This window comes from Dermacentor variabilis, chromosome 5, assembly GCF_050947875.1.
Source record: "Dermacentor variabilis isolate Ectoservices chromosome 5, ASM5094787v1, whole genome shotgun sequence".
Lineage (NCBI taxonomy): Eukaryota > Metazoa > Arthropoda > Arachnida > Ixodida > Ixodidae > Dermacentor > Dermacentor variabilis.
The window spans coordinates 6,156,672-6,276,438 of record NC_134572.1 but is presented as its reverse complement, the minus strand read 5'-3'; the positions used below and the strand labels follow the sequence as shown (position 1 = coordinate 6,276,438).

The 119,767-nt window shown below is 47.1% G+C and overlaps 3 protein-coding genes across 3 annotated transcripts; 1 reads left to right on the top strand and 2 right to left on the bottom strand.

The window, feature by feature from the left end:
• Window positions 1-6,792: 6,792 nt before the first annotated feature.
• LOC142582208 (uncharacterized) lies at window positions 6,793-32,586 on the bottom strand. Its single transcript, XM_075691627.1, has 2 exons — window positions 32,160-32,586; window positions 6,793-7,795 (listed from the first exon to the last, which is right to left on the bottom strand). The coding sequence occupies exons 1-2, from the start codon at window positions 32,439-32,441 to the stop codon at window positions 7,475-7,477; spliced, it is 603 nt and encodes a 200-aa protein (XP_075547742.1). The 5' UTR covers window positions 32,442-32,586; the 3' UTR covers window positions 6,793-7,474.
• Window positions 23,932-52,830, top strand: LOC142582206 (uncharacterized). The gene is made up of 3 exons (XM_075691625.1): window positions 23,932-24,248; window positions 37,647-39,014; window positions 51,213-52,830. Exons 1-3 carry the CDS (start codon window positions 24,182-24,184, stop codon window positions 51,380-51,382), a joined length of 1,605 nt encoding a protein of 534 aa, XP_075547740.1. The 5' UTR covers window positions 23,932-24,181; the 3' UTR covers window positions 51,383-52,830.
• On the bottom strand, window positions 51,884-118,561 carry LOC142582207 (UBX domain-containing protein 4-like). Its single transcript, XM_075691626.1, has 12 exons — window positions 118,290-118,561; window positions 114,446-114,551; window positions 112,318-112,346; window positions 108,993-109,111; window positions 102,315-102,457; window positions 100,941-100,995; window positions 82,731-82,900; window positions 79,736-79,858; window positions 59,954-60,056; window positions 59,188-59,325; window positions 56,236-56,450; window positions 51,884-54,902 (listed from the first exon to the last, which is right to left on the bottom strand). Exons 1-12 carry the CDS (start codon window positions 118,369-118,371, stop codon window positions 54,752-54,754), a joined length of 1,434 nt encoding a protein of 477 aa, XP_075547741.1. The 5' UTR covers window positions 118,372-118,561; the 3' UTR covers window positions 51,884-54,751.
• Window positions 118,562-119,767: the final 1,206 nt, after the last annotated feature.

The window sequence follows — 119,767 nt, the reverse complement described above, 5'->3', positions numbered from 1 at the left end:
AGAGCTCTGTTAACAGAATCCTTCTAAAAGTGGCTCACTTTCTCCTCACCATGGGTCCTTCTGTTGTGACGTTTCCTTCCAACATGGAAAAACTGTCGAGTGAATTCCAGAAGGTCGGCCTTCACCTATTTTTAAAAATACTTGTGCTACAGATTGTACTAGAGTGCATCTCTGAATGTATCAGCGACTGCAGCATTGTTTCTCTTTCCACCAGGTGTCTGGGATACCTGTTGTTGTTGGCACCCTAGACGGCTCCTATATCAAAATACAGTGCCCAGACAACAAGGTCTCTTCCACCTACTGCAACCGGCACCATTACCTTTCATTACCCCTTCAAGCGGCCTGTGACCACAAATAACGATTCGTTGACACCTGCATTAGAAGATCCAGCAAAACTCACGATTCCCGAATCTTCAAACTATCATCGCTATCAAAGAAACTTCCCAAACTACGCGAGGACAATGTGTACCACCTGCTTGGAAATGCGGCCTATCTCTTCAGGCAGTACCTTCTGACTCATTTCAGAGACTATGGAGCGTTGTCAAAGGCGCACATGGATTTCAACAAAATGTTTTCAGCAATGAGGATGCTAACAGAAAACAGTTAAAGAAAACGTTCCATCAACTAATCTACCTTGAGCTCCACACTGTAGAGTGGCTGAACAAATTTATTATTGTCTGTTGCATAGTGCACAACTTATGCATTGAGTGCGGAGACTTGGAGCCAGATGAACCAAATGATGATGTATCGCCTCGATATGTCCAGTGGCATCCACAGTCATGCACCGATGACCTGGATGAGACTACCGAAGAAACTTCGCTGCGAGACTGGGAGAAATAAAAAGGAGCAAGGTTCTGGAAGCAGTGCTGCAAAAGCAGTAGTGGTGCGCAACAACTAATGAACTCATGAAAATGGCAGGTGTGTAAGGAGCGTAATAAATTGCTACATTTCTTGTAATGGTTCTTTGTTGTGTGTGTGTGTGGGGGGGGGGGGGGGTATAGTAGAGCACTGCATGGGCCAGTTTTTTGGGCCCGGCTCGAGCCAGAAGTACCATGTGTCCGGAGCCCAGTCCAGCTCTGTTCTATCCATTAGCCCTTGAGCCTACACGAAGCAAGGTCGAGTTCTCGGTTATTGTGAAAAAAGTGTCATGTGATTAACGGGCACCGGGCGGTCTTCAAGCTGCATCAAAGCTTTTTGCCTTGCGTCCCGTCTTGCTGTCTGCTTTTATACGCAAAGCTAACGCCCATGTACAATCGTATTTTCACACAGAACATGCTATATTTATTGCTTTATTTGGCTTCATTATCATAGTGTCAGTTTTTAATTTGACAATTTAGGAATCCTTGTTCCGCAAAATATGCAAATTTGAACTCAGTCTACTTTTGTTTCAGTACTGTATACATGTATAACGCAGGTAATTTTTCCGTAAGATTGCAGTATGATCTGCTTGTTAGTTCACGTAAATTTGCAGGGAACCCACCTATAGTGATATAAAAACACATACAAGGCTGCGAACACGTGGGTTGAGCCACTTAACGTGTGAAAATATCATTCAAAAGAAAAATTCACTATACTATACTAAATACAAAGGAATGAGCAGCACAGTGTGCTACGTAACAGAGCTTTGTTAGTAGAAAAAAAAATTATCACATTGCACGTAAGTCCCAACCACTCCGACGCATAGGTCCTAATTAGCTACGGGTAATACTAAGACACGCTTGGGCAGTTCCATTTTTCGTGTCGTTCAGCTTTTTCTTTTCTCATTCCTTCTCTGTGCTGTTTCTTTTTTCATGGCGCAACCTTCTCTCTTCTTCACAAGCAGCTTTTTGGTCTTCTTTTAGCTTTTGAAGGCGCTCAATTTCTTCAAAAAACAGTTTTATTTCTTCTGCTCTTGCAGTTGATACTTGCGCACTCTTCGCATTCGACAATTTCTTGATAGAATCCGCAGGTCCTTGTGAGGCACTTGGCTGCGAGTCCTCCAAAACACTGGCAGATTCATAGGATCTGCCTTGAGAAAAGAGTGACGGTGATGAGGAGGAGGGGCTGTGTCTCGCCTTTTGTGAAATGATCCCATGGCTGTCCCGTAGCTCTGCTGGTTCCAGGCTGTCATCAAGCCAGCGAGTTTTTTCAACCTCATCCTCAAAAGGCACTAGTGTTGGGGAGTTTCCAGACTTGCTGTTGTGTGTCACTGCTTTTTCCGCTTCATTACGGTCTTATAACGTGTGCAGCATTGGCCTGCGTTCGATGTTATGCTTTCCACACTTATTCGGACTCTATAATTCGTGAATAAAGAATGTTGAATTAAAAAAAAAAATGCCTTGTAGCCGACACACGCGACGTCTACACAGAAAACTAAAGACCCTTCGCACATAAACAATTGCAGCGGCAGTGCCGCGTTGGCAAAAGCTTTGTGTTCACATCTGTTCAGAGCAGAGAGACCGTAACATGAACACGTGCCTTGCGTTTCTGGCACTCCTGAAATCATCGAATCCACCAAACCGTCACTGCTGCATTCACAGACGCAAAGCGGCCTGCGTGATCCATTATTTCGACGCGTCCAAGCGCGCCAACACGTGCGATGCTGGTGCGAAATACCGGAAAAAACACGCATCGCGCGCTGGGATTCCGCGGGAGCGCACGCATTCCGTTGACAGATTTGGTGCGAGCAGATGAGCGCAATCTTAATCGGAGCGACGCGCTCCGTTCGTGATCCGGCCGAGCGCTCGCGATCTGCCGTCGGAATTCAACGCAAGTGAGGCGCGCGTGTGTCTGCTCCCTTCCCTGCAATCTACTGCGGGTGGAGAAGGCACCTATCTGGAGACTGCGGGCCAGAGCGGCCCTTAGACAGTTTCCGTCGCGTGAGCCTGGGGCTCCGTACCTGAAGACACGTTAGTTGTTCAAAGTTGGTCGTTGTGCTCCAGAACCGACGGGCAATCACCACCTGTCGTGGCTCTGCCCACGAACGAGGGCGAGAGATAATTAATTATCAAAGCTGCCAAGTCGTGAACTTGTCAGACAGAGAAGTTATACGTACAGGCTCTGTTACGGCTCGAGGTGGCGTTTGGGCCAAGAATCCACCAAGCTCATTGACGAGTACACCTGGTAGTAGTAATGGAGGGAAAAGGGATTATTTCACATTATTTACACTGGCCCACTCTTATGTAGATGCATATTGAACGTCTGAGTTCACATCGGGACGCGCCAGCCCACTCACTGCACCAAAGGTCTCCACCTTTGATACAGTCGTCTTCCCCAGGCGATTAGACTAGGGAATCTGATGACTGTATCGCGGCCAATCGCAATCGTCGAATGGGTCACAATATCCCGCCCGCGATATCGCACCGTTCCGCCGAACTCCGCCTGCAATGTTGTGCCTTCGCCTTCGCAATGGCGCAAGTGCGTAGCAATCTGGGAATCCGAGGTCGAAGCCGTTTCCACGGTAGCATTCGACGTTGTCCCTTCTCGTCAATTAGTTCAGGTTGTCAGGTTCTTTTGCCAGGATCTTTTGTTGACCCGTCAGCAGTCGACGTTGTAATGAGTAGAACTCATTGCTGGGCGAGTTGGTTGGGCTCTAACGAATACATTGTTGCGCTAAAAAATTAAATAAACACTTGGGAGGGAGCGTACGAAACGGCTGGTTGAGCGTTGAACTTCAACTGATTTTATCCTTACGGCAGGGCAAGAAGAATGAGCAAATGCGCATGCGCATTTGCTCATTCCTAGAGCGATTGCATTTGCTCATTTCTAGAGCGTTGCCTAGAGCGATTGCAGTGACGTTTTTAACAGTTGCAACTCGTTTTCAAACAGAAAAACAGACGTATCACTAATACAACTCGTGCCTCTCTCTTTTAGGTGATATGCCCCCAAATGTTCCCTTGCTAACGTATCCCCACTCCCACCAAGTATCTTTATCTCACGCAGTAGTGGCTGGCACCTGCCTTCCAGGCAAACCATGCAATGCGCAGGTAAATGTGCATTACCTTTATTGATTACAGACAATTCATGCTCCCGGGCCAGATCATTAACACATCTCCCCGTTTGGCCAACGTAGGATTTCCCACATTTCAGCGGTATCTCGTAAATAAGCCGCGTTGACAAAAAATCAGGATGCCAGAAAAAGCACACTAGACAGTACGTGAAATGTGCGACGAGCGTTATTTACGAGATACCGCTGAAATGTGGGAAATCCTACGTTGGACAAACGGGGAGATGTGTTAATGACCGGGCCCCGAAGCGTGAATTGTCTGTAATCAACAAAGGTAAAGCGCATTTACCTGCGCATTGCATGGTTTGCCTGGAAGGCAGATGCCAGCCACTGCTGCGTGCGATAAGGGTACTTGGCGGGAGTGGTGATACGTTAGCAAGAGAACTTTCTGAGGCAGATCACATAAAAGAGAGAGGCACGAGTTGTATTAGTGATACGTCTGCTTTTCTGTTTGAAAACGAGTTGTAACTGCTAAAAACGTCACTGTAATCGCTCTGGCAACACTGATGTACGCATGCGCATTTGCTCATTCTCCCTGCCCTGCTGTAAGAATAAAATCAGTTTAAGTTCAGCGCTCAATCTGTCGTTTCGTACTCTCCCTCCCAAGTCTTTATTTTCCTTTTTTTTTAGCGCAACAATGCATTCATTAGACGTTGTAATGGTTGGGGTCGGGCATGAAACAGAAGGTAGCTGGTCCATGCCGTCGTCCAACTTATCCACGCTGAGGACGTTCTTGAAAGGAGGGACTTGTTCGCATCGAGAACGAGGAATATGGGTATATTTACAGTATTTACATGAGAACGTTACAATTCATCAGTCTAACATGACTGAAAGAGGAACGCACACTGAGGAGCCGCCAACGACTCCTTAAATACACTCTGTCCTCCCTAGATCCCTAGGTGAGGGGAAAACGGCTGTTCACCGCCGACCAATTTGGAGTGTCCAAAGTCATCGTAGCCGATCCGTCTTTGAGGGGGAGGGTTTATGCACTCACTTCTGCACAAGTTGCACTGACCACACCAAGGTGAGAGGGTTCTCGCAGACACGGTGCTTGACCCCAGCAGGCGCCTCTTCATCCCAGTGTTGACTCCGCAGACAATGGCCGCCGCGTCTGTCCATGACTTCTACGCCCCGTGAGACGGCCGCAAGACATCTTCTCCCAGGATTTCCACCGCCGCTTCAAGCAAGCCGCGACGGCGACGGCGAATGCACTAACAATGGAGAGTTTTAGATTAGGGGACGCAAGTGGCTTGCGTACGCAAAAGCTAGGGGCGATGGTACTGCTCATGCGCAGACTCTGACGTCTGGGTCTGCGCATGCGCAGTACCGTCGCCCCTAGTTCTTGCGTACGCAAGCCGCTTGCGTCGCCTAATCTAAACTCTCTAATACTTGGTCCGCCGACCGCGTTTAGTCATAGCGGCACCGAGGGGGTGTTGATGCGGCACATCGCTCCCCTACAAAACGAGTCGCCGCAGCAGGTGGGGAAGGTTTCCACGGTCGCTTCTGGCAAGCTCGCCACCCCCGCAGCAGCAGCTGGCTGGGAAAATTTTGTAGGTCGGTTCCCTTGCAGGCCGTTCATAACAACGTCAACTCTGCGTCGACTCCTGGATAGGCGCTGATGAATAAGGGGGCGGGGGGCGGTTGCTTCGTGGTGAACGTCTAAGTAATGCTCATCGCCGTATTGAGACGTAACATCTCATATAGGCGATAAGTTCTCTAAGCCACTATAGTAGACTTTCTATGTAAAGAGTGCATCCACGCTTTCATTGGAATACTTGTAAATGTCGCAAGGTAAGTTGCTCAAAAAATATAATACTAACTGGGATCAACCAGGTTTGTGCCCTAAGAGAATTAAACTTCTTTATTATCATTCATTTGTGCATACGATTATCACTTTATTATCATTTTAACGCGAAGCTTTCTTGGCCTCTTCGACTTTCCCACTGTTGCTGCTGCTGTGGGCTTCTGTCGTACACACCGCGTCGAGGGGTGATTCAGAGGGTGATGACAGCACGAGTAAGAGGGGAAAGGCGACGGGAGATTCTCGTTTTCACCCCACCACGTCGAATGTGCAAAATGCCCGCTGGAGCTCCCTGGCCGTCGCCTCATTAGCCGCTTGACAGCAGTAATTACCTGTGACTCCCCTCAGAAGCATTGCAGAAACTGCAGCGCTTCCCTTTTTACTAACGTGCGAGGCCAGAGGGAACGCAGATAGAACTGTAGAGAGGAGAAGAACGACAGGGAGAAGAGGCAGTTCCAGTATAAGACAGGGGGTAGGTGACGCGACAAGGCATGGAAACCCCACTGACAGTGGACAGCTTAATTTCAAAATACGGTACACTAGATTGCTGCTATTTCTGAAAAACAAACACCGTGCAAACATGTCAAGCGGGCAACTTACGCAGTGCGTGCAGAAGCAGAGCCGCATTAATTAAAGCGCACCGCAGGGTCCAGGAGAACCTACGGAAGCGGTCGACCGTCAAATCAACACTTCTGTGGCCGCCGCGTTAGCTTTGCGGCTACGGCATTGCTAGAGGTCGTGGATTTGATCCCAATCGCGGCAGCTGCATTTCAACGGGGGCGAAATATAAAACGCACGTGCACCTAGATTTTGGGACACGTTAAAGAACGTCACGGTGTCAAAATTAATCCGGAGTTCGCCACTACCGCTCGCCTAATAAAGTTTAATACATCTGCCACAATGCAATGTGCCATGTGAGGAAATGACGAGGCTCAACCCTATCAGAAGTTATAAAATAGGGCGCACAACAACGCCTCAAGCAAACTCCTCTCCCTGTGTGTTCTGTGTACTACGCAGACAAATAGCACTGGTGCACGCAGGGTAACGTTTATTATCAACTCACCATTCTCGTGTTAGCCTAAACATTGAAGAAATTGAGCTTTAGCCCTCAACATCACCGCTAATTATCGTCAATCAAAGCGTCCAGCACGGAAGCATCGCTTACATCGATTCCCACGGTGCGTGGGTTCTGCATAATTTTTTATTTACAACATTCCTTTTCGGTTTTCTTTCTTTTTTCTCCTAGACTACCGCCCGATTCGTGGCCTATCCCCCCGTAGTGGGTTGAGCCATAGCGCTAGACGCCAACCAATCAGCTAACCTTGCTCTTGTTCCTTCGTGAAATGGCGCAACCCACTCTGGGGGATCGGCCATGAATCAGGCGGTGAAAAGAGAGTAATGATTTTTTTTTATGAAGATGAGATGAAATAAAATCAGTATCTTGTAAAAGTGAATTAAAATGCCAACTGTAAGAGATGTGAATGATTAAATATTTAAATATTACAGTAAATGGTATGTGAATATAAGAAGTAAAAAAAACACTTTTAGCACGCAATTCTTTTTGTATAGCGCAAAAAAGTAGCAGAGGGCTTCACAAACGTTCCTGTGGCGACAACCCAGTGCGGTAGCCCCAAACCGCACGCGAGCACGCTTTCGAGAAGGATGAAGAAGCAGCAGTGAAGCATCGATCAGTTCGCCAAGGAAACAGCAGCAACGACAACAACGCTGTTGCGAGCGCGGAGGATGGAAAACAAGACGCCGCCCACCCCGGACGCCGCGCAGCCGGCGCCCGCCAGGCACAGCCGCTCCCCCTCGCCGAAGGCCGGCCGCCACAGGAAGCACGGCCATGTGCACGGCGCGAGGCGCGCCGCCGAGGACCAGCAACAGGTACTACAGCCTGTCTCGAAGTACTGCCGCCACCAGAGCGGCAAAGGCGGCAGAGCGAGACTGCCGTCGCGGGCGCCGAGAGACCTCTCGGTGGCACATTGGGCCGCACGGCGCTGTAGGGTCTACGTGGCCGCGTGAAAATGAAAGCAGAGAAACGAGTAGGCCATTAGCCATATAACCAACTCGCCAAGTTTTCGTAATAGCTGAAAAGAACCATTCTATGAGCACGGATTCAGGCGAAGCACTCTGCAATGTCTGCAACTTGCGCAATGTTTGGCAACGTCGACCGCAGGCTGGGCGCTCGAATATTACTGAAATGCGGGGGCCAAATTCGCGAAGCTTTGCGTTCGCGACGGCTCACCATCGGCTGATGCTTGCTGATGCTTGCTAATTGCTCGTGCTTGCTGGATCGATTGGACAGTGCCCTCTGTAACCAGCGCCTAAAGTCATAAGGGGCCCATAGGGAAATGGCGCCCCCTCTCCTCCATTCTTCGAGGGGCTCGGCCCCTCTTTGGCAGGTCGACTGTAGCATTGCGGCACCCATTCGACAAGCGCTGGTGGTGATTTTATCACCAGTAGCGCCTCGTGCGGGGCAATCCTAATTCTCGAATTTTTCGATTAATGATATATACGCGATTAATGGGTTGATGTGGCATGAGCAAAAACAGATATTGTCTTACTGCTGTATGCATTTCCCCGAGGCACTGCACACGATGGTCGCCACGCTTTTTTCGACGAGGATTCTTGGTAGAGCATGCCGATTATTGTGACACTGCAGCGCCCACACACCAAACAAGGAAGTAAGGCAAAGATAACGCACAAGCGCTTTATATTTCTTGATATACTTTCCGGAAAATAAACTGAGTTGCGAGTCGGTGCTTGTGCGTTACCTTTGCCTTGTGTCCTTGTTTTAGTGTGTGTGTGTGCTGCGGTGTCATAATGAATGGCTATACCCACTCGCCCAGTACTTTTACAGCATACTGTTTCATGAGCCACCTGAACGTGAACCTAGCTGCTCGTGAACTTCACCTTAACTTTCATTCACTTAGTTGTGCATTATGACTGCTGTGTTATACCAAAGACGAATGCATTCTTTCTTCACGTTTTTTGGCAAGTAGGTGTGAAACCATAAAACAATGTTTTTTGTGCCCGAGGTTGTGAATAAAGTAAGGCAACCAATATTCGCTGTTGCGGCTAGACTTATTTGCTTTGAGTTCACATATCTTTAACCCTTTACCTCCAGAGTTATATTTAAAAAAAGGAAGCTTCCAAAATGCCAATTTTTAATTGCTTGATTGAATCCGCACATTAAATAAATGCCCGAAAAACTCTCAGAACACCCTTAAAACATTTGTTTAATTCTAGAGAAGTGACCGGAAAGGCTGCGGTCTTAGCAGTTCCCAAACTCATTATTTTTGCTTGTCGCGCCAATTATATAGGTTGCCCCATGCTAGCGAAGCTGTTGAAAGGCCCTCACCAGGTCTGGCCATTTTGAGCCGACAAGTGCAGAGCATACAATGCGCGCCAAAGATCGTGTTTGCAACGAATTACATCGCTACGCACCGCTGAAAGGCCTGAAATTTCAATCCGAACGCCGTTTCCTTCTTCACTCGCGGCGAATTCGCCCGGAGAGGGACGGATACGTAGTCGGGCTCCTGCGCCTACGCAATCGTGTCCGCAGTGTGACGTCGCTCGTGGTGACACGCGACTTCGAGAATTATTCAAGACAACATCTGTTATCTGTGCGATCTGCTGCTTGAATTGACGAAATGAAGCTTCGAGAAATAATAAAACACACAAACGGAATGTCTGCGAGGTTTTTGTTTTACTTCGCACCGAAGCAAGAGACAGGTACTTCCGCTTCATCTGCTTGTTCCCACGGTCGTGCGGTCACGTGCGCAGGTATCGAAACTATGCCATTTGCTACCGTCTTCCAGCGCGTGATCATGCTCTGTGATCCGCTTGTTCTGCCTCAGTATTCATGTAGCACTAAATTATGCCGCCAGTCATGTTTCCTTGTGCACAGCGTGCAAAATCGCGCGCTGCGCAAACGAGACAACAGCTCGCGCGCTACGCCGTCGGCGGAAGTGCATAGAGCCGGAAAAGAAAGCGAAGAGCAAAAAAAAAAAAATGAAGGCGGAGCCTCTGACGTACGCGTCACGCGATCCTCGAGGTCTGGCATGGAAGAACGCAGGGAAGCAACTTCTCTTGCGAAGGCCAGCTGGGGCGAGTGGAGAGAGCGTCTTGCTTGGCAGTGGAGCCCGCTTACTGAAATCATGGGTTCGCGGCACTGAAATATTTCTATCTCGGCTGTTAAAGAGCCGATCTAAAAAAATGTTTGCAGCAGAACGCTCCCTAGAGGACACGTAACAACTTCCAGCGTATATCCAAAAATTGCTATGCGTATGGCGAAGGGCCGTTTAAAATATTTGTCCTCAACTTGTTCATTTCATGGCCTTTACATTTTTCATATCAGCAGCATGCACTATTTTGCTGGTTTCCAACTGATATATTTCATTAGCTCGTGTGATATTGTCTTTACTTATTAAAGAGAACGACACATGGAAGCATTGATATCGGTTATTTCGGGCGCAACTTTTGCGACATACGAGTACATTCTTTTATAAAGAATACATATTTTACTTGTCTCGACCGTGCGTAGCGTTCAAGAATTCGTTTGCAGCATCTTTGGCAATGCGGTTATTTGATCCCCCGTCAAATTCTATGGGGATAGGCCGAGCTGCAGCCCTCGCAGTCCCATCGCGCGTATGCGCCCGGCTTCTCCGCAGTAATGGCAAAGCAGACGGCGGTCGGGGGCGCGCCAAACGTCAGTCTCCCTTGGTATACCGCGCGGGGCGATGGGTTGGCGTGCTGGCGGCGACGACGGTAGTGGACGATGGAACTGTGGCGTTACAGGGCCCTGGCGCAGGTGCTGAGGGGGAACGTGATGGCGGGATAGGGCAGCTTACGTCATCACGAAAAGTTCTTCCTTCACACCACGCATGAGTAGGCAGACTTTCTTCTCCTCGGACATTTCTGAGTCAGTGTGGCGGAATAGACGGCCCATTTCTTCCGTAAATATGAGAACGTTCTCGTTCGGTAGCTGCATTCGGGCTTCCAACAGTACTTCGGCGCTTTCTTTCCGGAAGATGCTGGTGAAGGTCCTCAGGAAGTTACTTCGGAACAGCTCCCACGTTGTAAAGGTCGAGTGCCGGTTCTCGAACCAGGTCCTCGCGGCATCTTCCAAGGAGAAGTACACGTGGCACAGCTTGTCCTCATAGGTCCGGTTATTGAGGACCGAGATTTATTTATTTATTTATTTATTTATTTATTTATTTATTTATTTATTTATTTATTTATTTCACAAGATTCGTAAAGGCCCTCTAGGGAGGGTATTACATAGGGTAAAGGTTACATCGGTGAGGTGAACAGTGCGTAAATGTAAATACAATGGAAAAAACAAAACTGGGACAATTTATTACAGTGCATCAATGTACAAACACAAAAAAATAATGATAGTTATCAGTACAGCCACTCTAAATGATTTGTACAAACTATGACACTGTCGTGGAAGCTCTGGTTATCGACGCATTAATAAAAAAAAATCTTTACAAATCAGAGAGTGAAACGTGATATATTAGATATGCATGGTACTGCGTAGATCGTCTGTAAATTCCGAGGCATTTGTTTCGGTGACAATGTGCGATGGCAGATTATTCCATTCTTTCGCGGTGCGAGGTATAAATGACTGACCAAATGCGAGGGAATGACACATTATGCATTTGGCTTTGCAAGAATGATCCCGACGCGGAAAAATGGCTGAGGGTTCACACATAAACTCGTTATTTATTTCATTTATTTATTTATTTAGAATATACTGCAGGCCTACAGTAGGCCCAAGCAGGAGGGGCGAATACACAATATATGCAAAAAGAACAGGATTAGCAAAATTAAAAAATGTTATATGCAAGTTGTAACACAAAATACAGCAATAAATACAAGGCTCAGATGCAAAATACAAAAAGTAAACGTAGAAATAAATGGCTCTCAAATTAAATACTGTGAAGAAAACATTGAGTCAAAAGAATCAGCTCTGGTTAAAAGATCTGGCGGACACCTGTTCCACTCCTCAATGGTGCGTTGAAAAAATTAGTATTTAAAGGCGTTAATGCTAGCACTGTAAGGGGTTAATGATTGTGCATGATGATTTCGTGTTTGGCGCGTAGTGTTAGGTTTAAGAAAAGGGTCTGCGTTCATAGACAGTTTATGGTTTTTTAGTAAGAAATGTAGTTTCAGTCTTTGAAGAGATACGTGATAGTAGAGCTTATGGAATAGTGTTAAACCAGATATATTACGGCGAAGTGACAAGGCTTCAAGCTCGGCGCGATTTTTTAATGCTGTTGCACTGGTTTCTCGTGAATAATCTGAAAAGATGAAGCGTACAGCACGGTCCTGCAGGGCTTCTAAGTCAGTTATTTGGTATGCCTGATGGGGATCCCATATGGCTGACGCGTACTCTATTTTAGGGCGTATTAGTGTTGTGTATGCCAATTTGCATAAGTGTACGGGAGCATGTTTGAGGTTATGTTTAAGGAAAACAAGCGAACGGTTTGCAGAAGCGAGGATATGGTTATTGTGATTATTCCACGTCAAGTTAGGGGTAAGGTGTACGCCAAGATATTTGTAGCTCGAAACTTGTTCAACAAGGCTGTCGTTTAAGATGTAAGATGTTGAAGTTCGGGGCGCCTGATTAGTAAAAGACATGACTTTAGCTTTAGTAAGATTTAGAGGCATTAGCCAAGTTGAACACCATACGTTTATTGCTTTTAGGTCAGATTGAAGAATGTCGTGATCATAGAGTGAATATTACGATATATGACGCAATCATCAGCAAATAGCCTGATATTGGATTTGATGCCGTCTGGTAGATCATTCATATAAATTAGAACAAGTAGGGGCCCAAGCACACTTCCCTGTGGTACACCAGATGTTACGGGGACTGGAGATGAGTTGTGATTGTTAACCGATGTAAATTGCATCCTGTTAGAAAGAAAGTCTTTTATCCATGTGACAACAGTAGAGTCAATGTTCAGCTGTGTAAGTTTGTGAATAAGTCGACGATGAGGGACACGGTCGAGTGCTTTTGAATAATCTAGGAATACGGCATCTACTTGAATTCCGATGTCTATTGATGAATGTATGTCGTGAATAAAGCCAGCGAGCTGAGTGTCACATGAACAGCCTCTGCGAAAACCGTGCTGTTGCTTAAATATTAGGTTATGTTCTTCAAGATAGTTAATGACCTGGGAATGTATAATATGTTCGATTAATTTAGAAATGTTACTTGTTAAAGAAATTGGTCGATAGTTAAGCGGTGAAGAACGATCCCCAGACTTGAAGAATGGCACTACCTTAGCCACCTTCCAATCGTGAGGGATAACGCCTGCTGATAGTGATTGTGAAAATAAGGCGGACAGTATTGGGAAGATGCTTGGGGTCATACTTGTTAGAATTGTTTTATTTAAGCCAGTATTATCAGCGGAAGATGAAATCTTAAGATTAGTAAGGAGAGAATGAATTCGAGAATCGGTAATTATTATTTCCGGCATAAACGAATGAGTGCGAGTCATGGTGGCTAACGGTTCTAAACATTCGCGCGTGAATACCGATGAAAATGTTTCGTTCAGTAGTTGGGAACAATCAGTGTCGATTATCGCTGCGCCATCGTGATCAGTAAGGACGATGTCAGAATTATGCTTGGGATTTATGACACGCCAAAAGCGCCGAGGATTAGTTGTTAACATCGATGACAGGTCCCGTTTATAGAATTGTCTGCGCGTGGCTGTGAGTAAACTTTGGTATTCTTCGTCACATGCTTTGTACCGACGCCAGGATTCAGATGATCTATTTCTGTCAGCTTGCCTAATAATGTTTTTTTTCTTGTTATTTAGGCGACGAAGGTTAGTGAAAACCAAGGAGCAGTGTTATCAGATTTTATGGAAATGACCGGGATGTATTTATCTATGAGATTAGTGAGTGCGTTTTTAAGTAGTAACCAGTTTTCTTCTATTGTCCGCGACAAGTAATATCTCAGAAAGTCGATAGAAAAAAGCGATAGTTCATTGGTAATACGATCAACGTTGGCTCTTTTGTAACACTTAATCTGCTTGCTGATAATTTGCCTTTTGATCGGTGAAGGAACGAAGCGACCAGTTAAAACATCATGATCGGATAGACCACTAATATGAGTTATTTCAGAAGATATATCTGGGTTGTCCGTTAGGATCAAATCAAGAATATTAGAAGAGTGCGCAGAACATCGTGTCGGGCTTGAAATTAACTGGGTTAGGCTAAAATCGAGACAACACTGGAGGAACGCATGGGACTGACTGTGTGCTATAGGTTGATTGTGTGGACCATGCTATGTCTGGGAAGTAAAAATCACCAAAAATGATTACATTAGAATGTGGAAACCGATGAGTAAGTTCGGTAAAAATGCGATGAAATTCTGCTGTGAACCCATGAGTGAGGTCCGGTGGGCGATAAAAGACACCAATAATTACGTTACTTGATCTGAATTTAAAACAAGTTACTACGCATTCAAGGAAAGTGCTACTAACCACGGGCACTACAATATACTGTCTGTTTATTGCAAGGAGGACACCACCACCTCGGCGATCTTTCCTATCGCAACGAAAGATATTAAAATCAGGTTCACAAACGAATATGTTTTCATTAGGAGTAGCATCGTTCAACCAAGTTTCAGTTAATGCTATTACTGTTGCCGATGTTGAGTCGATTAGTGAAGATAGTGCGACATTTTTTAGACATAACGCTTCTAATGTTAGTGTGTAAAAAGCAGCAACCGTCCTCAGTATTAATCGTACTATTTGTTAATGTTTGTGGAACCTTAGGTGAAGTTGAAAAGTTGGCGCCATGTCAAACAGGAGACAACCGGGGAAACGAGTTTCGCACAATTTGCTTTAGTGTCCCATACGTGCACTTCCTTGTTAATTTTTAGTATGTTAAAGACAAGGCATACACGGTCTTTTTCTTTCTTTATGGTTTTTGAGAACTGCCAAAGTTTACGTCTTTTATCGCGAACCGCCTCGGAGTAATCACAAGAAATGCCAAAGTTAGTATCCTTCAGCTTGTGGCCATTACTAAGTACTGCTTCGATTTATTTTTCATTGAAAAACTTCACAATAATTGGTCGAGTGCGTTCATTTGAAAATCGTTCGAGCCGATGCGCACGTGCGATTGAAGCTGTTGGTACTTCTAGCTGGTCTTTGCTATTTGCTCGGACGCTTCCCAGTCTTCCGAATCACCAGCATCTTGTATGCCGTAAAAGAGAAGATTAGAGCGCCTCGGGCGGTTTCCCAGATCGTCTATTTTGTCGTGCATCATCGATATATCATGCTCGCTGCTGCAAGACTGAGGCGACACTCCTGATGCAAATTTTGATTCTAAATCCTGGATTTGATTTTGCATTTTTGCCAGATTAACGTCTTGGCTTGAGATTGGTCTCTCTGAGGAAAGTGACTCAAGTTTACCTTCATGTACGCGTTTAGTTAGTAATTCAAGATCATCTTTTAGTCCAGTGTGTATGTGTAACACTTTGTTCACTGATTCTAACAAGTTAGAATTACTCGCTTCCAAGCGTTGTACGGCACTGAATACCATGTCAAGTTTTTCTTCTTGCGCTTTCGTCATTGGACCAGGATTCGCTTCAATGTCTCCACCTAGCAATAACAGGCGCAAAAGACACAGTGCTGTACGCGCAAACCGCTTGATACCATTGGACATATCAGGGGGCCACGACACCGCAATGAGACAAGGATTGTTGCTACGATAACATAAAGCTTCAAGGTAACTAACCTGTACGAGTGCAAACTGTGAGCGAAACATTCCAACTGCGGTGGCGTGGCCCGAAGTGTGGAAGAAGGGTGCGTGGTTATATGCAGGTAGGTCAGCTGACATGGTTCCGAGTTGCCGGCCAAGTGGATGACTAACAATTAGGTTTGGCGGCGTGCCATCTGGTGGATCCCGGCCGCTTTTTGTAAAAAATGGCTCGCTGCTTGAGAACTGGTTGTGGTAGCACCATCCGCTCGGCCGAGGCCCAGCCAGTGGTGCTGGTGACGTGGAACAGGACTGGCCAAGCACCTGTACGAGTGCAAACTGTGAGCGAAACATTCCAACTGCGGTGGCGTGGCCCCTATCGAAGATCCTTTCGAAGGTTTCGAGCCAGGTTTCCGGTTCCTCCGACGAAGCTCCACGGAAGGTAGGGGGCTCCCTGGTTTGTTGAAGCACGATGGGGGACGCTGGGGGCTACCATTGTGGTTGTCGAGCTGGCCACGGTCTTCCTGGTCGTATCAGAAGTCCGTGCTCCGGGGGCAGTCCTTGCAGTCTGCGGCCAGCTCGCTGGTCTTGGGCGACGTTGGTGTTGTCTTCGGGTTTCGGGCTTGGATCGCGGCTTTGTGGGGGCGTTTGGCACATGAACGTAAAGCACCTCTACCCCATGTTACGTAGTAGTGACTGTGCAGAAAGCAGCAACACTGTGATTGACGAAACTAGCGTTTTATTGGGCGAACTTGTGCGCTCAAAAGCAGGCTAAGCTCAAAGAACAACGATAGCGGCGAACACATTCGGCGATCGTCGAAAATCTGATCAGCAAGTCAAGCGCGTCAGCTTTTATGCATGAGCCATCGAAGCTTTCGTGTAATCGCTGGTGCCCGCGCGTCTTCCAGAAAGTTCTACACAATTCGCATCGCACATGCAATCAGATTACAAAAGCTTCGGTGACAACAGTCAGCAGCAAAGACAAACAAACGCCGTGTACTTAGATTTAGGTGCACGTTAAAGAACGCCAGTTGGCGCCTCATAATGAAATCGTGATTTTGGCACGTAAAACCCACTAATTTGATATAAAATTATCATCATGTAAATCTAGCACCTAAATGTGGGAAACAGCTGACAATAATTTGCAACTTGGAAATACGTCGCACTCCCCTTCACCACTACAGGTAATCGCTGGTGCCACGCATCTGCTGTAGGACGTGACGCCATATATCTTACTGATGGGGTGCTGGAAATGTTAATGTTTTTGAGTTTCTTAGACGGTATACTAAAGCAATACAAAACAAAGAAAACATTTTCTGTGCTTTAGAAAGTTTAGTGCCGAGAGGGTTAATCAACTAGCTCGGATTCACAGTTTGGAATTTAGTTTCAAATTAACGCCGCTCACATTCCGCGCTGCAGCGACTGAAGGCAGCACCAGTTAATGTGCTCTTTCCCTGCTCACGAGGTCGCGGCCTAATTATTCGTTTCTTTCGAGCGATCTCGTTGGAGCAAGAGCAACGCGAAAAACTTTCGTGATGGTAATTCTTTGAACAACATTTCTCTGCGCACACTCGCAATGGACGTACCAGACCACCGGCAAGGACGGCGACGCTCCTGCCACGAGACGGATGTCTACGCCGGCGGAGCAAAGTCCGCGCGGCCTGCAGACAAGAGAACTCACAGGCACGTGAATCCGCCAAGCGGGGCTTCGTTTATTTACGCGTATACCTGTATCTGACCCCAGAGATTGGTCAAAAAGGCGGAGACGTGAAGAAATCAACTTGTTGGCCGGCCACACATTTACTCGCCGTTATTCTCGCGTCATGTCGTTGTAGAATGCACTTAAAGAGACACACACACACGCACGCGCGCGCGCACGCACACACGCACACACATATACGCGCACGCACACACGCGCACGCGCGCACGCACACAGAGAGAAACGAAGTAACGCAATCGAATTTCGTTCTCTACAACGAGACATCGCAATAGGTACGATACTTCGCGAAAAGACTCGCCGGAGGTCTTCGGTCCACAATATGAAATCATTTCTGAGATTCTCAGCGTGTGTGTATAAATAAAGAAAGAAGTAATTAAGATGTGGGTTCTTCTGCTAAGAGCTCCTGAAACACCATTGTTGATGGGGCACTTTTGTAAAGAGATGCAGCGGACAGATAGAGAGCAGCACCATGTTTTAACATTTCGTCTCGTGTAGGAACACGCTGCTGTTGATGAAACACGATGGTGCACATGTAGACGACAACGGAACATGCACGTGTTCCGATCAGAGTTGCGGAGTGGGGCCCTCCGTGCCGTTCCCACTCCGTTCCGGAGACTGTAGATCCCCCATAATTCTACTCCTTTAAATTCCTCGGAATGGTGAGAGATGGTCCATTTCCACTGCTGGAGTGGCTGATTTCATCCATTCCACTCTTCTAGTTACAGTAAATGAAAAGCTTTCTTTACAATTGTTCCTATAACATGCCTACTAATTAAAACGTAATTTTGCAGACTTAAAAACGTTACAGACAATTTTATGTACTATTTTATCACACCTGAACGAACACGCTTTTGGCCTTTCATTTATGCGTCTCGTTATCGCGCGTAATCTCGCATATCTGCATTTTTTAAAAGAAGTGTTTTATCAATTTGGTTTCGGCAAAAATAAATGTACCTATGTGCGCTGTAAACTTTAGCATTTCGCCGGAAAAGAAGCATTGCACGAGCACTTGGATGGTGGAGCATACGTGTATTCCAGTTAAAGTGCATGCGTGGTCAACAGAGTGCCCTTACGTTATGAACTTTATTTACATAACACACACACACGAAGGGAGTATACGTTACATGTCTATGACGGATTTTAAGTCTACTTGGAATTTTTAGTGTCGTGCTCGTTGGAGCGTCGGCGTCTCTGGGCGTAGCCGAGCGAACGAGCATAGCGAAGGATGAAGGGGCGGACGGGGAGCGCAGCGGGGGATGAAAGCCGGGGACGAGGTTGTGGCGAAAGCGCGAGAAAAAAAGTGTGGTGCAGGGCAAGACGTCGGCGCGCGCGCCCAAGCGTCGAGCGGTAGAGAACAGAGAGGAAGACGAGACTACAAAATTGCTCTCAGAACTCAAGAATGCTTTCGCCAGCATGCAGGCTAGCTTAGCAAAGGTCCAGGAAGCTATATCGCACCCAAAAATGGGCTTAGGTGCACTCAGTGAACGGATAAGCAAATTAGAGGAGGTCGATGCCAGGAGAGAACCCAGCCCCGCTCCTTCGCAAGTCGCAGCACGACGTCATGTACTAGCACCACCGACGGAGGGCGCGATTCTCAGGGCCGTTCAAGCCTCCTCTCAGCCTAGCCATGGATAGTGCGGACGAGAACTTTAGTATTTGGCAATGGAACTGCGGAGGGTTTCCCAACAAGAAGCCGCTTCTGCAGCAATATTTAAAAACTCTCACGGTTAAGCCCCAGATCATCGCTATTCCGGAAGTTGCAACTAGTACTCCTATCAAACTCGCAGGTTATCTGGTAGTATCCTCACATTCAGGAGGTAGGGGAGTTGCTACCCTTGTCAGCAAAAGGTACAATTGCCTCTCTCGCGACCTCGGCCCAGTTGGTGATGGCATCGAGTACGTCATGACTGAAATCCTCATGAACCCACCCAGAAAGGGCCTCAGAAGAAACAGCCTTTATATCCTCAACGTATACTGCAGCCCCAGCTACCGCAGGGTGAGGGCGAACTCTCTCCTCAAGAGGGCCGTCAGCCTGGCCGGTGGGCACCCCCTTGTCATCGTCGGGGATTTCAACGCTCCACATAGGGTGTGGGGGTACACCCATGACACGCCCAAGGGACGCGAACTGTGGCAGACTGCGATGGAACTGGACTTGACCCTTATCACCGATAAGGACTTCCCCACTAGGAGAGGCAACTCCGCATGCCGGGACACTACCCCAGACCTCTCTTTTGTCAAGAACGTAGGGGAGGTCAAGTGGGTCAACACGGCTCTAGACCTCGGAAGTGACCACTACGTCATCGAAGTCTCCCTCCCGATAGCCCGCTATAAGACGAGGAAATTCAAGCTGATCGACTGGGACGTTTTCCGCAAGATCAGAGCCGAGCGCGCGCCGATGGCGGAGACAGATTTTGAAGGTTGGTGCAAAGGGATCAGGGATGACGCCGCGGCGGCAACCAAGGAGGTCGTCACTGAGCTCGACGTTGACAAGATGGATAGCAGATTGGCGCACCTGCTGGAAGCCAAGCAAGCCCTCCTCACGAGACGGAAGGGGCAGAAGCATAACAGGCGGCTCCGCAAGAAGGTTTCGGAAGGTAACAGGCAGATCGAACATCACTGCAAGAACCTGTGTAAGCAACAATGGGATGAGCTCTGCGAATCCGTCGAGGGTCAGCTCAGATCAGGCAAGAGCTGGGGTCTGCTCAAACACCTTCTCGATGAGGGCAGCACCAGATCCAGCCAGAGACGATCCCTCGCGCGAGCCATCCACCTCGCTACGGACTCTGCCCCGGACGTGTCGATTGTCGACAGGCTCATAGACAAGTACCTGCCGGTCGCGGATAGCTCTGCCCCTACCCAGTTCCCGGACTACGCGGGGTGTGCGGTGCCGGAGTTGGACCAGGACTTTACCGCGGCCGAGATCCGAGATGTCCTCTTCTCACTCAACGTCAAATCTGCCCCTGGTCCAGATGGCGTCACTAACAGGACGCTGAGGAATCTCGATGATGAGTCGATCGACTTCCTCACTGAAAGAATTAATGAAGTCTGGCGTAGTGGACAGGTCCCCAGACAGTGGAAGGCGGCCTACACGGTACTCATCCCCAAACCCGGTAAAGCACCAGGAATAGAGAATCTAAGACCAATTTCCCTGACGTCGTGTGTCGGTAAGGTTGCAGAGCATGCCCTGCTCAACCGGCTCAAGGTGCACATCGAGGCCAATGACATGTACACCCACAATATGATTGGTTTCAGAGCCGGCCTCTCGACACAGGACGCCATGAAGCTGATAAAGCATCAGATCATCGACCGGAGCACGGGAGATACCAGAGCGATCCTTGGACTAGACCTGCAGAAGGCATTCGACAATATTTCACACGAGTTCATTCTCCAGTCTATTGCCGGCCTCGGGCTCGGGAAGAGGGTCTACGACTTCGTCCGATCCTTCCTTAGCCAGAGAACTGCCAAGCTCAAGATCGAAGGATACCTTTCGCAAGAGATCACCCTCGGTTCACGCGGCACGCCTCAGGGCTCAGTCATCTCGCCAACATTATTTAACATCGCAATGGTCGGGCTTTCTAAGGAGCTCGCGAAGATTCAAGGAATCAACCATACTATCTACGCAGATGACATCACCATCTGGTGCGTCGGCGGGAGCGACGGCCAAGTTGAAGCCGCCATGCAGAGCGCCATCGATGCGACCGAGCGCTTCCTCCGCCCCACTGGGCTCAGATGTTCTCCATCAAAATCTGAGCTACTTCTCTACAAGAAAAGACCCAGAGGTGGCGGCCATCGTGATTGGAAACCGGCGTCCGAAAGCGAAATACGGCTTTTCACTGGTGACGGGTCTCCGGTGCCTAGAGTGGACTCACTCCGAATATTGGGGATGTATATCGAGTCTAACGGTTCCAATGGAACCGCACTCAGAAAGATCACCGCCAAGACGGAGAGTGCTCTCGGCCTCATTCGGAGGATCGCCAACAGGCACCGGGGAATCAAGGAAGAAAATCTCATCCGCATTATACATGCTTTTGTTCTCTGCCACCTTTCATACTCGGCGGCCATGCATAATTGGCATGTGGCTGAGAGGAACAAGCTCAATTCACTCATCAGAAAGGTTTTTAAGCTTGCCCTCGGCTTGCCTGCAAGCACCCAAACCGAAAACCTGTTGAAGCTCGGAGTCCACAACACGCTCGAAGAGATTATCGAGGCACAAGAGCACTCACAGCTGCTCAGGCTATCCGGCACCCCGACGGGCCGCAAGATACTCGACGAGATGGGCCTCAATCCTATCGACCAGTGCCCTGACGCCATGCGGATTCCCAGCGACATCAGGTCTCAACTGCACATCGCGCCCCTGCCCCGCAATATGCACCCCGCAAACAACGTCGGCAGACGTCGGGCCAGGGGTAGAGCTCTACTCGAGCATGTCCGCAATAACCACATTGAGGCAAGCTTCGTGGATGCCGCGGCATATGTCCAACAAGAGGCATTCGCCGTCTCCATCGTAGACTCCAATTCAAGGCTCACTTGCTGCGCTACGGTACGCACTTCAAGGCCCGTGGTAGCCGAACAGGTTGCAATCGCGCTGGCTAGGCTCGATGGTCGCAGAGAGGCAATATATAGTGATTCCAAGGCAGCCATTAAGGCCTACCAAACCAGCATGGTCTCCCCCCAGGCCCTCCGCATTCTCCAAAGCGCCAAAAGTATCTCTCCGCATTCTTTATTTTGGTTTCCCGCTCACTTGGGGTCGATTGAGGGTTCTCCCTCTAACCCTAACGAGGGCGCACACGAGGCCGCGCGAGGACTCACTGACCGCGCCGCCTCAGCAGTCCCTCAGCCCCGCGGGGAACCCTTGCTTACGTTTAATGAGATCACTACGCACTACTATCTGTCAAGACGGGTCTTCCCCCTCCCGCACCCCGCATTATGTAGGGCGCGGGCGGTTACCCTTCGACTTTTACAAGCCCGTGCGTACTCTAACCTCGCGGTTCTTCATGCCATATACCCCGAAAGATATCCCAGTGCGGACTGCCCTGCCTGTGGACTAAGGGCAACATTGGACCATGTGTTGTGGGAGTGTGAAGCCATCGGCTCCTCCTTCAGCGAGGATAGGTGGGCTGCGCTCTTGGGCAGCCCCGAACTCAACGACCAAACCCTGGCCGTCCAGAGTGCCCGCGATCGGGCCGTCAAGCTCGGCTTGGCGGTCCCTACGTGGGACTAGCCGGGTGGCGCGGGATCTCCCCTGCGTCTTCTCTGGACCAAAATAAAGTTACTTCACTCACTCACTCAGGGCAAGACGTGTTCTGCGGCGACGATTGCTACGAAAGGCGCCAGAGTGGCCCGCATCGCCTGTTCACCGATGACACCACGGATACCATACATGGAGACAAAGCGCTGCATGAGCGGAGGTCTAGACTGCGGTGGCTGCGACGAATCGCGCACCACGCGTCACCTTCCCGCTTCCTCTCGCGATCTCCAGTTTAGCGAGGCAGTTGCGCCACACTTGGCTCCGTCGTGTAATACTGCTTGATGTCTCCATCACAGTTCTCGCATCCGCCCACAGCACAAGTTCTTCCTCTACATCCCCGCATTGTGCAGAATATTGTTCGATTTCGCCCCACAGCACACAGCATTTAGCAGACGCCGTTGTCCATGGTTTTGCGACGGAGCAATGGTACTTTCTTTTTCGCGTCCAAGGCCAGGGATGTCCGAAACGTGCAGCGCTTAGGTGGTGCCACCTGCTTTAACTTGTACAAACCGGCTGCTGCAAAGCGTCTACAGAAAGACCCTACAGTTGCAGCTACCCAACAACTGCAGCCTTCATCGAGAAATGCTTGCGGCGAACGCTGGGCGCGAAGGCAAGCTTTCTGGTTCTTTATTTCGTTCCCCGCACGGCCGGCGCCGCCGTTGCCGCGGATGAGCGGAAGTGAGCGCTATCTCATGATGCTTCAAGGAACCCACGCGGCGCGCGCCTACCATTGGTTGGCTGTGACCATGTGACCTTTCGCAGTATTTCCGGCCACGCAGCCGCATTTTCCGCTTCATGAGCCATATAATGCTTTCGCATTAATAATGTACTCTTTCATAGGATTTTTACAGCTTACATAGCTTGTTATGAACTCTTTGCCCCACTAGAAATTATCATGTTCGCTGTTTTCATCGAATTTGCTCAATGCTTGAAAAACAAAGTAAAAAAATAGAGAGAAAGAGCTGAGCGAACCGCTATTTGTGTTCTTCACCACTGTGATCTGATACAGGTCGGCATAGCCACTCACTCGCGCTCATTTCAAAGAGGTGAGTGAATAACGAAAGGTGTGAGTAGGCATGAGTATGAATGCGAGTGAGCACCCATGACTATTCATTCTTCTCCCTTATTCTAACGTCGTCTGCTGCATTGGAGATAATTGGTAAATAATGAAACATTGACCGACGAAAATACGACTCGTTCGACTTCTGGGTAATATTGTTATTATTGTTATTATTAGGTAGTAGTAATTATTATTATTAGTATTATTTCCTACGAATTTAATTATTATTTGTGAAGGGGGCTATCTTGCTGGCGTTGTCTAGTTTTTAAAGAGATTGTCATTCCGACCCGAAGGATTGCGCGTGGTTCAAAGCCCGTAGGCGTCAATTTTCTTTCGTTACTTGAACCACGAGACGATGCGTGTTACACTCGTAGCCAACATAGCATCACCGTGAGCCGCGCAATGTATGCACCTGATGTAGCGCAAAAAATAAATAAATAAAATAAAAACAATTCCAGTCTACTTCTGGGTAGATGGTGCAACATAACTTGCAATGACCAACCTGTGCCCTTTGTGTTGACCATACCTAACATGTGTGCCTCCAACGCTTTCTTTGCGCACACGCACGCACAGTCGACGGCCGCAACGAAGCTCCGGCTGCCGCTGTAACCGGAAGGCTGATCACTGCCAGACCCGCCTTCATGCCAGCCGTCGGAACTGACCAGCAGGGCCCCTCCAAGCAGGAGCCCAGCAAGCTGGCGCCACCTGGTGAGGCCGTTAGCCCGGTTAGGCCGGTAACCACCTTTGTCGCGAAAGGGCGAGCAAAGATTTCATCCTTCCGGCGCTGTGTGCAATCACGGTGTGGGAGCATGCTCAACTACTCCGTAGTTGCGCATCGTATGACTTCATTTAACGCTGAAACTGATATTCGGCATCGATAGACGCGTTAGAACTGTAAAAGATGTACGATGGAGACAGATGGCCGCACAATTTTTGTAACCATAAGTTCCTGAGCTATAGGTCGTGGACGAGGACAAAATAAGAGACAGGACACATTTGGCTTTGCGTTTCTCCTGTCGCTTGGTTTGTCCTATGCGAGCTGTGTGTTCCTACTATTCGTAATGGACCACCAACTCCAAATTGCCACCTTTTTAGTATCTAATTTGCCACTCCATAGTATAAAGAATACGCTTAGATTTCAATAGTTCTGTGCCAATTATTTGCACTGATGGCGCGGCGGCCACGCTGAATAACTACTGTCAAGATGTGTCGTATACCCGTCTGGTCATATATCCAGCAGTGCTGCACAAACTGGACGTCACGGCCTCGATTTTTCTTCCTTTCTTTTTTATCAGGCCTCGGGGCGAACATAACTAAAGACAAAAACTAAAACGGAGCTAACAGGATAATCCTAGTGTTGCAGCGGTGAGCATCATTGTTTACTTGCTTCCTTAGGTACATTTTCTTTTAACATGAAGCGTGTTCTGCTTATGAGTGGGGGAGGGGGGCATCTCATCTGTAATGAACTAAGATTATACAACAATAGCAGAAATCGAAATGATAATGTCTGCATGCAAAACGAATAACCGTCATTCTTTATTCTATATATTGTTGTGATCGGCCGTTTACCCCGCGAAAACAGTCGCTCAAGAAGGACGTCATAATGGTGAACGGGTCGACGACCTCGTCAGAGCCATCCCCAACTGCGATGGCTCATGGCAAACAGTTGGGCTCTGCCAAGAGGGGTTCTGCCAGAAAGGGTGCAGGAAAACATTCCTTCGTCACCTGTCATCTGCCCAAATCGCCACGTCCGGAGACGAGGTCATTGTGCTTCCCTCATTCCCTGTTCGTGCCCAGTCATGTGCGTGTTTTTTTTTCTTGCCAAGTTCCCCTCGGAGGAAAAGGGCTACCAATTTCCTGGTTGGCGGGAGATGACGTCATCCATCACCTGACGCCGGATTGGGGGGGGAAGGGGGACGGGACCAGGACGACGGAGCGGTTAAAAGAGGATGATGATGATCATCATCATCAGCAGCAGCAGCAGCAGCAGCAGCCTGGTTACGCCCACGGCAGGGCAAAGGCCTCTCCCATACTTCTTCAACTACCCCGGTCATGTACTAATTGTGGCCATGTTGTCCCTGCAAACTTCTTCATCTCATCCGCCCAGCTAACTTTCTGCCGCCCTCTGCTACGCTTCCCGTCCCTTGGAATCCATTCCGCAACTCTTAATGTTCATCGGTTATCTTCCCTCCTCATTACGTGTCCTGCCCACGCCCATTTCTTTTTCTTGATTTCAACTAAGATATCATTAACTCGCGTTTGTTCCCGCACCCAATCTGCCCTTTTCTTATCCCTTAACGTTACACCTATCATTCTTCTTTCCATAGCTCGTAGCGTCGTCCTCAATTTAAGCAGAACCCTTTTCGTAAGCCTCCAGGTTTCTGCCCCGTACGTGAGTACTGGTAAGACACAGCTGTTATAAACTTTTCTCTTGAGGGATAATGGCAATCTGCTGTTCATGATCTGAGAATGCCTGACAAACGCACCCCAGCCCATTCTTATTCTTTTGATTATTTCAGTCTCATGATCCGGATCCGCAGTCACTACCTGTCCTAAGTAGATGTATTCCCTTACCACTTCCAGTGCCTCACTACCTATCGTAAACTGCTGTTCTCTTCCGAGACTGTTAAACATTACTTTAGTTTTCTGCAGATTAATTTTTAGACCCACCCTTCGGCTTTGCCTCTCCAGGTCAGTGAGCATGCATTGCAATTGGTCGCCTGAGTAACTAAGCAAGGCAATATCATCAGCGAATCGCAAGTTACTAAGGTATTCTCCATTAACTCTTATCCCCAATTCTTCCCAATCCAGGTCTCTGAATACCTCCTGTAAACACTCTGTGAATAGTATTGGAGAGATCGTATCTCCCTGCCTGACGCATTTCTTTATTGGGATTTTGTTGCTTTCTTTATGGAGGACTACGGTGGCTGTGGAGCCGCTATAGATATCTTTCAGTATTTTTACGTATGGCTCGTCCACACCCTGATTCCGCAATGCCTCCATGACTGCTGAGGTTTCGACAGAATCAAACGCTTTCTCGTAATCAATGAAAGCTATATATAAGGGTTGGTTATATTTCGTACATTTCTCTATCACCTGATTGATAGTGTGAATATGGTCTATGGTTGAGTAGCCTTTACGGAATCCTGCCTGGTGCTTTGCTTGACAGAAGTCTAAGATTTTCCTGATTCTATTTGCGATTACCTTAGTAAATAGTTTGTAGGCCACGGACAGTAAGCTGATCGGTCTATAATTTTTCGTGTCTTTGGCGTCCCCTTTCTTATGGATTAGGATTATGTTAGCGTTCTTCCAAGATTCCGGTACGCTCGAGGTCATGAGGCATTGCGTATACAGGGTGGCCAGTTTCTCTAGAACAATCTGCCCACCATCCTTCAACAAATCTGCGGTTACGTGATCCTCCCCAGCTGCCTTCCCCCTTTGCATATCTCCTAAGGCTTTCTTTACTTCTTCCGGCGTTACCTGTGGGATTTCGAATTCCTCTAGACTATTTTCTCTTCCATTATCGTCGCGGGTGCCACTGGTACTGTATAAATCTCTATAGAACTCCTCAGCCACTTGAACTATCTCATCCATATTAGTAATGATATTACCGGCTTTGTCTCTTAACGCATACATCTGATTCTTGCCAATTCCTACTTTCGTCTTCACTGTTTTTAGGCTTCCTCCGTTCCTGAGAGCATGATCAATTCTATCCATATTATACTTCCTTATGTCAGCTGTCTTACGCTTGTTGATTAACTTCGAAAGTTCTGCCAGTTCTATTCTAGCTGTAGGGTTAGAGGCTTTCATACATTGGCGTTTCTTGATCAGATCTTTCGTCTCCTGCGATAGTTTACTGGCATCCTGCCTAACGGAGTTACCACCGACTTCCATTGCACACTCCTTAATGATGCCCACAAAATTATCGTTCATTGCTTCAACACTAAGGTCCTCTTCCTGAGTTAAAGCGGTATACCTGTTCTGTAGCTTGATCTGGAATTCCTCTATTTTCCCTCTTACCGCTAACTAATTGATCGGCTTCTTATGTACCAGTTGCTTCCGTTCTCTCCTCAGGTCTAGGCTAATTCGAGTTCTTACCATCCTATGGTCACTGCAGCGCACCTTGCCGAGCCCGTCCACATCTTGTATGATGCCAGGGTTAGCGCAGATTATGAAGTCTATTTCATTTCTAGTCTCGCCGTTCGGGCTCCTCCACGTCCACTTTCGGCTGTCCCGCTTGCGGAAGAAGGTATTTATTATCCGCATATTATTCTGTTCCGCAAACTCTACTAATAACTCTCCCCTGCTATTCCTAGTGCCTATACCATATTCCCCCACTGCCTTGTCTCCAGCCTGCTTCTTTCCTACCTTGGCATTGAAGTCGCCCATTAGTATGGTGCATTTAGTTTTCAATCTACCTATCGCCGATTCCACGTCTTCATAGAAGCTTTCGACTTCCTGGTCATCATGACTGAATGGAGGGGCGTAGACCTGTACAACCTTCATTTTGTACGTCTTATTAAGTTTCACAACAAGACCTGCCACCCTCTCGTTAATTTATTTATTTATTTATTTATTTACAGGATACTGCCGGCCTTAGTCTTAGGCCTTGGGCAGGAGTGGACAGTGCGATATACAGATGAACAAAACAAAAACTAACAGCAAAAATCATTACAAGAATTCAATACATTGCAATAGACATATTCCCTGATTCGCACAAGCCGTACAGAGCATTCCAACAAAAAAAAGCATTACAAAATTTCAATATATTTTAAAATACGGATATTCGCTGAACCGCAAAAGCTGTACAGAGCATATTGATAACAACGGGATATTCATAACAAGGAGTCGCATTCATACTGGTATGCTGAAAGACATCGCGCATGCTCGGTAGGTTGAGCAGCAAGAAATCTACAAATAGTAATGACAAGCAAGCGAAAATATCACTTCCGTATATTGTAAATCAAAAAGGAAAAAGAAGAATTACATTCATACATATACACATAACATCGTCTAAATGCTATTCAGCTGGTTGCAGAATGACTGGACGGTCGGGCATTCCACTGTACTCGCAGAGAGCGCGTTCCACTCACCTATCGTTAGAGGAAAAAATGTGTTTTGAAATACGTTTGTTCTGCAAGAAAACTCCTTTATTTTCTTCTGATGATTAGATCGTGTTGCACGCCTAGTGACTAAAGTAATATACATATCCTTATCCATCCCCAGCATATCATGGTAAAGTGAATACATGTATTTCAGACGGTCCCTATATCGCCTTAATTTTAATGTTTCCAGGTTAATTTCGTTAATAAGAACTGTCGGGGATACGTGCCAACTATAACAGCTAAACACGAATCTAACAGATTTTCTTTGAATATTTTCCAATTGAGTAATGTTCTTCAGGGTGTACGGGTCCCACACTACCGAGGCGTACTCAAGAATTGGCCTTATATACGTTTTGTACGCTAAAAGACGGATTTCTTGTGTGGACTGTCGGAGCGACCTTCTCAAGTAACCAAGTTGGCGCATTGCCTTTTTTGAAATAAAAGATATGTGATCGTTCCATCTAAGGTCGGATGAAATTACGAGGCCTAACTATCTGTAGCTACTAACCGTAGATATATTATTACCACTGAAACTGTAAGAAAATTTTAAGGGGTGGCGTTTTCGTGTTACTGACATAGCAACCGTTTTCTTTGCGTTAATATTCATTTGCCATGTCGCACACCACGCTTCTACCTTGGCTAGTGAAGAATTCAAGCGGACCTGATCATTTACGCTATTAACTTCTTGATATAGTATACAGTCGTCTGCAAATAAACGTATTTTCACGTTTACTTCTTTTATTAAGTCATTGACAAAGATTAGAAAGAAAAGAGGCCCAAGGACGGACCCCTGTGGAATGCCCGATTGAACCGGTGCTGATCCAGAACGCGCGCCGTCAATAAACACACTTTGCCGCCTTAACGACAGATACGCTGAAATCCATGAAATCAAAGAATCATTTTTAAGCATTGTTTGTAGCTTTAACAGCAGTTTAGTGTGAGACACACGGTCGAATGCTTTTTCGAAATCTATGAATATTAAATCAGTTTGGCCCTGTTTGTCTAGAACTGCTGCGAGTTCGTGGACAGTTTCCAGTAGCTGTGTTGTTGTAGACAGTCCCTTCCGAAACCCATGCTGCCTGGGATCAATGATATTGTTGTCATTAAGAAAGACCGAAATATGTTTATATATGATATGCTCAAGGGTCTTTGCACATGTGGGTAACAATGAAATTGGTCTGTATGAAGTGATAAGCGACCTGTTTTCTGATTTGGGTATCGGGGTAACCTTTGCGTACTTCCAGTCATCCGGAACTTCCGCACGCGATAAAGACTTGCTAAATATGATGTACAGATATTTTGAGCACCACTCGGCATATCTCACGAGAAAGGCAGTAGGTATGCCATCCATTCCAGGCGATTTCTTTGTATTCAAATTTAACAAGAGAGATAAAATGCCTTCTTCGGTCACTGAGATATCTGCAATTCGCGGGCAATCAACTGGAAGGTAGCTTGGTTTACGACCGTCGTCATCAGTAAATACCGAACAGAAAAATTGATTGAAAGACTTTGCTATCAAACTTTTATCAGTTACGGTATCCCCGTCGATGCAGAAGCCAGACAAGGGTTGCTTTTTCGAAGAAAAATGACGCCAAAACTTTGCCGGGGAAGACAGCAGAAAATTCTTCAAAGATACACTTTGATAGTATTCCTTTGCTTTTTTAATGCTTGCCTTTAGTTGCAGACGTATGTTGGAAAGTTTACTGGCATTGTCCTCTGTGGTACACTGACGGTGCTGTTTTCTTATTCGTTTAGCCTTCCGTTCCAGCCGCACTATCTCCTTTGTAATCCATGGGCGTGTGCGCTGTTGAATGCTTAGTCTCATGGGAACAAAGTCCCTGACGCATTTTAAGACTAGGTTCCTAAAGAAGCACCACAGCTCGTTCACACAGCACGTGCCCGATTCAGAAAGAAGTATGAAATCATCCAGCGACCTATTCATGGCGTCCAATATGTCAACGTCCTTAGCGCGGCAAAAGTTTGGAACGAGGCACCTTTTTTTCCTGGTTTCCGTCGGACGGCCAAGTTCAATTGTTAAAGATATCAGTTTGTGATCAGATATACCGTCAAAAATATGTACTTCGGGATCACGACTGAGCACTGCATTGCTTACAAGGAATAGATCTAAAATTGAAGCTGTATCATTCTGAATGCGCGTGGGCTCTTTTACTAACTGAGCTAAATCATGGAATACTACGAGGTCGACAAAAGGTTCAGCAGCACTAGAAAGGGGCTCAGGAAAATCGGTACTCCAGTCGATTGAAGGCATATGGAAATCACCACCCAGGAGGACATTACAAGAATAGCTTTTGCTAGAACAAAGGAATTCGTTAAGCTCGAGGAAGAAGTTATCTTGAGTAGGGGGACGGTAAAAGGCTCCTACAATTACAGTGTGCCCATGGAAATATACTTTAATGAGCACGCACTCAATAGCAGGTATATCAGGTAACCCAGACACGAGTAGTGACTGTTGATAAATAATTGCAACACCACCGCCGCGCGAACTTCTATCTTTACGATGAATTCCGTAACCTGGTGGTGTTACTTCCTCGTCGGAGATATCGGGGTGAAGCCAAGTTTCCGTGATTATAAGAATATGTGGCTTGTGTGTTAAAATGATACTTTCAATATCATCAGCTTTATTAACGATGCTACGTGCATTAAGGTTGATGAAACGGAGCGGCTTTTGGGCATCTGTTTGGGTTCATTGTGACTGGCGTCTTTCTTCAGTTTGTCTGCCTGTGGGAATCCTTCTGTCACTTGTGCCATCCCATCGGAATAGCTCGCCATTAATCCTAATTTTGTCGTACACTAGTTGGACTTTCCCCCCAGCAGCTCTAATTTCGGAGGCGCTATACCAGAGTTTCTTTCTTTTAAGTCTTGTGGGCGCTGAGAAGTCTTCCGATTCCGAAATATCTTTGTTTTTTAGTTTGAAACAATTCTGTAGTACGGCCATTTTTTCGCGGTGGTCGAAAAGCTCGATTATGACTGGGCGTGGTCTAGTCCCGTGTCTGCGCCCTATCCTATGAAGTCGTTCAGCCGAGGAAACTTGCACACCGAGAACGCTCCTAAACACGCCCTCTAACACAGCTTGCTTCAGATCATCACGAGTTTCGGCAGCTGTTTCTTTGACCCCAAAAACCAGAAGGTTGTTCCTCCTGGAACGATCTTCTAGATCGACAAATTTCTCCTGCAACCTTTGCACACTTTTCTCGAGGCCAGAGACTTTTTTGCTGACTTCTTTAATAGCCAATGCCGACTCCTCAACCACCTTTAGTTTCATTTCAATTTCATCTAACCGTTTTTCTATTTTTTTCTGACCATTAAGTAGTTCGACTAACAGTTCATCAGTCGTAGCCCCAGGTCCAGGATTGGGCTCTACGTCCCCAGAAAGCATAAGAAGAGAGAAGACAAAATCATGAACAACCAAACGGAGCGTACAAAGGCTGCGTGGGCACGTCAGCTGGATGAAACATCTATCGCTGGATTTAAGAGTAGAAGCCTTGTTACTGACCTGCATGTAAAAAAGCAACGGGCTGGTCATGTTGACTGGCGGCCAGCCGACGAGCCCACTGGAAGGTTCCGGTGGCAGCTGGCTTCTTATATGCGCTCTTGATGATGTCGATGGGTCTGGACGCATTGACACCCAGCGATCTTCATGGTGTGGCGGTGCGTATGCGCAGTCTCCGTAGAAACCTGCCGTGGTCATGAGCAAGGGCGTTGAATCTTGCAATGCGCTGACCGCTGTCGTGCCGAACAGGAAAAACTGCATGTAAAAAAGCAACGGGTTGGTCATGTTGACTGGCGGCCAGCCGACGAGCCCACTGCTATAGAATTCCTGTATGTTACCAGCTATATTCTTATTAATCAGGAATCCGACTCCTAGTTCTCTCCGCTAAGCCCCGGTAGCACAGGACGTGCCCGCTTTTTAGCACTGTATATGCTTCTTTCGGCCTCCTAACTTCACTGAGCCCTATTATATCCTATTTACTGCCCTCTAATTCCTCCAATACCACTGCTAGAATCGCCTCACTAGATGACGTTCTAGCGTTAAACGTTGCCAGGTTCATATTCCAATGGCGGCTTGTCCGGAGCCAGTGATTCTTAGCACCCTCTGCTGCGTCGCAGGTCTGACCGTCGCCGTGGTCAGTTGCTTTGCAGCTAGCGGGGACTGAGGGCTGGGGTTTGATTGTTGGGTTCATATAGGAGGTTGTGGCCAAGTACTGCACCAGGGTGGCCAATCCTGCTCTGGTGAGGGAGTGCGTTACCGGTTCTGGTCACCGGGATTAGGCCACACTCCAGGCCTGTTTATGCAATTTTATCAACACGCGGATTTCTTTTTTTTTAATCCGGTGGAAAATTGCCGGCACCGGGATTCGAACCACGGACCTCTTGCACGCGAGGCGGGTGTTCTACCTCTACGCCACCGCTGCACCTCGCAGACACATATACCGTCACTCCCATGACGGCACAGCGCCCCTTAGGAAACTCCCATAGACGATGGCGTCAGAGTTCTCTCTAGGTGTTATAGTGAGAAACTCTATGACCTAAAGCCGGCAGGATCACGGCCGCGCTTAAACGCGAAAAAAAACCGCGGGTCTACGTGTCCAAATGCGGCCGCGTTCTCATTAAAATAACGCAGCGTTGTGAAGCTAACAATGCGTGCTGAAGAAGTGGGCGAAAGACTGGAGATGCAGGAACAATCGACGCACGTCGTTAATTCTTAGGGCACAGTCGTAAACATCAAAGGTTGGTATAAATCTTGCTGGCACTTGTGCCTTACTGGGGTGATAGCTAGCGCAATGACGTTATTCTTCGCAGCAGGAATACAGAGATAAACAGGTCACTAAAGGTGCTGTTAGATGTGGTGCGGGTGTAACTACTGCTCACTTACATGGGGACACCTATTCTGATCATCCACAAGAACAAATATTGATCGATGATTGATTGATTTCTTGAGTTTAATGCCCCAAAGCAACACTGAGGCTATGTGAGACGCCGTAGCGGGGCGCTTCGAATTCTTTTTGCCGACCTGCGGTTCTTTAATGTCCAACACGAGCGTTCTTGCATTTCTCCCCCAACTAAATTCGGTCGCGGTCAGAAATAGCAGTTGAGACTGGGAGCCAAGCATGAGAATAAGCGCCGTAAAGCCACTGAGCCTCCATGGAACGTAGAAATATTTGTTGATAGACTGAAAAGTGTCTAAACAACTAAGTTCACACGCCAAAAAAAAAAAAAAAGCCACTGCTACGCGAACACTGAGACAGACACAAGCGGACCACAGAGCACGATCGCGTGCTGGAACACCGCGGAAAATGACATACTTTCGTTGTCTGCGCGCGCGCGGCTGAACGAGGTGGGAACAAGCAGACGAAACGGAAGTACATCTCTCTTGCTATTGTATGAAGTAAAACAAGAACACGCAGACATTCGGTTTGTGTGTTTTATCATTTCTCTAAACATTAATTCGTCTATGCAAGCAATAGATTACACAAATAACAGATGTTGCCTTGAATAATTCTTGAAATCACGTGTAACTATGAGCGCGCATTTTTGCATATACGTCACCTCTCCGGTTGCGAGCGCGGCGCCGGCGAGAAGGGCAAACGGCGTTCGTTTTCAAATTACAGCTCTATTCGCGGCGCGTAGCGATGTAATACTTTGCAGACACGATCGCTATCGCGTATTGTATGCTCTGCGCTTGTCAACTCAATATGGCCAGATCTGGTGAGGGCCCTTTAAAGAAAGGAAATCCAAGCAACTAAAGGATATTGCAGTTCTTTTTGGGGGAAAAGATAAGCCTCAAATGGTGCTAACTGTTCTTACAGTGTAAGCACGCACCAGACCTGTAAGGGCAGGACTGTTCTCATTGAATAATACCGCCTTACGCAAAGTTTTGACTAACGGATGCCCTTGCACATAGCATCAACTAGAAATGAGACTTCATGTGTTACTGACAAGATGTCATAGAAAATGTTGAGCGACGAGCATTTTGTGAAAAAGAAACAAGAGCTGACCAGCAGTACTTACTGCGGAGTTGAAAACAGCCGTGAAATTATTAAATGCCTATAGTCAAGAGACCTCCATCAACTGATACCTACACGCTATAAGCGATGTATTGAGTCTAGTGATTCCACTCTACAAAAGACTGTTAAACTTTGTTAAGGCACAAGTCAAGAATGCTGGAGGATTACAGACTGCAGATATAGGAATCGGCGTCAGATCCTTTGCCCTTTTAGCTTTCTTGACACTCATAAAGAAAACTCAATAAATAAGATAAAATAATATTTCGACCCACAAGCGCATGCTGTATCGACTCTCCCCCCCCCTCTCCCAATAAATTTTTCCCTTACAAATCTTTCAGACATGAAGACTGCGCACCAAAGGCTCAGCAACAGTGAGCACGCTGCAGTCATGCACAGACAACCAAGATCACCAAGTGTGAGGATGAAGAACAGCTCGCAGAACACAAGCAATCATGAGAAACTCTGCAAATAGAGGGGAGATATCTTGTGGTAAATTCCATCGTCGTAATTCCCGCTTCGTCCTCCGATTCTCGTCATACCATCGTCGTCGCGACATCATCGTCATGCAGTCGTGGTGATAGAGTTTCTCACTACATTACCTAGAGGGAAATCTGGCGCTGCTGCGCTGTGGTTTGCATGGGAATGCCGGTATTTTGTGACTTCGGACTGGCATCGTTCTTGGAGAGCCAGGACACCTTGCAGACGCGCCTGGCAAGCACGTTCCGTCTGTCACAATGAATAATTTTGTACTACAACAGCACGTAAAAAGCTGTTTTAGCTTGTTTATTGCATAAAAACGTGTTTTGTTTAACTATGAGAACTTGTTATTGCATGTGCAATTATATGAAAGGTAAAAAGTATCAGCGGGCCGCTAAAGTTGGAGGGCAGACGGCAAGATTCGCGCTCGCTTTGAAACAGTTTGTCTTCTGTTCTTCCTTTTCGTCGCTTGGTCATGCATTGTAGGTTAGTAAAGATGTAATATGCGTGAATAGAAACATTTTATGAAGATTTTACTTTCAGAACGTGTTATTTGTGTAGCCATATCCCCGTTTTAGACGATGCCTCTTACAACACCAGCCAAAACAAGCCTCGCAGACACATATACCGTCATTCCCACGACGGCACAGCGCCCCTTAGGAAACTCCCATAGACGGCGGCACCAGATTTCCCTCTAGGTGTTACAGTGAGAAACTCTATGGTCGTGGTCGTACATTCATCTTCGAGGCATCGTGGGCCTACACTCGCGTCATCCCATTATCATCATGCCATTGTCGTCACGTTGTCCTTATACTATCGTCATCATTTCAGAATCGTTATTTCATTGTCGTCATACCGTCGTCGTCATACCGCATTCGTTCTTCCATCGACATCATTCCTAATTCATCATTCCATATTCGTCATGACGTCATGGTCATGACCGAGCGTGGCGAGCGTCAATGCAAAGCGGCCCGATCCTGAAGGCAGTGTATATCGTATATTTTTATTTATTTTTATTTCAGATACTGGTCAATCCCAGTGGGATTTTTACAGGTTGGGCATATATTATATACTCACAAATAGCGATAAAAACAGGTTTGCATGATTTCAACAAAAATATTTGCAATCGACACGAAGCAGATATACACATATGATAGCAAATAAAACAAGAATGGTACATTTCATTTGGCAAAAAAGGGTGAAATTGCATAGGCAAATGCAATGCTCATACAGATTTCATTTTATACAATGACGTGAGTGGTGTGTTATTTCCGGCTAACATAATTTACTTATTGCGCAACAGCTCTTCTACAAGGGTTACAAATTTCGGCAACGATGTGTTAGTCGTTATGCAGGGGTCCAGGCTATCCCATTCTCTTATTGCAAGAGGAAAGAACGAATATCTAAAAGAGTCAGTGCGAAATGCATGTTCTTTAAGTGTTAGTGAATACTTATGGCGGGAAGGTCTGGTGTCAGCTAGGGATATATACAACGAAGTATTTATTCGTAATCCATTGTGTATTAATTGGAACAATAATTTTAGTCTTGCTAGTTTGGCGCGGTTTCGCACAGTAGGAATACAGGCTTGTTTTAGCAGTCGGGTATGTGAATCGCTATTCGCAGAATAAGCAATGGAAATTTCAGAATGACCTGTACCTATTCCAAATATGGGTGCATTGTGTGTCGCTTCATTACGTGAATGATATCAGTAACGTCTACAGCACACCGTGAGATGGCTGCTGACGTATTCTTTCCCTTTTTTCTGCGAGCGGCACGTTTTATTGCGACAGCAATTTAGGTATACTCCCGGGAGCATTTTTGCCGTCGCCGTATAGTTCCATATAATGTCTAAGGGTGTTAGCGCCGTCACCGCGCACCGTATGCTGTATGTGCAAGTGAAGGCGTGCGAAGGTGAGCCGATGGTGGCGCCTCACTGTCGCGTGCGCAAGGGAGGAAAACTGGGGAGAAGGCGCACCGTCTTCCGTCGCGCGCAAGGAACCGGGGAGGGGGGAGGAAGTAGGTGGGGGGAGTTGTACTTCGGCAGCAACTGCATATGGCACGGTCGCGCGGGCTTTATCTTCAAAGCGATCTGCTTCTGGGGCAGAGTCTAGGGTCGCCGACGGCTCGCAGTTTTGCATGTGCTGTGTTCTCACTGTTCAATTTGCGCTGAAGCGATAGACAGTACAAAGGTCACTTCGCTTGCTGCTGCTGTCACTCTTCCTCACGCCATCGTTTTGACAGCGAGTGTCCGCAGTCATCGAGTGTGTTGTGTGCGTGTTTGCCTGTGCGCGCTGACAACATGCTTGTTAGTTTAGTTACAGTAAGCGATTGTTTGCTAGTTTATATGGCTGGTAGTATTATTATGGTCGTCTACTAATTTGCTATCGCAATAGATGCTTCGCCTTTCGGGCGAAACTGCGACTTTCTTTTATCGATATGTTTTCGGATAATTGTTATGGCACCATTGAAGCGACCGCATTGTTGGGTTATTTTTGCAGATTCGTTGATCGTCCAGTCACGGAGCCCGATGGAAACGGGAGAGACGCCGAACATTTCGCCAGCAATTGACCGCGAACGAGGACGCACACTCAAATGCTCCTCCGTGGTCAGCACCGTGGTCTGCTGCTCCGTCGTCTTCGCCGTCGCTTCTATCACAGTGGCCGCCATCATCGCCATGAAGAAAGCTGTGCGGTCGTACGCCGCGCTAACGATGAGGCTGCACCTCGTCGAGGAACTGGGCAACATTTGCGAGACCCACGGTTGCCGACAAGCGCTGTGGCTCCTCAACACGTCATGCCTAACATCCTTGGACATTTGCGACGACTTCTACGGTTTCGTGTGCGGCCGGTGGTATTGGAAAGCACCGACAGGCGTTAAGGCCTTGTCCTACAGCAAGATACTCGGTTATAACTACAGCTCCTTGGTGGACGAAACCCTTTTTGCCCGCATTCTATCTTCATCACAGGCTAAAGGCACCGACGGCTATAACATGGCGCTGGTCTACAGTTCCTGCGTCAACTTCCTAGCCAACACGACAACAAATCTGAACAACATGTTCCAAGCGGCCAGAGTAAACCCCCGAGCTTTCCTCGAGGTTAATGACTTCTCGCAGCTCTTTTCTCTGACGATTCAGACCGTTGTTGCGACCAGACTGACGTCGGTCGTGACAGTGGTCTACCTGACGACGAATGCAACTGTCGGCGTCCTGACAGGAACCTCCATGCGCTCGGCATCTTTCATACCGGAAATTCAAGAAGCCTTGCTCGAGCAACTAGCCTCGTCACTCGGGGATAGAAGGGTCTCCAAGATGGTCGACGCGATAGAGAACCTAGACGAACTGATTCAAAACATCACCGAGCCTCATTTAAAGAACACCGGGCTCAACGAAGCCTTGACGGCCAGAGCAGATTTTCCAGCTCATGGTGTATACTGGAAGGACGTCTTGAAAGAACACGTTCTGCCTCGGCCACTTGTGTCAAAGCCCTTTCTCGTTGCACGTACGAACAGTGAACGCGCAATTCAAAGCATAGTTCAGAAACTGGCTTCAGTTCCCTTGGAGGTCGCCAAGGTCTACTTGATCCTCGTTCCTTTCGCGAGATACCTCAGTTTCGAGCTCAAAGTAGCATCTCGACGAGGCTTTCTGCTGGATTCTATGAAGGCCAACATGTGCGTACGCTACCTCTACGCAATGTTCGGAACGAGGGCACATGCTGTCCTAATGGAAATCATGGGCACTAGTAAGGCCGCAGCCCGGAGTCGTCAAATGTGGCAGAATTTAAAAGGAAAATCCCAAGTTCTGGTCGAGGTTGGCGCCGGCTTTACGCTCAGCAAAGACGCCCTACTGAACGCAACGCTCAAATCTCATAGTAAGTATGACGTACACAATGATATTGTAAGCACACGAGCTTATAAATTTATTATGTAGAAAATTTTTAGATATGAAAGAATAAAGAACAGTTTCTAATCCTCATTGACATACGTGGAGATACACATGTACCTTTATCTTTAGCGCACCTATTTTGCTTAGCGTTTGACATCGCGAAGCCGAACTCTTGGTCGCCGTACAGAGCACATGACCACGCTTCTGTTCACCGCTTTCGAAGCTTTGTCAGCGCCTAAACACGAAAACATTTAAAAGCAGATTAGGCGTTCTCAGATACGTAATCTGGTCATCTTAGATATTACGAAAGTCGCATGACTTAATGTGGACGAAAAAAGGCACAACAAATTTACGCAATATCTAGTAAGCATCTACAATTAGGGCTTTGTCCACTCCACTCTCTCAATTATTTAACTGCCCCAGGTATTTTAAGCCACCGTAAACGTACTATACGGAGTCTATGCAAAGCTTCAAGCAGCTTGCTCGTTTTCTCAAAGAGAAGCCGCTTGCTCTTGTTTTCTCTTACACATTTTGCAAGCAACTTGAAGCTCCTCAAACTACTTTTACGTATTGTCGATATTTAAAAGCTTTCCACGTGGTACTTATATTTTAACTAGCTGCTTTTATTACTTCTATTAGTAGTAACACGTACCTCAACCTCAATAACTTTACCGCCCCCCCCCCAATCTTGTTTGGCTTTGTTGTAGTAACTATTTCAACATTACACATCTTCATTGATCTCAAACTTGCAAAGCCGCATTCCGGACGAACACTCCTGGAATGAACAGCTGGACCAGACAGGCTTTGGAAATGAAATGAACTACGAGTTTGGCATCGATGTTGAGCAACTCCTTATTTGCAGGCGACAACGTCAAGCCGGACGTCAACGGCGTGCTGCAAGCGCCGTACGGTAACGATTTCATGGCCAACCTCATAGTGCTGGCGAAGCACGCGGTGAAGCAGACGGAGCTGAATCCCTCTCTGTTGCCTATGGAGAGCGAAGCTGAAGTGGCAACAGAACACCTTGTGCCTGATTTTTACTACGACTCCGCCACAGAAGCCAGCGTCAACTATGGGACTCTTGGCGGCTACATGGCCCGGATGCTTTTCGCCGCCGGCTTTCCCAAAATATATTCTCCCACGTACGTCGACTGCTTGGACAAGTATACACAGCACCACGGCATACCGTTCGAGAAGAGGGACTGGCAGCGCTACGTCAAAATGCAGTGGTCCATGAATGTAGCCTTCGAGTCACTACCGAAGGAATCGACAGCCCGTTCCCCCGCTCTGCAAGAGCGGTTCTTCTTTCTTCGCTACGCCATATTTTTCTGCGGCGAAGACGCGCCAGTGAAAAATAGTCTTCAGTATGCTGTAAAAACTTCTCGTAGCTTTGCGACAGCTTTTAACTGCTACGAGCCGCCTAAAAACCCTTGCGTCTAAACTGTGGGCATTGACTTACTGTAACCGACGATTCCGTTATAAAAATCAGCACTGCCCCATCATCATCATCATATTTTTATAGCTACTTCCAGGACGGAAGGCCTCTCACTGCTGTAACCTGCGCCTGCGCAAACTGATTCCAACTTGCGATTCCCATATGTACGGTTACCTTGACATGTTAAGCGTTGTAGCAGGTTTGCGGCCACCTCCATCATCAGCTTGGAGGCACCGTCTCTGGAGTGTGCTCGAAGGAGGTTGTATTGTGGCTGTAGATAAGAGATGCCCTAGAAGACACTCCAATTATGATAAACCTTGTAGTTTCCTTGGTCAGCTTCTCGACTGCCGCGCACATTCATACACAAATACTTCCACTACACTGGCTGTCAATAGTAACTGGAAAGAAACCACTAAATTGGACTTCGCCCCGCAAGGTCCTTTGTTCTTGAAAAGCTAGCTTTAGGGCGCAAGAACACACACGCACACATTTGAAATTGATTCGAGATTCTCAATTTCGCAGTACGTTATGAGGAGCGTGTAGTATATTTACCTCTAGAGGAATGGAAAAATACTTGCCAAAAAAAGAGGCAAGATTATTTTGTTGCGATAGTAATTATATGGACACGCCAGCCGCATTTTTGCCGTCGCCGAGATATTCCGTATAAAGTTCAGGGACGATAACACCGTCGCCGAGCGTCGTTTGCTATATATGCGAGTGAAAGCACGCGAGAGAAGCCGACGGTAGCGGCTCTATCTGGCTGGCATGTGCGAAGGAAGGAAGCGGAGAGAAAACGAGCCGTCTTCCGTCGCGCGATAGGCCGTGGGGGGATGGGAGGTGGCGAGGGGAGGCAGCCTTGTGGGCTCCGGCAGCAACTACGCATTTCGCGACCGGGCGCAAGGGAAATTGACGATCGCGGCTCAATCTCGGGTAGGCAGCGAGGGAGCTAGGGAGGGAGGGGGAGGTGCGGTTTCGACTCGGTCAACAAGTGCTGTAAAATTTGGAGTCGGGCTTGTAGGACGATCGGAGGAACTTGGGGCGACAGGAATAGGCGAGCAGGATTTATTTACGGTATTTACATTTTAGACATGGGATACATTTGCACAGTCTAGCGTGACTCCCAAATGGAGCCCGCAAGACTAAGCATACAGCAAACGAGCACACAGCTCACGAGTACATTTCGAGCACAGAGCACGACGACGAGCACTAGCAGCCGATAACAGCCGCTTATAACAACTCCGTTCGACGTCACCGTAGAAAGTCCTCTTGGCAGCCTTTGAGAGAAGGGGGTAGGGGATTTACACACACACATGCCGCACAGGTTTCAGTGCTCTCTCCGAGGGTCGACGACCTTTGCAGATCAGCCGTCGCCTCTAAATTCCAGAGCGGACCTCGCACAGTGGCCTCCGCCGCTGCACATGGTCTGGTGTCTCGAAAAGCACATGGGGAGGTTCCGCCAATTACCTCCCCTCAGAACTCCCCTGAGCTGACCCCTCGCCGCGTGGCTGCCGGTTATCCGCAGTTCTCTGAAGTTCATGGTTGGTTAGCGCTGTCCTCGCTGGTTCTCTGAAGGGCGCCACCACCCCGGTTGGATCGAAACACGTGCAGCGGGTTGAAATAACTTGCACATTGCCACCTCGGCAGGCCATTCCTAACAGTGCGTACTTTGCATGGCCGCGCGCGCCGTATTTTGAAAGGGAAGGGAGGGAGCGTTTCACTAACGGAGCGCTTCCGCTTCAACCACCGGAGCTGCTGGGAAGAGACCCTTGGGCAGTTCGTTGCTGCGCTACGAGGGTTAGCGAGTGCCTGCGTTTTCGGGGACCGGCTGGGCTCGCTGCTCCGGGACCATTTCCTCTGCGGCATCAATACCGCCATGCAGACGCGAATCCTAGAGCTTCCCGACCCCTCGCTGGACGACGCCGTGAAGGCAGCGATGGCAATGGAAGTTGCCGCCAAGGACGCCGGCGAGATTGCCCGTCGGATGAAGCGGCGGTCAACAAGTTGGCGACAAAGGGCAGTACCTGCGACCGCTGTGGTGGTGCCCATTCCCCCTCAGAGTGCCAGTTCTCTCAAGCACAATGCTTCACGCGCGGGAAAACTGGGCACCTCGCACGGGTATGCCGAAGGGGGATGACGAACAGCAAACAGCAGCAGCAGCAGCAGCCAGGGTAGCCGTCGCAAGGGTACGCGGCGGGGGCGTGCGGCAGCAGGCTCAAGTTATTCCGCGGCCAAGCTTCATGTTGTGGCCGAGGACCCACCGATTTTCGATATGTGACACACAGGCCTTGTACCGTCGTCTGCGCCGCCTTACATGCCGACCATCGAAATCTGCGGGCACACCATTTCCATGGAGCTGGACACAGGGGCCAGCGTGTATGTCATGGTCGGGAAACGGTTCAAACGCACTTTCCCCGGCGTGTCCGTCGAGGCTTCGGGCGTGATGCTGCGCAGCTACTCCGGGCAGCCCTCCCAGGTCCAGGGTCAGGCACAGGTCAGCGTTCGCTTTGGCGACAGGGAAGCAACCCTTCCCCTTTACTTAACCAAGGGGTCGTCGCCGAAGCTGCTGCGCCGAAACTAGATTCATGCACTGGGCGTTCGTCAGCCAGAGTACCAGGAAGCCAGCATGCATGTGGTGAAAGATGTCCCCAGCCTCTTGACAGAGTTCAAGTCCCTGTTCCAGCCAGGGGTCGGCACATTCACCGGCACGACGGCTGGCATCTATGTACCTGAGGGGGCCCGGCCACGTTTTTTCGAGCCTCGCCCACTGCCGTTCGCCCTAAAGGACGGGGTCACCAAGGAGCTGCAACGCTTACAGCGAGAAGGCACATTGGTGCTCATCAAGACGTCTGAATGGGCCGCTCCCATCGTACCAGTCCTCAAGCGAGACGGCAGTGTCAGGATCTGCAGGGATTTCAAGGTTGCAGTCAACCCCGTCGCTACCGTCGAGAAGTACCCGCTGCCCCGGATCGAAGATCTCTGGTCCGCGTTGTCTGGTGGACAGAAGTTTACCAAGCTCCACCTCAGAGATGCTCACCAGCAGATAGTGCTCCAGGATGCCTCCCGGAAGTATGTCACAATATCGACAACTTTGGGGCTCTTCCAGTACACGCGCTTACCGCTTGGCGTGGTCTCAGCCCCGGCCATATTTCAGAGGGAGACAGACAACCTCTTCAGGGGCAAGAGGCACGTGGCGGTGTATTTGGATGACATCCTGGTTACTGGCACCGACGACGGGGACCACCTGCAGAACCTGCACAACGTCCTGGTACGACTGCAGGACGCCGGTCTCAAGCTCAAGCTGGGAAAGTGCATTTTCCTGGCCACCAGTATTACCTGCAGTCGTACCTGCACAACGTCCTGGTACGACTGCAGGACGCCGGTCTCAAGCTCAAGCTGGGAAAGTGCATTTTCCTGGCCACCAGTATTGAGTACTTGGGAGCTGTCATTTCCCAGGATGGCCCAGTCCCGGCTCCCCTCAAGGCTCGGTAGGCAACATTGGTCACTGCACCAATAAACACTGGCGAGCACAGCTGCTCGGCGGTCAGTCATCGTTCATCAACACCACTCTGCGGAGCATCTGCCTAACGGAGGTGCCTCGAGCCCTCCATCGTTCACGAACCCGGGCGGATCGTGACACTGGGCCTCTTCGATTTTCGGAGTTCTGGCAGCCCGCTAGTTCCCGTTCTGATAGGAAGTCACGTGGGCTGGGATCCCAAGACAACCCGAACCTGCCCGAAGTTTGCAAAATCGAACGCCGGGACAGCTAGCCAAACCAAAACGCCGGGCGCTGCCATGCTACCAGCATGGCAGCGCCCGGCGGGGCCGGCGCGCGCTCGGCGTAGTCGGCCCATTTATGCTTCGCCAGCTTGAAAATATATAGTTGCATTCAGGGGTACGATCACTTTCGCGCGATTTCGCGCGACTCGGCGCAGGATGCGCACCGGGGCAGCCTCACCCTGCGCAGCGCAATAGATACCCTCCGACGCGGCGGATGACAAGACGCGAAATCGCGCGATTGTATACTCGAAAGCGACATCTCGAGGATCCCTGCTCGCAGCGATCACGTCGCCCACCGGCGACATTGACGAGATGGCATTGTGTCATCACAAGACATGAAAAAGCAGGTTATCGGGTACGTCTCATACGCATATTTCGTGCCGACCTGCTTGGGCTTCGATTTCAGAAAGTTTGTTGTGGCTGATTGTGCTTCTCATTTTGAGCCTAAGGAGCACGGGACGCGGCTGGCGCATGAAAATGCACGCCGCCTGTGACCAGCGAAACGTTTCACATTGGTCGCGATCATGAGGGCAACAAGTCAACGTACGTATGTCTAATGCACCGAGTGCAATCAGTGCATTCTTAGATCAACGGCCTGCAGTCGAACACATATCGGTTTCGAGGTGCCACCTAAGAATACGACGGAGAGACGGAGCGAACACAGGCTAGCTGCAAAGCCTTCGCTAACTGCAGAAAAAGGAGATATATACATACGCCAGATATGTGAAAAGGAAGGCCACCAGAGAAAGACGAATCCAAAATGTACCGCAATGGGTGGATGAGCGTCTGCAACTTGCGTGGAACACGGTGCACAGACAACACGCACGCATGAAAGCGCAGCGCGCTGAACACCGCCGCGAAGAAGCCTTCAGGGGACACACACACATACACGAAAGCTTCAAACGGTTCACCACTGCTCGTATCACACCGCTTCGCAATGCAGAACGGAGCGTAAACACTTTAAAAAGATAACGCTAGAAGTAAGGAAATCTGAAGATGACCGTAGACAGTTGGCTGAGCGAGGTAAATTTAGTCCTCAAGCGCCCGCGTTGCAAACCGTGAAGTCCCCGCAATGATGGCGGCGAGCGCCCACCGCCTCTTTTAGTCGTCTGCTAGCCAGAGAACTTCCAGAAAGCAGCCAGACCAAAATCGTCCTGGCAAGTCCTGGCAGCCCGCGGGTAGCCAGAACCGTCCAGCGCGAGCAAAACGAACGCCCGAGGGAAGTGCGTAGCGCGGTGGGCGGAGCAAACCGAGAAAAACGAAGACGCTCTGGCTGGCTCTGGCAGCCTGCGGGTAGCCAGAAGTGGAAAATCGAAGAAGCCCACTGTCATTCACTGACACTGTATCGTGACGCTGTCATTCTCAAAATTGCGAGGAATAACTTTGTAAGGAACGTAAGACAATGTATGCACCACGTGGAGCGCCTGCGCGGTTGTGGTTCAGAATGATTAGTATTTGAACACAGTAAGGATGTGGCATATCCTCAAGGCTCTCATAGATCCGACCAAGACCAAGGCAGAAAACAACAAAACCATCTACCGGTTCATCCACCAGTTCAAGAGACCAGACTCGGAACTCCTGGAGAAGGTACGCGTTAAGTGCTTTGGGGACACAAACCCAGCAGCTTACGCAGATCGCTACCGGGGAAGAGAAAACGATAACCTGGACAGACCCATCACGCGAGAAGAGGTCTACACAGCGATTCGAAACACAACCAGAAGCACGGCCGCGGGTGCAGACAAGATCAATAACGCACGCATCCCCAATCTCAGTGATGAGTTAGTCGCAGAATTAACCGACTTTCTCAACAAACACTGGGAAGCGGAGACCGTCCCCGAGGAGTGGAAGCATGCGGAGGTAGTCATGATTCCTAAGTAAAACTCTTGCTTGGGCTAGTTGGTTCATGCTTGAATTAGTAAAAGCAAGGCGCAGAAGACCTGGACTTAAGAAGAACAGGCGCCGGTCTGAACAGGCGCCGGTCGTGTCGCTTGTGTTCTTCTTGAGTCCTGGTTTTCTGCGCCTTGCCTTCACTAATTCAAGCATGAACCAACTAGCCCATGTAAGAGTTTTACTTGAGCATATTTCTTCTACTTTGGACCCTTTCTTTCAAGGCGCCGGTCCTGTCGTTTGTGTTCTTCTGAGTTGTGGTCTTCTACGCCTTGCCTTTACTAATTCATGATTCCTAAACTGGGCAAGAAACCGCTAATTGAGAACTTCAGACCGATCACGCTCACATCGTGCCTGGCAAAACTGTACGAACGAGTGGCGACGCTGATACTACAACAGTACATGGAGGAAACAAACTGTATCCCCACAGCATTTTCGGCTTCAGAGCAAAATTATCAACTCAAGACGTACTGCTTCAAATCAAAGAAGTACTCGGGAACGTCCCCAGTAGCAGGGAGAATATAATAATGGCATTGGATATCAAGGGGGCTTTCGACAATGTAAACCACGAGGCTATCCTCACAGGCATGAACGACCTGGACTGCAGGAGGAGAGTCTACGGCTATGTCAAAGCCTTCCTTTCAAACAGAACGGCAACGATTGGCCTGGGAGAGCTCCGATGAGAGAAGTTCCTTACTCCAAACAAAGAGACGCCTCAAGGGTCGGTCATCTCCCCCACGCTTTTCAACATAGCCATGATTGGCTTGGCAAAACAGTTAAAAGAAATCGACGGCATACACCATGCCATGTATGCCGATGGCATCACCACCTGGGTTAACACAGGCTTGCTCAGAGAGAAAGAAGTTACAAGCATCAGCCACCTGCGTAGAGGACTACGTCGGAGCAAGAGGGCTAGCGTGCTCCACTGAGAAGTCCGAGCTCCTGAGAGTTTGGAGAGGAAAGCGAAAACCGCACAGTCCCCACCAGCGATGAGTTAAAGCTCAACGTCTACCTCGAGGGGAAGCCGAGATTGGAAAAGACGCTCATCAGAATCCTGGGGATGTGGATACAGTCAAACCAACGCTACACCCACACCCTGCCCTACTCAAGGCATCCACCCTACAAGTGTCCCGCATGATCACGCGCATCTCACACAGATGCCACGGCATGCGAGAGGAGGACACACTCAAACTGGTCAGAAGCCTGGTGGTCAGCCGAGTGACATACAGCCTCCCCTACTACAATGCCATCAAGAGCGAGGTACAACAGGCAGACGCGATTGTACGCAAAGCCTACAAAGCCGCACTCCACCTTCCCTACAACACCTCAACCGAAAACCTCCTAGCCTTAGGACTACACAACACCTTCGAGGAATTGAGAGAGGCGCAACTAGTCTCCCAACTGCGCAGACTACAGCAGACCCCGTCTGGCAGGGAGCTCCTGAAGAAACTAGTCTGCGCCGATCAACTTGAAGAGATACAGAGGACTGAAACAATCCCGGACAAGTATCGCAACACACTAAATGTAGCACCTATACACCCAGGAACATGGATCCCAACCTACACAAAGCACGCAGAGAGGCAAGGGCTGAATACCTACAAAAGACACTAGCACCCCAAGAAACGACGGTATACGTGGATGCAGCCACATACGCCAGAGCAGCGGGACAGAGCAGCAGCAACGTGGTAGCAACGGTGATTGATTCGAACCTACGCGAGATCACCAGCGCATCACTACAACACTGTAGGATAGTCGAGGCTGAAGAAGCGGCCGTCGCTCTAGCAGCAGCGGAGGGATATCGGTCTAAACGATCTCTAACAATCCTTACAGACTCACAAACGGCGTGCCGCAACTACCTACGCGGCAGACTAGGATATGGAGTGCTCCGCATACTCCGCTCTGGATAGCACATAACACAACGACAACCAAAAGAACCAATTAGGCATACGATAGTATGAACGCCGGGACACAGGAGTGGCAGGGAACCATGAGGCAGACAGGACAGCTTGAGGGTACACTTATTACCGAGCATCCAACGTAGGCGACCTCGAGGGGACCGACCCTGTACCCCAAGACTAGACTAAATTACTACAAGAGCTGCAGAAAGCGGTATCCACCACCGCACAACTCCCTTAGCAAAGAGGACTCTGTCGCGTGGAGGCAGCTACAAACGGGCTCTTACCCGAACCTAAACGTACTCAGCAAAATGTATCCCACACAATACAATGACAAATGCCCCTGGTGCCACGAAACACCCACGCTGTATCGCATAAGGTGGGCATGCCAGAAGATAGACGTGGTACCCGTTATATTAAACCCGAGTGCGGAGCAATGGGAGGGAGTGCTCTCCAGCGATCGCCAGGTAGACCAAGGTCTGCTTTGGCAAGCACAACTGGCAGCAGCATCCTGCCGAGCCCTGGACTAAGGGCAACCGACCATTGTGCAAGAAGATGGACGAAGCCATCTGAAGACCGCAGAAGACCAGCGAATCTAGGGCTCAATAAAGTTTTTCACTCACTCGACAAGCAATGCCCGCAGCGTCGACAACGGATGTCCTGCGACACGGGGCCCTTAACACTATCGCGTTAGTAAATGACAGGAGTGTGGCACAAAGACTACCAGAGAAGCTCGTGTCAAGATTTACGATGCGTCACATCTGCACAATGCCCTCCGGACATCTAACTATAGCGTGACCCCTCCCAAATGCTGTGCAGGAACTGCCACGCCTGTCTCCATGCTCACCCGCAACAGCAACGACAGTAGAAGGAGGAGGTGGGGAGACTGTTAGCCAGGGAATGGAGAGAGAGCAAGAGGTAGCAGTTTTGTGAGCTGCAACCCAGAATGGTGCCGAAGCGTGCACTTAGTGCCAATGAGACGAAGGCTCGCATAAAGCGTCGAGCGGAGCAAGAACAAGAAACACAAGCGGGACAGGCAAGGTGACATTTCACATCACGTCACGACTGTCATATGCCGTCAATGTATCACCGCCAAATAATGTCAATGAGCGCAAACAGCAGACAAATTAAAGCTTCGCTTACACCACTTCCCACAGTGCATGGGATCTGCATCTTTTACAGCGAAGCTGTCTCTACCGTCCAAAGAAATTTTCGTGTCATTAGCGTGGTAAGCGAAAAACTGTGGGTCAGTCCGGGAGATAGTGCAATGCCGGGCCGGCCCGCGGCGGAGGTGAAGCAGGCGTTAAGCATTCCCCATACATGGGCCGATCCCAAAGATAGCACAATACCGGCCCGACCTGCGGTGCAGGTGAAGCAGGCATTAAGCACTCCCCATACGTGGGCCGATCCTGAAGATAGCACAACACCGGCCCGACCTGCGGCGCAGGTTAAGCAGGCGTTAAGCACTCCCCATACGTGGGCCGATCTGGAAGATAGTGCAATGCCGGGCGGACCCGCGGCGGAGGTGAAGCAGGCGTTAAGCACTCCCCATACGTGGGCCGATCCCTAAGATAGCACAACACCGGCCCGACCTGTGGTGCAGGTGAAGCAGGCGTTAAGCACTCCCCCTACGAGTGCCGATCCCGAAGATGGTGCAATGCCGAGCTGACCCGCGGCGGAGGTGAAGTTAAGCACTCCCCCTACGTGGGCTGATCGCAAAGATCGTGCAATGCCGGGCCGACCCGCGGGGAGGTACAGTTCGCCATTAAGGGGCCCACATACACAGCTTCGCTGGTCATCCTTCAAAGAGTGGAAGGGCACCGAGTTGTTTTCTACGAGATTCCCCTGAAAGCTCCACGCAATCGGCCTTTTTTTCATTTACCTGTGCTTCTCTCTGCCGCACGCCGCTACAAACGTTTTGGAAGGGTGCCATAGCTTTCGCCGACTTTGTGTGCATGCGTCCATGTTGAGAATGCGTCAGGTGTGCATATCGTGGATCGCAAATCATTATTACTGGATTCTCTAGGACAGAATGTCGTTATTGGAAGCCATGAAACACTCAATGACTACTCGTTGAGCAGGCCGGAGTGCGCTGTTGTGCAAACAGTACGGCCAATAAGGACACACCGAGTTCCCTTTGCCGACACTGCTGCCTTGGAGTTTGTCGTTGCTGGTTTCTGCCCTTATTTGGAGCTCGCTTTTTGTATTCCTTTAAAATAATATTTATCCATTTTGCATATTCAAGAAGTCTTCGAGCGCAGCCTTCCGCGCCGGATTTATCAAAGCGGTGCACTTGTTTACATTGACATCTACAGACACAGATCATTAGCATCAAATATTGTGGAAAAGGTGCAGCGCTGATATGAAATAATGTCAAAACGTAGCAAAACGTATCTGCACATAAGTGTTCCACCCAGAGACAAGTCAACATGGGCGGCCGAACCACTTAAACAATGGGAACTGTGACTCAGATAACACATTACGGGCTGATAATTTATTTCCGATTCTTGCTTTCTTTTTAACTCTATCATACCTAGTTTACATGTGCCCTAAAACATTATTAGAGATAACTGTGCTTGCATAAATTAAGCGCTCTGTTCTTTCGCGAAAACGCAGATACCATCACTGATACCGTTGGTATAACTGAGTGAGACGGTTGTTTATGCTCTTGGAGCAAGGATTTATGTGTCACTACTAGAACTAGCCTTGAGAGTGTTAGCAAGCGCAACCACTCACAAACTATGGTGACGGATGTGGAACATCCTTTCTGCTGCAGGCATCACGAGTACGTAAACTTCTTGGGTGAAGGTCAATAAACCCACACGTGCTACCTGAACGCATCAATGTTGCTGGATTCGAGATGCTCGTTATGTAATGAACGAGTCCCAGGGTTAGTTCTAGTAGTAACGCATAAATATGCCAGAAAGTGGATGGGAAGATGGCGCCGCGGTAGCTCAATTGGTAGAGCATTGCGTGCATTATGCGAAGACGTAGGATTGTTCCTCACCTGCGGCAAGTTGTTTTTTTTTTAATCCACTTTCAATTCTATTAATTTAGAATTTCTTTATTTCAATTAGTAAGTACAAGTAATTTCCCCTGTGTTGTCCTTGGTGTCTTTATTGGCTTCTAATGATTAATAAAAATCGGGCCCCTCGGTTAACTCCTTTTCTTCTTCAAACCCCTTTTCCAGCGTTTCTACCATTCAGAGAGCGGCCATGGCCTCCGAGTGCGCAAATCTCAAAGGCCATAAACTGGCGCACTCGGTTCCTCGCAACACCTCCGGATGGCGCTCACCTCCGCCGCATCGTGGCCTACGCAAGAGGCCGCGTGTCTCCCAGAAAGCTTGCCCTTGGTGCGTAGATTTCGCCGCCAGCGTTTGCCAGTAAACATTACGGTTACATAAGCTGCAGTTGCTGGAAAGTGAGAAGCAGTCAGTGATCTTCACATGTTATCGCATTCTGCTCTTAAAGTTGAAGCTTAAGCGTCCTCAAAATTTTTGCCTCTTGCATGGGTAAAGTGTCCCAGAAATATTGGGCCCTGAAACACGCACATTACGGCTCAATATAATTTATGCCTTGCCAGATCCTTTTGTGGTCAAGCAAGGTTTCGCACTACACGTGCCAGCAACCGTATTGTTATGCCTATTACTGAATGCCCTCAATTGATCATACATCTACAAAAACTCGGATAGGCAACAACGGCATGTAACCTGTTTGGCATACATACTATCAAACCAGGGCTCAGTTACAGTGGTTACAGTGGAACATTGATTATTAAAAATGAAGTGCAGCTCGACATTGCTTCTTTCTTTCGGTTTTATGCAGAACACTATCTGGCAAATTCTACACAGGAGTTTACACACATGCTTTTTAATGGCATTTATTTTATCAATTTCCACAGAGCGCAGGCTGCGACAGGCTTAGAAACAGCAGACCGATTTGCTGGTTGACACGTTCAGTACAAGGCAGTAGTTGACAATGCACTGCATAGGAATGTTTCTACTTCACGTTGGACACTGAATTGCCACAACACAGTCAACCCAGCAAATTACAGCTGAAGTTCTAGGAAATTGCATGCAAGAGAAACGTCTTTCGGTACACAGTCTCAATTTAAGAGATGGCGCTATGAAAACAAAAGAATGTATGGCATAAAAAATGAGGCACAAAAGTATCTTCCACGAACCTCAAGGCCGACTGAAAAGAAAACCTAACAATCCACTCACATAGAGCCCATAAGAAACATTTATTTCGGCTTCCTTGCAGAGTTCCAGATACAGTGGGTGCACCAGGATAACCATTATGAGCTGACAGCATTTTCAGGAACGCTAAACATTTTAGTAATTTGATATTTGAAAAGTTCTCACTTTTGATAAGCACATTTGAAAGTGTTTCAAGAAACATTAATTATAATATGGAAAGGAGCCATGCCCATAGTTCTAATTGCAGCTTTCAGCTTATGTAAGCCTGGCTTACATTCCTTGCCCAATGTTGGCTTGCTAGGCTAGGCACCAGGCTATCTTCGAGCCGCGCTGCCTTCATGAAACCGCAAGCAGACTGGCATGCTGGTCAGCTGAAGACATTAAACATAAATAATAAGGTTCCAAAAATTTCTGAGCATGAAGGAGATCGCCCAGCCTGTAACAAACTCATTAAAGGAAAAGGTTACGCAAGCCGTTCGCACTTTCAAAAGAAAGTTCCAGTTGTTCTCCAAGTCAATAGAAACAATGGCACTGTGCACATATAAGTTCATTTGAATACACCCCTCTTGGTTACCTAAAATAGAAATCAGAATACTACACACTTTTTCATCCCTTCAAAAAAAAAAAAAAAAAAGAGACATTACGTTTAGGTACACCACTCAAAATGGCTGCATCCTCATCTATACAACACCTGGCATTCCAATATGGCCCAGTCCCAACTACAGGTGGAAACAGAGCTTGTAGCTTAAAATCTGAATTTCCAGCATTGCCCATAGCATGGCAGCTTCTTTGCAGTATGTTTGCTTATGACAAGTTGCATTTGTCAAACGCCCTAGCTAAAAAAACAAGGGTACTGTGGTCTACATGACTGGTCGCAGCACCTCATGGCTGGCATGACCAATGAATTAGGGCTCCATATATTTTACGACTGTTAAGAAAATGCAGCTCCAACAGCAATAACTAACTTAGCTAAAGCATGCTCAAGTCATCTGCTGAATTAGTCAGGACAACTAATATTGGTTGATCTATTCATGTAAAATGCTCCCCGAAATGAAATAACACTAATAAAGGGCCTCATTTACTTGTTAATGATTGGGCTTGGTCTCTGTGCAGCAAGTTCAAACTTCACTTTTTTTGGTACCCACTTTAGAAAATGAATTCAGCAAATCAAGAAATCAGTCAAGGCCCAATATGCTGTGCCTCTCATCAAGCTTCATGCGAAACAGATACCATGAACCTGTATACGGCAAAATAAAATGGTTCTCTTTCATCATCAGATACACTGCTTTTGGTGTGACAACAGATTGCTATCTTGAGAAAGCCACACTGTTCCTGCAGCCAATAAACAAGTCAAAGTAAGCTGGGAAATGACTACTTGATACTTGTAAGACCTTGTCATCAATTTAAATGGCTTACTAGGAGCCCATCTTTTTGATGCACAGTTGACAGCAAAAGTTTGTGGACCATGTGAGTGCATCCGTTACTGCCCTTCTGACGTGACAGCTGCTGTTGAGCCTAGCCTGTGCAAAAGGTGTCACAAGAATGTAAGTTCTTTCATACTGCAGTTTCGCATGGTCGTCACTGAGCAAATTATACTTCAATGGTAGACAGAAAGCGTTTTTGGGGTGACTGCGCCGTCTTCAAAAACAAACTGTTCATCCTCCAAAGAAATTTCAAGTCTCTGGCAGGTGACACAAAGATGTGTGCCTGTTTCTATCCCATTGCTATTGAGCCAGAAATAAGTTGTGCCAGTTGCTGAAGTATTAACACAGCGATGGCAATACAAACCATCAAGCGGTAGAAGAGAATCAACAAGCCTGTGAGTGCAGAGTGATGCAGTTTCATCCGAGCACTGCTCTCGACAGCGGCCGCCATGCCAGTAGAAGGTGTGGATATCCAGCTTGGCATGGGCTCGCATGGTCTTTCAACTTTGCAGTTAAGTGTGCACATTATGGCAAGTTGGTGCACACATGTATAGAAGAAAAAAAAAAAACTAAATCAAACCAGGACAGGGAACAATATACGCAGGAGCTTGACGCATTTGTTTCCTTGGAAATTCTACACATAAAGGCTAAGAAAGGCTTTAGGAGCCACAAGAGGTCATCTACAATGATTTTACTTTTTCTCACAAATGGGAAAACATTTTGTCTGTGCATTCCCAGGCATTTTAGTAATCTAGTGACCAACATAATTGTTCTGAAAAATTGCCAGTTTTAGACAAACACCTGTTATTTTCCTTGCTTAATATGAGCTTCTTCTCCCATAATCTCTAGCATCAGTGTGGGCTCCGTATTGGTTATCACTGCACAAAGGCACAGATGTACTAAAGTGTGACTCACACTTTGTACCATGATCAAGCAACCTCACATACAAATATTGCAGCAGTACCACCTGTGCCTTCACATCTAATTCATCTTCAATTTAACAACAGGTTGCTGCCGCATCTGAGCCCACTCCCTGTCCACATATATATATTTTTCCCCTCTTTGTACAGCTCCTGATCATCCCATGCGTATGCAGTTACGGCAAGGCTACATCTGCTGCGTGGAGTTCCCATTCCAGGTGTTGGTGTCATCGTCCTCATCACTGAAGCGCTGGTTGGAGAAGCGGTACACGTTTCCTTCACGTTGGTACACACCCTCGCCTTGTGGCTGCTGCGGTGTCCGTCGCCGTCGTGCCCCCCTGTAGGCAGCAAAACAGGCAAGGAACGAGTCAAACGAGGTCAGCGTCAACAGCTCACTCCAATAAGGCACATGTCATCTTGATGACCTCAGCTCATCATGAGTGACTGTCACTTTTTGACTTATGACAAACCCTCCTTAAAATGTGGCAGACTTTCTACCATCACGTAGAAACAGCACAGATGACGAGACGTATGAAAAACAGACAGAACAATGGGCTGACTATGAAGAGATTCTTTATTTGAAGCAACATAGTAATATACGGCAGAGGACACAGAGGGTACACTGCTATCTGTAAGTGACTTGGCTGGCCAGCACAGAAAAGCAGTTAAAATTCAATGGACAAGTCCCACTTGATGCTAAATACAACAGGTGTAAAACTCAGAACAGCACTAAAAGTCAATGGTTGATAAAAGACTAAAACGGGACTCCACAAAAATATTTGCAAACATGTCTCAACAATGCTGGAGTCCACAGGAAGGTGCATCAATCAAAACTGGGAGTCGAGATACCTCATGTCTTTGTCAAACAGAGTGACTGATGATACGTGCAAGCTGCTCCCTTCTTATGAATGATAAGCACTTCACAAATTTTGCACACATGTTGGTCATGGTACTTAACTACCCTTACATCATCATAATAGCCTCTTACACAGACACAGTGGCGAAAGTTGTCGACCAGCTTGGGCACCTAGGTATATGCTTGTGGGCGTCATGCCGTCATGGTTGCTCCAGCATCGTGAACCAACTCTCTTCATGCGATTATTGTCACACCTCCTAAGCCGACCCAGAGGTATGTGTTGGTGGTCGTGATGCCGTCGTGGTTGTTGCACTGTCGCCATGCCACCTTTGTCATCCGACTGTCATTGTCACACATTTGTCAAGCATTCATTGTCACAACGCCGTTGTGATGCCATCGTGGTCGTTCCATTATCATTACTCCAAATTTGTCATCGGACTCACGTCAGGCCGTTATCGTCACGACATCATTGCCATACAGGCTACTTGATACCGTTGTCATCATTGTGTCATAACCACAGCTATCGTCATGCATTCGTTGTCATACCGTCGTCGCAGTCGTCGTGAGACAACTTTTGCCGTAATTTTTTTCATATGTCACTGATGCTTCCTCAAAAGTGAAAGTAACGAAGCTTGGTCTATCCACTGGTCGTTGACAGTGCCCAAAACAAAGGAAAATGGCTGTATGTAGGATCATTTCGGGGCTTGACTGTAGACGGTAGTAATGTATAGTCTTTAAACCTCCACAGAATAAACGTCTATATGTCCCATTTATGTGCCCAGGATAAAACACTCCCAAAGGATAGGCACACTTACCCCTGTGCTTGCTCTTGCGAAGCATCAGTGTGCTGAGCAGTGGCACCAGCACTGCTGTCAGAAGCTGGAGCTGAGACTGGGGGGTCAGGCGATCCGAAGATGAGGCCTACAAAGAGACTCCAGATCACGCCAAATGGTGTCAGCAGAGACCACAGGAGGTTCATAAGTGATGCTCCCGATTTGCTCACCGCTGCTGGGACCACCACGCTGGGAGTCTGCGCAGACAGAGACCAGAAACCACATTCAGCAACACCAACCGAGGCAACACATCAATTTGTTCCTTTTGAAAGGTCAATTTGCAACAAGGTGGACACACCACTGCTGCACAGAGGAGTTGCTGCCTTCACCATGCAAGCACTACTGCATGCTATACAACAGTGCGAGGAGGGTGCATATCTGCAGCTTTCTTCTGTCATGTCCAATTTTACTGCGCTAGCAAGCCAGTGTGCACATATGGCTCCAGGTGATGCCACACTTGGTACAGTGCTTGTAGCATGAGAGGAGGCTCGGTAAATCAGAAAAGATGCAAAACTGAAATACTGGTGGCAAAGCCAATTTTGACAGCATCTACTTGGGCTTAGTTGACTTTCTTTATTGCTGCAGATAGATTACGCTGTGTTCTATACTGAACACAGTGAACTGAACTTGGGCAAACTTCAAAGAGATTTAATGAGCCACAACAGTCCAAATATGAAAAAAAAAGATACTTAGCAATGTGTTATGTCAAATTGACCTATTGGCACTAGAGAAATTAACCAGAACAGAGGTTTTAAGGAATACTTCATCAGTCAAATTGATTTACTGTTTCTCTTGTGTCCTCTATGAAAGATGCCTCAGCAGGGAACTTCCAAATAATTTAAGTGCAGTTGAACCAACTTATAATAATATTTAAGTGCCACAAAAATTCCATTGTTATAACCAATAATTGTTATAACCACGTTGCATGAAAAAAAAATCAAAATGGGGATGGCGTAGCTGTTCCGAGAAAACTATAATGGCGGGGAGGCCAGTTCTCCTCCCAATCACCTTGCTCTATCCGGCTTCTGATTGTGTTGACTCGTTGAACTGTTTAACTCTGCTGCCTGCACACTCCGATCGCGTGTTGTTAACAAGCCGCGGCTGCTGGTGTTCATCAAGAATGGCACTGCCATAACTGCGAAGAGGGGTCAAGGGCGGCAAGTGACATACGAGCTCTGCCGAGGCATCGCTTTGGTGGCCCTAAAAGGTGCCTTTTAAAATATGCAGGAAGGTTGCCGCGGCAGCATCTCAGCTTGAGAAACAGAAGAAATGCTGGCACATGATCGGCACAAGCATCTCGCCACGTACTTTCAAATGGCTTGCACGAGAAAATCGCATGTCCGTCAGCCTTGTTTGCTTTACGCAAAACTTGACGACATCCTTCTCCATGGCATCCAGCTGCTCCACGTAGTGAAGTGGAAGGTCCTTCGCGAAAAAAATCCCACGAGGGACTGACTTGCCTACAGGACCTCCCGCGGGGACAATGTTGAAGCAGCCTGCCCATCCCCGTCATCGCTGCTGTCGTCGACAACACTATCCAATGCAAACGCATTGGTGATGATCCCCTCATCGATTAGAAGCACCAAGTTTCCAAATCTATAGCCGTGCGCTTTCTTTTCACTGGCTCATATGAGGGCCCAGCGAGTAATTTGGGATCAGCGCCGGCAGCATTGTCAGAGCAGTCGGGGCGGTCCATTCGTGTTTCGGAGGGTGGCGTGGCGCAGTGCTACAGGTGCAGCCCATTAGTGCTCAGAGAGGTGGAAGGGTGACGGGAGATGTGCGCGCGAGGCTGGTGTGCATCTCTCATGGAGAGAAGCGGGCGGTGGCAATTGGGGTAGCGAGCGATCATATAGCGGCTTGCATTTCACATTCCATTACCTTTTGGCACGGACACCCAGCAGCCAGACTTTGTTATACCGATAATGTGGCATGGGGATATTGTAGTAAGCAGGTTATTTCCCCATAGAAAACATACAAAAGTTGACGGTGCAGCAGCTTTTCAACGTTGTAACCAATATATTGTTAAAACTGGTATCGTTATAAGTGGGTTTGACTGTACCTAGGTTCCCTTTGTGTTGATGTACACCAGTGCGACCGTGAAAAAGGACGGGTAAATACGATGAACACAAGCGCTACACATCGCCATGGATTGCCAACTAGCTCAGTCCCGCACCTTCTTTTGCGAGCCCAAAAACCTTCAATTTGCCTTCAGCTAAAATACGGTCACCACTGTTGTGAATCGAGCCCAGAATCAAAAGGCACAGGTATATGCCATCATGGTGGACGGTCAACTTCTTCAGTGTGGATGCCTATGCATGAGGCTGGTACCAATAAGATTTAAACCACTGCAGAAATGAAATATTTCCCACCTGTATTGTAGGCTTTTCCAAGCACGTAGACCACGTATGTAAACTTTGTGCATGCATTCTTTGTGCTCCTGTTTTTGTTCAAGTGTAGCTTCACACATAGCATGAAATACAAAATAGCTCCAGCAGCAATGTTACAAAATATGCTCCTGCATGGTTATGAAGTGATGTCATTCTTTAGTTTACTTACATTACAGTAGTAGCAAAAATGTCATTTAGAAACCTCTCTACTGCCACTTGCCACAACTATTACTCAATTGGTCGAAAGATGACCGACACCACCACCTTTTCTTTTCTTCACGAGGCACAAGGATGGAATAATGTGCTACCTGGATGTGTTCTTTATTTCCTGGTAAGCTGGGCAGTAGGGTGTTTAGTTCTCTATAATTGCAATGAAATTTATTAAGACTAAATTCTAATAAGACAAAACAGGTTTTCTGGGTTTCTCCACGATATTCTTGAGAGTACATCTATATCCATGCTTGCTGCTTGTCAGCCACAGCTAATGTACATTCTAGTGCTAGTTCCTGCACAGAACCCTGTATGGATAGATGGGCAAGAAACTCACGCTAACAGGTACGACAAGGATGACAGCTGATGGGGCCAGCTCCAGCTCACGCAGGTTGCTCCGGTACTGCTCCTGGGTGAACTCTCGGCGTGGGAATGTCGTTGACAGGGTGAAGTTTGAAAAGCTCGGCTGCACCGCCTGTGTGGTGAACAGAAGAATTTAGCCCAGAAACCACACCACGCTGCTACACTCTTCGGACTCATTCACACCAATGACTCACAGAGGTAGTGAGACAACGTTCGTCGCAAATGGTCTCTTTGGTTGAAGAGCAACTGTTATGGGTCAGTCACCAACTGCTCAGTTTCAGTCGAATGACTTCACTCACAAATGTACTGAATTAATCAGCAATCCAGGAGCATGACATTTCCTTATTTTATGGTGGCGATGGCGGTGCAAGCAGACACGAACAGCATCAAGCGCGAGACATTTCAGTGTAGTAGTGGGCCGGTCCCACTTGCTCGTGTGAGCATTGGTCAGCTTGAGTCGCTCCTTGGTCACCAGTCGCACTCAGTTGCGTGACCCCTCTTGACATCCAGCGTGAATAGGCCCTAAGGCAGCTCCAAAACTGTTCCTTCTTAGCAACAGTAAAGCTTTTTGGAGTCGAGTGAGGCTGCACAAAAATATTGAGAGCTCTCCAGTTGCAATAACTTTGCCATTTACATGTGAGCTACAGGCTTCTTTAGATTAAACGCTAATTACTCTCAACTACTTTATTTTGTTCAGTTCATTATTTGTGTAAATATACAATGTATGCAGTCACTCATACCTCGATAACATAGTTGTGCAGATCTTGAAGTGTGGCATTAGCATCGAAGGTGTGCGTAGCAGATGATCCATCTGGCAGACGAAACTGTATCCTTGCTACTTGGCTGCAAGTGACAGAAGAAAATAAAATTGGAACTGTGATGTTTACAAAACCAAGATGGCAATGCTCGGTTGCACCCTTGCGAAGATACTGTGGGTTGATTATATATATATATATATATATAAGAGAGGAGATTGATGGTGAAGTCAAGATGGCATCCCGAGGCTGCACCAGCTAACGTCTTTTTCCTCTTCTCCTCGCCCGGCTCATGCCGTAGCAATTCCCGGTTGCCAGACGAAGACCGCTGGGCAAGTCCAAATCACTCGGAAAGCGTAGGGTGAAACTGCTGAAAGGGACCCTGAAACGCTTTTGACGATTTTCTACAAACGTACTGAGTCGTTAGAGTAGGTCCTTCTGATCATTAATTGACACATCTAAGTGCTCTGCGTAAAGCGTGTAATTTATTATAAGGTTTTAAAAATGCACATCGCTGCCGATCGCAGCGCACTGCTCGGCGGAATTTTAAGCCGCCCCTACCCATATGACCAAAATCACTCATATGACGTCAGTGGGGCGAGCTATCCAATTGGCTGACCAGGGCGCGTGATCGATAATTTTTCCAACTTTATGGTAAACAAATGATCTTCGTAATAGTTGGAATGTTAGTTAATTTGTTTTTATGATAAGAAAGTAGCATAAAGAGAATGCACAAGAACAATTTTTCAGTACATTAAGCACTTCCGGCACACAGCAAGTGTCGTCTGCTTGTGTTACAACGTACGCCATTTTGACGAGAGCTCCGTGGTCACAGTTGGTCTCAGTCTTTTTGCGAGCACTATGATTCGACTTTGTTGCCTTGTGGACTGCAAACGTAGCTACTGGCAATATGTCAAGCTGCAACATCGTGTCCCTCTGCAAGGCAGCGTACGAGCGAACTGGCTGCTGCGCATCGGACTACCGCTATCCGATCGGCACCAGGATTTGCGCGTTTGTGGCCGTCCACTTTACACCGGAAGAATTCTAACGCAACAGCGTTTCGCGAGTCCCGTATTAGGGCAAACGTAAGCGCAAGGGGACAGGGTCTGGCCGCTTGACTGTGCCGTAACGGGATGAGCCGAGATGAGCAGAAGGGCAAATGTGAATGGTCTGCACGGTGCAGCCACCTGGTGGCATAGAGCGCAACCATACACAGTAGCAGCAACGAAGCGTATTCTTCTTTGCTGCTGGTGCGTATTTTTCGCAGGAGTGTAATCATCGACACGTTGTTTTTTATAAATGTTTAAAATGTTTTACACTTGGTTAGAGCAATATTAGCGCTTTGTTTGGCTGGTTAAGCGCTGCGCCAACAAGTGTCTGGACCGTGTAGACCGATCAGGCCGCTCACGTACGTCTACGCCAAAGTTCCTTCATCAGCTTGAGTTTATGCCTCCAGTGATTTGCTGAAATGACCAGCTTGCCTGTGGTTAACGGAATACCAGACACGTTCGGCGCTACGACAGAATGCTCGCAACGCACGCTGCTTCGATAGCTCTCGCTTGGGGTCGACAGCCAAGCGGCTAGCGGAGAGGTCTCGCGCGGGCAGGGGCGGGCTCCAAAACAAACGGAAGTGGACGATGTGACGTCGCATCGTGAAGCAGGACCAGTGAAGGCGGAGCGTAGCCCCGCTCGCTCGGCGAACGAGTTGAGGAGGAAAAGCGTGGATGGGGAGGAGGGTAACTTCTAATCGCTTGTAGCTCCATTAATACGTAACGCTTCACTCAAATTGTGGTGCGATTGTTCTACTTAAGCTGTACCCTACGCGTCTACAAAATTTGTCAGAACCGTTTCAGGGGCCCTTTAAGACGGGCAACATGTACTAACTGGGTCCGGCTAGACCGACGACCAGCGGACATCAAGCGTGCCACCACGTACGTCAAGTCACTCAAGCCATCTACAATGACGAATGGGCCCGTGTACTGGGGTAAAAGCTTTTTGCATAAGCCACGTTTATGTTCCGGAGTCCACAACCACACAAAGTCTTCTATAGTGTACGAGACAGACTGGCGTCGGCTGTCATAGCGCTCTTTTGATCAGTGTTGCGATGCCACAGTACGAAGACGAGCGATAACCGGGCTTCTTCGGCAAGACAAAGCGTCTTGGCAACAGAGTACTCGCTGTGAAAGCCAAGCGGTAGTATAGTGTCAATGCAGCTTAGCGGTGAACGTGCATAAAGGAGATAAAAAGCACTTTAATTGGTCGCCTAATGCTTTGCAATATTATAAGTATAGGTGATGAAGGGGAGTATGTCATCCCAGTCCTTGTGATCGGAAGATATGGACCTGGCCAGCATGTTAGTTAGAGTTCTGTTCGTACGTCCTGCGAGCCCATTTGTCTGAGGGTGATAAGGCGTTGAATGACGGAACTGCGAACTGCAGAGACGAAGCAGTTCTTCTACGGCGTCCGCAACGAACTGACGACCGCGATCACTAATGATGACACGGGGAGGACCATGTCGAAGAATAATGAATCGAAGCAAAAACGTTGCAACGGACGCAGCTGTTACAGATGGTGCGGCCGCCGTTTCCGCGTAACGGGTCAGATGGTTGACACATACGATCACCCATCGGTTGTCGTTAGATGATCGGGGAAATGGGCCCAGAAGATCGACACCCACTTGTTCAAATGGCAGGCAAGGTGACGGCAGAGGTTGGAGAAGACCTGGCGGAGCGGTCTCAGGGCGCTTGTAGCGTTGACATTGTTCGCAACTGGCGACATAGTGCTCGACTGTGTCCCGCATTCTGGGCCAGTAAAAACGCTCCTGTGTCCGGTTCAAAGTTCTGATGAATCCTAGATGGCCTGAGGTCACATCGTCGTGCACGGCTCTCAGTATGTCCGTTCGCAGACTCTGCGGCACCACCAGAAGGAAGTGGGCGCCTTTAGCCGAATAAGTGGTCTTGTAAAGCAGGCCGTCACGGACACAAAATCAACCGGTGGCTCCAGGACGTGATGCGGCTACAAATAGAGGTTCCAAAGTAATATCATTTTCCTGTTCTGCTTAGAAAGTCATCGAGTCTGGGAATGTAGAAGAAATGGGAGCAAAACAGTCATCAAAATTGTCTTCGTCACCCTCCGTCATCGTCAGATGAAGGCGGGAGAGACAGTCTGCATCTGCATCTGCGTGGCGACGCCCGGACTTGTAGGAAATAACGAAGTCGTACTCCTGCAGTCGAAGAGCCCAACGTGCCAGTCGTCCACTCGGGTCTTGGAGATTCACCAACCAGCATAACGTGTGGTGGTCAGTAACGATAGTGAACGGGCGTCCATAGATATAAGGCCGAAATTTGTGGACAGCGAAAACAACTGCCAAGCATTCTTGCTTGGTCACAGTGTAATTGCGTTCCGCCTTATTCAAAGAGCGAATGGCATAAGCCACAACGTGTTCAGCTCCTTGATGACGCTGCACTAGTACGGCACCGATGCCACTGGCATCCGCGTGCACTTCCATAGGTGCGGATGCATCGAAGTGACACAATATGGGCCCTGACGTTAGTATAAATTTTAGCTGGCAGAATGCGTCGTCGCAAGCAGATGTCCAGTCGAAAAGGACGGCTTTTTGGAGAAGACATGTTAGGGGGTACACCACGTCGGCGAATCTTGGGACGAAGCAACGAAAATACGAGCACAGGCCTAAGAAACTCCTCAACTCCCGCACTGACTTTGGTGCTTCGAAGGAGCTGACTGCCTCAATCTTCTGTGGATCTGGCCTCACACCGTTTTTGTCGACCAGATGCCTAAGTACTAACGTCTCGGTTTCACCGAAATGACATTTCTTGGAATTTAGGATCAAGCCGGCTTGTTTGACACAATCTAGTACAAGACTGAGACGGCTATTATGCTCACTCAATGTGCTGCCAAAAATCACCACATCATCGAGGTAGCACAAACAAATTTCCCATTTAAGTCCTCGGAGGATAGTATCCATGAATCGTTCGAATGTTGCTGGCGCGTTACAAAGGCCGAACGGCATAGCATTAAATTCATAAAGACTGTCTGGTGTCATGAAGGCCGTTTTCTCCTTATTGTCTGGGTGCATGGGTATCTGCCAATACCCTGATCGCAAATCCAGTGATGAAAAGTAGGCAGTGGAATTTAGACAATCGATGACATCATCAATTCTAGGAAGCGGATACACATCCTTTTTGGTAACCGCCATTCAGTTTCCTGTAATCAACGCAAAACTGCCAAGATCCATCCTCCTTCTTTACTAAGATTACTGGTGCTGCCCACGGACTAGAGGACTCTTGAACAACACTTTTCCGCAGCATGTCTTTCACCTGTTCAGCTATAACTGTCCTCTCTGTTGAAGAATTGCAGTAAGGCTTTTGCCGAATGGGGTGTGCAGATCCGGTATCAATTCTGTGGTGAGCACGAGAACGCGGGAGTGAAGCCTGCTGGTCGCCTTGTGTGAAATCGAACACAGAAAGATGTGCCTACAAAACTTGTGCGAGAGCGTGGCACTCATGTGAGGGCAGCGCCTTGTTGATCATCCATAGGATCTGCTCTTCAGAAGTGCTTCGGTGGGGATCGCTAGTATGAGACTGCTCCTCCTCGCTTAGAACTGTAATGGAGCTGTAAGTAATCTCGTCAAATTCAGCGAGCTTCATATCCCGTGGGAGAACAGCAGGGACGCAAGAACAATTGAAAGCCCACAAATTTGAGGCGCCATTCACTACTCTCACGACAGAGCATGGTACCAGTACATCTTTCTTTGCGCAGCTCGACGTAAGTGGCTGGACTTGTGCGTTAAACGATCAAAGGTCAGCAGCAGCGAAACTGACAGGAATACGTCACAGCGACCAAGGCGGTAGCAGCAAATCGTTCCAAACAACACAATAGTTTTGCACTGGTAAGAATGTGTCGGCAAGGGTGGCGAGAAGCGCGCTATTCAAAGTAATTTCACCTGTGCCACAGTTAACAGATGCACCACATTCCCGAAGAAAGTCAATCCCTAGAATCACATCATGAGTGCACCGCGGTAGTACGAGAAATTCTGTTTTAAGATCTTCTCCTCCAAAAAACACTTGCAACACAAATACCAAGGGGAACTAGGCACTCTCCACTGACACCATGAAAAGTCAAACCATGATTCCACGGGAACGTAACTTTCCGACCCAGCCTCTCTTTGACAGTCACACTCATGACGGAAACGGTAGCACCAGTATCCACTAATGCTGTTGCAGGTATACTATCAATTAACACACGCACTTTGTTCTTCACCATCATAATAGGCTGAGGAGTATTTCGCAGAGACGCAGACTGTCCGGCGACCTTACCTCCATCGGCCGCGCCGGCTAGTTCCCCGACGGTGGTGGTGACGGTGAACGGCGTTGGCGACTGGTTGGGGGTGTCAGGCTGCGGTCTGAAGCTGGCGAGCCACTCCTTCTACTATATTGACGGAAGGTATTCCGGGGTGGCGCTCCTGTGGTGTTTGCAGTATCAGGGTCTGTTGGCCAACGGTCGTCATAACTGTCACGTTAAAAATTAGGCCAAGTTGGTGGTGGGCCCCACGTTGCTGTCTGTCGGCGCCGGCGATAAAAACGAGCAACGTATCCTGAGGCGCCACAGCTGTAACACACAGGTGATGCGTGACCGACGTTGTAAGCCTCGGGGTCAACCCTGGGATGCTGCGAATAATAAACGCGATCTTCCGAATTCCGATTTGTGGTGGTAGCTCGACGAGTTCGTTGTTTGTGCTTCATGTGGTCGGGAAAGGTATGTCGGTGCTGTCGCAGCTGATTGACTCGACAGTCTGCAACGCCTGGCATGGCAGACAATGCGGACACAGCCGATGCATGTTCTTGAGGTTGGTTGGAAGCGCAACCAAGCCATTCGACATCTGCCCCGTTGGTGTGTCGTTCAAGTTCTTCGCAATTAGCCTTATAGTTGCCGCAAGGTCAAATTGAAAACTGTACAGTCAACGACTGAATTTTCGGACATGCCTGATATTTCGAACGTCTTCGTGGTACCGCCACGAGCCCCATAGAATCAATGTATAAAGACATCTGAAGTTTCGGACGCTCGAACCCCCCGCCGTCCAATTTTCCGGACTTTTTGACGCGACGGAAGGTCCTTTGGCTCCTCGCGCAGCGGCCTTGCGCAGGAAATCGACTTGCAGCCGAAGCATATCACCGCTTTGAACCACAACTAGCCAAATCTAGCCGTCACACACTGATTTGGTCTGGCCACGCTGGCTCTATTGATCGCCGCACTTCCGCTTCCACCTTCGGCGGAGTTTCCAGAGCGCCGCCATTTCATTTGTTTACGTAGGCCACGTTTTGGCTAGCGTGGTGTGTGGTTGTGCTGTTGTGTCAAGTGTGCTCTGCGAACTCCACTGTTCGCAACTTGAGGATTTCGCTTGCCTTCGATGGCCGCCACTCCGTCTTCGTCGTCCTCGCCGATGGCATCGAAGCGCGGAAAGCAGTACCGTCGGTTATTAATGGAGAAGAAAGCCGCCATTATTAAGCAAGTCGTGAGCGGCCCATCACAGGCTGACGTGAGCAAAGAGTTCGGCATGGAGCAAGGAGTCAGGTTGTGGGGGATTCAGAAGACTCCGATGTTGAAGATGAGGAGCCAATGCCTGCGCCGCCTACAAGCGCCGAGTTGACGCGAGCACTGTTGACTCTTTCATCGGTGTACAGTGCTGACATGACCCTTGCCCAGATCGAGGTGAATATGATCGCATGCAACTGGAACGCCGTCCAAACAACAATCAACAAGTTTTTCAAGCCACTGCAGCAATAAAACCAGCTGCCCGACGATGCACACGTAAATAATAAACCGGCAGTTGGCTGCATACAGAGTTTTTGAATGCGTTTTCTTTATAGCCCTTTCACTGATGCTTTGGCAGGGTTTCGAAAACCCGGTACTTCGCCCTTTACCTCTAGATCCGACAAAAAAGAAAAAGAAAGTCCGTTTTTTGCATGCATTCATTTTTTTGAACTGCCTGAATTTTTGGACGTTTTTACGTTCCCTAGAGGGTCCGAAAAATCGGTCGTTGACTGTAGTTGTAGTTTTCGTCAACACTTGCCACCATTTAACATTTGCTAACCTGCCGAACTTTGGCGTGATACAGCGTAGCTTCAAGGCCTCAAATGTGCGGCAATGCTTGACGAGGTCGGCGACCGAGGTGAGACTCGCCTTTCCGATTAAATAATTGTACACATCCTCGGCTATGCCTTTGAGAAGGCGTCCAACCTTGTCCTTTTCGGACATTCGAGGACCGTTTTGCAAAGCTTCAGGATCGCCTCTATGTACGTAGTACAAGTTTCACCTGGGACTTGAGTGCGCTGAAGCAATGTCTGCTCCGCCCGCTTCCTTTTCGTGGTGGAATCGCCAAAGCACTCTGTGAGGTGAGTAACGAAGCTGTCCCACATTGTAAAGGTATCTTCATGGTTCTCGAACCACACTAGCGCAGTGTCTGTGAGGAACAGAACCACATTGTCGAGCTGAGCCGTGGAGTTCCAGCCGTTGTACTTTCTCACACGCTTGTAGTGGGCGAGCCATTCCTCCACGTCCTCGCCGAATTTCCCTGAGAAAGGGCGGGGCTCCATCTGATGCATCCAGGCGCTGGGTTGTTCGCACTGGAGCAGACAGAGAAGGCTGTTGGTCGCCGCTGTGGGACATCAAGATCTCAAGTGGTGTTGGAGGCAGTCAAGCGAGGCGTCGGCTCTGGCGTGGCACTTGCTGCAGCAGCTCCGTCGTCTTGGTCGAAGTACCCAGCACCTCCACTACAAAACTGTTACGGTTAATGTTGAACCGGCTTTATTTAAGGGACGAGATTGATGGTGAAGTCAAGATGGCGTCCCGAGGCAGCACCAGCTAATTTCTTCTTCTTCTTCTCCTCGCCCGGCTCATGCCGTAGCAATATTATATTTTCCAAGATATTATGCACCACCTTGGCCGATACAATTGATATTTTTTATTGCAGTTCTACAAAGCTTTCAGCAAACAAATTTTAGAATTGCATATAAAAAGAATTGTAAAGAAAGGTTTGTAGAATCGTGCCTTGAGGAAAATCCTTCTTTCATAGAAAAAAAAAAGACACCCTATTATCATTTTGCACTTAGCACTGCAGTTTAAATACCATGTGTCCAACCTAACATGGACCAAGCTGTTTCAAACAAAGGGCTACAAGATACAATGATGGGACCAACGATGTTTTCTTAGCAGTCACCTTGTGCAAACAGGTGAATATTTCTGTTGTCACTGAATAGCTAATTAGTCAAAATTATTTGCCTAACTTTCTAATTACAAGCTCTTGCAATTATGCATGCCAAATTGTGCATTGCATTCAAAAACATCAGATTTGACAGTTACCAACTTGCTACATCATTCCCAGTTATTTTTTTTCTTCTGCATTTCAAAATTAAGGGGTAAAAAAACAAATGAATGCATAGTGGATGTGGGCCCACTACAACAGGTATGACATTGTAGCTCTTGGCAGCTGCTACTAGAAAGCAGCCGTGGCTTGCTTGATTTTGTGCTTGATTGCACTAAGCTGGCACGCAATGCTATAGCAAACAGCGTGACGCCGGTGCTCACAACAGCCGCCAACAGCTATGCCGCCGTCTTGTCACTTTCTCACGGTCACTAAGTTGGCCAGTGGCTAGCGTTAATTTTTTTAAACCCCCTTGAGAGCATTGTTGTAGCAAATGCAAGACGCACGGACCCACCTTCACCTTGAATTCTTTTTAGCATTCATTGTTCAGCACTGTTCAGCACTGTTCAGCAGCCTGAAATTATTAACCTTGTACTGGTCACCTGGCTGCTACAGATTCTATGAGAGAGAAGCGAATGTGGAAGCTATATCCCATCCGTTGATAGTTTAGCAAGCCTTTCGCTAGTTTATGAGAAAAAGAATTAAATTACGGGGTTTTACGCGCCAAAACCATGATCTGATTATGAGACACGCCGTAGTGGGGGGCTCCAGAAATTTGGACCACCTGGGGTTCTTTAATGTGCACCTAAATCTAAGTACACGGATGTTTTCGCATTTCGCCCCCATCAAATGCGGCCACCGTGGCTGGTATTCGATGGGCCGGTTTGATAGAAATGCTTTAACACTTTAACACTACTTTAACAAATCTTGCATAAAACATTTCTTAGCTCATATTTGGCAGATTCTACTTGAGTCTGAGTCTTCGTTTAGAGGAATCTACCACTAGAGTGCAATGGCAGCAGTAATTTGCAGTGCCTCCCTTTCAAAATACAGATGCTGCAATGAAATGGCTATTACACTCGAGCCTCCTTGTAGTGAAACGGGGTATAACAAAATAATGGAGGTAACGAAGTAAATGAAATTCACCTTGAAATTTCCGTAGATACCATGTATTTAAAACCTCATTTTTACCAAGTGAAATTGTCTTGCCAATTAATATAACAAACTAAATTCGTGTCCAATAGCAAGAATATACCCGACTGCTGCACGCCAAGTACAATGCTTTCCGCAGAATTTGGCACTCGTTCGCTGTGGCAGTTCAAAACTCCTGCGTCGCTTCATTGAATAAGCCTTAAAGCAACACTGGTTTTCACACCACCGTGCAAGCTGTGCACACACGGCAGAAGCACTGGCTCACTGTCGCACTCTTACATTGACCTCTCTCTCTTGCATGTGCATGGCGTTATGAGCTGTGGTGCAAAAGATTAGACAGTTGTAGAATAGCGTTTCCAACCAAATGTAAATGCATAATGTAAAGAAATAGCATTGCTCTCACTGCGCATGCTCCGAACCTTATTGGGTTTCTGTGGTTTATGTGTGACTCTAACATACATTATTTCACGAGTGTAACATTTGTAATGTTTATTATACCCAATAACAAATTGCGTTATCGAACATGGTGGCACACAAGGCCCCTGCTTCAACGTGAATTGTTGTGATGGCTACGCTCTCACTCTTATTTACCAGTAACTATTGGAAGGGGGTATGATAGATATTGTAACTGGCTATCGTGACAATATGATCATAGCGTGAACGCGCAATATGCTTGGTTACGGGTATGAGATTTCGCCTAGCCGCAGATACAAGGAGTCGACGCTCGATGCGCATACTCGCGCAGTCCGAGTTGCCGATGCGCGAAATTCCTAGCCGCGGGCTCGAGGAGTCGACACTCGATGTTCTTATTCGCGCAGTCCGAGGTGCCGACACGCGAAATGCCTAGACGCGGGCTCGAGGAGTCGCCGCTCGATGCTCTTGTTCGCGCAGTCCGAGGTGCCGACGCGCGAGATGCCTAGACGCGGGCTCGAGGAGTCGCCGCTCGATGCTCTTGTTCGCGCAGTCCGAGGTGCCGACGCGCGAAATTCCTAGCCGCGGGCTCGAGGAGTCGACACTCGATGTTCTTATTCGCGCAGTCCGAGGTGCCGACGCGCGAGATGCCTAGACGCGGGCTCGAGGAGTCGCCGCTCGATGCTCTTGTTCGCGCAGTCCGAGGTGCCGACGCGCGAAATTCCTAGCCGCGGGCTCGAGGAGTCGACACACGATGTTCTTATTCGCGCAGTCCGAGGTGCCGACGTGCGAAATGCCTAGACGCGGGCTCGAGGAGTCGCCGCTCGATGCTCTTGTTCGCGCAGTCCGAGGTGCCGACGCGCGAAATTCCTAGCCGCGGGCTCGAGGAGTCGACACTCGATGTTCTTATTCGCGCAGTCCGAGGTGCCGACGCGCGAAATGCCTAGACGCGGGCTCGAGGAGTCGCCGCTCGATGCTCTTGTTCGCGCAGTCCGAGGTGCCGACGCGCGAAACTCCTAGCCGCGGGCTCGAGGAGTTGACACTCGATGCTCTTGTTCGCGCAGTCCGCTGTGCCGACGCGGGCTCGAGGAGTTGACACTCGATGCTCTTGTTCGCGCAGTCCGAGGTGCCGACGCGCGAAATGCCTAGCCGCGGGATCGAGGAGTCGACACTCTATGCTCTTGTTCGTGCAGTCCGAGGTGCCGACGCGCGAAATTCCTAGCCGCGGGCTTAAGGAGTCGACACTCGATGCTCTTATTCGCGCAGCCCGAGGTGCCGACGCGCGAAATGCCTAGACGCGGGCTCGAGGAGTCGACACTTTATGCTCTTGTTCGTGCAGTCCGAGGTGCCGACGCGCGAAATTCCTAGCCGCGGGCTCGAGGAGTAAACACTCGATGCTCTTATTCGCGCAGTCCGCGGTGCCGACGCGCGAAATGCCTAGACGCGGGCTCGAGGAGTCGTCACTCGATGCTCTTGTTCGCGCAGCCCGAGGTGCCGACGCGCGAAATTCCTAGCCGCGAGCTCAAGGAGTCGACACCCGATGCTCTTATTTGCGTAGTCCGAGGTGCCGACGCGCGAAATGCCTAGACGCGGGCTCGAGGAGTCGACGCTCGATGTACTTAGTCGCGCAGTCGGAGGCGCCGATGCACAACATGCTTAGGTGAGGGCCCGAGATGTCCGCGCGTGATGTGCTTGATCGACAAGTCGGAGACTCCTATGCGCGAAATGCTTAGCCGCGGTACGAGGATTGTATGCGCGATGTGCTTGGTCACGAATTCCAAAACACCGAGAGCTGAAAGGCCTAGCCGCATGTCCGGGGATTCCGCGAACGAATCTTGGTCGCTAAGTCCGCGTCATCGATGCACGGAATACTTTACCGTTGGTCTGAAACGTCCACAAACGTAGTGATGGGCCACGCTACCGCAATGTCTGCGTAGCACCCGTTTTGACACGTCGAGATTACGGAGACTTCCAGGCTCGCGAAGTGGAAAGAGCTGTGAAAGAGCCGAGTAGACGACGCGAGCGCCGGACCAATGGCGAACCGCGCTGGAGTCACGTGGCGAGCGCGGCCAATCGCAGACTCCGGCACGACCTTCAATCATTTGTTTTTGTGTGCTTGTTTCTGTACGGAGGAGATAGCTGAAACGGCAAATTTGAAGACAGAAAAATGCGCTTTCCAACGAGACCAAGATGGCGGCGCTCGGTTGCGCCGTTCCAGAGATATTGTGGTTTGAAAAACGCGGTTCTTACTTGATTTCCGCGAAACCTTTCGCCACCTTGGCTGATAAAACAAACTTTTTAGCGCCCTTCTACGTGGTTTATATGGATGACATTTCGGAATCGGATAGAAAAAGAGTTATAGAAACCGAAAATGTGATTTTGAAAAAATCTATTTTTTGGCAATTTTTCGCGATGCAAAACCCGCGTCCCCCTTAAGACATGGAGCATTTTACTAATGGTTATTTCTGCACTAATGTCCATGTAAAGAAGCATCTTAGAGCTGCCTTATTTGCACATAGACTATTTATTTATTCATTTGAATATACTGCCAATCCCAAGGGGATCATAGCAGGTCAGCATATAACGTGGGTAAGTGTGACTAAGAATAACACAAATTGTAATACATCATCATCATCAGCCTAGTTACGCCCACTGCAGGGCAAAGGCCTCTCCCATACTTCTCCAACTACCCCGGTCATGTACTAATTGTGGCCATGTTGTCCCTGCAAACGTCTTAATTTCATCCGCTCACCTAACTTTCTGCCGCCCCCTGCTACGCTTCCCTTCCCTTGGAATCCAGTCCGTAACCCTTAATGACCATCGGTTATCTTCCCTCCTCATTACATGTCCTGCCCATGCCCATTTCTTTTTCTTGATTTCAACTAAGATATCGTTTACCTGCGTTTGTTGCCTCACCCAATCTGCTCTTTTCTTATCCCTTAACGTTACACCCATCATTCTTCTTTCCATAGCTCATTGCGTCGTCCTCAATTTCAGCAGAACCCTTTTCGTAAGCCTCCAGGTTTCTGCCCCATATGTGAGTACTGGTAACACACAGCTGTTATACACTTTCCTTTTGAGGGATAGTGGTAACCTGCTGTTCATGATTTGAGAATGCCTGCCAAACGCACTCCAGCCCATTCTTATTCTTCTGGTTATTTCAGTCTCATGATCCGGATCCGTGGTCACTACCTGCCCTAAGTAGATGTATTCCCTTACCACTTCCAGTGCTTCGCTACCTATCGTAAACTGCTGTTCTCTTCCGAGACTGTTAAACAATACTTTAGTTTTCTGCAAATTAATTTTCAGACCCACCCTTCTGCTTTGCCTCTCCAGGTCAGTGAGCATGCATTCCAATTGGTCTCCTGAGTTACTAAGCAAGGCAATATCATCAGCGAATCGCAAGTTGCTAAGGTATTCTCCATCAACTTTTATCCCCAATTCTTCCCACTCCAGGCCTCTGAATACCTCCTGTAAACATGCTGTGAATAGCATTGGAGATATCGTATCTCCCTGTCTCACGCCTTTCTTTATAGGGATTTTGTTACTTTCTTTGTGGAGGACTACGGTGGCTGTGGAGCCGCTATAGATATCTTCCAGGATTTTTACATATGGCTCATCTACACCCTGATTCCGTAATGCCTCCGTGACTGCTGAGGTTTCGACTGAATCAAACGCTTTCTCGTAATCAATGAAAGCTATATATAAGGGTTGGTTATATTCTGCACATTTCTCTATCACTTGATTGACAGTGTGAATATGGTCTATTGTTGAGAAGCCTTTACGGAATCCTGCCTGGTCCTTTGGTTGACAGAAGTCTAAGGTGTTCCTGATTCTATTTGCGATTACCTTAGTAAATACTTTGTAGGCAACGGACAGTAAGCTGATCGGTCTATAATTTTTCAAGTCTTTGGCGTCCCCTTTCTTATGGATTAGGATTATGTTAGCGTTCTTCCAAGATTCCGGTACGCTCGAGGTTATGAGGCATTGCGTATACAGGGTGGCCAGTTTCTCTAGAACAATCTGACCACCATCCTTCAACAAATCTGCTGTTACCTGAACCTCCCCAGCTGCCTTCCCCCTTTGCATAGCTCCTAAGGCTTTCTTTACTTCTTCTGGCGTTACCTGTGGGATTTCGAATTCCTCTAGGCTATTCTCTCTTCCACTATTGTCGTGGGTACCACTGGTACTGTATAAATCTCTATAGAACTCCTCAGCCACTTGAACTATCTCATCCATATTAGTAACGATATTTCCGGCTTTGTCTCTTAACGCACACGTCTCATTCTTGCCTATTCCTAGTTTCTTCTTCACTGTTTTTAGGCTTCCTCCGTTCCTGAGAGCCTGTTCAATTCTATCCATATTATAGTTTCTGATGTCCGCTGTCTTACGCTTGTTGATTAACTTAGAAAGTTCTGCCAGTTCTATTCTAGCTGTAGGGTTAGAGGCTTTCATACATAGGCGTTTCTTGATCAGATCTTTCGTCTCCTGCAATAGCTTACTGGTTTCCTGTATAACGGCGTTACCACCGACTTCTATTGCGCACTCCTTAATGATGCCCATGAGATTGTCGTTCATTGCTGCAACACTAAGGTCCTCTTCCTGAGTTAAAGCCGAGTACCTGTTCTGTAGCTTGATCCGGAATTCCTCTAGTTTCCCTCTTACCGCTAACTCATTGATTGGCTTCTTGTGTACCAATTTCTTCCGTTCCCTCCTCAAGTCTAGGCTAATTCGAGTTCTTACCATTCTATGGTCACTGCAGCGTACCTTGCCGAGCACGTCTACATCTTGTATGATGCCAGGGTTCGCGCAGAGTATGAAGTCGATTTCATTTCTAGTCTCACCATTCGGGCTCCTCCACGTCCACTTTCGACTAACCCGCTTGCGGAAAAAGGTGTTCATTATCCGCATATTATTCTGTTCTGCAAACTCTACTAATAATTCTCCTCTGCTATTCCTAGACCCTATGCCATATTCCCCCACTGACTTGTCTCCAGCCTGCTTCTTGCCTACCTTGGCATTGAAGTCGCCCATCAGTATAGTGTATTTTGTTTTGACTTTACCCATCGCCGATTCCACGTCTTCATAAAAGCTTTCGACTTCCTGGTCATCATGACTGCATGTAGGGGCATAGACTTGTACCACCTTCAATTTGTACCTCTTATTAAGCTTCACAACAAGACCTGCCACCCTCTCGTTAATGCTATAGAATTCCTGTATGTTACCAGCTATTTCCTTATTAATCAGGAATCCAACTCCTAGTTCTCGTCTCTCTGCTAAGCCCCGGTAACACAGTACATGCCCGCTTTTTAGCACTGTATATGCTTCTTTTGTCCTCCTAACCTCACTGAGCCCTATTATATCCCATTTACTACCCTCTAATTCCTCCAATAACACTGCTAGACTCGCCTCGCTAGATAGCGTTCTAACGTTAAACGTTGCCAGGTTCAGATTCCAATGGCGGCCTGTCCGGAGCCAGGTATTCTTAGCACCCTCTGCAGCGTCACAGATCTGACCGCCGCCGTGGTCAGTTGCTTCGCGGCTGCTGGGGACTGAGGGCCGGGGTTTGATTGTTGTATTCATATAGGAGGTTGTGGCCCAGTACTGCACCAGGGTGGCCAATCCTGCTTTGGTGAGACAGTGCGTTACCGGTTCTGGTCACCGGGATCAGGCCGCACTCCAGGCCTGTTTGTGCAATTTTCTCAACACACGTTTTTTTTTTTTTGTATTTTCCGGTGGAGAATTGCGCTGCACCGGGATTTGAATCACGGTCCTTTTGCACTGGAGACGGATACTCTACCGTCCCCGCAGGAGTTAAATTAAAAATTGGAGAATGGGGTTTTGCGTGACAAAACCACTTTCTGATTATGCACGCCTCAGTGGAGGACTCCGAAAATTTCGACCACCTGGGGTTCTTTAACGTGCACCAAATTCTAAGTACAAGGGTGTTTTCGCATTTCGCCCCCATCGAAATGCGGCCGCCGTGGCCGGGGTCCGATCCCGCGACCTCGTGCCCAGCAGTCTAACACCATGACCACTGAGCAACCACGGCGGGTCCCGCAGGAGTTGTACGCCTCATTTAACCTACAGTGGTGCCCAATTTGATCAGTCAAGGTGGGCTAATCTGAGCTCGGTTATACCGCATGGATGGCACTCGGCTAGAGAACCTGGTATTTATGACTTGTACATGTGTGGCCACACATAATTGAGGATATATAAATTTTTTTTTTTTTTAGGAGGGTTTCCGTACAGTGATAAAATGAAGGAAAAGACATTAAAAAGAAAGGAAAAAAAGGGGAAAAAAAGGAACATAACTTGTGATTTGAACTCGTGATCCTTCAATGTTGCCCGGAAAGGTAGCTCAGTCGGTTGGTTCGTCAAGCCAGCGGTTACTTTCAAGCGCCATAGCTCCTGCTCCGAGCCTCATACTTATGTGGAAAGGGGCTGGTGTTGTCCGCGACAGTCGATTTTTGCTGATTCTGAGTGGTTGGAAGGCATTATTTCTTGGAAAAATGGCCGCCAGAGGAGCTGCGTGAACTCGAGCGGCTTTAGAGACTAGGAAAACTGCCTTACAATATTTAGACTTGAGGGGAAGCTTCGTTAACAAACTATAACACGGCAATCAGCACTCGAATACGACGAGAGAAATTATTGAGACGTGGAAAATTCCCTCGAAATAAATCTGGTTTGCGAGACAAATGCTTGTATGTATTGAATCTCTTAAAAGATGAGGGGGGAAATATGCGCTCACTGAGAGGGCATCGTCAGCACGAGACCACCACCAGGCTCCTTACGGGGATGTGGAGAGCTTCGCGGCCGGAACGAAGCCTCCCCTCTCCGCCGGCCAGGCGTGGAAAACGCGCTTTCCGATCGCTCAAGGTTGCGCAGGAATAGTATAGCTCTAGCGTCTAGGAAAAGCTTTCACAGGTGCGAGGGCGGCACGCATAGCGTGGGAAGCTAGCCGCCGGAATAGCTATCTTCGAGAGCTCTTCTATATTATATTATATTATACTTCGAGAGCTATGACTGATGCTTTTCTATATATATGTATTCATCTCATCTATGCGATCGCATGTGCGCGCTATTTCTTTATCTCTGCGTGTAGTAGTTAAGAGAGCCAGTTTAAGGGCGGAGAAGAGGGAAGGAAAGGAAAGCAAACTTGCAGCGCCGTGGTTTTAAAGCGCAACCGTGGTAGAGAAACGGAAAGACGATATAAGCATGCGTGGCCATGATACGCACACGACAAACTGCCTTACAATATTTAGACTTGAGGGGTAGTTTCATTAACAAACTATAACACGGCAATCAGCACTCGAATAAATTATAACCCTAATAATAATTCTAAATATTCATCTCATCTATAGGATCTAAAGCGCGCGCTGTTTCTTGCCTCTGCGTGTAGTAGTTAAGAGAGCCAGTTTAAGGGCGGAGAAGAGGGAAGGAAAGGAAAGCAAACTTGCAGCGCCGTGGTTTTAAAGCGCAACCGTGGTAGAGAAACGGAAAGGCGATATAAGCATGCGTGGCCATGATACGCACACGACAAACTGCCTTACAATTTAGACTTGAGGGGTAGTTTCGTTAACAAACTATAACACGGCAATCAGCACTCGAATATAATTATAACCCTAATAATAATTGTAAATATTCATCTCATCTATAGGATCTAAAGCGCGCGCTGTTTCTTGCCTCTGCGTGTAGTAGTTAAGAGAGCCAGTTTAAGGGCGGAGAAGAGGGAAGGAAAGGAAAGCAAACTTGCAGCGCCGTGGTTTTAAAGTGCAACCGTGGTAGAGAAACGGAAAGGCGATATAAGCATGCGTGGCCATGATCGCACACGACAAACTGCCTTACAATTTAGACTTGAGGGGTAGTTTCGTTAACAAACTATAACACTGCAATCAGCACTCGAATATAATTATAACCCTAATAATAATTGTAAATATTCATCTCATCTATAGGATCTAAAGCGCGCGCTGTTTCTTGTCTCTGCGTGTAGTAGTTAAGAGAGCCAGTTTAAGGGCGGAGAAGAGGGAAGGAAAGGAAAGCAAACTTGCAGCGCTGTGGTTTTAAAGCGCAACCGTGGTAGAGAAAGGGAAAGGCGATATAAGCATGCGTGGCCATGATACGCACACGACAAACCGCCTTACAACATTTAGACTTGAGGGGAAGCTTCGTTAACAAACTATAACACGGCAATCAGCACTCGAATATAATTATAACCCTAATAATAATTGTAAATATTCATCTCATCTATAGGATCTAAAGCGCGCGCTGTTTCTTGTCTCTGCGTGTAGTAGTTAAGAGAGCCAGTTTAAGGGCGGAGAAGAGGGAAGGAAAGGAAAGCAAACTTGCAGCGCCGTGGTTTTAAAGCGCAACCGTGGTAGAGAAAGGGAAAGGCGATATAAGCATGCGTGGCCATGATACGCACACGACAAACCGCCTTACAACATTTAGACTTGAGGGGAAGCTTCGTTAACAAACTATAACACGGCAATCAGCACTCGAATACGACGAGAGAAATTATTGAGACGTGGAAAATTCCCTCGAAATAAATCTGGTTTGCGAGACAAATGCTTGTATGTATTGAATCTCTTAAAAGATGAGGGGGGAAATATGCGCTCAACGAGAGGGCATCGTCAGCACGAGACCACCACCAGGCTCCTTACGGGGATGTGGAGAGCTTCGCCAATACAATACTATTCCAAACTATACCATTACTTATTATATTACTATTATTATATTATTATATAATACTATTCCTATGTGGAGAGCTTCGCAATACAATACTATTCCAAATACAATAACAATATCATTGCAATGAAAGTACAATGAATGGCAATTACATCTATGGGTAATATAGACAGACAGGTACAGAAAAAGAAAATTCAAGCAATAATTTCGGTGAGCTGAGAAGCTCAGCAGGGAAAAGAAAACAAGAAAATACTAAACGATAAAAAGAAAGATGCATGCTAAGACAATTGAAATTTGTGAGGGTAGAATAAAAAAAGAGGAGAAATCAGCAAGCATACTTCTATAAACCAATCAGGTGTAACGGTAAAAACAATCTCACAGGTTTAGCACATCACTTTCTATGCACATTAAAACTGGGTAAGTGACGCACTTTCCATAATGTATACAGGAAGTTTATTGCATTCTGTTATAGTTAAAGGAAAAAACTGAAAAAACTTGGAGCGCTAAAAACACAAAGGACACAAAAGAAGAAACACACTACACACACTTTTTTTTTTCACTCACAACTGATGTTTAATAAACACATGGAAAATGGATGCTGAGCATGTATAGTGTGCGTGTTTCTACTTCTACGTCCTTTGTGTTTGTAGCGCTCTATGTTTTAATCATAATGCATTACCAACTAGCCCACCTATCCATCCTTCTGAAAAAAATTAGTTCTTCGAACAGTTGGTATGGAAAAGGTATTCAGTAAGCATTTGTGAATGTTTATGTCTGGTTGGACGTGCTTGTATGCTGGAGATGTACTTAGTTGCATCAATGTTTGCTTATCTTACATGAGTAAGTACATGAATTTTGAGCAAGCTATTTTGGCCCCTTTGTTACAGTGTTTCTATTCCAGCAGTTTCCATCAACATGGTAGGTGAACTATATGGCCCGTAACTGTTAAAAATGAACCTGACTGCCTTTCTCTATATACCCTTAAGTTCATTAATGTCTTGTTTAGTAAATGGCAACCACACGAGGTTTGCATAGTCTAATACTGATCTAACAAATAATTTGTAAGCCAAGAGTTTAGTATCTAGGGGGCTAATTGGACACGGCTTCAGATAAAGAGTTGAGTACAGACGAAGTGATGTATTTTTAATTAATTTTAATTATATTATAACTGTTGCAGGTATTAAAAATGCCTGTTTATTGTAATTCACTTTTCAGATTATGAATGCTGTTTCAAGAGAATCCTTGCGCATGCACACCACATAAAAACAAAAAGGCCAACACTGCCTCCATCACACCTCCGTGCTGCAGCCTCCTGTGCAGCCCTCTGCTGCTGTTCAAGGAGCCGCTGGGCCTCGCGTTCCCGCCTGCGCTGCTCCTCCTGGCTTTTGTCCTTCTGGTACTTCTCAGCACGGTCTGCCCTATGAAAATCAAGGAGTTGTGGTAGTGTATCAAATGGGGGTACAGGTGTGCTGGCGGCACTCCACTACTGCCGCAACACATCTGTCACAGGTTGCCTTGAGCATACCCTACAGACCTGGGCGCTAGCGAGACACTGCAGTGCTGCAACCACCAACGAGCTCTTGCGGTCACTGTATGAATTCCTGGATGATCCTGAGGCTCCAGCCACTGGGACCAGGCTTCTTCATCTTGAGCGTACCAGCGAAAGCATCAGATCCCATGATGTAGATAATTAAGTCCCCCACTGTTTCCCTTACCTTCTCACTCCCGCCACTTCCCAACCCAATTCACCGCAGCCCTTTAAGGGCAAAAATGTGAATAAAGACGTGTAAACAACAACAACAGCATACCAAACAAGATAAAAAAAAAAGGAGGAGGTTCTGAAAAAGTACAAATGAAATAAGGAGCACCTTGCTTCCCTTTCGACCAACAAATACTTATGGGCTGCCCTCGCTTTGCCTTTAGACCACAGTGGTAGAATAGGTGAGTTGGCCAAACGGCGCCAATTCGCCAATGCTCCAAGCATTTTACGACTGCTGTCTAGTTGCCGCCGCTTTGTGCAAGGTGGCCGCAGAGGTAGTCCAGGCTGATTCCGCCGCTTTGCCGTATGTGAAAGTACATAGTCGCAGGCATTGCAAACTGTGACACTGTATTTTTGAGTCTTGACCATGTGAGAAAGAGCTTCATGTCGTGGTGTCATACATTAGAGAGGTGTTAAATGAGACTGAGAACTTGTCTCCACTGCTTAAAGGGGTCATGACCAGACTTTCAAGAACACTAAATGACAGGCTACAAGCAAAAATCACGACTGTCATGTAGGCTTTCGCAGCAAGCCAAAAAGAAAGATTGCAGTACCCATTTGCATCTGCACTGCTTCCTAAACTTTTGGCGTTGCCTCACTTCTGATGATTTATGACACTTTGTTTAGTAGACATAGAACAGCAGGTTGTTCCGGTACATTTGTTTAGCTTCAAGTACTACTAGAAAATACTGAATAGTTTATTTTTGAATACAATTACAAATTGGTAATGTGCAATATTCAATTCATATTAAAAACTTCTAATATTTACCCACCCCTATTAATTATTATTATTATGGTTGTTTAAGTGGCTGTTAGTGTTCCATGGAGTGGACATCACTTGCAATATTACACAAAGCTGACTGTAACTGAGCATGGGCGGCATCAATTCAGAGCAAAATTTCCGGCACGAAACTGAAGATGTCAATCTTCGAAGCTGTTTATCCAGGGCAACTGGCAACAAAAATTCTAGTTTACTGCTGGCTTGTTAAACACATGTACTCATTATCCTTTGGAGATCATAAGGAAACGATTATGGCTAACCTACTATTCTATACTACATGTCAATGAAAATGCACCAGTAGGCAAAAGAAGAAAATAAAAAAAAGGCAGAGGACAGAACCAAAAAAACCTTATAAAGCTGTCAAAACTTGCGTAAATTTGCGAACCGCTGATGACTGTGTAGTCTACAGAGAAGTGAAAAATTGCCAGGATTGACTTGCTTTGCAGGAAGACCTAAATACATTGCCCCGGTGGTGCGAACAGTGGCACATGAATACAAATTTGGAGAAGACAGTACATTACACGTGTTTCAAGAGGAAAAAGAATGTACCTAATTAAGTCTATAACATAAACGGCCACTTATTGGAAACTTCTCGAGTATAAGTATTTAGGTGTGTACATCACCTCAAAACTATGTTGGCATCGACATGTTGATTATGTTGCTGGTAAAGCTTGCAAAATGTTGGGTTTTTTGCGCCGTAACACGAGAATGTTTCCGCAAGACTCTAGGGATTTACTATTTAAAACGTATATTAGGTCCGCGCTGGAATATGCTTGTACTGTATGGGACCCGCCAACAAAGACCGACAGACAAAAATGAGAAAGAATCCAGAACTTAGCGGCCCGCTGTGTTTCTGGGAATTATAGTAAATACATTAGTGTGTCTGGCATAAAACAGGAATTAGAATGGGAACCCCTTGAAGTAAGAAGGAGAAAGCTAAGGCTTAAATTTTTTGATAATATATATTACAAAACGATTGCTATTCCTAGGGAGAAGTACATTTTTCATCCATACTACAGATCCGAGCGGGTTGATCATAACTGTAAAGTGTGCGAATTCAGGACAAGAACCGATAGGTTCAAGATGTCGCTTTTTCCTCACGCTGTTCGAGAATGGAATGCTTTATCTTCATTTCTTGTTAATATTACTGACAAAGAAGTGTTTGCACTGTCATTATGACTGCCCTTGTAATATTTTTTTTATCTGTACTACCCCCCCACTGTAATGCCACTGTGGCGCTGTGGGTAAATAAATAAATAAACAAATAAATAAACAAAGAATAAGCATAGGAGGATTCGTGCTCTTTTTCTTTTCTGCACTCAATCACAGCGTCACTATTAATTTGGCCTTTGTTTTCATTGCGCATTGTAACCTTGAACCGTTATTCACTTTCTATCACATTCATACAAGTACCATGTCACCAATAAAATTCTTTGGGGACTACTTTTTAGCCAATTTTTCGACTATTCTTTAAGGAGCCCATTAAACTATTTACATATTTACTATTTATGGTATACTGTTTCATGTGCGGTGTACCTAGGAAATTGCCCGGCACACTGAAAATCTGCCTGGTGCAAATAATTAATGTCAAAATGAAAAGAGAAAAATCCAGATTACCATTACACATTGGCACGGTGAACAAATGTGCAGACATCTGTTTCAACTCATTTTTTTTTCTATAGCACACTTTGTGCCTATTGATTCAGCAGCATAGGCCATATTGGGAAGGTGAAGACAACCTGCACCTTACCTGTCTTGTGCAATCTGTGCCTGGATGCGTTCCCGGTGCTTCCGTTCTTCCTCTTTCTCCTGTGCCCGCTGCCGCGCCCATTCCCGGCGCTGCTGATCCTCCCGTGACTGTTGCGCCAACTGCAGCTCCCTTGCCACACGCCTTCGCTCCACCTCACTCTGCCGCACCGCCTGGAGCATCGCGAGAGTCGCCAAACAATGATACGGTGGGACCTGCCATCCAGAACATAACTTAATAGAAAGTCATGGGTGAAGAAAGGGGTAGGCATGACATTATTTGGCAATAAGTGAGTACTAGTAACATACAGTTGACGACCGATAATTTGGACTCCCCGAGGAGTGCAAATAAGTGCGAAAAAAATGGATGTATCCGAAAAAGATTACTTTATTCACATTTTAAGGCCCCTGTGCAAAGAAGTGATCAATTCATTGCTGCACGCACTTCCACTTACGTGCAACCAATTCCACCTGTATTTCTGCCAGTTTTGTGCTGTCTCTGTACACTGATGCAAGGACTGCAAAGGCTCGAGTCAGATCCACATGTGAACGCTCCTGAGGATACGGCACACCATCATCATATGAGTTGGAGTCGCAGTTTGATGCTGGGAGAACTTGCTCAATTGTTTCGTCTTGGTTCAATTCAGCACACGACGAGACCGTGTTGCCGACATCTACAAGGTCTTCAAATGTAACAGTGCCAGGAATGGGCACACCGCAGCTTAGCAGGTCATTCATAATGTCCGCATTTGAGCTCGCTGTGGTAGGTAGCAGTTCAGGCTCTTCAGTTTGCAACTCAAGACTCATTCGGAGTCGAACTGCAAGGGCATCACTGGTGCCATTTGATGCAGACTGTTGATAACTTCACGGGAAAGACTTCTTCGAGCCAGCAGAGCACTATCTGTAATGCATAATTAACAAACAAACAAGCACAGAATGGCGGAACGCTGTCCTAAAGGCAAATTCAACAAACAAGAGCGGGCCATGCAGGGGACATACGCGGTGGTGCCCGCAACGTATGCGATGATCGCAATGCCACCTCACAATTAAGGCAAAGCCTCCAAGGATTGACATTTGCAGATAAATCACTGAGATGCAGTGCTGTGACCAAGGCAAGGCCTCAGGGTTTACCATTTAGCGTGTAATCTCCGAGGACATACATGATGTCTTGTTAAAGTTGCCAGAGGGGATAATGGCGGCAGAGTAGGCAGACGGAGTCTGGATAATCGAATGTAGAGCTGGCGGCTGTCCGAAATATCAATCAGATTGACACATTAAGTCTATGGGGCCATTAGTGGTGCCGCAAAGCTGTTAGAATTACCGAGCATGTCCGGATTATCAATGTCCGATTTATCGGTCAGCGACTGTATACTACTGAAGCAATCTCGACAAAACTGCAGGGCTTGCGATTGTCTAATTTTCTTTAGTGGGCTTTTAATAGCACCTAACCAGATGCGTGCACCTGGCGGTTAGTGGCTATGGTGCAAGTACCAGCCAGTCGCATTTGACATTTTTCAGTGCATTGCTGGCAGCCGCAGGCAGTCCCTAATCTCATATGCCAAGGAGTCGCACAGAGTTGTGCGTCACTTCCTCTGAGCAGTATCTGCAGTGTTTTTTTCAGTTTCAGTATCAGAACCGCCTACATTTGCAAGCCTTTCATGATACATCCACTTGTTTTTGAAACATAACATTCTGCACACAGGCTGTTTTGTATCTACACTACGTGGTAGACTTTCTACATGGCTCAGTATTTTGTTGCAGTGAGCCTTTAAGGGGCCCTGAAACACTTTTTGAACATAGTAAAAAAAAAAAAAAAATTTGCTGATGTCTTGTAGGGGCTACTGTGAAGATGTGGGCCAAATATTACTGCACTACACGCAGCAGGGAATTTACAATCTCATGTCAAAAAAGGCAAAAGATTGCTTGCTCTTGCTTCCACAATGTCATCATGGAGCGTTGTTGCAAGCAGCTGAACCCTGTTGTGTCCTGCAGTCCTTCAGAGTGGGGGATGCCACCCCAGCGACATGCAGTTGTCAAGCTTCATCGTTCATTTCAAGGCAGCTCACTTCCAAGATAGCAATGTCATCTCTCTTGACTGTCACGAAGAGCTCACCAAGGCCGTTATGGTCGGCTGTTCACTCCGCGACAAAACTCCTGTGACGGATAAAGCAATTATGGGAGATGGGCCAACGGCCTCATCAAATGGGATGTTGAACGTCCATGCCGGAGATGAGGTCCGTGCAAGGCTATGATTCCTCACACCTGTCCGCCACAGAAATTGGCACGACCACGTCAGCGTACGATCCCAGTTCCCATGTTTGTGCCCAGTGATAGCCGTGTGTTTTGACAAAACTCGCGTTGGAAGGAAAGGGCAACAAACCTCTTGATTGGTGGGACCTGAAGTCATCCATCTCCTGATGCTGGATTGGCAGAAGCAACTGAACAATGACAACGCAGGGCATAAAAAACGGATCCAGACGGCTGTGAGGGGAAGAGGCGGACGCTCGGAAACAGTGAGACACTCGGGCATAAAAAGACGTACCATAGTGTGCTCCGATAGTTAGAGCCTTATTGTAACACTCAACCACGTACCTTTCTTGAATATAATACTTTTTTTCATTCTCTTAAATGTCGCTTGGAACCCTTTCTCCCGGCACCTGGCGCGGCACCAACCATGGAAACATCGTAGACCACACAGACCCCCCCGACTTCAGAACAACCCACTGCCATTGGTTGATTTTGGGTTCGTGAGATAACTCTCAGTAATACATAAATGCTAATCTTTAGCTGAATAAATCTGTTCGTTTGTTTATTCAACATTCTCAGTTTCTTGCTCCCTAGAAACTAAATGACCAGGAACAAGAAGCACTCACCTCACCTGAAATAAAACATATACACTAGAACCTCATTCATGTCTTGGTAAAAAAAAAGCGAGAAAAAAATACCAACTGGGAATACACACGGTCCGAAGTAACTAAAGAAATCTGACAGACTCAAGTATTGTAGGCATCTACATAATGCGAAGCGTTGTGCAGATAGTAATGCTATGAAGCGCTGACGTACGTTGAGCTGGTGGTGCTCCGGGAACCAGAGATGCGTTTTGTTGTTTTCCCACTGCGCAGTGCTTTAACACTTTCACTATCGCGCCATAGGTCACCGGGACAAGAAGCTCTCGTCCAGCAAGTATGTAGAGCAGCCATGGCCAGTGGAGTCCTGGAATGACGACACCCCCCACTCGACCTCAAGAGCAACCACCTCGATGGTCCGAATAAATGTTTTCTCTCTCTCTCTCTCTCTCTTGAAGACGCCAAAAATTCAATGCGGCGCTTGCAGACAAGCTGTGCCATCTGGTTTGTCTCTATAGAATCAGTGTCTCAAATGGAGGTTTTGTTTTCAGTTTTCAACTTGAGGGGGCGCCGTGAAAAATGAAACTTTGATAGGGCATAGCAGCGGCGGTCGGCGATCATGGCCTCGATTTCAGCGCATGCCCCTGAAAAATGAAAGTCGACACCGCGCACTGCGAATGCTTCTGGTGCCATTTCTTGTGATGAGAGTAGCAGTGATGAGTCAGATAACGATGTAGAAACGTCAGATTTCAGTTCTGAAAGTAACACTTCGTTTCAGAGGCCTGGGACATTAGCCTGTGCTCGCAAGTAAGTTTCGTTTTTCATTCACAGTGCATTTTATGTAGTGTGCACTGTTTGTATATGATGGCAGTGGTTTATTTTTGTGCTTCAAGGTCATCAGAACATATGGAAAAGATTCTTTGCCAAATGCTTCAAGTCGCATCGCATTTCTGCCAAGGCGACAGCCAGGTGCATCACTGAGGACACTCTCGAAGGTTCTCTAGACTGCTGGACTTCATGTTTTTCACGGCAGAAGTGATCAAGACTTTGTGTGACAACACGAATAAGTACACGTGGCTGAAGATTTTGGATACCCAGAGCTACGCTCGGTGTGACAACTCATGGGAGGAAGTCACTCCACTGGAGATGCTCATGTTAATTGGAATTATCATCTACATGGGCAGTACTGCGACTACATCTTTATTGGAATACAGGAAGCATCTGCTCCAGCCTTCTTCCTCGAAATATGCTGCGAAACCAGCTTTTTTTTTTGCTCGCCTTCTTGCACATTGCGAACCTGGATGACTCAGCGGCCACAGCATCTATTGGCAAAACCTGGAAGGTATCATGGCTTTTGAAGCATATCAAGCATCAGTAGATCTTTTCCAGCCAAAGCGCAACCTTGCTGTTGATGAACGAATGGTGAAATCTAAAGTGAGATCAGGAATTCGACAGCACATTCACGACAAAGTGGGGATGCAAACTTTGGGTATTAGCTGACTCTGAAACAGGGTACACCCTTGCATTTTCAGTCCACAAAGGTAAATGAGAGGTGCCAGGACCACATGGTCTAGCTTTTGATGTTGCCAGTAAGCTCTGCTTGGAACACCTTGATCAGGGGTACAGAATCTATATGGACAACTTCTATACGTCCACGAAACTTTTTGAGCACCTCCTGGAGCACAATACGCTTGCCTGTGGGACCACTCGAAAAGATAGCCGCTGCTTTCCATCTGAGCTAAAGGACACCACATGGGAGAGGGGAGCAGAGGGCGGAGATGTCCGGTGGCTTCGGGATGGCAACATCTTGTACATGCAGTGGAAGGATAGGCGTGCTGTGAACCTAATGAGTACCATGCACGCAGTGAACCAGCACATTCCAGCCAAACGAAAGCAGAAAACAGCAGGCACATGGACTGTGACGACCATCAAGAAGCCGCTCCTGGTCCACAAATATAATGCAGGCATGTTGGGTGCAGACAGGCCGACCACATAATTGGGACCTACAACGTTCTGAGGAAATGTGTGCGTTGGTGGAAGACTCTCTTTTTTCACTGCGTGGACACTGCCTGCGCCCACAGCTTTATCCTTTATGAAGCGCATTTAAGTGTGCATCCAGATGTCCCAGAGCTTGTCCAAAATGCTAAATTTGACCAGCTTGCTTTCCGAGAACAGCTCATCCAGCAGATCTTTGAATATGATGACGTAAAGAAAGGCCACGCCCATAATCCTCCCATAGAACAAATTCGCCACCAACCGAAAAAAAAAAATGGAAAGAAGAAGGAATCGCAAACCCTGCTACCAAAGAATGAAATCTGAAATCAGAACTAACGTTATGTGCAGCACCTGCAACGTCTACCTGTGTTTCACATCCTCACATGACTGACTTGGAAGTGGCACAGGAGTCATAACCCCTGACTTGAGCAACAATGGAAAGTGCAGTGATTTTCCTACAAAGCTGAAACTTGTACAAGTGATGGCTGAAAACATGTATGCCAGCTTGTGTATTCCAATTTTTCTGTAATCAAGTACTGGCTTAGTGCAGCCGCTGATTTTTGTTTTGTTTGTATTCATTTTTCATCTCACTAGTGTGTTAAAAAAATTAATTTTCGAAAACTTCAGCACGCACAACTCTGCTGTCTGTTTCATTCAAAAGTGCAACTAATAAGCTACAATTTCATGCATTACAATATGCGATGTGTTTGGCACTTGTAAAAAAAAAATTTCTTTCAATACACTCAAATTCGGCCATTTTTCCACGGTGGCGAAAGAGTTAAGAGGGCTACAGGAATACAAAATAAAATAATACTGGCGGGCTACGTCAGATGCCGCCAAAGAGAAATGTGACGCCCAGGCGGCCCATTTGGATAATTGCCTACTAAAAGCGTGCAGTATTCTACCAATGGCACTACGTACCGTGCACCACGCACTATAAAACAGATAGGTGAAGATGCTTATAGCAATAGGTTTGGCGGTGATAGCTGTGAATGTGGCGTGCGGTGACCTGGCCTGAGATTTGCCAGTACCAAAATGAGAAACTGTGCACGTCATTTTCATGTGAGACGGGCGGCTATATACCGTTCTCGATCGCGCGTGCCTCGCGCCTTTTCTTGTTCACATGCGATCTAGCGGCTATAAAATGTGCACAATCACAGTCTGCAGCACAGGGAACGGTGTTGCGTTTCAGTTATTGGCTATTAAAAGTGTGCATTATGCTTCAAACAGCACCACTTGCTGTGAAACAGAGGGGCGAAGATGCTTTTCACATTATCGCAACAGGATTGACGGTGATAGCTGTGAATGCCACGTGCAACAACCTCGGTAAGGATTTTCTGGTACCGAAAGGAGAAACTGAGGGCACGCCGGCATTTTCACGTGAGACAGGCTTGCCAGTATTGAGGTGAAGCTGCTGCAGCAGCCAGCTACAGTCGAACCCGGCTATATCGAACTCGCGAAAAAACGCCTGTCAGTTCGATATAAAGCATAATTCGATATAAGCCTGCTAAATAATTGGATGTCATAAAAGCACATACCATTTATAAAATCACTTTATTGATTAAACTAGCTTAGTTTCGCATGAAATAGTCCTGCATTTTCTGCTTTGGCAATTTCACTGCCTGCGATGCACGCACTTTTCCACATATGGGGATCAAAGCTAACTTTTAACGCGATAGCGTTAAGGAGCTCGTGTCGCAGAAAAGCCGGTGTCGTCGGCGTCGGTGTCGGCGTCCGCGGCGTTGGCCGTGAGCGATAAATCACGGCAGGCACTTCATAAATAAAAAGCAACTTCCAAGATGGGCTGGGTGGGAATCGAACCAGGGTCTCCGGAGTGTGAGACGGAGACGCTACCACTCAGCCACGAGTTCGGCGCTTGAAAGCGGTACAAACGCGCTTCTAGTGAACGCGGTGTTGCCTTAAAAACGTGCCGTACAAAGTTATACTGCGGTGCATATCGGTAATTATGAGCATGTCACTTACAGAAGTCGCATTTACACGAGTAGCGAAGTAAGTTTCCGCTACATTTCTTCTGCGCTTACCGCACACGCAGAGCCATCTTGCGGCAAACACAGAAGACCCCCTCCTCTCAATGTACGGCGCTGCCCCGACAGGTGGCGCGCCATGCGCGCATAGGGGCTGTGCGCGGACCGGTGCCAGGCGCGTCGCGGCTCCGACTCCGACTCCCTCTCCCCTGACGACGCTTCGCCGTGCTCCCACGCGGGTTGCAGAATCAAGCGCCGTTCCTTTCTTTAGATCACTATCTATCTATCTCTCTGCCCGTGCCGATCACGACGTTTGGCTGGCGTAGATCGTTTCCCCCTCCGAGACACCGAGTTCTTTGGTTCGTTCCGTTTGCTCAGGCGCACGTTTCGTTGCCGCGCCGAACGCTGCGTTGCTCAACGCTCTCCGTGTGATAGGTGGCCGCAAAGTCCGATGCGGGGCGCCTCGTAAGTGATCCCTGCGCCGTAGCGCATTGTCTTACACCCCTTGGCGGGTCGATGGGAACGCTGTCGCGTTCCACTCTTGAAGGCGAAGCTTAAGCGTCCTCCAATTTTTTTATTTACCCGCCGATTTTGATGAAATTCTGCACAGATGTTAATAATATCACATAAACAAAACTGTGAAAATATGGTGAAACTATGGCTGCAATATCTGAAGTACTTTTTTGTTTACAAAATTGTTCTGCTTTCATTTTTGCAAAATGCCTGCACAACTGTATATTGATGCTAGGAGTTCAAACAAACATTGATAGCACTCCTATATGTATCTTCCACACAGTGACATTCCTGTAATTTTTTTAGCCTAACAGAATTTTTTTATATTTTCATTCTTTGGCAGCTACTTCAGTTGCATGAAAATCTAGACTGTGAAAACAAAAGATAACAAATTATTGAAGCAACTATTTTGAACACAAAACATGTCACTGTGTGCAGTGGTGCACAATGAGTGTAACAAAACAAACGGTGTAAAAATATTCATAATGGTGGCTGAGATATTGGCTTTGCAAGTTGACCTTGGTGGTAGAAAAAAGTTTTGAGAAAAAGGTGTTCGAAGTTTTGGGTCATTTTTATTCGACTAGAAACCATCGGCCTTGTAGGTACAGGTGTCAGGTTGATCTCTTGGCTTCTTGGATCTTTTATGCTTGCTTTCATGTGCTTTTTGTGCCCTCTTCTTGCGCAAGGCATCTTTCTCAGCCGCTCGACTCGCTTGAGTCCGTCGCCACCGAGCATGCTCCTCCAGCCGTAAACCCTATCTTCCGTTCGGTTGCCGGCACAGAACCAAGTGACGTGCGGACAGTAGCGGCGGTCATATTCAACACCTCTGACAAGATGACTTGTGACTCAAGAAGTGACTGCATGGTGCGACCGTTGCTGATGCACGGTTCGTCTTCACGGCCGGCAGACGCACGCGCTTGGACCGCACTTTCGTCGTTTATCTCGGTGACGGCGGTGACACAATCTGGGTACGTCACGGAGCATTTACAGGGCGTTGCAGGCCCGGAAGCATCGGAAAAGGCCGTTATTAGTTCGGTATAATCACCACTGGAACTCAAGGCTGTAACAGCCTGCGAATTGCCCGGCAATGCGTCGACAGTCTAAGCTTGCGCGCGGACGCATCTCTGCTAGGACTACTTATCCTTCGGATGTTCGGCGAATTGCGCTTGCGGCTGCCGAAGCGGTGCTTGGTCGCGTATTTCGTCGTCCACATCCGCCCAGTCATGCTCGAAACCACAAAATGAAAATAGAAAACTCAAATCCGAATAAAGCTATGAAGCGGCGGCATACCTCTAATATCTAACACGTATACAAAGGGGCAGCAGCCAGCGCGCGAAGAAACGGGAGAAGCAGACGCCGCAGCAGCTCGCCTCCAGAACCGGCCAATGGGGCGGCTCATAGAACGCATGTGACGGAGCAAGCCAATCGGCGGCCGCGACAAGCAGCTCCGCGACCTTCAGACTTTTTGTTTTTTATGCTTGCTCTTCTCTCTATCAGGAAATGAAAGAGAGGCGTCAAAAGGCGAAGAGGCGCGCTTTTCAACGGTACCAGCATGGCCGCGCCGCGTACTGCCGTTCCGGAGCTAGGGACGCTTGAAAACAGCGACTTTTCCACTGATTTTCACGAAATTTTCGCTGTATTGCCTTATGTATATAATTATTTATGGTACTTAGCAGTCGTTTTCAGCGGAAATACTTGGAAAACTTATAGAAAAGGGGTCAAAGATTCAATATCTGCAACTTTCTAAAAAGTGATTTTTGGGTCGTTTTTCAAGAGTTGATCCCCGTGTCCCCCCTTAAGGAGTCGGAGCAGCTGAGGCTGCAACTTTCCGCATTCGCGCAGAAGCACCGGACTAGTGCGAGCGCACCAATCACTTAGGAGGATGTGGGCCAAGGACCGGCGTGTCTTCAAGACCCCTTCGGTGTCTTGAAATCACGTCACGTTCAGCCAATCGGCAAACCCGCTCAGGTGGCATCATTTTTGGCCAATTGGCGAGCCCGCTCAGGTGGCTTCATTTTTGGCCAATAGTAGGTGCCCGTGCGAATGTAAGTCACACCCGGCGCAGAGGGTCGCTCCTTGGGCTCCAATTGTCCGAGCGATTAGTTGTCTGCGGTATTGCCTTCTTGGTCTGCAACTGCCGTCACAAAGGCGGACGGGGGGGATTGCTCCCAGGGCTTCACGGTGCATTACGGGTGTTGTTGCCTCGCGGCTTGCAAGCGCCGTCACAATAGGCGGATGGGGAAGACGGGCTGTCTTCGAGCTACCTTTCAGAGCTGCAAAGCAGCTTGGCTCGGGACCCATGTTACCTGGTACCGTGCCAGGCTCCTGCTACACTTTCGGGCAGAGTCAAGCAGTGGGACAATAGCTCCACTTGCGGCGCACGAGGTGGGGGACGCCAACTTGATTGGACGTGTCGTGCCTCGGGAACGTGGTAGATGTGCTTCTGCGCTCCTTAATTAGGTGTGACGCGATTCGATGTGGTCTGGTGAACTCGAAGGAGGCTCAGGAAGAGGTCCCGTATCTAACACCGCGTAGACCAGCAATGACTTGAGGGTCATGCCGGTAGCTGTCGATGGTCACAACGGAAGGCGAAGGCTGCAGTGGAGCAGTGGCATACGGATTTGCCTGGATTCGCTGAAGCGAGCATGGCTGGTGGTGTTATGCGGCGACCCAAGCGGAGCTCCAGTGAGAACATGAGAGATGTCTTGGGGAACGAAAAGCACCTCCACCAGTCGTAAGGAACCGCTTTATTCCAGCCGAGTTTATGCTGCTACCACGAGGATCAAGCTGTGCAGCTGTTGATATGTACAGATCAAGATGTAGAATGGATGATGATATGTGGAGATGATGAAGTTCACAGTCAGGCAAGTGTTGTGCTCACAATATATATATTGTAAGCACTATTAACGTACTTTGTCGTTTTCATTTGTACATAGCCATCATCACCTTCCCTGCTCTTCTACTTCTTCGCGCGTGGGTTGGGAACGTTGCCTTCTTTGGAACAAACAGCGCTTGACAACTTGATCGGTCTCGGTATTATACAGTGGTGGAGGTACGTCAAGACCCCCACGTCCTCTCGCATTCCCGTCCTCGCTGGAGCTCCGTTCCGGTCGCCGCCTGCGCCCAGCCAGCCCTACAACAATGGACACTTCCAACCCCGGCCCTTCCGGCACCTCTAACCCTACCACACAGACGACCCCGCCTGCGGCGTCCTCTTGGACTGTAACGAGCCCTCAGCGCGATCCCCCTGTCTTTGCGGGACTCCGCGGTGATGACGTCGACGACTGGATCGACCACTACGACCGCATGAGTTCGTGCAATAAGTGGAACGACACCCAAAAATTGAGGCACGTCGCCTTCTACTTGACCGGTGTTGCAAAGACGTGGTATTTCAACCACGAATCCGACATCGCGGATTGGCCCACGTTTACCTCCAAGCTGCGGCAAATCTTCGCTTCCTCGTCTGGCCGTGCAGAAGTCGCCAAACAGAAGCTGGGAACGCGCCACCAACTTCCACAAGTCTTACACATCATACATAGAGGATGTCTTGGCTCTGTGCCGCCGTGCGAATCCTAGCATGACGGAAGCCGAATGCGTTCGCCACATCTTAAAAGGAATTGGGTCTGTCGCGTTCAACGCCTTAATCGTGCAAAATCCGGCTTCTGTCCAAGACATCACTTCAACGTGTCAACGCCTAGACAAGCTGCAGTCTATTCATCTTCTACATGACAGCAGTGATCCTAAGGTTCCTCATTCTCCAGATCTATGTGCTCTTATCCGCACCATCATCCGCGAAGAGCTTCAACTACAAGGCCTAAGGCGTCCACTTGCTGCCTGCGCCCCAACCCCCACCTTCGACTTGCGCGAGGTCGTAAAGCAAGAGTTGACAGCGATGACTACACCCACGACGCATCTTGCTCTGGTAGCGCGCCCCACAGCTACCTACGCGGATGTTGCTTCGCTACCCACCCCTACCGTGACCTCCGTGCCTACTGACGTTTCCTATGACCATTTGGCTTCGATGGGAACCAGAGCACTTGCTGCACCATCGTACCCTCAGTGGCGTCCACCTCGTCCGGTTTGTTTTTACTGTGGTATACGCGGCCATATATCTCGCTTCTGCCGCCGTCGCCAGCAGGATGAAAGACAAGGCGATGCTCAGCATGAGAGAGACCGCACTCGTCGATTAGACGCCTACTATCCCGGATCGTACTCGTTCCCTCAACAGCATTCTCCGTCTCCTCCAGCTGCTCCCAGTCTCCGTCATAGTTCCCGTCCGGCCAGACGTCGTCCTCCGTCGCCTTACCGGCGCTCTACATCACCACTTCGCCCCACTTCCCATCTTGTCGACCAGCACTCGGAAAACTAACTGTTGCAGTTTTTGGAGGGGAAACTGCTTCTGATCTGTCTTCACAAATTCCTCCTGTTCGCCCGGCCCAACATGCTTTCTGTAACTGTCGAAGGTGTTCCCGCGTCAGCTCTCATCGATACCGGTGCCGCTGTTTCTGTTCTACGTAGTGATCTGTGTTCCCGGCTCCGGAAAGTAAAAATGCCTTATCTTGGACCTATTTTGTGTGGTGCTAATAATGCATTCATTTACCCCGACGGACAGTGTACTGCTCGTGTTATCATTGACGGCATATGCCACCACATTGAGTTTATCATCCTTCTAACGTGTATCCATGAACTTATACTGGGTTGGGACTTCCTACATTCTGCTTCAGCCGTCATTTCATGTAGAGAGGAAGTTGTCCATATCACGGATACAGCGCTTGCACCTGTTACGGACTCTTCACTTTCATGTGCGAACTTGGCCATCGCTGCAGACTACGTCCTGCATCCTGGTCACGAAGACGTTGTAGCCATAACATCCAGTCAGATCGCCGACGGAGACGCCCTAGTCGCCCCTTCTTCCCGCTGTACTTCTAGCAGAATTCTCATTCCCACCTGTCTCATCCGGTTGTCACGTGGCTGCGTCCTTCTGTCTGCTTGCAACACGACCCCAAATCCTGTGATGCTGCCCAAAGGGATGACTGTGGCAACCCTCGTTGACACTCAACCTATCTCTATAGTCACGCTTTGCCCTTCTTCATCGCCAGCACCAACCTCAGGTTTGGATGATTCTTTCCCTCCTCCAGCCGTTCTTGGCTCTGACCTAACAGCCGCGCAATCCGAAGCCTTATTGGTGGTCTTGGCAAAGCACAAAGCCTGTTTCAATAGCTGTTCCCCTGTGTTGAGCCAAACTCCTGCGGCTACACACCGCATCGAAACTGATGGTTCCACTATAATACGACGACGCCCCTATCGTGTATCACCGTCCGAATGGAAGGTCATTGAACAACAGGTTGCTGACATGCTTGCGCGGAAGATAATACGACCTTCATCTAGCCCATGGGCTTCTCCCGTGGTCCTGGTAAAGAAAAAAGATGGCTCCGTTCGCTTTTGCGTCGATTATCAAGCGCTCAATAAGATCACACGCAAGGACGTGTATCCAATACCTCGAATTGACGACGCTTTGGACACACTACAAGGGGCGGAGTATTACTCCAGCCTTGATCTTCGATCAGGATATTGGCAAATTCCGATGAACGAGACTGACAAAGAAAAGACCGCATTCGCTACACCAGACGGACTTTATGAATTTAACGTGACGCCTTTTGGGCCTTTGTAACGCTCCTGCCACATTTGAACGCATGATAGACAACGTACTTCGTGGTCTAAAATGGAAGACCTGCCTCTGTTACCTGGACGATATTGTCATCTTTTCGTCTGACTTCAACCAACATCTTCATCGATTAGACGAAGTTCTCAAGTGCCTTGCAGATGCTGGTCTCCAGATCAATACAAAAAAATTCAAATTTGCAAGCAAGTCTATAAAGTATTGGGTCACGTCGTCTCAAAAGATGGCATCCAGCCAGACCCCGAAAAGATTAGTGCCGTTCTCCAGTTCCCTCGCCCCCAGCAACAGAAAGATCTCCGTAGTTTCCTTGGCTTGGCGTCGTATTTTCGTCGATTTATACGCAACTTCGCAGCAATAGCAGCTCCTCTACACAAGCTACTGGTTACTGGTGCCTCTTTCACATGGACTAGCGACTGCGAGTCGGCTTTTCAAGATCTTAAGCGGCATCTTACTTCCGGACCAGTGCTTCGCCACTTCGATAATCGAGCCCCCACCATACTCCATACTGACGCAAGCGCACAAGGTATTGGCGCAGTACTTTTGCAACGTAATGCAGCCGCTAAAGAGCAAGTCATAGCATATGCCAGCTGAACACATCCTCCAGCTGAGCGGAACTACACCATTACAGAGCAAGAGTGTCTGGCTATCGTTTGGTCGATTCAGAAATTTCGTCCATACCTTTACGGCCGCCACTTTACCATCGTCACCGATCACCATGCTCTGTGTTGGCTGTCATCAATGAAAAACATGTCAGGACGCTTAGGACGCTGGATACTCCACTTGCAGGATTATGACTTTACTATAACATACAAGTCTGGAAAAAGTCATCATGATGCAGACGCATTGTCTCGCTGCCCACTCTCACTCTCTCCCGGTAACGCGCCGTCATCTGCCCCACCAAGTCGTTCCTATGCTACGCCTGCCTCACGCCAGCTCTCGATAACGCTCCTGGACCAAGTTACGCCTTCATCACACTCTGATTTTGCCTCGCCACAGCGGGCCGACTCCTACTGTCGAGCTCTCATGGATCGCCTTAGTGGGTTCGCCGAACCACCCAACAGCCGCTTGTGACGCCAACTTCGACAATTCCGCCTTCAAGGTGGCGTGCTTCACCGCTACGTTTACCACCCAACAGGTCACCGATGGATCCCAGTTCTACCTCACTGCCTTTGCCTGCGGGTATTAGAGGCACTTCATGATGACGTATCGGCTGGCCACTTAGGCTTCCACAAGACTTACAACCGCATAAAGACCCGCTGCTTCTCGCCTGGCCTATCCACAACGGTGGCCAAATACATTGCCTCTTGTGCGTCATGTCAGCACCACAAACGCTCGACATCCCCTCCTGCCGGTTTACTACAACCTCTCCCTTGCCCGGACGCACCTTTTGAATTTGTTGGTATTGATTTATATGGTCCCTTGCCGTTGACACCCTCCGGTCACCGTTGGATTGTCACTTCGGTCGACCATTTAACAAGATATGCCAAGACTGCCCCTCTGCGATCCGGTACCGCTTCTGAGGTCGCAGACTTTTTCTTGCGCTCCATCGTCTTGTGCCACGGGGCTCCTCGCGTTCTTCTCAGTGACCGTGGCAAGGCATTCATTTCACAAGTTCTTGAGGAAGTTCTTCGGGCCACTAATCCCGTCCACAAATCTACTTCTACCTATCATCCGCAAACCAATGGCCTTTCTGAGCACTTCCACCGTACGCTGTCTGACATGATTTCCATGTACATCCGTCCTGACCACACTGACTGGGATAAAATTCTTCCTTTTGTGACATTCGCATATAATACTGCTATTCAACGGACTACCGGCTACAGCCCTTTCTTCCTTGTATATGGCCGATCTCCTTCCACCATATTCGACAGAGAACTCTTTTTTGCACCCTCTTCGCCTAATGCGTTGCTTCCAGAAGATTTTGCTGCCCGAGTTGCACATTGCCGTCGAATCGCCCAGCAAAGCACAGCAGCTACCCAAGCTGAGCGCAAGCGTCACTGCGACAACAAACGCCGTGACCTACGTTTTCACCCTGGAGACCAAGTCCTGCTTTGGACTCCAGTCCGCACTCCAGGCCTCTGTGAGAAGTTCCTTCCACGCTACATTGGCCCATACACCGTTGTGCAGCAAACATCTGCAGTGAACTATCTCGTCCACCCAGTACACTCCGTCACTGACCGGCGCCGCCGGAATGCCGAAATTGTTCACGTCTCGCCGATGAAGCCCTTCACTCCCCGTTTAGATAATCTCTAATCTGCGGCCAGGCTGGCCGCTTCCATGACGGGGGGAAGTTAGTGTAAGCACTATTAACGTACTTCGTCGTTTTCATTTGTACATAGCCATCATCATCTTCCCTATTCTTCTTCTTCGCGCATGAGCTGGGGCGTTGCCTTTTTTTGGAATAAACAGCGCTGGACAACTTGATCGGTCTCGATATTATAATATATATATATATAAAGACGGAACATTAATTTCATCTTTGCACTGTCAGTATACACGACAATAGTGACTGCTGAAAGTGGTGTGTCCGAGATATCAGCAACGTGATGCGACAAGCCCTTTCACCGCCACGACACTGAACTTCTGGGGAGCAAGGGGGGCTTTGCTCTCTTGGCTTCTTCACTGTGTAGCTTCCAGCACACTCGTGAAGAGAGAAACAGACAGAAAGCCCGGTGTTGTTGCTATAAGTCCGCTCATAGTTGAAGGATGGGAAAAATTTTTCTGGCATGGGATATGCGAAATGACTTCCATTAATAGTGAGGCCATCCTATGATTTGTTTGAAAAGTGTTTCAGGACCCCTTTAAGGGATAAAATGATAATGAATGAAATGAGACATCCATGTAAAAATTATTTACATTCTAGCAGAGATTAGACGGGACAGACGGCTAAACTGGACAATTGGGCTGCTCTGGAGTAATCTTGACCACCTGAGCTGGGGTTCTCCAATAAGCATCCAGAACTTAGTGCATAAATTTTTTGCACTTCACCACTATCGCATTGTGGCTGCTGTAGATTTTGGTTGAGCTTTCAACCTTGGCGGAACACCACCCTGCCGGTTGGATGTATTGGCGTCAGCCGAATACTACACGGAGCATTGAGACTGAGAACTTAAAGGCGCATTTGGCTGGTACGAGACATCGCCAGAGAACTCTGGACAAGACTTTTGCCCTGAACTCAATCTCAAGTAGGCCGAAGACGATGATGAGTGCACGCTCACTGTACATAGGCAGTGATTGTGCTCAGGGGAGTCTACACCACTTGCTAACGATGCCTCATGACTACCAGGTGTGGGTAGTACACACCACATTGCAACCTTATACATACATTACTATAGTGCTTAGACTGAATTCTGTGCTTAGTGCCATGCACATACAACCAGCCAAAAGCATTGCTATTGTCTTCAGCTGTCTCATTGGCATTTCATGATGCTTTCCACTATCCTTTCAATTCTTGACTATTTCCACAGGGGGGTATTTGTGCAAGCTGATACAGCAAAGGCTAATATCTTCAAAGCTCATTTGTTTGTAAGTTTAATAACCCAGACGCAATGCCCGATTCTCTCAGATGCATGCATTAGTCAGCATCAAACCTAATTAATTCGGGAGAATCTACTTATACAGTGCTGCATTATGTCCGCTGAAGAAAGGAATCACAAGGCCAAGTGTCTAGAAAGCAGCGTACTTCCTGGTAACGCATATGGAAGCCTTGTCAGGAGTGCTAAAAGGCAGACTGCAACCCACTCACTCTCTCACACGCATGCACACAGCGAGAGAGTACCGTATTTACACGATTGTAAGTCGACCTCTTCTTTAAATTTTGAAAATCTGAAGTGGGGGGGGGGGGGGGTTGACTTACAATCGAAACCAAAACATGGCACCACAAAAAAAAAAAAAAAAAAAGCGAGACCAGCGGGATATCAGGAGAGCTACAACATAGTTCCAATTTTATGTTTGCTCTACGGCCCCACCCGTAGCTTTCTGCTATCCCGCAGGTTTGTTTGCTTTTCAGAAGGGTTTTTCAACATTTTTGAGAGTATTACAGCGCATGCAGCACTTCTGTGCGGGTGTCGATAGTTCATGGAAGTGCCGCTCTTTCATTTGCTGCGGCACCCTCAGAACAGGGGCGCTTGCGGGGAGTATTGATAGTTCACGGAAGAGCAGACACCGCTCGCGTGTTTCTCTTTCCCTGTAGCTCTTTAGTTTCATGCGTTCGATTTGACTGCCCGCCACATGCTACTTCCGTGCTTCCTCAGGCGTCATGAGTGCTCAGAGTCCAGTAAACATTTGGCGCTCGTTCACAGCGGTGTCGAAGAGGGCTGCCATCCTTTACGCTGAAGAAACAAATGATTGCTCAGCAGGCCGCAAGTTTGATGTTTCTTAATAGGTGGTGCTAGAGTGGTGACGGCAGGGAAGCAAAATTTTCACCTGTCACGGCAAGCGAAGAGGTTTCCGCGGGCCGAAGTCGGGGACGCTTTCCAGAGCTGAAGACCAAGCTCGCGGCGTCAACGCCGAAATGCGTGATCGGTCCTTGCCAGTGACGTGCGACATGGTCATGAGACAAGCCTGGATCTTCGCCTTTTAAGGACCTGCTCCACCGTGAGATGGGTGGCTGGCGACAGAAGACCGCGAACTTACGCCAACCGGACATGTCACAAAAGCTTCCCCGACGGCTTTGTGTGGTAGGGTGCTTTCGGCGTGGACTTATGTATGCAAATGCGGAATTTCGCTGGATGGTGACATGCTTCAGACCGTAGCAGCAATGACGATGGCAGCACTAGTGAGTAGTAGTCCAGTGACCAAGCCAGCTACTAATAAATTTTCGTTATAGAATGTGCCCATGGGTATGCTCTTCTTTTTTCCCTGTTACACGCGATATGGGGGGGCCGACTTACATTCGAGTCAACTCACAATCCTGTATATATATATATATATATATATATATATATATATATATATATATATATATATATATATATATATATATATATATATATAATATATATATACAGGATATATATAAAACAGGAAATATAAATAAGTAAATTTAATGCTTTGATTTTCAATGTAGATATGCTATAGTTCAGGTGATAAGAGGTGACAGTGAAAGCAGCAAGCAAATAAATTTAAATTGGGCTTATCTGCCTCTGCAATAGTAAAAAATGAGGCAGTTGTGCTTTGAATATCATCAGGCTCACCTCCTCCTCTTCCTTCATCTTCTGCAGGCGTCGATCCTCAACTAGACGCTTCGCCCTGAATTTGAAGAAATGAGAATAATTTGCCACATAAGCTTTTATACAAATACTCAGAAGTAGACACAGAAGCTACATTTCCGAATGGACACTTGCTATTACAGTATTTACTTACATAATGATCACACTCGCATAATGATTGCACCCCTGAATTTTGGCGTCAAATTCGATTTTTTTCTTTCCCGTATGATAATCGTATCCCAAACTTGCCGCAGCGATATGTCATGTGCCAAGTCTAGCTAATGATGATCCTGCTTACCCTCTGTCGAATGCTGTCAAATGCTATGCTAACGACTCTTTAAGACATACCAAACAGTCCGCACGCACCGAACAGATTCTTAAGCAGATGCCCCTTTTCATTCCTTTTATCACTTTCCACACTTCCATGAAAAAAAAAAAAGAAGATCTACAACCAAACTTACCTTGGCTTTATTATTTGTAAGCTTTATAATGGTTGTGGTCCACAACAAAAAAAAAAGGCGCCTTTCGATTCCTCTCATCTGCACTTGTGGGCACACAACAAATCGTGAGCAGCAACGAAAGTATCCACATGCACATTGATATGTTAGAAGTCTATCCTATTCATATGCCAACACTTGCAACACAGCTAAGATATTTGCCCGCCCTTAATGGAAATGTGTAGTATTAGATAGTAGTGAAGACAAATGCCGCAGTGTTCGCAGCATGCCCGCCATGTGTTTCTATGTCACTGGCAGCTAAGCGTGCCCATTTCTGCTTCTGCCCCTCAAAGTGGACATGACTACGTTATTGCCTCAAGCTTGCAGATATTAACAATATTATTCATTACCGATACGAAACAAGCTGTTTCAATGCATGTAATGTACTCACGAGCAGAAAAAAAATCGCGTTTGGCACATTCGGTTTGCCCCACCGGCCACCATGTTTGTTTTGGTGTCCCGCACCGTTACAGCGGCAGCCAGAAAATGAAGTGAAAGTGAAGTGATGTTTCATCACATAGCAAATGCGAGATGAAAAAAAAAAATTATTTTCGCAGAAAATTTTACCTGCGAATTGATCGCACTCCTGATTTACATCAATTTCGTAGACAAAAAAAGTATGATCATTATGCGAGTAAATACGGTAAACAATCTGTTCCACAAACGACAGGCCAAATGCACAGTCGCCACTTGAGAAACTATGTAGAGGCAAATATTGAAGATGCAGACAGTTTGGCAGCACACACTGGTCTATTTCTTTGGTGATAGATCTGCTGCATAGAACCTCGCATCTGAACTGTAAACGATTCAATTTTCCCACTCCGGAGAAAGCATGCAAGCATTGCTCCCTGTTGCAACTCACCTCTCGACCCTCTCCTCCAGGGAAGCTGCTGCTGCAGCTGCATCAGGCGGTGTAGTCTCAGCCTGTGAGGCCGACACGCTGGGTGCTGGCTCGAGGGCTACTTCAGTTGGCAAGCTGCCATTGTCACCAACACAGCTAGGTTCCTGGGCACGTGAAAGAGGGTGGAGAATGTACATCTCCATAGGGCGAGCTCAACATATTCACTACGTGGGTCACGGCAGCTGATCCCCCAATGTACAGTGACATTATTGCTAGAAATTAATGGAGAGAAAACATTCTCGTTGCTTCTGATCTGATGCATTGCGGCACCATTCTCTCTGTACCTTCAGAAAGTTTCACAAGAGCACAAGTATCTGTTAATTACTGGCGGATCGCAATGCACTAGAGGAATATGACAAGTGACCCACCGATGGGTCATCATGCACAGGAATCGAGACTTCAAAAAGTGCTTCAGCAGTGAATATACTAGTAATAGTGTAGAGTACATACTTGAGGCCTTTGAATCAATTTATTAAAGAGTACAGCACTGCACTATCATTACTTTGCGATTTAAAGGGCGTGGCGACTATGGGCATGCACAAACAGCCATTGCCGTACACAAAAGCTGTGCACTGAGGTGGCGCCCAAGTGCTTTCTCTTCAAAGTAACTACCACAAAGTGTGGCAGCCCTATCATGAAAAATGCTTTTAAGCATGCGAGACTGGCCAATGTTTTGTGGCCCCGATAGCGGTAAGGTGTCACCTTTCATATTTAACAGGGATAAGCAGGCTAGTTGGTGGTCGTTATTGGAATGCATCATGTAACCGCACAAAAACAAGGGACAAAGAAGGAATACACAAGACAGGCGCGGAACTTCAACTAAGGTTTACTCCGGGAAATCCCACACTTATACAAGTAACATAATCACACTTGCTAATCATCAGACAGCCATCACTCGACGTTGGCATGCGGGCGTGAGTGACACAAATTTGCTTGTAAATATTTGAACTCTTTATCACTCAATGACACTGAAGAGCTGCTTACGCAGCTGCCAGATTGCATTTTTATACAATAAGCATCATAGATTTCTCGGCTCAGTTATGACGCAAACATCTTGAAGACTTTAGTGTCGCGGCACCTAGGCGAGCAATTACGACAGTGGCGACAATGGTCAGCCAGTTTGCCACCCCCCACCAATCCTTCTACTCCTGCGCGGTGCTCCTGCAGTCTGACGTTTAGGCACCGTCCCGTCTGCCCTATGTAGCTATTGCCACAAGAGAGAGGTATCTGGTACACTACCCCTATTCTGCATGGGACGAACCTCTCGACGTGCTTGATACCGCATTCATTTCTTTTGTTCTTACCCTGCACCATGTTGCACATGCCCGCCAGTTTTTTGGGCGCCGTGAAAACCACCGGTATTTCACATTTTTCAGCCACCTTTCTGAGGCGGTGGGAGATTTGGTGGTAATACGGGATGGCAACAGGTCTACGACGTTGCGGCTCTACGCTTGGGCGGAGCTCTGATGGGCCCTGCGCTTCCTTGGCAAGGGTTTCTGGCACCGAGGTGACCATATCATACTGAAATTCTGTGCTGTGCAGTCTTTGCAACTGTAAGAACACGCTATGTTGCATTTCATGCTGGCAGGACTTATCAAGAGCAGCACACAGGCAGTTTTTTGCAATTCCCCTTTTTACAAGCTTCGAATGAGCAGACTGGTAGTTTAAAATACCTTTTTTTGATCGAGGATGATACCTCCAGCACGCATGGGTTCCAGCAATAATAATGAAAATGTCCAGGAACTGCAGGCATCCATGTGAAGGCAACTCAAAGGTGAAACTCAATTCAAACGCGCTTTCTCGGAAAATTTCAAGGACACGCTCTACTGCAGTTGAACCGCCTCCCTCGCCAACCCCTTTCAAAAAAATGGCATAATCGTCAACATATCTAAAAATCTTAGCCGAGTAGGCTGTGTCAATGCGTTCAGCAATTCGCTTGTTACAATATGATAAAAATATGTCACTTAATAAAGGGGCAATACAAGAACCAATGCACACTCCGCGCTTCTGGACGAAGTTCTTTTCTTCGAAATTAACGATGGTCGATGCCAGATAAAAATGAAGAATTTCTAAAAAGTCGTCCACACTTACACCACATGCGTTCTGAAAGGCCACAGGGCCGTAGTCATCAATGGAATCTCTAATGGCACATAGCAATATATATAAAATAGGTGAATGACATCAATGGAAAAAGAAAACAACGGTTCCCTCGAGCCTTCATGATCACGAAGAAATGTGATAAGCTCCTCAGAATTCCTTGTCATGAATGGGTCCTCAAATCTGAGCAAGCGCAAGTGTTTCTGCAGAAACTTAGAGACTGTCCCCTGCCACGTGTCACGTTCCGATACGATGGCTCAGAAAGGAATGCCTTCTTTATGCGTTTTCGCAGAGAAGAAAATGCTAAGCGCTCCGCTCTTCGCACCCTTGATACCCAAACCAAGATTTTTCAGGTTACACCTATCACACAGACCCAACGCTAGCTTCTTTAGCTTAGCGGCAGTGCACGTCTTCATGGAAAAATTTTTTGCTGACAGCTTCCCTCGCTTTCTGACGAAATAATGAATTTGGTAGAACCGTAAAACTACCTTCTTTATCAGAAATCATTAAAGCCAGATCATTCTGCTTGAGGTACTCGACAGTTCGCTTAACATCCCGCTGCTGGTTCTGCTTGGACCGCTTCACTGCTAGTGAGTTTACTCCTTCTGAAATACATAGGCCTTTTTCATCCTCGGGCGCGCGTCTTGCAATGCTCTTGACAATAGATAGGAGTTCGACCGGGGACTCTTTGGGTTGAATACAGAACTTAGGTCCTTTAGATAAGACCGAATACCTGTTCCAGATACCTCTCTCTTGTGGCAATAGCTATATAGGGCAGACGGGACGGTGCCTAAACGTCAGACTGCAGGAGCACCGCGCAGGAGTAGAAGGATTGGCGGGGGGTGGCAAAGTGGCTGACCATTGTCGCCACTGTCGTAATTGCACGCCTAGGTTCCGCGACACTAAAGTCTTGAAGATGTTTGCGTCACAACTCAGCCGAGAAATCTATGAAGCTTATTGTATAAAAATGCAATCTGGCAGCTGCGTAAGCAGCTCTTCAGTGTCACTGAGCGATAAAGAGTTCAAATATTTACAAGCAAGCAAATTTGTGGCACTCACGCCCGCATGCCAACGTCGAGTGATGGCTGGCTGTCTGATGATTTGCAAGTGTGATTATGTTACTTGTATAAATGTGGGATTTCCCGGAGTAAACCTTAGTTGAAGTTCCGCGCCTGTCTTGTGTGTTCCTTCTTTGTCCCTTGTTTTTGTGTGGTTACATGATGCATTCCAATAACGCCTTTCATAAGCCACTGTGGAGCTATGACGTTTAGATGTTTGATAAAGCCATTTTTTTGTAACAATGTATACAAGCTCAATGAACCTGTGAAACAAAAGCATTCAGTGTACTTTTAGGAAGGACTGCAGCATCACAAAAATATGTGTTGCAGTAATAAGCTAACTAATAATATTAAGGGGGGATAGTAGGTACATATGAAAATGTCAGATTTTTCTAACTTCCCCCATGTTTCTCAAAACAAAAAGGTTTAAAAACTTGTGCCCATTTTCCACTACCTAAATGACCTTAAAACAATGCTAGCAGAAAGAAACTATTCACAAGTTGCTCTCGACAAAGCTTATGATGTCGAGTCAAGATTGAAGAGACAGTCGGAACTAGCTAAGAAACAGCCTGACAGGCCGCCAGCCTTTATAACAGAATATTCTAATGCCCTCCCAAACATAAACAACATCCTACGAAAATACCACCCGATATTATCGAGTAACGAGCATCTGAAAAAAGCATTCAAGGATGTACCAATGGTTACCTATCACCGCAACAGAAACTTTAAAGACATGTTAGTGCATGCAAAGGTCAGCCAACATCATTCTCTCATAACAAAAGCATGTCGCCCCAGATGGAAAACCTGCAGGCACTTTCAAAGTGACATTAAAATTAAAAGCACCGCAAATAGTTATACACACGAAGTGAGAACCAGCTTTACAAGTTCGGATATGATCTATATGCTTGAATGTTCCTTCTGTAAAAAAGAATATATCGGTGAAACGGGACAATCAATGAATGTCAGATTAAACAGACATCATGCGGACACATTTAAAAAGCTTCCCAAAGTAGTCGCTGAGCATTTCAACCAATGAGGTCATAACTTTGATGAACTTCAATTCTACATCTTACAGTTAAATGCCCGTTCTGAAAGAGAAAGAAAATACTGAGAATCATACTTTATCCATAAGTTCAATGCGTTGCAGCCAATAGACATAAACGTTTCAAAGGGAGCTATAGAATCAATTTGCTATGCTAAATTTCAAGCTACAGGCAACAACACTTAGCTTGGTTGCTTAGTCTTTTTTTCCCCTCCCTTTCTTCTTCTTTTTTTCTTTTATTTATATAGTATTGATTCCATTTCAGTAATTTCTTTTTTGGTTAGCACTGCTTTCTGACGCTCCTTTTATTATCTCTTTCAGAGACACGATAGCAAACAACCTTAGAGGGGTGCTGTGCGCATGGCCATGTCACCGACCTTGTGCACAGCACTTCTTTATTCTCAACTCTATACCCTCACTGCTAACACATGTTTGGTCGTTGCCGCACCCAGCTGCCTTACCCCCTTTCCCCTTTAGAACCCTACCTATAGATATACTGTGCTGAGGAAGGCATATGTCCCCTTGAAAAAGACAAGTCCACTTGCTGAAACGTTGGCTCCCGCTTTTACCTAGTTCTTGTTTTGCTCATTGTGCTGTTGAAATGTAGCTTGTGCAGCTTTGTCGGCATCATTTTACATGCTTTGTGCGAGTTGGCTGGTCCACATCGCAGTTGCCTGCTGGGCCGTGGTGCAGGCTTTCGCTCAGAAAGCCGGGACAGTAAAGATGTGTTTGGCCTTCCTCTACCCAGCGTTCTGTACTGCACAGCCATTGCTTGTGTTCGAGTACGTATTCAAGCACCCAACAGCCACGCAACGCATGAGCATTCTTGCAACAGCTCAAATCTCGAGCACAACAGGAAGAACTCGCGCCGTGTGAGACGCCTCTCAATCTCGCAAATGATGAGCGAGCAATGCGCTTGGGTGCCTGTGCACAACTGAGAGATCAACAGTTGTGCACGGTCCTTCAATATTTGTCACGTCCGCGCCGCTGCTGCTTTGCTGCCCAGTGCAAGCGTCGTCTGCATAGGCGCTATTTAATAGCTGCTAATAAGAAAAGTAGGCAATTACCTGCCCTGCAGCTTTGCTAAGATTACTTTAAGAGTATACGCTAGGCATTTATAGTCAATCTAGCCAAAGTGAAATTTCGTTGCAGTTGGCCTTTAATTTCCAAAAGCTACACTGCATGTTACAGCTTGTCTTGTCAATGAAGTAAACGGCGTCACATAACTGGCAACAGAAAAAAATAACTGAATTACATTGCGCATTACTGACTTAAAGATAGACCAATTTGCAAAATTACTAAACAGGTGTAATTGATTGTAAGTAATTGATTACGTGTAAATTGTTATGTACAAACCTGGCTCATGGGCATCTATCTCTAAGCATACTGACCTATTAATAGGAGAGAGCATCACATTCAGCAGATTCTTTGATTTATGCTCGAATTTCTTCAGCTGTTCAGTATGTGCCAATGGGTGTGTGCCCAATCTTGGCAAATCATCCAGACAAGGGGTACAGTAAAAAGCCTTAAATTTACATGTATGTGCCAATGTGATGTAAGGAGCATAGAAGTTGTGACATTTGCAGTGCATAAATATAATCGTGTCGCATAGGATGAAGGCAAACAGAAATGTACCCACGCAGCTCCTCAACTTGGGTGACTTTCGAAATGCACTGGCAGTTCCTGGCCCCACGGTGGCCCAAAATCGACAGCTTGGTGCCAATATAGGCAGTGCCATCGTGATTCCTGGTCCAATGATAGCCTAAGGTTCATAAGAGCAGCTTGAGCTTGATGGTACATCACGTCGGAATAATAGCACAAACTTGACACAGAGACAAGACAAGACAAGCCTAAGGCTGCTTGCATGGTGAAAATACTGTATATCAGCTGGGCCATGCTGACGGGGATCCAACGTTGGCTCAGAATACACATGCAGTAAACAATATTAGGACTGCTGTACAACAAGACAGGAATTACTTGGCCGACATTCCTATGACTTGCCAGCATGGATAACTAAGTTGGCTAACAGGCTGCTGTGACAGACCTGGCTGTCATATAAACCTTGCATACAAAAGCTTTTTACCACATTACGACACGATCCGGCTGTCAGTGCAAGATTAAAAAAAAAATTTACTAGTCTATTTTCTAATGTTCCTTCCCAAATTATTTCACTCACCTTGAACACACTGAAGTATTTAGTTAGGTTCCTCTCTCTCTAGGAATTAAATGACAATCGCCACTGCGCAGTAAGTTCGATATATAAAAGTTTTTTTTTGAGCACATGTTTGAGCTTTTGCTGGCGCATGGGTTCACGAATTGTAAGGCATTCCTAAGTGCAGCGACTGGGGGTAGTGGCGATGGCAACGTGGCAATGTCTGTCTCTCTGTCCGGCAGGAATATCAGAAGTAACCCCCTGTCCGCATTTACATCATGAGCCCTTACCTGGAAGAGCTTGTCGATGCGGTGGAGAAGCTCGGGTGGCTCCACGCTGCCCGCAATCACCTCCAGAGGGATGCCATTGCAGCCAATGAAGAAGCTTGATGGCACCACCACAACAGGGTCTAAACATCTCTTGGTCAGGGTAAACACTGCAAATCAGCCTGACTGAGCATGCGCAGATTGCACATACGTGCACATAGGAAAAGGCCTGCTCAATCGATAGCCAAATAGAAGCAAACAATATTTCCGTTTTAGTCACTGCCATGCCACTTTAACTCCCCATCTGCTCCTGAAACATGCCCTACTGTTGGTGCTAGCTGCTACATGCCTAACGTTTTTGCAGCAGCACATTTGAGATTGTACAAGACAACAACTATGAATCACTAGTCCCTCAAAAACAATGACCTGTCTGCATCTGAAGACACTTCTAATTATACTTTCTAATTCAATTAATCTATACAAATCATACTGCAAGCAGAAGATGGACACTTAGGTGGTTGTTGGTGTTGTAGTAGGTGACCTTGTATCAGGATCTCTTCTTTTGTTGTTTGAGACAGCAAAGATATATAGTATAGCCAAATTTCACAAACAGCTGGGTTATTAAAACTTAAGTATTCTACATGTGAAATAGTCAATTTTCTCCCTGTATCCACAATATCTTTTAAAGTTCTGGCATGGAGCTCACATTTTTGGGCAGATTGAAACTTCCCCAAACATTTCAATATACAGCTGCTGACCAATAATTTGGATATGCTTGGTTATTCAGGCCACTTTGCAACACCGTCACTGGCGCCACAGATTTAGGTGCGCAAGGACGTAAAAAAATTTGGCACCTTACAGTGCACTATTCGAAAATTCGGACTCCCACCTGCACGACCACGTGCTAACTTGGCCAACAAGTGGAGCAGAGAGTGATGTTTTTGTTTTGATGTGTCGTAAGCCTGTTTCATGCTTTCTCGAAACTGAAACTAGTGAAGCCTAATCAATCCAGTAGTTATTAGCTGCACCCAAAGCATGGGACAAGCCATGCTACTAAGTTCTAAAGTAACATATTTAACAGGGATAAGTGGGCTAGTTGGTGGTCGTTGCTGGAATGCATCATGTAACCGCACAAGAACAAGGGACAAAGAAGAAACACACAAGACAGGCGCGGCACTTCAACTAAGGTTTACTCCGGGAAATCCCACATTTATACAAGTAACATAATCACTACGGCCCTGTGGCCTTTCAGAACGCATGTGGTGTAAGTGTGGACGACTTTTTAGAAATTCTTCATTTTTATCTGGCATCGACCATCGTTAATTTCGAAGGAAAGAACTTCGTCCAAAAGCGCGGAGTGTGCATTGGTTCTTGTATTGCACCTCTATTAAGTGACATATTTTTATCATATTGTGACAAGCGAATTGCTGAACGCATTGACACAGCCTACTCGGCTAAGATTTTTAGATATGTTGACGATTATGCCATTTTTTTGAAAGGGGTTGAAGAGCGAGGCGGTTCAACCGCAGTAGAGCGTGTTCTTGAAATTTTCCGAGAAAGCGCGTTTTGGTTGAGTTTCACCTTTGAATTGCCTTCACATGGATGCCTGCAGTTCCTGGACATTTTCATTATTATTGCTGGAACCCATGCATGCTGGAGGTATCAGCCTCGATCAAAAAAAGGTATTTTAAACTACCAGTCTGCTCATTCGAAGCTTGTAAAAAGGGGAATTGCAATAAACTGCCTGCGTGCTGCTCTTGATAAGTCCTGCCAGCATGAAATGCAACACAGCGTGTTCTTACAGTTGCAAAGACTGCACAGCGCAGGATTTCAGTATGATATGGTCACCTCGGTGCTAGAAACCCTTGCCAAGGAAGCGCGGGGCCCATCAGAGCTCGCCCAAGCGTAGAGCCGCAACGTCGTAGACCTGTTGCCATCCCGTATTACCACCAAATCTCCCACCGCCTCAAAAAGGTGGCTGAAAAATGTGAAATACCGGTGGTTTTCACGGCGCCCAAAAAACTGGCGGGCATGTGCAACATGGTGCAGGGTAAGAACAAAAGAAATGAATGCGGTATCAAGCACGTCGAGAGGTTCGTCCCATGCAGAATAGGGGTAGTGTACCAGATACCTCTCTCTTGTGGCAATAGCTACATAGGGCAGATGGGACGGTGCCTAAACGTCAGACTGCAGGAGCACCGCGCAGGAGTAGAAGGATTGCCGGGGGGGTGGCAAACTGGCTGACCATTGTCGCCACTGTCGTAATTGCATGCCTAGGTTCCGCGACACTAACGTCTTGAAGATGTTTGCGTCACAACTGAGCCGAGAAATCTATGAAGCTTATTGTATAAAAATGCAATCTGGCAGCTGCGTAAGCAGCTCTTCAGTGTCATTGAGCGATAAAGAGTTCAAATATTTACAAGCAAAATTGTGGCACTCACGCCCGCATGCCAACGTCGAGTGATGGCTGTCTGATGATTAGCAAGTGTGATTATGTTACTTGTATAAATGTGGGATTTCTCGGAGAAAACCTTAGTTGAAGTTCCGCGCCTGTCTTGTGTGTTCCTTCTTTGTCCCTTGTTTTTGTGCGGTTACATGATGCATTCCAATAAGTTCTAAAGGCAGCACACATCTGCTGTTTGTCATGCATGTTCCCTGCGTCCAGCATTTGTTTGTTTATGTTTTAAGTAGCAATGTAATCCTGGTTGAGTTGGTTGATTGCTATCTTTAATTTTTGGTGCTCATTATCATAAGGCTGTTTCAAGTGGCACCAACCCCAACCTTGATGCCTGTGCTGATGGGGGCCGCAATTAAATGAGGGAAGTGCCAGTCAATGACGGTGACGAATAAACCCATCACTGTTCAGCTATTATAGTGCAGTCAACTTATGTTACCAGGGGTTGGAGATTAGGTTGCGTGTACTGACTGTACTTTTGACCATCTGTAGCGACAGCATGAGAATGGTTGAAATACGGACTGACCAAGTCGCAGCCAAATGTGTGCGTGCATGCAGCAATATGTTGACAAGCCTTTTGGCCACTTGCGAAATATAGCGCCACTCATTTTCTGGCAAATATGGCATTTCAGACTTCCAACTGTTTGGACTTCTCAGGTGTTCCTGTCAAGTCCTAATTATCAATTGGTGACTGTTTTCAGTTTGTCCTGATGCTCTCTTTAATGGTGGCCAAGACAGAAAAAAATTAATGTGCACTAGCAAAATTGACGTTTCAGTGAACACAAGTAAGCTGCATCTAAACTGAATATTACCGTCAGTATTTAGCTATCTACTTTTACTAATCAATCACTCTGTAATGAGTAGCATCATACTGTGTTCATCAAAAAAGGATACAGATCTGTGAAAACTGCTGGCATGGCTCGCTGGAAGAATAAAGGGATGGTAAACAAGCATTACATAGTACAGAACAAAAAAATGCAAAAGCAAAGACATGAGCCAATACAGCAGAACTGATTATGGCAACTTTGCATTTGTACAAGACAACTTTTAGTTAAGGCTACTGTTCGCTTTTCTTTTTCCACGAATTGGCACACATTTATAACTGTTTAACAACAAATAAACTTACTATTTTATTTTATTTTGCGACAATATTCCTTCAAGGTTCCTGGCATTATCATTGACTAAGTTTTTTTTTTTATATGTAAATTCTGTGTTATTTTATAGAAATTTCCCACTAGAAACAAATGGGATGTCCACTGACTGCACATTATACAACTTACTGGTGTAAAGGCACCATAGATAATGGAATCCCAGTGGACTTGAGGCAGAACTGTTATGAGGCATATGCAACAATCATACAAAGGGGCCATGCAATTCAGTGGTTTAAATTTGTCAACACTGTTGCCGAGTAATGATGTGATAACTACAGTGAGCAATCACTTTAGATATTCATTAAATGCCACAAATCATTAAGGAAATATTTGCACCACCTAAGTGAGTCATAAAAGAAACAACTAACGATACTTAATTTTTATCCTCCCAAACAACCCATTGCTTCTACTTTCTTTTTTGTGCGAAATTGTGCTCTAGTATTAGTAGTTCTTTTTTGGTCGAAACTGAACATCCAAAAATATATTTGGCACACCATCAGTTTTTAACTGAAAATGTATTGGTCTAATTTTAACCAAATTACAATGCTTTCCACAAGCAAACAAATGGCAGAAAAAGATGGCTATGTGGCTTACACATTCAAGCCTGACAAATACACTACAACAAACAATGCCAAATTGTGGTACCAGAAATGCAACTTCTTGCAACCATCACAGGGCTGACATTCAGGATATTGGTTTTTACCTGCAGATGTGCCACAATGTATGGCGTTATTTTGGAAAACTTACAGTGGCATTGCCATCAAGTGTTAAATTCCAGTTTGCATGATTACTAGCATAGTTGTTAGGCAAATAACCAGCAAGCACTTTTGTTAAATGTGGCTTGCTCTGCTCAGTAAAACTCCCAATGGTAGCTAGTGTTTAATTCGGCCTAGATAGGTTTTCCTATAGCAGATACAGCTGTATCATGTCTTTTATATACAGCTTAAAAATTTTCCCTTGACACAATTTTGTGTGGAATGGGCAAAATATTTATCAAAAAGAGAACAATTGGCACAATAATTCAACTTTAAAGCAAATATAAAGGGTAAACTTAATGGTTTGAGTTAATATCTTATACCCCTGTCACACAGGACGTTTTAATGTGATTAGAACCAAATGGCAATAGCACAGAATGACATTATTTGTGTGCTACACAGCGATATTTAATCCCATTAGAATCGTATGACTCCTACAGTCAAATGAGTTAGAGAAACTCGTTCTGCTTCCCACTCGAAGCGAATGTATACTGTCTACCCCAGGGACAGGGTAACATATGAGATTGATTGTTCGTAATTTGAGAATATTTCATGTACCTTGCATGTTTTAAGGCATCTGTCATTTTAAAGAGACAAAAGCTGTACGACAGGCTGTCAAAAATGTTTTCACTCTCCACCTCAGTGGTGTCTTGCTGCCATCGCTTTACTAGTTGGCCTTACTGTACGAATCAACAAACCGCTTCACCTGCTGCAACTGAGCACCGTCGTCCAGTGCTGCCATGTCAGTCATATTGTTTGTGTTCAATTTATCTGCTTTGACCACTAAGCTGCCTAAGCCTTGTGTGGGCTTATGGTGGCCTGAAATTCTGAAATGGAAGTTTTAGAAGCGTGTTATTTCAGTGAAGCGATGCTCCATGTTTATTTTAAAATAGATTTACTTTTCAGACACTCACACATATCTTGTTTTACTTTTCTTGCCTTTTTTTAATGACTGCCATTGATATAATGACCGAATGACATTTTTCTGTGTAGCACCGCCACGGGTTGAATGGCATTCATTGCACCTAATGTCATTTGAATCTAATGACATTAAATGACAGTGTGATAGGGATATAAGCGACTACAATATGAAATACAAATGCATTGAGCGCTTGCCTGCCAGCTTGAAGCCTGATGGCGACACAGCGAGAACTCTGCAGCTTCGATGAAACAGCCGCATCTTCGTAAGTGGTCCCCATGGCCTTCGACAGTTCATCATTTCCTGGTGATAGGCAGCACATTCATTTGTAAAGAATGCCCCAACAACAAAGTGACGACACTATCATTGAATTTTCTAGAACTTCTCTTCAATGTGCCAGTCTCAGAACTACCAAAGCAAGAAGGGTTAGAAGCCCTGGCTACATCAAAAGCAGCTTTTTCAGCGCACCATTATTAATCTGCTAAGACAAGGGAACCTCGTCATCCCATATTAAGCACCAATGCTTTGTTGCAATAATCACTAACAGGATTTTTTTTTGCCTCGCTCGCTTTTCCATAAAGTCCTGTGCATTATAAGATTGCACAGAACAGGCTTAATTACAGATACGCAGCTCTTTCTTTCATGCAGATTTCAAGTGCTGGAAATGTTTGAAGTACTATGCGCAACTTTCATTCAGTGCAGCGCTTGTTTAAATGGGCCTGAAACACAATTTCTTGAAACTTAGGCAACACACTGGAATGAATGCGATGCTTTTCGATTCACATATACTGGAACAAATTTTGGGGAAAGACCTTTTATACGACTGGAAGCCTTTGAGTACATTTACTTCATTCTCCCCCAACTCATCAGTTCCACTTAGCTGGGGGAGCTGCGCCAACAGCAGTACCCTGCCTATTGTCCCTTTCTTACTTCAGCGATGCACTACACAGCAATGACAAGACAAGTGGGCCACGTTAACAGCTGCCACTAACCAATTTCCCACTTATGGAACGAACAGCATGTATGCATTCTTAAGCTTTTCTTTGAAACTAATTTTTGATCATAGCCAATCCCCCTAATGGCTGGTATCCATGGGCCGTACCGCCGGCTGCTGTTGTGGCATAAGGCCAAAAATAGTGCGGGCCTTGTGGGCCACAGAAGAAAGCAGGCGATCTATTATCCAAGACTGCAAGCTTGCTGCAGCAGAATATTTCTTTGCTTCAATGTACATGGGAGTATTGTCTACAGATCAGGAACATTTTCTTACCATGTCCACACACAAGCGTAATAGTATTTATCTCTGAAAATTTTAGTATAAAACATATAGTTTGTGCATCTGGGCCTTGGCTGTTGCTGACTGTATTGAGGGAAAATGTTGGCACACAAAGTTTTCAATGCCTTTTTAATGGGCAATCTTGGCGACTTTTTGACCATGTCAGGGAAGCAACTGTTTATGGTTTTCCTGTGCCTCATATCATAGACAAGATTGTTCAATTTATAAAATAATGCAGAAATAATCATAAATAAGCAAGAAAGCTCTACACTTAAACTGGACAGGGCAGCCCAGGTACTGCTTCTTGCGATGTCAGCAGTAATGTTGGAACAGGCATGCAGTGAGCATGAAAGCACCAGCACTAAGTTTTAAACTGCCACAAGCTGTAAACTTAATTTAATTGCATGATTCTTCTTGCCAGGAAAGGTAAAACACCATTGCAAAATGAAGATTATAGTGCTGTAAAAACCTTTATGGCAGTAAACACAGATGATTCAGTCTCTCATGGCAAAAGTATAGTTGTAACATTTTGTTTAAACAGGTTTACAAGATGTCATTAACAGGAAATGCTGCTACAGAGCTCTTTTTACAAAAACAGGCCGAAGATCACCAGAGTTGCCCCTTAACACTGCACTGCAATGCAAGGACAGTTTGGAACTGTGTCACAAATTATGAGCAGTCATATAATGTGCAATATCTTTGACAAGTCTTGCATCCAGCCACTGCACACACTTCTGAATCTGTTGTTGAAAACAGTGCAGCCAATGCTTAAGAAGGTTTGTTCTCCCGAAGGCAACGAATGTGAGAGGGCTACAGCTTTTGACTCTCCAGAGCTTTGGGTGCTGTGACACAAACCCAGCTGAATGATCATGCCAAGTGTGGACAGCAGTTATTTGAAAGTTTTGATAAATACTACATATAAAACTGCAATAAGTGGCTGCAGCTTGATGTGTGTCGTGGGGCACATTAAATTTCAGTTCCAATAAAACTCTGGGCCACATATACTAGCACAACAGTTAATTCATACAGTGAACTGTCAATCACATAGGAAAGGGGTGCACTCAGAAGCACAAGTGAGCATTTGGAGAAAGCAAGACAGCAGAAATCATGAAAGCTGAAAAGAGCGCAGCTTTAAACACCAAAACACAGAATTAAGGAGGGACTTAGCAGGAAGAGGCAACTACATGCACTATGAAAGCATTAGAAGGAAGCATATGCTGAACATAACGCATAAAGTATGCACCTAAGAGAAGAAGCATAGAAAGAAATTACAATGATGGCCTCTACATGTAAGGCAAAAGCTCGCATGACAATCTGAACCTTAAGCCTCCCATTACTACCCTGTAGGTCCTTTGTGGCCAACCCATCAACGATTACGTGTCTGATTTAGCAGCTGTACACACCAAAAAGCCAACAGTTCACACTTTTTCCCAGGCAGCTGCTTCCTGGCTGAACATGACTGGAGAGAGTAAAACATCTTTATTAATAATATTTGAATGGCGAGAGCAGTGTGGGAGGAACCATCAGTCCAGGGTCCCTAAGATGATTCTGGCAATGTTTCGAGCCCGTTGTATCACTGCTCGGGGGACCTCGGGAGGTCCGTCGCAGACGGCATCGTCCCACAGCTCTTTGTTGCGTAGGGGGTAAAGGAGAGTTGGCAAGGGAGCAAAGAGGTTTGCAATGCACTCAATCGTGACGTGGAAGATTGTGGGCGAGCTGCCACAGCCAGGGCAATGATCTGCATAACAGTGTGGGTAGAATTTATTGAGAGACGATTAGGAAAAGTTGCGGTTTGTAACTGGCGTAATGCCACTGCTTCCTCCCGCGAGAAGGACAGTGGTGGTGCGGCGTGGGTGCGACGAATGCGTGTATAATGACGGAGTATGTCTTTATAACGTAGCAAGGGATGCCCCCACTCTGAACTAGAGGAACCTTGCCCCAGTTGCCTAGATATCAATGCTAGTTTGTACTTCTGCGCAGAAATTCCGCGTAACATCACAAACATGAACCAAGAATTTCCCTCAGCGCTATTAGAGTTGTTTCTCGGGCTACAGACGACAATCTTTCTGTAAAAATATCACAGAACATCAATTTGAATATCGAGATCAAATGTTGATTTTTTATACTAGTGTCGCAACGTAATAAATGTTACATTCTACGAACACAAAAAAACAGCAGCCTCTTAGAAGTTACAGTTCATTCAAATAAAAGACGACTTGAGAAACAAGTGGGATAATGAAGAAAGGTCGCCATTTTTCTTTTTCTTTGAACGCGTGAACCACGGCGTCGTGAACTGACCGGTGTCCCCACCAGTGAACTTGTGCTCCGAATAGCGCGGCGTACAATAAATGGATCAGCACAATAAGCACAACAGCGACGACAAGCTTTCAAACAACTAAGCTCCTCAGTGAAACGATTCCTTCAATAGCTAGCCGAGTATCCGGCAAGCAGCTGCGGGCGCGGCGACATTATTGAACAGCCACTGTGATGCAATTGCACCGCTTACACAGTGCAAATCATCAGCGCATGCACGCCGGCTAACTGCCAGGAGAGACGGCTACGCGATCTCGCAGCTTACAATAAAATGGCAAAGGTGGCGCCAGACAAAACGACCAAGGCACACAAGTAGTCGACGTGAACGCAAAACGAACGCGCAACTTAACCAGCAAAACACGTCAAATATGAAAGCTTTGGCGCCGACATTGCACATGCCCCGATTCACGTCAGCAGCTTCATATACACAAATAACGTTAAACGACATTGATTACCTTCGATGAACACTAGGAAGAGTTGTTCCTTGGACTTTGCCAGAGCGATTGCCTCTGGAATGGAGCCCTCGAACCACTTCATAGCCGCACACCTGGGGCCGAACGAGGCTTTGGTATAATTAGTGAGTTTTGTTTGTTGATATGACTCAACAGAACCTCGCACACACGACACGATGGCAAAAAATTCAGTAGTCGAGTCTGCGCTGTTTACAACCGAGAACGATGCAGCACGTCATCTACGATCGAACAAACCGAAATAAAGAACGCTTGTGTTCAGTGTTGCCTACCTTTGGAATCATATTCCGCTATACAAGGAACCCCGTGCACCATGACCCCGTGGCGCCCCGTGGCGCCCCGTGGTCCTTTTATAATATGATAGCCGTGACATAATTGCAATTTTTTTTTTGCGCCTGCGACAGTATACAAAAGCATAGCCTTAGAGATTAAGTTTTGCAATGGTGTAACGAGGACTGCGCTATGTACAACAGAGCGACTGAAACATGCAAGTATTCGCACAGAAACAAATATCACAGAACTAGCGCTTTGTGTTCTTTTTCAGTCACGCTGTCGGAGCATAGTTCTAAACACCGTGGTTCTAAATATGAACTAAATAGCATTCACGAAGATGTTCCGAATGTACGAAGAAGGTTTATAAAATTTTTGAGAACCTTGTTGCTATGCATGCATTCTATTTAGAGCGCGAAAATAAACTACGCTCTAAAACAAAATTACGCCCTTTGGTTGGTATTTTGCCACACAACGATAAACGTCATCTGTCTTGTCCGCATTCCTTTCTTTAACGTTGCGAGGCCGATACTTCCCAGTAACGAACGGCATGCGTGTTATCAGCATGACATACACTCTAAGAACAGTTTACACCCTTTGGCTTGCCCCTTCTGCCACACAAAGATAATCGTCATCTGCCTTGATGCGTTTCCTTTCTTTATCGCTGCGAGCCCAGAACTTTCCAGCAACGAATGGCACGCGCGTTATCAGCATAGAACAGTTTACACCCTTCGTTGTGCCCCTTCTGATAACGCGCGTGCCGTTCGTCACTGGAAAGTTCCGGGCTTGCAGCGATAAAGAAAGGAAACGCATCAAGGCAGATGACGATTATTCTTGTGTGGCAGAAGGGGCAAGCCAAAGGGTGTAAACTGTTCGTAGAGTGTAACATTCCTGACAGGAGAGTAGCGGGCGCGGCGTTTTCAAGAAAGGAAATTTACGCATCAAGGCAGATGACGATTATCGCTGTGTGCACTCTAAAAACAGTTGCACCCTTTGGGGTGTATATTTGTCCCACAACGATAATAGTCATCAGTCTTGCCCGCGTTTCCTTTCTTTAACGCTGCGAGCCCGGTACTTCCCAGTCGCGAACGGCTTGCGCGTTATCAGTGTGACGCAGCCATAGAGTTTCTCATAGCGTCCTCGACCACCCGCACCGGGGCGCACCGGGGCGAATTGGTGCGCACTTTCACCCT

Bases quoted from the DNA above. Each gene is read 5' to 3' on its own strand.
- LOC142582206 (XM_075691625.1), top strand. From the start codon at position 24,182: ATGCCAGCCGTCGGAACTGACCAGCAGGGCCCCTCCAAGCAGGAGCCC. The intron at 24,249-37,646 runs GTGAGGCCGTTA...TTATTTTTGCAG, and splicing joins CAGCAAGCTGGCGCCACCTG to ATTCGTTGATCGTCCAGTCA. The intron at 39,015-51,212 runs GTAAGTATGACG...CCCCTTTTCCAG, and splicing joins CGCAACGCTCAAATCTCATA to CGTTTCTACCATTCAGAGAG.
- LOC142582208 (XM_075691627.1), bottom strand. From the start codon at position 32,441: ATGACCAACCCGTTGCTTTTTTACATGCAGTTTTTCCTGTTCGGCACG. The intron at 7,796-32,159 runs GTCAGTAACAAG...GCGGCCACGTAG, and splicing joins CGTTGCTTTTTTACATGCAG to ACCCTACAGCGCCGTGCGGC.
- LOC142582207 (XM_075691626.1), bottom strand. From the start codon at position 118,371: ATGAAGTGGTTCGAGGGCTCCATTCCAGAGGCAATCGCTCTGGCAAAG. The intron at 82,901-100,940 runs GTGAGCCTGATG...GCGATGCTCCAG, and splicing joins AGATGAAGGAAGAGGAGGAG to GCGGTGCGGCAGAGTGAGGT. The intron at 79,859-82,730 runs GTAAGGTGCAGG...TGATTTTCATAG, and splicing joins GCACAGATTGCACAAGACAG to GGCAGACCGTGCTGAGAAGT.